Source organism: Chelmon rostratus, chromosome 10 (genome assembly GCF_017976325.1).
Source record: "Chelmon rostratus isolate fCheRos1 chromosome 10, fCheRos1.pri, whole genome shotgun sequence".
NCBI lineage: Eukaryota > Metazoa > Chordata > Actinopteri > Chaetodontiformes > Chaetodontidae > Chelmon > Chelmon rostratus.
Window position 1 is genome coordinate 25,008,888 of NC_055667.1, and position 117,132 is coordinate 25,126,019.

The 117,132-nt window shown below is 42.7% G+C and overlaps 14 protein-coding genes across 14 annotated transcripts; 6 read left to right on the forward strand and 8 right to left on the reverse strand.

Moving 5' to 3' along the window:
- Positions 1-4,104: 4,104 nt before the first annotated feature.
- camk1gb (calcium/calmodulin-dependent protein kinase IGb) lies at positions 4,105-14,321 on the forward strand. Its single transcript, XM_041945679.1, has 13 exons — positions 4,105-4,152; positions 5,686-5,797; positions 9,005-9,130; positions 9,287-9,361; positions 9,464-9,602; positions 10,611-10,734; positions 10,852-10,927; positions 11,228-11,340; positions 11,465-11,543; positions 12,039-12,126; positions 12,461-12,810; positions 12,899-12,998; positions 13,409-14,321. The coding sequence occupies exons 2-12, from the start codon at positions 5,712-5,714 to the stop codon at positions 12,954-12,956; spliced, it is 1,314 nt and encodes a 437-aa protein (XP_041801613.1). The 5' UTR covers positions 4,105-4,152; positions 5,686-5,711; the 3' UTR covers positions 12,957-12,998; positions 13,409-14,321.
- A 2,717-nt stretch (positions 14,322-17,038) lies between these two features.
- g0s2 (G0/G1 switch 2) lies at positions 17,039-17,922 on the forward strand. Its single transcript, XM_041946465.1, has 2 exons — positions 17,039-17,095; positions 17,217-17,922. The coding sequence occupies exon 2, from the start codon at positions 17,236-17,238 to the stop codon at positions 17,587-17,589; it is 354 nt and encodes a 117-aa protein (XP_041802399.1). The 5' UTR covers positions 17,039-17,095; positions 17,217-17,235; the 3' UTR covers positions 17,590-17,922.
- Positions 17,923-18,320: 398 nt separating this feature from the next.
- taf8 (TAF8 RNA polymerase II, TATA box binding protein (TBP)-associated factor) lies at positions 18,321-25,248 on the forward strand. Its single transcript, XM_041945715.1, has 8 exons — positions 18,321-18,471; positions 19,043-19,202; positions 20,762-20,860; positions 20,946-21,008; positions 21,156-21,280; positions 21,517-21,664; positions 21,821-21,963; positions 24,790-25,248. Exons 1-8 carry the CDS (start codon positions 18,424-18,426, stop codon positions 24,928-24,930), a joined length of 927 nt encoding a protein of 308 aa, XP_041801649.1. The 5' UTR covers positions 18,321-18,423; the 3' UTR covers positions 24,931-25,248.
- Positions 24,187-29,624, reverse strand: LOC121612677 (protein pitchfork-like). Its single transcript, XM_041945716.1, has 5 exons — positions 29,475-29,624; positions 29,221-29,319; positions 27,083-27,216; positions 26,881-26,998; positions 24,187-25,469 (listed from the first exon to the last, which is right to left on the reverse strand). The coding sequence occupies exons 1-5, from the start codon at positions 29,622-29,624 to the stop codon at positions 25,404-25,406; spliced, it is 567 nt and encodes a 188-aa protein (XP_041801650.1). The 3' UTR covers positions 24,187-25,403.
- A 201-nt stretch (positions 29,625-29,825) lies between these two features.
- atp6ap1b (ATPase H+ transporting accessory protein 1b) lies at positions 29,826-35,449 on the reverse strand. The gene is made up of 10 exons (XM_041945714.1): positions 35,203-35,449; positions 34,352-34,472; positions 33,788-33,862; positions 33,504-33,697; positions 33,380-33,417; positions 33,180-33,265; positions 32,808-33,034; positions 32,659-32,694; positions 30,948-31,185; positions 29,826-30,805 (listed from the first exon to the last, which is right to left on the reverse strand). The coding sequence occupies exons 1-10, from the start codon at positions 35,322-35,324 to the stop codon at positions 30,593-30,595; spliced, it is 1,350 nt and encodes a 449-aa protein (XP_041801648.1). The 5' UTR covers positions 35,325-35,449; the 3' UTR covers positions 29,826-30,592.
- Positions 35,450-36,247: 798 nt separating this feature from the next.
- On the forward strand, positions 36,248-42,416 carry gdi1 (GDP dissociation inhibitor 1). Its single transcript, XM_041945635.1, has 11 exons — positions 36,248-36,550; positions 37,445-37,552; positions 37,753-37,852; positions 38,098-38,232; positions 38,345-38,543; positions 39,471-39,602; positions 39,707-39,806; positions 39,927-40,098; positions 40,314-40,458; positions 40,572-40,626; positions 41,468-42,416. Exons 1-11 carry the CDS (start codon positions 36,506-36,508, stop codon positions 41,618-41,620), a joined length of 1,344 nt encoding a protein of 447 aa, XP_041801569.1. The 5' UTR covers positions 36,248-36,505; the 3' UTR covers positions 41,621-42,416.
- Positions 42,417-43,970: 1,554 nt separating this feature from the next.
- itih6 (inter-alpha-trypsin inhibitor heavy chain family member 6) lies at positions 43,971-55,179 on the reverse strand. The gene is made up of 16 exons (XM_041944951.1): positions 55,174-55,179; positions 52,752-52,906; positions 51,098-51,208; positions 50,722-50,969; positions 49,464-49,633; positions 49,263-49,379; positions 48,953-49,124; positions 47,250-48,851; positions 47,106-47,132; positions 46,973-46,990; positions 46,831-46,878; positions 46,704-46,733; positions 46,502-46,546; positions 46,300-46,413; positions 45,788-46,171; positions 43,971-45,144 (listed from the first exon to the last, which is right to left on the reverse strand). Exons 1-16 carry the CDS (start codon positions 55,177-55,179, stop codon positions 44,891-44,893), a joined length of 3,501 nt encoding a protein of 1,166 aa, XP_041800885.1. The 3' UTR covers positions 43,971-44,890.
- pfkfb1 (6-phosphofructo-2-kinase/fructose-2,6-biphosphatase 1) lies at positions 55,152-66,641 on the reverse strand. Its single transcript, XM_041945109.1, has 14 exons — positions 66,522-66,641; positions 62,450-62,575; positions 62,209-62,305; positions 62,006-62,072; positions 61,127-61,201; positions 60,502-60,558; positions 60,289-60,410; positions 59,954-60,161; positions 59,683-59,829; positions 58,845-58,949; positions 57,334-57,463; positions 57,169-57,231; positions 57,023-57,087; positions 55,152-55,620 (listed from the first exon to the last, which is right to left on the reverse strand). Exons 1-14 carry the CDS (start codon positions 66,571-66,573, stop codon positions 55,561-55,563), a joined length of 1,374 nt encoding a protein of 457 aa, XP_041801043.1. The 5' UTR covers positions 66,574-66,641; the 3' UTR covers positions 55,152-55,560.
- A 4,561-nt stretch (positions 66,642-71,202) lies between these two features.
- LOC121612547 (UDP-glucuronosyltransferase 2A2-like) lies at positions 71,203-72,813 on the forward strand. Its single transcript, XM_041945501.1, has one exon. The coding sequence runs from the start codon at positions 71,203-71,205 to the stop codon at positions 72,811-72,813; it is 1,611 nt and encodes a 536-aa protein (XP_041801435.1).
- Positions 72,814-75,315: 2,502 nt separating this feature from the next.
- LOC121613182 (P2Y purinoceptor 1-like) lies at positions 75,316-96,263 on the reverse strand. The gene is made up of 2 exons (XM_041946479.1): positions 95,984-96,263; positions 75,316-76,374 (listed from the first exon to the last, which is right to left on the reverse strand). The coding sequence occupies exons 1-2, from the start codon at positions 96,066-96,068 to the stop codon at positions 75,479-75,481; spliced, it is 981 nt and encodes a 326-aa protein (XP_041802413.1). The 5' UTR covers positions 96,069-96,263; the 3' UTR covers positions 75,316-75,478.
- LOC121613180 (UDP-glucuronosyltransferase 2B20-like) lies at positions 81,026-85,505 on the forward strand. Its single transcript, XM_041946476.1, has 2 exons — positions 81,026-81,097; positions 82,730-85,505. The coding sequence occupies exon 2, from the start codon at positions 82,732-82,734 to the stop codon at positions 84,340-84,342; it is 1,611 nt and encodes a 536-aa protein (XP_041802410.1). The 5' UTR covers positions 81,026-81,097; positions 82,730-82,731; the 3' UTR covers positions 84,343-85,505.
- LOC121613183 (P2Y purinoceptor 1-like) lies at positions 82,264-85,902 on the reverse strand. Its single transcript, XM_041946480.1, has one exon. The coding sequence runs from the start codon at positions 85,850-85,852 to the stop codon at positions 84,872-84,874; it is 981 nt and encodes a 326-aa protein (XP_041802414.1). The 5' UTR covers positions 85,853-85,902; the 3' UTR covers positions 82,264-84,871.
- On the reverse strand, positions 89,256-91,149 carry LOC121613184 (P2Y purinoceptor 1-like). Its single transcript, XM_041946481.1, has one exon. It carries the CDS (start codon positions 91,089-91,091, stop codon positions 90,126-90,128), a length of 966 nt encoding a protein of 321 aa, XP_041802415.1. The 5' UTR covers positions 91,092-91,149; the 3' UTR covers positions 89,256-90,125.
- A 1,032-nt stretch (positions 96,264-97,295) lies between the features above and the next one.
- ccn5 (cellular communication network factor 5) lies at positions 97,296-104,140 on the reverse strand. The gene is made up of 5 exons (XM_041946478.1): positions 104,003-104,140; positions 102,666-102,882; positions 101,950-102,198; positions 100,401-100,642; positions 97,296-99,486 (listed from the first exon to the last, which is right to left on the reverse strand). Exons 1-5 carry the CDS (start codon positions 104,063-104,065, stop codon positions 99,199-99,201), a joined length of 1,059 nt encoding a protein of 352 aa, XP_041802412.1. The 5' UTR covers positions 104,066-104,140; the 3' UTR covers positions 97,296-99,198.
- Between the last annotated feature and the right edge of the window lie 12,992 nt (positions 104,141-117,132).

Sequence of the window (117,132 nt, forward strand, 5' to 3'; positions counted from 1 at the left end):
TATTAGGACAGTAAATACTGCAATTATTAGATAGAACTTTCAAAAAGATAAAAGGTACAAGATGCTACTGGACTGTGTTTAGAAGAGACTCATATTTCTGTCCTTTATGAACAATTAAGTCCTTGTCTATGTTTCTAATAGCACATAATTAGATATTATTATATCTCAAATCACTTTATAGGCCATGTCCTTAAAATGTGGAATATATATTTAACCTGAGAAATAGTCTCATTTTCACCCTGTTGAATAAATGTGAATATTTATCCGACCTCATGACCTTCCGGAGGAACCTGTGCGGAGGACGAGCGCCGTCTCTGGACGTTCTGAAGTGAAGCCTAAAGGTGAATAATTATAGTCGATGATTAAAGCGGTGGGATCATAAATCATGTTTATCGTCAAACACACTTTTTTTTTGGAGCAGTGAAGTAAAGTAATTAAGCTTTATGTAACCTTGATTGTGTTCTGTTAGCACACACGGCTCACCAGTTTCATGCGAGCACGAACTTCACTTTAATCTCCGGTTACGTGAGCGATGAACACTTTAAGCTCTAGTTTGATTATCTTATGTAACTTTATACCCACATTAAAAAGCTAATTTCTGTTGTTGAATTAAAACCTGATTAACTTTTGATATTTTTTTAAAGGTCTGTGCTGCGTATAAACGTCTTCTGTGACCCTTCTTCATGTGGGAGCTGCTTCACTTTGACTCTGGAGACTGTGGTCACAGCTCAGGTTATATAAGGTGAGATCCCTGTTAGTGTAATCCCACTGAGGAGAATGGAGAGCTTTGTTTCGCATCACTTTAATGACATAATTGAAGCTGGAGTGTTGGATAATCCCGCTGACAGGCCTTAAAAAGTTCAAACAGATCCTGCTGTTTGTCTTGGAGGCCCGTTGGTGATGTAAGGTTGCATGAGTCTGGTGTCAGTGCTTCATCAGCCTCTACAGACACGACACTGAAGTAAAAGTATCACTACTACAGTGTGAATATACTCAACAAGTACTCATTATGCAGAAATGCCCCTTTTATTACATTATGGGATTATTATTACTGATGCATTAATGTGGAAGCTGCATTCTACTGTTGCTCAAAGTAAAGTAAATGTACTACTTTATGTTCTGTTTAGCTGTTTGATCAATATTTGAAACAAATTGATTTGCATTAAAGCAGGTTGGACTGTGCTGTATGTAACTGTATGTAAAATCTTAGCATCTTAAAAGCTAGTAGCTGACATAAATGGAGTAGAAGGTACAATATTACTGAAATGTGTAGCAGAGAATAGGAATACTCAAGTAAAGTACAAGTACCTCAACACTGTACTGGAGTGAATGTACTTCCCCTCTCTCAGTGAGGAGACTGAATGTAAAACCGTATGATGCTTAGAAGCCAGAGGATGTGATGTACTGTAACTGTGTCTCAATCATTTTGTATTTTATCATTTTATTTTTTAAACTAAATCTGACACCAGATCATATTTTCATACTGTTCGTATGAAATATGTCCCGGTAATATCTCTGGGTATATATTGTTATTATGGAATGCTGTAAATCAACGAGCTCGTCACCTTTATATTTTTTATATTGAATTTTTATCTAATTGTTGCATCAATGGGATGATGCACTTTGATTTATCAGGTGTCTAATTTGCTGTTTATTTGTGCTATTTATTGCGATCAAGATATAAAATCACACAAACACTCTCAGTTAAAATGTATAATTCTTATCCACTCTAATCTCTTACATTGGCCAGGGATTTAAAGTTTAAACCATGTGAGAGATCAGATCTGAAATGAAATCCACCAATAATCAAATATGTATTTAAAGAACAAGGTGTTCCAGTTTGTAGAGAATACAGCAGAGACTTTAGAGGACAACAGTCCATAATATCACAGAATTATGCATTTGTATAATTTATTCTATTTAGTCCTGTAGCCGTGTAGGATTTGATATGTTCTGACTTGCATGATTGTGCAGATGATTAAAACAAAGTGTGTGAGTGTCCTTCGGCGCTGCTCAAACTCTGTAATAACTGTGAGCCGGCGGCTGTGCTGCTGTGCTGCTGTGCTGCTGTTTAACATCCATCATCCAGGGCAACACGCTCATTGTAGCTGCTGTTTCGCAGGCCCGGTGACTTCTGTCCTGATTGGAAAAGGCTCATTCTGGTGAAATCGAAGATGACTGAGACAGCCTCTTGGACCGGTATCCATGACAACGTGACGAGCCGGTCCAGCTATTGATATCCTGTCTCTCTCTCTCTCTTTACAGCACATGCCTGAAGCTCAGGCAGGCTGCATTGTGAAGCTATGAGGCTCATCCTGCAGCCTTTGGTGGCAGATGAACTCTTGCATGGCTGTAGCTGCTCTTTTTGATAAGAAATATTTGTGTGTGGTTTATTTTGCGTGGCAGGAGCAGACTTGCTTTGTGTCCTTGTTCTTTGTGCACAGTGAGCATGTGAACTGTCATCAGCGTGACCTGTTATAATGCATGGCTGCTTGTGTGGCAGGTGAAATGAGCACCTGATGCAGATTAATGCATAAGCCTGTTAAAGGTTGTCTCTGAAGACCATGGCGAGTTCTGCGACTGAATTAGAGCCTATTGCTCTGATGGCCACAGGCTTCGAACCATGTGTAAAATTTCTACACGAGGGTCAAATGTGAAAGCAAGCCGTCTGTCCCACTTTCTAATGAGGCGTGTCCCTTTAAAGGGGTTTAATGGGTTCAAAAGCTGCGACAAATGGCTCTCTGAGTAAATCAATAACCAAAGCTATATAGATTGTTCATTAGCCATTAATAGGAACATCTTCTGGGTTGCCATGTTGTGAAAAATCTGCCTAAATGGTGTTAATCCTCCTTTTAGCTCCTTATCATCAACAGTAATGATACCAAAAGAGCTGCCTGATCCATTTACTACGACTGGATTTAATGAATTCCTGTGAAAACAATATTTTGAGACTGAGGACTGAGAGGACTGAGCAAGAGGCGCAATTAGAAATCAATCTGCTACTTCAGCACCGCGTACAGCACCATGGACTGATCAATACACAGCACACTCCTACTGTCAGATAAAGGATCAATGAGTCTGACAGACTAGACTTTCAGCTGCTCCTGTACTCTGCCTGCTTTGGGATTGGAGAAGGGGGATGGCAGGTTAACAAGGGGGATGCATTTTTGGTCATTTTGCTAACGAGGGATGCAAACACCCTCAAATCCCCTGCTGATTAGTGCCTATAAAAGGTGAATTGAATTGGAAGTTTTCATGTTGCACTGTTTTAGAACATTGATTGTTTAAATGCGGCTTTTTTGACACTAATCAATAGAAAAAGACGTTTAATATCGAATATGTTTTCAGAAGCAATCTCGCCCTTTAATAGGACACACCTGAAGCATCAGAACTGAAAATCACATATTCAATAAACATCAAGGTTTTAATTGTTGCCAAAGGTGCATAAATTCTGACCTGGAAGGAGTGAATGCTTATCAAACAGGTATTTTGGATTTTATATTAATAATTAATGTAGGTGCTTCATAGAGGTCTGTTTTCACTTTGACACAATTTTTTTTTCTGTTGTCCAGAGTCAGAAAAGCAACATTAAATCTGCTTTGATTCAGTGTTGTGAGACAACAAAATGCATTTTTTTATTGGAAGTATTGATGAAGCCATTAGTTTCAGCCTGTATTGAAGCTTGATATCCACTGATGTCATTCTGAGCCCCCACAACTAATCACGCATTTCAAAATGGTCACTTCTATCAGTGCACGGAAGTGCGCGCGCGCGTGCCTGCGCATGCACGCGGGGCAAAATGGTATGAATGAATTGTGCAGCTAGTTTTGGAACAGCTGCGCATTTATACGCAAGACGCGCTGATTTTTTTATTTTATTTTATTTTATTTTATTTTATTTTGTATAAACCTGCAGCTGCGGGGAACGGGGAAAGTTGCATGATGCAGCAGCAGCTGCCTGATCTGGAGTCTGTACGTTAAGTCTCAGTGAGCACCTGTGAGACCGGCAGCCCCTCCCCTCGCCTCTTTCCATGGATGTAATCTCTGGCTTGACAACAGGTAGGCTACTTCTAACGTCCCAGACAAAGTAATCTGCGCAGACCTCGGCGAGCTGTAGGCAGGGGAGTCAGAGCTCCAGCGGCTGAGTCTCTTGGTAAGTCTCAGTCAGTCTGCAGATGACTGAACCGCTTCATGAAGTGGATTGTTCGGATCTCTATGACTGAAAACCGCTGTTGGTTCATTTGTGAAGCTGCAGTTTGCAGTTTTTTCCCCCTTGTTTGTTTTTCAGCCAAGAATCGAGTGATGCCGAATTTGTATTCTGTGCGTAATTTGGGTAGTTTTGAGTGTTTCTGCGTTGACGTTCATCACGGTGAGTCTTTTAAAATGCTCAGGCGTCACAGCTGTGAGGTTCAACCTTGATCTGACTGTGTGATTGCTCGCCTCTTTGCCGCAGAGGGTCTTTCCGCGATGTGCCGCAGCCACCTCGGTGTGAGGCGGCCGGAGAGCGGAGACGAGGCACGGCAGCCCGCTGCTTTGCTCTCAGTCAAGCGTTTGGTGCCGTTATTATATCTTTGTATTGTCTGGGGTGTTTTTGCGTCACGGTAACGAAACGCGCTGCTCGGCCGTAAACCTGCAGCAGGACTCATCCGCAGAAAAGTGCATTGAAATGTGGGTCACTGCTGCAGGTTCGGACTGTGCGCATCAGTTTTTGCATCGTTGTTTGTGGTTTTGAGCTCATTCTCCAGCATTCAGCGGGTTTTGGATGAGAATGAGTGTCGCTGGTCTGCTGCTGTTGGACACCAGCGATCTGAGTCTCACACATTCTGACCTGAACACAATGAAGCGATGACAGAAATAATGACTGCAGACAAAGCTATGAGAATAGAAGGTGCAGGACCCTCAGAGCGCCTCGGTGTGTGAACAGAGACTCTCTGAATCATTGAGGGGACACTGAAGATAATTTCAAAGAAGCTTTACTCTGTAAATGTCATGTCTTCAATGTGTGATGAGTTAATGTGGGTTTGCATGGACTGTTCAAAGTTAAGACATTGATTCTGCATTTAAAGCTTTTTGTTGGAGGCTCTACTCTGTTGTGATGAGGTCAGGTCTCCAGATCAAGAGTTACTAATCCCTTATATAAGAGCAGAGAGGGCAGGAAGCTAAACTGGGTGACCCGCTCTTTCAAAGTGTTCCTAATCCTCCTCAGTACCTTCAGTTTTAGTGGATAAGTCATTCTTCACAACTTTCTAATCCTTATAGTCTTTCTTTTGAACTGCACATTTTCTGATAAGTGCAGAAAAGAAGTCGAGGCGACAGATTTCTTTCACTTCTCTCCTGGTTTGTCAGATTGTTCGTCAGCCTTGTATCAGTGTCGTCTGGCCCGGATGCAGCATGAGCCAGCCCCAGCGCTGCTTCATACCTTCCCCTGTGCTCGTTACAGCTCGGATTAGCGCGCTAACCTTTTGTCTGCCAGACAAAGACTCATGTCTGTCTCATCTGCTCGTCTGAGCAGCAGACACATCAACCTTCACACCTGCTTCCTCATGACTATTCAATAATCCAAAAGGACTTTGTGATGATGATGATGAGGGAGTCTGGACATTAGGACGGGATTACCGCAGGGCATTGTGGACCTTTGGTGTTGACATCTCTTCTTAAGTCTTGTCTTTCTCCTTACCTCTGACAGAAATCCCTGTTGAAGAGCCTGCAGACATGGGTCGTCAAGAGGCCGACTGCGTGTGGAAGAAAAACACAGAAAACATCCAGGAGGTGTTTGACGTCATGGACGAGCTGGGATCGTGAGTACATCTTACTCTCTATAAGACAACACCATTCATTAACATGCATTAACACTGAGTGAAGCCAGTTCTACTTATATATTATCACAAGTCACAAATTTGCATCAAGGGGTTTTAAATCTGTACAGCACACAACAGCGTCTGTCTTTAGACCCTCAATCAGATCAGAAAACTCCTCAAGAAGCATTTAAAGGGAGAAAAATGTGAGAAGCCTCAGGATGATCACCAGAGGCGGGATCTGCCTCCCCAGGACGGACAAACATACAACTGATTCAGTCAAGAAATCTTCATATTTACTGAGTTGTATATGCTGTGTGTATTGTATATGCTGCTGTAATTGCTTCCTGTCTTTGCTGCATGCTGTGTGAGTCGCGGGACAGATTACTGGTTTGATTGGATTGACATGGGGAGGCCTACTTTCCCGAGGTGTTAGACAACAAGAGACAACAAGCTCTGTCTGCTCGAGGTTTAGTCCGACTGTCCCGATGCCGTCTGGCTGCGCGGCCAGCTCAGCGGCTCATTCACAAAAAAGCACGTCGCTGCCAAGCCACTCACAAAAAAAGAGAAGAAAATATTTTTAAAAAAGCGAGTGCAGCAGCAACAAATTGACGTTAAGATGATAAACAGCTATTTTGATCACTGGTTAATGATTTATGTCATTTTTTTAAGCAAAGATACCAAAAGATTTGCAGCTTCTCTTTGCCTCATGTCATAAAAACTGAATGTCATTCAGTCTTTGTTTGATCATCTTTGGTTTCAGGAAATTGTGATTTTTTACTGTTTTCTGACAGTTTATAGTCATACTGATAATGTTAATAAACCTTATTCATATAGAACCTTTTAAACAGGGTTTGTAACTCAAACTGCTTTACAGTACAGTGAAGAAACAAGAGAATAAATAAAAACAAGTGGGAAATGAATAACAAGCATTCATTTGATTGAACTGGTGTGCTAAGAACAACTACATGAAGGATAGAAACAGACAAAATTACACAATTATTGATTGAATCAAGAAAATAACACTTAATCAGTGTGTTAGTTGGTTGCAGCCTTAAAAGCGTGTAAAGTGCTGAAATACCAGTATTATTAACTTAATCTGAAAGTACGCCTGCAGTCATTTTCAACAACAATCATGAGGATGATGTTATTCGGTCAACAGCCTCTTGTGCTGGCCGAGTTTCTGTGAGGTCAGCATTAATAACGAGCGGGTCTTTCCAGCGCTCTGGAGCGTTCAGCGAGTGGCTGGAGAGCGGCAGATCACAGGCCAGCAGTAAATAACGGCCGCCAGAGAGACGTCGGCGTGTCGCTGGAAAACAGAGCGGATCTGTGCTGAGGGGGCCGCCGAGAGGCTTCAGCGCTTGATTGGACTGTGAAGGAGGCGAGGCCCCCGCCGAGCACAGGAGATGATCCAGGCTCAATTAGTTTGCGTCAATTACTTTTATTTCTCCAGACACTTTGAATACACAGTCCGGGGCTGTAGGAGAGACGCTGCTGCTTTCACTTCTGTTGAAGGCGTCAACACGGTGAACCCCCCGAGCTGTTTTGCCCGCACTCAGGTAGACGGTGCAGGTTTTCAGTCTTCCTGTTTCCATCACAATAAAAAGGAAGAGAATCCAGAGGGGACGGGAGCTTGCGTAGAAAACCAAATAAGCCTTTCCCATCGGGCCTCATCACACGCAGTGCAAACAACATCCTAATGGTTTCCTGGCAATCAGGACGCGTCTCTCCAGGCCCTGAAATGACTCCCACAATGACTCAAAAAGCAAACTCATTCTCATCAACATTTCTGAATGTCGAGCTCGCAGTTAGTGCGTCAGTGATTTCTGATTGCCTTTTGTCTGTCAGTGAAAAGGGACGCTGTGTGGCATTTATGTTCAGGGGTTGATTGATGATTTCTCTCGAGAGCCGCAATAAGCTTCAAGGAGATCAGAGGAAGAAAATGAGCTCTGGTAACCAGGGAGAAATCAGCTGAGTGAGTGCTGCGATGATGCTGTTCGTCCTCCCCCCCGAGCAGGCATGTGTGACAGGCTTTCTCTTCCAAATGTGACACTCAAAATGCGAAATAAAACACGGTTTGAAGGCGCTCCGATCCTCCAGCAGGCGTGTGTCTGTCTGGATTAGAGCACATTCCTTCAGGGTCAGTGTCATCGCCTTGAAGACAGAGGGCAGGGTCACAGCATTCCATGTCTGCCCGAAGCCCTTGACACCTGTCTGTGACCTGGCCTGTCCTGAGCCTGTTGTCAGGATCCCTGCTGCACATGCTCAGTTTCTGACCTTTGCGTCTCGAGCCTGCAGCCCGCCACTGTTTCCATTGCGTCAGGGATAAAGGGCCTAATCCACCGGGTAGAACAACTATTCCCAGACAGCGCTGAAGATAGCCTGACCGCAGAGCAGCACAGAGAGGGACAATAAGCCTCTGGCAAGTGAATAGTTAAGCCACAGAGATCTTTAGTACACCTTAATTGAACCCCTTGACATTACTTTTTTTACCCAGTGTTTATTTTAATTCTGGTGCTCTCCAAGAAATCGATGCCGTTTCCATCAAAGGCAAAAGAAATAACATGACGCAACTAAAACCAGAAAAACAGTAATTTAACTTTAAGAGTAGATTAAATCTAAATCTAAAATCTCAAAATGTCTCATAATCTGTACAAAAAGTCTTAAAACTTGTCGTTTTATGGGGTTAAAATCGGCCCACAGTGTCATTTTTCCACTTTTGGTTTTTATACAGATCTAGGCTAGCTGTTTCCCCCTGTTTCCAGTCTTTATGCTAAGCTAAGCTAGCCTTCTACTTGCACCAGCTTCATATTGTTCCAAACAGGTGTTTTTGGAGCGTTCCACATCTTTCCCAGTCTTTAGTTGCTCCTGTCCCAACTTGTTTGAAGCGTGTTGCTGCATCAGATTTAGAATAAGCAGAAATGAACAAAAATCAATGAAGCTGATGAGGTCAAACATTAAATATATTGACTATATTGACTAATCCAAAAAGGATTAGTTTTATTTATTTTTCACACTGCATCCCAGGTTTTCATCCCAAGAACAAGATATTTTATCACCAGTTCATTTATTCTAATAAGAGGGACGACTCATTTCCTCTGGCGGGGGGGGGGGGGGGCTTCTCATCTTTCTGTGGTGTTTCAAAGCGATCGCTGACTCCATCATTAAAAAGTCCTCGTGTGGGTCTCGTGTCTGTGTGTTAATGAACAGCGGGGCGTTCTCAGAGGTGTACATGGTGAAGGAGAAGAAGACCGGAAAGATGTTCGCCATGAAGTGCGTGAAGAAGAAACAGAAGCGAGACCTCAACCTGGAGAATGAGATCGCCGTGTTGAGAAGGTGAATTCTTATCAGCTGTTCATCTCATGTTCTCTCAGCAGTCTGTGTGGGGAGGAGTCGCATTGATTATCTTTCTCCTCTCTCTGAAAACATGTGAACTCTCTTGTGGGACTTTGACGGTAGCGTCATGGTAAAAGCGCCTTGTTATTTTCACAGAATCAAACACGAGAACGTTGTGGGGATGGAGGACTTCTATGAAAGTCGGACTCATTACTATCTTGTCATGCAGCTGTGAGTTTTTCAGTCTTCCTTTCATTGTTTAAATCAGCACGTTAGCGTAATTAAAATGAGATTTAAGGTCAAATTTTGATGGCAGTGGGATCTTGTCACCAGTGTTTCAGGCGGGGAGCTCTTTGACCGCATCCTGGACCGGGGGGTGTACTCAGAGAAGGACGCCAGCAGCGTCATCCAGCAGGTGCTGCAGGCCGTGAGCTATCTGCACCAAAACGGCATAGTGCATCGTGACCTCAAGGTGTGGATCAGATAATATAACACAAGCATACATTTACACAGACCGAAGTGTTTTCAGGTGCAAAGGTGGATTGTTAAACAGTGTTTTTACCTATGAGCCACATTAAATGATAAAACATCTACTTCTCTCGGTTATGGTGCATTTAATCTCTTTTTATGTATCTGATATTGTAAATTGTTTGGTACAATTGTACACTTAATATATAAAAAGTCTATGAGTCTAAATTACCTGCCAATTTAATGAGTGGCTCGATCATCTGTAAACAGCCAATTACAAGTCATCCATCAGTCACCTGATTATCCTGCCCAGCAACACAGGGGTCATTAAAACACTGGAAATGATATTATAATACTCTAAACATGACAATCAGAATATTTTATGAAATTCTTATTATTAATACTTATTTGCTTTCATGTCAGGAGTTAGATGAGCATCATGTCTGTACATTGAATATGCTGCAGCTAGCAGACAGTTAGCTTATTTTAGCACACAGACTGGAAACAGGCAGCCTGCCTCTTTATAAATGCAACAAAATTTGCCAACCAACACCTCTAATGAGCAATATATGACGTGTTAATTAGCTAACACGTCATATCTTGTTCAATCTGCACAAAAAAAAGAGAAAAAAAAAAGAATGTAAAGTTATGGTTATGTGCTGGATTATTTCTTATTTCTTTGATACCTCTGGACAGAGTCAGGCTAACTATTTCCCTGTTTCTTGTCTTATGCTAAGCTAACCGTCTGCTGTGCATCTCATCTAACTGCCAGCGAGAAAGTGAATAAACATGCTTTCCAAAATGTGAAAGTTCACATCATCGTCTTGGACTTGTCGTCAGACTTGGCTTTGGCCTGTAGTGACGTCTACATTCAGTGGTGCAGCTCCATTCCCAGCTGTGGCTCTTTCACAGGAAGTGTAATAAATTAAGGGTCTGCTCCACCACAGGTGAAGTAGCACTTCACTGAGGACGTCATTGTGTGAACGGCTCTCCTGTCTTTGTCCCCGTGCAGCCAGAGAACATCTTGTACTACAGCCAAGAGGAGAACTCCAAGATCATGATCAGCGACTTTGGCCTCTCCAAGATGGTAGACAACGATATCATGTCGACAGCTTGTGGCACCCCGGGATACGTAGGTAAGGACGCGTCCGTCTAGTGAAAGTTGCGTGGACTCGAATGGATCAGAGGCATAGACGGTGGTGTAACATTAAAACAACACTGGTGCAGCTTTGACGTTTTCTCTTGGCTTTCAGCTCCTGAAGTCTTGGCCCAGAAGCCCTACAGCAAGGCAGTGGACTGCTGGTCTATTGGAGTCATCACTTACATCCTGTGAGTATGAAGCTGCGGCGAATGTGTGCACGCATCAGCAGACTGAGATAAAGAGAGGAAAGAGGCCTTTTAACCAAAGACTAGCTCCAGGTTTGCCCTCACTAAGCATCAGGAAGTTCAGATTAGAAGCCACTGCAGCTCGTGTATGTTTAGCATGACACCCTTACCTAAATGCAGAATAATGATGCAGCGGTTGAGCCATAGCACCACCTAGTGGCCATCTACGATACAGACTGCTTACCTGCACACATCAGCACCTTCTTCTGGAGCATTTCCTGACATTTCTTCTTCCTGTTGCAGACTCTGTGGCTATCCCCCTTTTTATGAAGAAAGTGAGACCAGACTCTTCTCCAAGATCATGAAGGCGCAGTATGAGTTTGACTCGCCCTTCTGGGATGACATTTCTGAGTCTGGTAATCGCGCCGAGCATTCACACAGGCATATTGTGTAGCTTGCTGCAGCTGCTTTGTTCTCACATGCAGAGCTCAGGCCCAGCCCTCATGTTTCTGTGTGTGTGTGTCATCTTCCCATCTGCAGCTAAGGATTTCATCCGTAACATGATGCAGAAGAATCCCAGCATGCGCTACACCACTGACCTAGCACTCAGACATCCCTGGTGAGTGTCAGGCATCAGACTCAAACAAATGTTGGTTATTGTGCATTAAATCAAACTCTTAAAATGTGAAATTGTCTCATCTTTTCACCCTTTAACTGATTTTATGATACGAGTAAGTAAGTCCCTGCAGGATGGTTGCATTTCTTCAACAGAGTAAAGCTGTTATTGATTCATTTTCACTGTATCTTTAGGATTCTCTACTATAGTTAAAACAATGTGCAACAATTCAAAATTTTGATTTTCATGTGTTGAAAGTTTTATGAATATAAAAGATTTAAAAATGAGCGAGTTTTGCTTTTTACTGTGCAGCTCTAATCCCAAATAGAGCAAAGAACCTGGCAGAACAAGAGTAGTTTATGATGATGCTTAGATTTCTAACATTTCACAGGTGTGTAAGTACAGGAGGAAGGACGCGTTAGGTCACACAGACGGGTTCAGGATTAAACTCTACCTTGAAACAAACGTAAGCGTCCCGTTCTGTCGTCTGTTCTCCAGGATTATCGGAAAGACGGCCCGCAGCCAGGACATCTACTATTCTGTCAGCGTTCAGATTCAAAAGAACTTCGCCAAGACCAAGTGGAAGGTCAGTCCTCGCTGATTTCTTGGCTTTGATGTGGTAAGCTCATTAAGGACCTGCAGTTTATAGGAGATTAATCGGGTTTCCACCTAAATCCTTCCTGATTAAGGTCAGTTTAATGGGATATTGTTCGGTAATCAAGGCCACTGATGGCTGATGTAGAGCTTTTACTGTCAGAGGAAACAGAGTGCAGCAGTAAAAATGACTGTAATACACAAATCTGTTGTTGGACAATCAACTGCACGCTCAGACTTGGTGGTCCTCCAGACCTCATTGTGGACTAGCAGATAGATTGTGTAGCCTGTGTGGTTCTCACCTCGTGTCTTTGCTCACTTCACAGCAAGCCTTTAACGCTGCTGTAGCCATCAACCACATGAAGAAGCTGCAGCTGGCCCACTCAGAGCTGGTCCTGAGGAAGGCCAGCATCCCGGACATCAAGGTGATCGACGTGTCCTCCCCGACGAAAGCCAGCAAACACCTCGATCCGGACAAACTGGACCCCAAGGCGGCGGAGATCAACGGGAGAGCGCACGGGACAAATCACATGTTCCCGCCCACGGGCCATGCGGAACTGAAGAGCCATTACTACCCGCTGAAGGCCACCCAGAGTCAGTGCGGCGGTCACCACCCGCCCACCATAGCCGAGCAGGGAAAGCACGTCTACCACTCGGAGCCGGCCAACCTCAACGGGTTTGTGCAAACTTCACCAGATGTTGTGAATTTTCCATTTTTGGCATCGCAGCAGGACTCACGCATGATTTCTCTCTTTCGCTTTCAGGTACGGTAAAAACCATAACGGCAAGACCGTGCAGACCGGAGTCTGCTCAGTCATGTGAAGGCTGCGTGACGTTTACACGGAAAAAAAAGCATTTTAATTGGTAGGTTGAAGTAAAGTATTTGCATTTCAGAATCAGATACGCTGGAGTGCAAGTAATAATTGTATCTGAATTAAACCTTTTTAAACAAGACAGTTCCCCACAAATAAGAACGATCTATCATGATCATATTTGAAGATTTGAAAGCATAAAGAGCAACACTTTAACTCGCCCTGTTTAGCTTTTAATAAGACACTGGAAGCAGATGCACGGCCTCAGTTTGACAGCATCCTGCAGGTCAGCGTCTGTTTGCTGCACAGCGCTCACAGCCTGGCTCTGACTGAGATAGAAACAAACGATCTAGATGTTGCCGTGAATGTTTTGTGTAATTCTCAACTCATTACAGGCAAATGTGTGTGTATATGTGTGTGTGTGTGTGTGTCTCACCCTGAGTGTGTTTCTGCTCTCTGCAGGTCAGTGTTGCTGTGCTGACTCGGCATGCAGCTGTTTTGTGTCAGCGGGTCCCCCGGAACTGAGAATGAGAGGAGGTTGATCCTCTGACGGACCCGAGCGGTCCACACAGTCAGCGGGACGTTTTATTTTGGAAAGAGTGCCTACGAAGCTTCCCGACAACACACACACACACACTCAGATGCACAGGGTAGACTTCAGTTAAGCAGGACACTTCGGACAGTATTCAAGCGATCGTCTCTCTTAGCGTGGGTGTGGCGGGCTCACCTGCTGCTGGGCTCCACTTCAACGTCCGGCTCGCTGCTGCTGGTGACGCAGTCCTGACCTCTGACGTCATGAAGGCTTTTTGCTGGTCCCGGTTCTTAATCAGGGAGAGATTAATTCAGCAGAGCACTTAGTGTCCAGGTTCATGAGGATCTTTGTTACATGTTGCTTATGAAAATACACACAATGCAATAAGAGAAATTATGTACTTCATCATTTTAGTGCAACAGAATATATGGAACTGCATGCTTCAAATAAGCCATACTTATATAATATATAATCTATTCTGGTAAAATTATTTTTATTACCTTCTGTGTGTTGATTTATTGTTCTGTTTTACTTTTCTAAAGTATGTGCATCCTGTTTTTTTTTAAAAAAAGAAAAAATTATGATAAATCTATACAGACAATAAACAGCAAACAGGATCATAAAAGATGTTCAAACTGACGAATCATCAACAGAATTTGCCAACTCGTGGCTCTCACATGCCGCCAGCCGGCTAGAATATAAAATGTCATTTATATTCGCTGTGATAGATGTTTGTCCACTTACAGTAAGAGATTCACTCTGCACAGTCTGCCTGTGGCTTTGTATTGATCCATTCAATAGATGTCGATCTACTCTGTGTATTATGACGCGATCCCTCGTGAATAAAGCCTGTACAGAATCTGTATTAGAGTCGCTGCCATTTTTAATTTGTCTTTATTCTCTTGTTTGTCTTGGAAAAATAGTTTCCCACCAACCACTGAAGAACATATAAATGATACAAAGAATGGAGTAATTATTAGTCAGTCAGTAGCTAATTTACTTCAAGTGATTTCCTCTATTGCGTAAGACCAGAACTACAGCTATTTACGTTTTTTAGTCATGTTTCAGGTAAATTAACATTTGAACTGAAGTTTTGTGAGATTTTCCATCCCCTTCCAGTCCCAAGGCTGCAGAATCGGGGAGTCATTGCACACTGGCTCAGTGAGGAAAAACCTTCCACAGGATAAACTACAAATCTGCAGTATGAAGTTAAATTACAGACAAAAACTAAAAGAAATTGCCCCACTTATTAGAAATAACGTCTTTTTAGGCCTGTGAGACTAAATGAACGTGAAGCATGAATGTTCATGCGAATAAAATGTGATATTAATCCATCCACTTATCATTTCCTCACATTTTTTGTATTTTTTTGTCTTTCTTTATTTTTACTTTAGTTTTCTCATGCAAATACACATGTGAATGATTTTCAAACTAATCTAATTTAAAATATAACAAAATACATAATAAATGGGAAAAATGTCTCCTTGTGCAACTGAAAGTTGTAACTTTTATCAAAACATGAGTCTGGATCAAGAGCTGGACATCCTCACGGTGTCTTGAAATGTGTGTTGCCTCAATAGTCATGTTTTTAGTGTCATATTCAGTTTTTCCTGGTCTGCATTTTGCTGTAAGCTCTGGCCTTGAATCACAAGCCTTTGCTAAGCTGTAACAGAGACCTAATGTTATACAGATTCATCAAAATCATTGTGTGTGTCACGTCTTTTCCTTGATTCATTACACTGAAGCCCAGTGTGTATTTACCCTTTTCTCCCCTGAGCTCCTGCTGAACCATAAACCCTCCTCAACCCCCCCCACAACCACAATGTGCTAGACTTGGTTAGGTCCAGTGTGGAGACAGACTGTCCATTGAAGCAGAAGTAGCCAGAAATATGGGGCAAAGGTCTCCAAACAGTCTCAACCTTTTCCCAGCAGTGGCAAACATAAATGCCCAGAATCCACACTGAGCTGCTGAGAGAGGAACATTATTGACAGAGTCATTATGGTGATATTACCGGCAACGTCTGTGGAAACTCTGCGCTCCAGAAAGTGCCTAACGGGGGAAGGGTCGTTCTCGGATTTAACCACGTTTCATCACTACTGAGTGAAAGTTCACGTGTTGATCAATAAAGCACCAAAACAGTAATTGCACCATAAATTGGGGGAGAGTTTTCTTTTCTGTGTTTTCAAAGTGTGTACTTCCTGCAGCTCTTTTCTGTTTTTGCATATTTTGCAAAGTCTGAGTCTATGTGTGCAGTGTTCGAAGTTATTTTTTTTTTTTTCTAGCATTGCTCATATGCTTTTGAACCTTTGTGGGCCTTCCTTCGATTTAGGGCATTGTTGGCATCTTTGGTAAAACACTGTGAGGCTGCATTTAAGCTACATGGTAACATGAACATGCTAATACGCTCACAATGACAATGCTAACATATTGATATTAGCAGGTATAATGTTTACCATGTTCACTTTGTTAGTTTAGCATGTTAGCATGCTATCATTTGCTAATTAGCACTAAACACAGACTGAGACTGATGGGGATGTCAGTGGGGAGTTTATTTGGTCATAAACTAAAGTGTTGGATGGTGATGGATGAAAAGTCACCGATGCAGCATCTGCGTACCACGAGCGTCTGTGCAAAATGTTTTGGTCTGAGCTAAAGTGTTAAACTGACCAACAGACCGAGTGAGAGGCCGGCTGATGCGGCCGCGACACGAGCGTGGCTGAAAATCACTCTGGATTATACGGTGCAGTCTATCATCTGGCGTGCAGATGTTGAACCAACACGCAGATGTCTCGTGATGTTGGCCGGTTGTCATTTTCGCTGACGGCTGATGACACATGTCTCTCTGTGACAAAGATCAGACACATTTCAAAACTCCTTTGCCTGACTTCACCCTCTGCTCTCCCGCAGCGAGGGGACGAGGTCAAAGGGCACAGAGTTTCAGATGAGGACACACACACACACACAGACACACACACATGTGAACCCCTGCAATCTCTCACTGCTTCACTGTCAGCTCCACGGTCAGACCGTGCATGGATTGGATGATTGGGGGGAACCTACTCTTCTCATGAACCTTATCTCTCGGTGTTGGATAAGGAGTATTTGTTCGGGCTAAATGTAATCATACAGCTGTCAAACAATGCCTTCCAGCCAATAAGTGGGACTGGCTTTCCACATTTCCACCTGCTGTGATTGGACACTGTTCAAGCTCTCCTGATGAGGATCAACGTTTGTGGTAACAAGCCACGCAACACGAACCAACCACTCATGTTGTTCAATGTTCAGCAACATGTGTAGTATTTGCATGTTGACATGATTTAGCCTCATTGTGGACTCGGGATCGCAGGCCTCATGTGATGTCACAGCCACAGTTTCACCTCCAGGGAATATTTCCCTCACTGCTTGTCTTGAAAGCTCGTGTCCTTTTGCACAAACAAGCCCCAATCTCCAAAAAGCAACTGCAGCAGCCTCATGAATATGCATGTTGTCGCCGCTGTGGGAGTTGACGTGGCTCCACTTGTGTTTAAATTTCGGGATCTGCCCTCGTCTCTTTGCCTGTGAATGCCTGACTGGGCCGAACACTGAGAAAAAGTCAGAGTTTGAAGTGTGCTTCAAAGTGAGTATTTGTCCATCAGCATTTCATGTGTATAGTAGAAAGATTGATTTCAGTTTATCCAGAGTGTTTTATTGTCAACACTAAATCAACTGTTTGTGATTTCTCCTTTTCTTTTCAACAGACAAATCAAACAGCACAATATGGAAACCATTGGCGAGATCATCCCATTTGCTAAGGAGATGCTAAACCAGAGGCCCAACCGGGGCATGCTGAAGATCTACATGCTCGGCTCCACTCTGGCGATGCTCGGAGTGGTCGGTGGACTGGTGGAAACAGTTCTTCTGCCGTTTGTGGAGCAGGAGACTGTTGAAGACACACTGGCAGAGCTGATGGAGGAGAGGAAGAAGGAGAAGAAGCAGGTGTTGACGGCACACACCACCTTGATTCAGCCTGACGTTGTGGACGTGCTGGAGACGGTAGCGATCGAGGTCAAGGCCAAACATCTGGTGACAGCTGGACAGAGAAGCTCAGCCAACCGCTTACATGCGTCTTAAAGAAACTCTCCCCTGCTGATGGAAATGGACAAGACAGTTGCCATGTTGATGGTAGAGGTGGTAAATTAAATCACCATGTTGAACTGGTCACTTTGTGCTCATTCTTTTATTTCAGATTTGGTTAAAATGTGCAATTTGCCCCTGTTGACTGGGAAAAAATGAGATGTGCAGATACACTAAAAGCTGCAGGGTACAGTAATGTCTGGCTGCTGGGCAGCAGTTACTTGTGGATGTGACTTGAAGAATGTGATGGGAAAATGGAATGTGTGTGATTGGATTCATTTTGCACTTCAATAAAGACATATTTCGGCTGGCAACTGAAATATAAGAATATTTCACGGTCGTGACTCTAAATTTTGTACATGTTGCAAGAAGACATTCCTTAGCTAGATATGTTCCTAAACACACAACGTGCATTTGTAAATTAAGAGAAGTAAACTACATTTAACCGCAGTACATTTGATCAATCTCATCTTCTGTGTGACAAATTCATGCTTAACTCTTTTCCCCTATACGCTGCTAATGAGAGCAAAGGCTTCCTCTCTATGGAGGGTTTTGAAACACTCCATCTTCCACAAGTCTGTATTCAGTGAGGAAGACCATCTAAACCTGAATAGAAACCTTGAAAACGTATCAGGTGCAGTTCCACACACACACGCTAGATGGCGGCAGTAAATATAGAGTGGGTTAACTTCTACTTCCGGCGATTGACGGAAGCGACGACATAAATTCACACCGTGTTTACTAACGGCGGCTAGATGGTCGTCGGCCAAATAAAGTTGTTGTCACTGTACAATTAAAGACGTTTAACCCGGCGGGTACAGATAATTACAAATGGCAGATCCTGCGGTGGCATCAGGAGGCTCGCTGAATGCAGGAGGGGTAGGAGAAGCTTATTAAACTCACCGTTATGAGCGCGATGTAGCCGAGTTTACGGTGTTAAGCTAACCTAGCAGTCTGTAGGAAGAGACTCGTTTATACTGAGTTTGTCCAAACAAGACTAACAACTTAAAATAACTACTCTTAAATCCAGAATAAATCTGCTGCACTTCGTTACAGACTATAAGGTTAGCTCACCGTTTGCTAATGAATGAATCTTCACCTGCCTCGCGAAATGTTCGTATAATGTTATGTGTTAGCTGCATTTTCACGTCGCTAGGCATACTTCTGCGCAGCCTCTCTACCATTAACCGCTAAAAATGCGAACACCATACAGTGTATAGTATATGTGTAAGTCTGCGCTAATTTATCTCTATTTGTTATCCTTAACGCTACACCTGCTAATGTGAACATGTGCTCCTGTAAGTCAAACCTGTCGAGTATATGGTGATACTGCGTTAATGTTTTCATATTCTCAATTTATTTGGCCCGCTTCGTACTCAATGTGATGTGTGATTCCAGGACGTCTCTGGTGACTTCTCTGATGTGGTTTTACTGTGTCTGTTGCTTCCAGCGCGGAAGCGGTTTGAAAGCAGCTTCCAGCCCGGCAGAGAACTACCACCTGGCCCGGCGGCGCACCCTGCAGGTCGTTGTCAGTGCCCTCCTCACAGAGAGCGGCTTCGAGAGTGCAGAGAAGGCAGCGGTGGAGACTCTCACTGAGATGATGCAGAGCTGTATGTATAAACTCTAAAGTAGAGCCTCCATTCAGTCTGGGCGTGACCAGGTTCATTTTCCTTGGAGCAATTTGAACGTTTTTGTGAATCAAAATCAAAACACGTTGCACAGCTCCACCTTTCTATGTGTGAGTTGTCAAAGTCAGAAAGTATTTTTCTACATACCAAAATTGAGAGACAAATTTTGGACCAAAGACTATAATTTTCATCTTCTTACACTCTTCACTCTGCTGATGGGTTGCAGATGTTTTGCAGTTATGTGAGCACGGGGATGAAGATTTTCTGTGGTTCTCTGATCGCTTGCTAATCATTTCTGACATATACACTACTGAAAACATTACAAAAACAATTTATCTAATGTTTGACCTCATCATCTTCTTAGATTGTTGTAAATATCTCCTTATTCTGAATTTGATGCAGCAACACGTTTCAAACAAGTTGGGACAGGAGCAACAAAAAAGTTGTGGAAACGCTCCAAAAACACCTGTTTGGAACATTCCACAGGTAAACAGGTTGATTGGTAACAGGTGATAGTGTCATGATTGGGTATGAAAGGATCACCCTGGAAAGGCTCAGTCGCTCACAAGCGAGGATGGAGCGAGGTTCACCACTTTGTGAACACATGATTGGATAAAGGATGTTACTACATGGGTTCAGGAACACTTTGTCAAACTGTTGTCAGTGAACACAGTTAGTTTGCAAACGACTGGATGCTGTTTTATTTATGTTTTAAACAGTGTCCCAACTGTTGTAGTAAAACATTTGTGTGAGAAATGCATATGCAGGCTTCTTTGTTTGCAGATACAGTTGGATCCTTGTGGAGGTCATTCATCATTATTGTTGCTGCTGAGCTGATTTGTTGGATCTTTATGGGTCGTTATAAAGACCTTTGTTATGCATAACTGATAGTAACAGATGTGACTACGTTAGATTCAGCTTTTTGTTGTGCTCAATTCAAGTGCTTCAGTCAATTAGTACATTTTAAGCAGTGGTAGGCTTTTACTTTGAAACTGCAAATGTTGACAGTGCCTGTTGTGGTTAGCTGCTTTACCTAAAACTGATTCAGTATATTTTTTCTAAGGATACAGTCAGGAGGTCATTTTAATAGACTGCAGTGTCAAAATAGTTTTATACAGGTTTAACAAAGCTTGATGAAGGAGAGTGGTTCAGAAAATCAGGCCTGGCATTGCATGTTATTGAGACAAAAGACAGAGTCACACACGGTTGGAGAATGGGAGCACTGATGCTGGGTTAGAAGTCTAGTACCAGGATGCGTACTTGGAAAGAAAAAGTAGGACTGGTGCGTACCTGTTGTGTGCTATAGAACTTGTAGCAGCTGATTAGCTGCTGTATCTGTTTCCTTATATCCGCATTGTGTACTTCCACGTCTTCTTTTAATGAAGTATGTGGACACTAAAAAATAGGGCCAGTTGTATTTGTTGATGATTCCTGCAGAAATTAAATCTCATCCTTTATGACTCATCCATTTGTTATGTCTGCACATTATTTGTTCATAAGCACAGACTTTTCTAAACCACAGTGTTTTGTCTCTTTTTCAGATATAACTGAAATAGGTCGGTGTGCTAAAGCTTATTGTGAGCACACAGCCAGAAGCGTCCCAACGCTGTCGGATACAGTGGTCGCTCTCATTGAAATGGGTATGTACTGGAGGGCAGCAACATATGAATTATACATCAACAACACAAGGTAATACAGAGGACGTGATTTAATCTGTTGCTGCAGGTTTCAATGTCGACACCCTGCCTGTGTATGCCAAGAGATCACAGAGGATGGTCATAACGGCCCGTAAGTAGCCGCTCTGTCTCTGCTGTTGGTATGGATTATAAACAAGACTAATAACGGTAGATTCAGTTTCTCCGTTGATTTGTAAGATACTAACTGAAAATTTGCCCGCATGATATAACTGTGATCTTTGGATTTTATGAATTTCAGCTCCAGTGACGAACCCCCCCCTGACTCCCAAAGCACTGTCAGCCGGACAGAAACGCACACATCCGGCTCACATCCCCAGCCACTTCCCAGAGTTCCCTGACCCCCACACCTACATCAAAACACCTGTGAGTCAGAACTTTTCATGGTCTTTAAGCAGAGCCTTAATCAAAGCCTGAAGCAATTAGATTTTCCTTGAGTGAAACTGTCTGTGAAGATAAAATATAAACCATTTTGTATGTTGATTCTCCCTGAATGACAAGAAAACACCCCTCAGTTTCACCACCAGTAAAGTCTGTCATTATGTGCAGCATATAAAATCCAGAAAGTGAAGTGTGTGACGTGTTTTTCTTCGTGCACTCAGACGTTCAGAGAGCCTGTGTCAGACTACCAAGTGGTGAGAGAGAAGGCAGCCAGTCAGAGGAGAGACGTGGAGCGAGCGCTCACACGGTTCATGGCCAAGACCGGAGAGACTCAGAGCCTCTTCAAAGACGACATTACGGCCTTCCCATGTGAGTGATGTCGTCAGTCAGTCTCTGTCAAAATCTGTCGCCGACACGTTCAAGTCTGTCTTGTTTTTTTTCTGTGTATGTATGCCGGCATGTCTGTTATGCTACCAAGGGCCGTGTCGTTTTTCCATGAGTTGTAATTCCTGCGACTGTTGTCAGTGATCGCAGCGCGACCGAGCACCATCCCGTATCTCAGCGCCCTCCTGCCTTCAGAGCTGGAACTGCAGACCCTGGAGGAGACAGACTCCTCGGAGCAGGACGACCAGACAGACAGCGAGAACACGACAGGAAACATCATCACTGTAAGTTGCTTTGATTCTGTGGTGTCCTTTCTTTATTATTACTGCCTTGGAATATGCCACTGCTCCTCTGGGATTCCTGAGATTTCTTGCCATAAATTTTATCCAGAGAACCCAGGATATTTCGACATGAAATTACAGATATTCTTTAAAACACACTATTTTAGAAAAACAATGTTCCCTACAAAATGCACAGAGCCAACCACACAGAATCATTTGTCCTTCGTTTTCTTTAACATATCTTCTTAATGTCACCATTTTTTTTAAATGTCTGAGCGGTAATAATAATAACATAAGAATAAACTTTATTGGTATTGCACCTTTCATACAAGAATTGCAGCTCAAAGAGCTTTACATCAAAGACGTCACATGCAGCAGCACATCAGCACAAGGCAAAGCATAAAAGTTTCAGACCTGTATCAGGAAGTCATTGCAAGTTATGGCTAAAGTGAGAGAAGTTTTTAGTTTTAATTTAAAAATAATTTGCGTGCTGCCTCCCTGATATTGACAGGTAGTGTGTTCCAGAGCATTAAGGGCTTTGAATTACAAGGAGGAAGCCCTGAATGTTAGAGGAAGCCAGAACAGAGCAGCTAAAACCAGACTAACGTGCTCTCTCCTCTTGGTTCTGGTTAAAGCCGAGCGGAAGAGTTTTGAATGAGCTGAAGTCTGTGTGGTTTTTTTTTTTTTTTTTTTTTTTTTTTGAGAGGCCAGTAATTAATACATGACAGTAATCGAGTCGGCGTGAAATAAAGGCATTAATCAGTTTTTTAAGCATATTTTTGATTTAGAAAGTACTTCAGCTGTTTTTAAAGTGGAAAATGAAGTTTTTATCAGCATGTCGATGTGGGGGTTGAAGGTTAGATCTGCGTCTAGGGGAACATCAAGATTTGTAGCCTCAGATGTAATCCAGGGAGTTTCCCCAGATTATTGAACATCATTTCTCTTTTTGTTTTAGGGCTGAGTAGCAGGATTTCAGTTTTGTCCTCATTTAACTTTAACTTAAATTATTGCTCATCCATTTATTTGTTGCCAAAAGACAGTTAGTAATGGAAATAATAGAGGAGTGTATGACCGTTTTAGTTCTGGCCCAGAGGTTATTACTGGTTAGATTGGCAGAAAGAAAATCCCTCCCAGGTTAACAGAAACCACTGCATCTGAAAGGCTAATCCAGTTTAATTACCGTAATAACAGCATTTCAAGGTTGGAATTCTTAATGTAGGCATGGCAGTTGCATGATGGCGTCAATGAGGTTCGGAGAAGGCGTCTTTGTTCCAGTACATGTGATCACACACACACACACACATCCAAATGCTCAAAATCTCGTGTTCTTGCGGGTAGTTTTCCTGAGAACCAGGAACAGGATTTGGTGTGAATTCCTGAGAAAGCCCACTGAAGATGTCCATAATAGAGCTTTGTATATTCTACATGAAATCGTCCAAATCCACAGTGAGCAGAGGTTTGATGTTTGGTCCTGTAAGTTCCAATCTGATATCCAATTTGCCTTTTCAAATAAATCTGCTTATATTATTATATTTTTTCTATTTACAGAGTGACATGTCATTAAAGGATAACTTTCGTTTTTTACAACCTGGACCTTATTTCTAGCATTAAATACGACCATTTACTCACCCAGACAACTTTGGTGGCATTTGGAGTCGTTTTGAAGAAATTAGCCCCAGAGGAGCGGCGCGTATATCCGTATAATGCGAGTACTCGGGGCATCCATGCGCAGCCTCTATAAACGCATAATCTGCGGCGAAACTCGTTCATATTCCAATATTTTGTTCTGATATGCTGGTGCTATTCCCCTCTGAGCCGGCGGTCAGCTAGTTTAGCTGTAGTTTGGCACAGCTATGGTTCATTATTGCGTATTCGTAGCCGACCGCCGCAGAGTTAGCCGTGTTGTGGCTGGCTGCTCGCAGCGCCCGGCGTTCGGTAATGACATCATCCATGAGAGGTAGTTGTCTAGAGACGCCGGATGTCGATAGCACGCTCAGAGGGGATTAGCACCAGCATATCATTACAAAATATTGGAATATGAACGAGTTTCTGCAGATTATGCGTTTATAGAGGCTGCGCATGGATGCCCCGAGTACTCGCATTATACGGATATACGCGCCGCTCCTCTGGGCCTAATTTCTTCAAAACGACTCCAAATGCCACCAAAGTTGTCTGGGTGAGTAAATGGTCGTATTTAATGCTACAAATAAAGTCCAGGTTGTAAAAAAACGAAAGTTATCCTTTAATGAGAGTATGTTGAATTTGAATTGACAGCAATAGTTTGATATTTTGGGAAATATGTTGTTGATGATGAGAAGATTGATACCACTCAGTTATTTGTTAAGTATGGTGTTAAAGATAGGAGACAGATAGCTCATCTTAGCATGGAGACTGGAAACAGTTAGCCTGGCTTTGTTCAAAGTAATTTACTGTGTGATCCTTTTCCTAAACCGAACCAAGCAGTTTTGGTGCCTGGATGTAACCAAACTGAAAATAATCAGTCATTAAAGTCTAAACTAAAAAAGGTTTTTGGGTTCCACACAGGACTCAAACTGGTCTCCTGGGTGAAGTTTCTGTGTTTGAACCACTCATCCCCTGTGGCCTCCTCACTGTAGATAAATAGACACTCTGCCTCGTTTGTTTAATCTGCACAGAAACAGAAATGTAAAAAACAACACGTCGTTTCGCGAGTTACAAGCTGTCACTGTTTCTTGGTCAGGAGCGCTGGCTTACATTACAGATAATTGAGTGATGTCATCTTCTCATCTAAGTTGCAATCAAGTGCACTGCAATGATTGTTCACCTCCACCTTTTTTCTCCCTCATTCAGGATGATCCAGGAAATGACAAGGAGAACTCCATGCTTCCTCCCAGCGGCGTCGTTCCCTCCGCCAAGGCCAACGAGGACAACATGATCGACAACCCGTACCTCCGGCCGGTCAAGAAACCCAAAGTGAGGAGGAAGAAATGAGCCACCGAGCCCAACAGACTCACGTTTGCCACAGCGGTTGGTGCTTTCAGCAGTGCTTCCCTCCACACAGAGGAGCGGCCCGGTGTTGAAGCCTGCGGTGTGGGCCGGGACCAGCGGCTACAGCGGCCCTAACGTGGGACCAGTGCTGCTGCTGGCTTTTTGTACCCTGACTGACTTCAATTGAAGAGAACTTTGTTTTGTTCTGTCATTTTTTTCAGCAAGCACTCACTTTCTTTAAAAAGTGTTTCACTTTGTAAACAACATCATAGAATAACATACAGGAATCCAGTCATTTTGTGAATAAAGAAATATACGTTTCTTTTTGTAATTCTGAGATATCTAACTTTTGACAACAGTTTCAGACAGTAATTTTTATAGTTTTGGCCGGTTTTGTTGACAGAAAAAGGTCAGGAAAACAACCTGACAAAGGCACCATCATATCTCAGATGGATTTTCATCCATCAGCTCTAGAGTTAATAGTACAGACTTATGTAGGCCACTCGGCTCCTGTGCTTCAGAAACTCCTTTTCACTGTCAAGCTAAAGGGGAAAAAATAAACAAAAACACATTAGATGTTGCACTATGTGAGAAAACACACTGAATTTATCAAACAGAAGTCCTATAAAGAAAATCATGCATTTTTAGCGGCAGCTGTGTGTAATTGTGTTTGTGCAGCATTCAGGGTGGGTCAGCAGCACAACTTACAACTCTCAAAACATGTTTTTATCTGCACATCAAGCTTAAACTCTTATTTGCTTCCTTGGTAAGAGTTAGATGAGAAGCTTAATAACACTCTCATGTCTGTGGGTGAAGTCAAGAGCTCTGCAGACACCATGCTTAGTATCTGTGTCATCGACACTGAAAACAGCCCAGAGTGAAGTTCACTGACGATCTTAAACCACGACAACCGTGAGTTTAACACTTACACAGTATCTAACAGTGTGGTTGCATGTGCAAAATATTCCTTAGAGAAAGTCGCGGTAAATTGGCCCAACGTTAAGCTACCTTCTGATCATGTCATGGAACCAGACTACGCTTTTTCAGCTTCTACAAACACACCTCATGAAAGTCTGGAAAATATCCCCCATATCCTGCATCCCTGCTTTTAGGTGGATATGGACTCATTTGTGAACCAGCTATTTTACATTTTGGAGTCGAAACCTTAAAGGCAGAATGAGTAAGATTTCCTTTAAAAAAAAAAAAAAATGTTGACATTTATCATTCAAAAATAATCCCTCAGTCATCACGTCTGTCCCACTGGTGGCGTCTGTATCTACGGAGGCTCTTTTCTTATTGGCTGTGTAAGGGGTGTTTCTGCGCGTCCACCCTTGAATCCCTCAGCCAATAACAAAGTAGTGTAGGGTGTGAGGGCGGGACTCCATAAAAGCAGGTTTAATTTAGAAACAGCGTGCACTGGATTGGTACAGATTCTCCTCTAAACTCTATGAAACTGGCTTTGAGGTACATTTTCTGTCAGGTGTCAGGTGTCGCCCAATCAGCAGCGACGTGTGTGAATCCTGCTGTATTAAAAAGACAACGGGGTTCAACGCACCACAATGTCTGCTAAAGGGCTTAAAGGATTACCCTCTATATTTTTTTTAAAATACAGATTTTAAAACATACTTGACTACTAAAAACTTTAATCTGAAAAGCTGACAATTGTCAAAGACTACATTTCCTTACATATTTGTTGCACAATTTTTGTTCTTTTTGCACCATAAAGTATGATTACTTGCTACTTTGACGATGAAGAACATGTTTTCTCAGTAAAGTTATTCACAAGAAAAAAAGTTTTGGATGAAATAAACAATTTGTAGGGGGTGAAAGTGCACCGGGTGCCAGATCTGAGCATGCATGAACAGCAAAGGAGGGGGAAAACTTTGACTTTCCTGCCCGTTCTGCCTTTAATTTGTTTGGCCAGATTCACAGAATGGCGTTCGCTTCACTCACCTTCCCCCTGAGTGCCTTCTTCTCCACCTGAGGCAGCCTGGACCAGTCCGGTCTCCCAAAGCACATGGGCCAGCTTACTTTCCTGTTTGTCGCGGCATCATGAGCGTAGGTCCCAGGGCTGTGTCACAAAATGATCACCTGTCAGCCCGGTTCACCACTGCTGCAGTGGAGGTGTGTGTGTGTGTGTGTGTGTGAGTCTCACCCCGGGCTGTCCTCAGATGTACATGGTGGCCTCCTGAACCTCAGTGTGGTTGAGTTGAAAGGTGCTTTAGCAGGAGGGGGGACTCTGGACAAGCTTTGATCCTGATGGTACTGCTGTGGGGAAGGGGTCTCCATCTGGTAATAGAAATTGTACAAATCCAGTTAACTTGACATGTTAAAAGGTCCAGTGGTTTAGTTCTGCACTACAGTACAGTTAGGGGACGAGACGAGACCGGGATGAACAGAAAGGTTCAATCAAAGCAGAAGCGGCTGAGATGTCCTGATTTATAGTCTCTAATATGGGTCAAGCTCCAAAAAGGCTGAATCCAATAAATTCCCATGATGCAACATAACATCGTTCATCAGACTCAAGACTCAAGTTCTGTACTTTAGTATAAATACGAGGTACTTGTATTCCTCACCTCAGAAGCAGATATTGTACTTTCACTTCACTACATTTGTTTGACAGCTGTAGTTACTTGCTATTTTTACTAGATTACAAATTTTCAAACTCTTCCTGACCACATATCTCTAAATTTGGTGATTTTGAATGTTTGTGATAAACTGGAGGATAGAGTCTACAAACACATGATGATCTTATAGAATATGATGCATCAACAGCAATGGGAATTGGAACTAAATACAACATTAGATGATGAATCTTGGGAAAACATATGCTCGAGATGTCACAAGGGGATTGGAAGTCAACTTTGGAAAGAATTTGACTGGAAGGTCAAAACAAGATTCTTCAGGACACCCTTAAAAACGTTTGTCTCCAAAACCAATACCAGCAATAAATGCTGGAGGAACTGTGGTATGGTTGGTGACCACACTCATATATTTTGGGACTGCCCAAAAACACAGACATTTGGGAAAAACATCAAAGAAGAACTGAAGAAGATTCTGGAAATGGACTTCCCCCTGGACCCACTTATATTTTTATTGGATGTATTTCCTAACCACCTTTTCACTATCAAACAATGTTACATAATGCATATTTTGTTGATGATTGCAAGAAAAATAATTACTATCAATTGGATGAAAGCAAGCCCTCCCATGACTTCACAATGGCTACAAAAAGTAAGGCATGTCTACATGATGGAGTCTAAGACTGCTCAGTTACAGTTAAAAATGCCTACTTTTTTTTTTTTACGAAGATGGGCACCAGTCATTGACTATCTTGGTTAGGACACCCATACCAATATTTTGTTTTTTGTCATTTATTTTATTTAATTTTTTTGTACCATTTTTGTAATACTGTAGATATGTATTGAAATAACTAAATGTGTGCTCTTCTTGTATTGTTATTTTTATATGACAAATGAAGCCCAATCTCAAGATGAATTTTGTTTTCATGATGTTAATTGCCTGTTTTTTTGCATTAAGGCAATAATGTTAAAAAAAAAAGAGAATATGATGCATCTGTAGATTAAACCAGCCAACAGTATGTAAAGTAGTTCAAATGAGCTCAAGCTGAAACATGTACAGCAGTAAAATGTGCAGCAGTAATATTAATCCACAAACATCAGATATGATAGAAAAGCACTGACAGGAACATTTTACTGCAACATGAACACTTTTACTTCAAGCACTTTAAGTACATTTTGCTGATCATACGTGAATACTTTTACTTAAGGTTTGAATGCAGGACTTTTCCACATAGTGGAGTATTTTCGCAGTGTGCCTGTCCATTTATAACACATTTATGTACAGATTTTAACTGTGTATTCATCATTTACTATCACTATCAACACAAATACCTGCACATTGTATATTTCATTGCATTTTTTGCCACATCAATCATTGCATGTATATTCCTTGTTTGATATTTTGGCATAAGCGTTTTTCTTTTTCCTTTGCAAGTACATTGAGTCCAGTGTTTAAGAGTCAAATTCCCTGCATGTGGACACATATTTGGCCAGTAAACGCGATTTTGCTTCTGATTGTAAACATGTTCCAAACATCACACCTGCAGTCGCTAACGCAGGCTTCCTGTCTTAAACTTTTAAAGTCATGCAGCTGTGGAAGATATTAAACAGATGTTTCTCAGGTTGAGTCACACTCCCTGTGACAAACTGAACTTGAATGTGCTCTCAGCTTCAGGCTGACGGGTAGTTGTGGTGGGGGTGTGTCATGCACCTTGCTGCAGGCTGGAAATCGTGCTGCAGTCCTGGCAGACAGGCCGTATCCTCTCTTACTCCGCGGGGTCGTTTCTAAGCCATAAACTATGGTCCCAAGCTGTGAAGGAGACGGAAAGATTTAGGCTGCTTCTCACATACTGACAACACCAAACAACCAGCATACTCTGTTCTTAAACACACTGATTTTTTTTTGTGTCAAAGATGATGGATTATTCTGCAAAACACGGTGAAGCAGCCACTCCGGAGACGAACCTTGTGGTTGTCATAGCAGCCGGGGCCGAGGTGCGGCGCTTCCTCTCGGCGCAGTTGGTTTCCCAGCCGGTCCGGTGGATAATGGAGGGGGAAGAGTTTCCTCTCCTGACTGCTGCCGAAGAAAAGCCTCTGAACAGGGGCTGCTGACATCCTGGAAACCACTGGTACGAAAGAAAATGACGGAGAAGAAGGAAAGCTACGCTAGCTCACGCTCGGCTCCGTCTCCACTCGTGTTTTGACTCGCTGTAACGATGGCAACCGATTTGACGCATAGATTATGCAGACAGGAGGCGTCCCCTTGTAGGTGGTTTAAATGTTAAGCAACACAATTAAAAAATAACATTTTACAATCTTTATTTTGCACATATCAAGGCAACTGCACATCAATGCGTTTGGCAAAAGCAGAATTGAGGCACATTTATGAACCTGAAGCCAGTAAACTTTAAACGTAGCTAAAGTTAGAGAAAGTCATTATTTTTTACATAAATAAATTAATTATTGAATAAACATTTTTCACGGATTGAAAAGCACTTGTGTGGGATTTGTCTGTGGCGCGAGAACAGAACTAAATGCAGGAAACAGCAACACTTCAGGACACAATCACAAACAGCATTCTAGTCTTTATATACAGGCACTTCTTCCATAACCAGTAGTCTTTAAATTAAAGTCGAGTTGGAAAAATAAAGTAAGAACTGAGGTCTGAAACGGTCCTACAGCATCCAGCAAACACATTCATGTTGGCGCAGAAGGCATTCTCTGGTATGAGGAATTATTGCAAATTGTTTTTGGGAAGATATCCTCTGCGTCTGGCCAACAGTGGCACAAAAACATCTTTTAGCACATGCACTCAAAATCAGCTCATATGAAAGGCGCATCCATTTTGGCACTTGTCGGGAGATGAAATGGAACGTGCCTTTCGAGGCAACGGCACCCCAAAGGCAGCAGCCGAAGGATTCATTAAAGAAAGGTACAGGAGAGAATCATCAGAGAGAAGTTCAATCTGACAGAAAAATATCTTCAGGCCCAAATGTAGAATGCCTCAAGACAAGGAGGGACTCTGCCGGGTCCACAATCTAGGAGGCCCTGAAGACTGAGGAGTGTGCGTGTTTTGGAGGGCTTCACTCCGACTGAGGCACTGAAATCGATGGACCTTTGGGGTCATCGAATCGATCCATTGTGTTCAGCTGCATGATCATGTGCAGACCGTACACAAAAATGAACAGCATGAGCAATGAGGTCAGCAGCCCCATCCAAATCCCTGCGGTGAAGAAGCCCGCACAGTCGCTGGCGTAGGAGAAATCTGTTCCGTTGGCCAAACCGAAGCCCTGAATCTGCACCGTGAAATGAAATGTATTAAACACTCAATCAAAAGACTAAGCAGACACCTGTATGAAAAAAACACACCCCCATTTTTGGATTCACTGCTGTAGGAATATTGAGTGGCAGGACGTAAATGCAGCAGTATAGTCATACCTGGAAGTCGATAAAATTGAGCCTCCACTGCGAGGTGTTCTGGTTGGTGTTGTTTGGCACGAGCAGAGTATCCTGGAAGCTGCTGACGGACTGGCAGTGGAAGGAATACTCTGCAGGGGCGTAGATGCTCCGGCTCCCGATGAAAGATGCAGTTAGACCGTTAGACTGTAGCTGCACAAAGTCCAGAGTGAACCAGTTCCGTGCAGAGACAGGATAGAACCGCTGACTCATGAAAAAACTGGAGTTCAACAGAAGAGAGAGTATTTTAATGACAGCATATTGATGTAGAAGACTAGTACTTATAGCTAGAACTGTGACAACTGGTTATTTATTGTTACTAATTAATCTGTTCAATAAATTACACTCCTGATACAGGATTTCAAAATTGCTGCCTCTTCCAATGGTAGAAAGACGAAAGATTGAGACAGTCTGCAACACATGGCACCACCCTAACACACTTACACTGAACTAATTCAATATATAATAGAAGAGAAAGCCATTGGCAGGTGAATTACGCTGAAGAATAGGAGGCGAGACAGCGATTTAGCTGTTTCAAAGATTGAAGGTGCCGAAAACACGATGAAACAGAGCAGCTGAGTTCTTGAGTGTTTAACTCTTAAATAATACCTAAAGATGATGGTTATTAGGTCACAAATAATTCACATAGCAGAGAAATACTTCATATTTGAAGCCAAGTTTTCTGTTTTTTAAACAGATGATTAAAGCAGAAACAGTTGGGCATTTTCAGAAATATGCTTATTTGTCACCTTACAAAGAATTAGATGAGAAAATCCTGCACCACACTCATATCTGGGACTTGAATATGAAGATACATTCAGCAGCTGGTTAATTTAGCTTAGCATAATAACTGGAAACAGGGAGCCTGACTCTGGCCAACATAATGAAATCTGCCTGCCAGCTCCTTTAAAACTCGCTCATTGACATTTTATATAGTTTGTTTAATCTAAATCAAATTTTACAGTTAAATTTTAATTCTAGCATTTTATTAATCTTGTTTGGGGATATTCAACACACACACACACACAGTTAGCATGGGCACCTCAGCAGGTCACAAACTCTCCAAATACCAGTTCACACCCTGTAACAACAGCCCTGCTGTTGGTCAGCACAGACTGAGCACTCTCGCTCCAGCAACACAAAAAGTGTAAAAATGACAGTTTGTGGTTTTACGAGGGGTTATGGGCAGGACTATTTCTTGGCCACGTGCAGTGACTTCCTGGAGAATCTGTTAGTTGCCTGCAGAAACTTTTACACCTTTGTTGTTGCACTGATTAAATGAAGATACAAAGATATAATGTATTACTGAGTATCTTTGTTACGTTCAGACAGATGCTGGATCATGGTTCTCCTTTGTTTCCAGTCTTTGTGCTAAGCTAAGCTAACCAGCTGCTGACAGACAAAATTTTTAAAAGACAGATATAAGACCAATGTGTTAATTTACCTGCCTTATCTACTTACTTACCTGCCTGTTTTATTTTTATTTCTCGATAATTTTTTATTTTTTTATTTTTTAAAAAATACTATTTGACCTCCATTTTGTCTGTTGTGTTTGTTGTTCGTTTGTCTGTTCTAATAATGAAAATACAATAAAAAATTGAATTATAAAAAAAAAGACAGATATAAGAAAGAGAAAAGGTGAGTTTTCCAAAATGTCCAACTATTCATTTAAATGAGCAATGTGCTGCCTTACCTTAGTGTAAAGCCTGACGCATAACTGAGGACAAGCCTAAAGTGAGAAAAGAAGAATACATTTAAAATGATTTCTTTCCTTTAAAGAAAACAAAACTGAAGTTCTCTTGTCAACAGGCATAACAAACGCGAACATGCTCGTCATCTCACCGTGAGTTACTGCTGTTACACAGGGATCCTGTCAGGGAAGGTGTTTGTGCAGCAAGGTCGATCCACTCTGAAGTAGATGAGAGGCTGACATTGAGATTCTGAGCCCAAAGCATTATGCAAGGACCTCCGGATGCATTGAACATGACGGGCGGTTTGACATCGGGCACAACTGCTTGGAGCAATGATCGCCCGACGGGCTGGTTAGACGTGGATGTCTCTGCGATCACCTGTCAAAGAAGTGGTCAAAATTAAAATTCTAATGCATTTTGTCTTCATATGACATGTGCTGGGTAAGAATAGATATTATTACAAAAACTATAGTTCTGGTACATGATGTGGCAACTTTTGTGTGTGCCAGTTCCAAAATCTTACTCGTGATGGCTGGAGTCCCGTGTATATCGCAGTGTATGGGACATTTTTGGCTTTCATGGTACTCAGAACTTTCCCAATAATCTCATCTGTTGAAAGCAAAACACACTTTATTCATCCACTGTGCATGATTATAACTACACAGTGACCAAAATGATGATGATGATTTCACACTATGAAATTCCAAAACAGTAACAACTCACCATTGTCACTCAGGACTTCTTTGCAAGGCTTGTGAAAGCTACAAAACAGTAAAAATGTTCAATTTCACCCAGATAGAAATGGAATACTTGTAATCACTGATGTGCTGCAGAACTCGAGTCTTACCTGGTACAATATGGAAGATTGATGAGCAGCAGATTGCTGACAGACGCGTTGATGCTGAGATGTGACAGAGTGTCTGCGTCTACAAGCAGAGGCGAGACACCAAGCTTCTCTTGCAGCATAGCCAGGATGGCAGAGGAGCCTGACCACTCTAATGCAGGAAGCGTCACTGATGAGGAAGACGACTGCACTGCAGCCTGAAGAGGAGTGGGCGGAGCGAATTGTCAATATTATTAGTCAGACAAAATCATTAATCTGGGACTAATGTTTGAGTTATAAAAACTCACCTCAAGGTTTTGAAAGGCACTATCATCCTTGTTTCCAAATACTCCTCCAAAGACGGTGAAGTCATCTTTGCTTAACTGAACACAAAAAAAGACAGTAAGACATCACAATTGACCTACATGAGAAGTGGAAGAAATACTTGTATGTTTACACAACGAAAACTGAAATGCAACTACAGCATCCATCAAGCTCATTAATCAGCCACAACAATGAACATCCACAGCGGAGACCAAACCAGAACCATGCGTTAATGAGGAACTGTGATAGGGGAAGTAATGCCAAAGCTCACTGTCATACCACCATGAGAAGACTGTGTCACATGGGTCTGCAGTGCAACGACACATGACTCATTACTACCCCGTTTTACAAAACTCCCATATCCAAGTATTAGCTTTCTAATCGATGTTATGAAATCCACAAAAGTCTCAGAGAATCTTTGACTGTACAGTAGAAGCCGAGTCTTTGTCCTCAACACTTTTCACCCTTAGCGCTGACGTATTTAGTGACATACAGTGACCACGTTTGCTGCAGAGCAGAAATGTAGTTTTCATGTCTCAGGGACTGACCTTGTCCTGCAGAAACAACAGCACAGTGTGGGGGCCAGAGCCAAAGGCAGAGTCGAGGTAGGCAGCGAACTGGTCATTGGATGTGATGTGACCAGCTGCAGGTGAGGCCTGTGGTGGTAAGCTACACATGCAGGAAAGATAAAGACAGACAGACTCATACAGCTGTTCTCAACTGCTTTGAAAGTGTGTTGCAGTTATCAGAACATTACCACAAACATCACATCAGGACCATCATGATGTTACATTTCTGTGTTTCCATGAGAGTCAAACACCAAGGGGATTGTGTCAGTATAAAAACCGTGTTTTTATATTTAATTTCTCATTCAGGCTTATTTCAAGTATTTAGTCACGAATGCAGACACACATGTAGAGTAGCAGTTGTGCAAATGCAAACTAAATAAATAAAGCTGTCATGTCTCCATAAAATAAAGTAGTAGAGTGGTTTGAGTAGTAAAACCGTAGTGTTAATGCCTTTGAGCAACCACTGTACTTAAGTTTAAAGGTGCAAATAAATTCTGTTTATGACACTTGCAACGTGTGTAACAAAGACGCTAACTCGCGGCTTCACTGGGTCATTTCAGTATGTGTAGAAGCTACATTAATCGTTAGATATTAGCTGTTCAGGCTGTTCTATCGACTGAAAAAAGTCAAAACAAACGTCGACGTATTTTGTTTGTACACTTTAGCCTATGAGTTTTAGCTAGGTCGGCCGACTAGTCTTGTCTGTATAGAAGTAGGAACTCAGTTAGCTGAGTTGCTAAGTGTTAGCATTAACATGATAGACAGCTGGCCAGTGCTGGCCGTTAAAGTGAGTCTTACGTTACAAATAAATAATGAAAATGAAATATTACCCGTGATTGGACCACATCAGAACTGGAACTTGAGCAGTGGAGCTCCCCGTAGCGAAAAGGGCGACGAAAAAGGCAATAAAAGCCATCACTCGCAGTGGACTCGGGCGCCTCAAACCTGCCATTTTCGTTCAGCTTTTCCGCAAAGTTCTGGTCACGTGACGCAAACCAGCTGACAGTCATGTGCAGCAGCGCTAAAGAAAGGACTTCCTGCTTCTTCCAGCCTTCCTACCCTGCCCACAGCTGCCTCTCACCGCCACGACAGGCTGCAGCTGTGGCTGCTTTGCTCTGGTCACATCAAAAACGGAACAACTGTTTTATTCCTCCCAGTCTGGACGCGGCTATCATTAGCTGTTCCGACCTTCCCGTCCGAGCCGCTGCTACAATGCTAATGCTAGTTGGTTTGTACTTCAGTTTAGTGCTTAGCGCAATGACAGGTGTTATAACAATAAACTGCAGTGGCTGTCATAATACTGACTGTGCCATAAACAGACATGTGACGTGTATAAAGCTGAACGCTGAGCTTTGTCCACGAACGACAAGTAACGTTACACTTGCAACTGTCCATGGTGCTGACACACGCTTACATTTGGGCATTTCACGACTCTTGCCATCATAACTCATCATCCAAACACGACGCTTTTTATCAACACGAAAACATAAAAACACACAAGTAAAGTTTTGAGTAGTTTTTGGACGGAGAGGCCTGCGTGCGGTCAGTTAGTGAAAGCAACTCCTATCCACACAGCTGTGGCGGCGGAGGGATACCACTGCCTGCATCCACGCAACGCTGCGCCTACAACTGGAAACGAAGGATAGAAAAGAAAATAGAGACCGCACAGACTTGGACGAAATGTACTTAAAATGGCAAAAAAAATGTTAAACTTCAAGCCAAACTCTAACACGAAGTGCAACATGTGTATAACCGCTCGATGAAGCCAGCGCAGAGCGGGGTTTCCTGGTACAGTCAGCTTTTCAGTTTGAGTCCATTGTGTGACGAGATGGGAAGAGAGAAGGAGGATGCGCACTATTTGCAGACGCGCACTAATATTGTTCTAGAGTGCTCCATGATCAGGGCCATCTTTGGTCGTCCTCGCCGGTGACAGTGTGGACAGTTTATTCCATTAGTCATTAAAGCCTAATGATTAATAAATAAAATTTAACTTTGAACGAGCCGTTTAAAGCACTTTGGGAAGAGAAAGGGAGCCGAATCCCCGGTTTTGTGGACTCACCGGCGTTCTTTCCTTCAATACCCTTCATTTCTTAAGGCAAAAAGAGGGCGAGACGGGAGAGGCGGTGATACAACATGGATGAGGAATATGATGTGATCGTTTTGGGCACCGGACTCACAGTAAGTAATCAAGATTCATTCGCTTTGCGCAGAGACAAAGAAGATTGATTGTGCGAGCTTTCACGGGATTATTTGAGCCAGACTAGGCCCGCTATCCTCCATCTGTCCGAGCCCAGAAGTGAAAGCCTCCTGCATCCCTGTGCGCCTGTGACATTAGAAAATCGTGATATTAGATGCGCTTCAGAAACGTCGCTGGATGTACCAGCCGACCTGCTTGTGCACGACAGGTCGCTGCAGACTGCGGGGTATTTTTTACCCCCTCACAGGCGGCTCAGTGTTGTGTTACACCCAGGAGCATCTTTTAGGCGTAACCCCACAGTGTGTCATGGTCCTCTTCGCACAGACAGGCCTCCATCCTGAGGTTGGCGCAGGCCTGAGCACGGGTTTATTAAATGACTGAGCCTTTCACTGCCGCTTCTGTCGCCGCAGTTCCCCCCACTTATCACACCCAGTGCGTCAGAAATACGGCGGACACATGTCCGGAGAGATTAATCTGGATTTTCGCGTGCGTAAAAGTCGACATATTGGTAGTTTTATTAAAGGTATCAAATATCCTTTGTCAACGCAGAGCCATAATAATTTGATTTTAATCTTATGTTGTGATAACATCATTCGGTTATCGTATTAAGATTGCGCATTCTAATAATATTAATAAGAATCATAATAATGATAATGATGATTATTATTATTATTGTGGATACATGAAACGAGCTTGCCGCGCATGCGTACACCGCTCCTTCTGTCCTCCCTGCAGCTTTATGTCAAAACCTCTCAACTTCCCATTATGACTTCTATTAAATCTCTCTTTCGTTTTGAGAGACCTCCTCCCTGAGTCACTTTTATTTCATGTTTATTCATTTTCAAATTGATGTCATTAAATCTTGTTTTGTGCAGGAGTGCATTCTGTCCGGGATCATGTCTGTGAACGGAAAAAAGGTTCTGCACATGGACAGGAACCCCTACTATGGCGGCGAGAGCTCTTCCATCACCCCTCTGGAGGAGGTAAAGGCCTCCTGGGACCTGTAAAACCAATCAATATATTTTATGTCCCTCATTTTACTTCCAGTGCATCAGCTGCTGTTTTTATTGTCTTCATTTGCTCGCTGCCATATCCTTCTTAATGCCTCAGATTCTGTCAGCTTCATAGGTTTCAGCCTCACAGGATGGAGTTTATGTTTCTGTTTTTTTGTCTTTTTCCACAGCTGTACAAGCGCTTCAGTCTTCCAGACACTCCGCCCGAGTCCATGGGCAGAGGACGGGACTGGAACGTTGACCTCATCCCCAAGTTTCTCATGGCCAACGGTCAGTCCCACGTCACTCATTGAGAACATAAAGGGACGAATATGTCGCCATAAAACCCTCTGGCATCACTTATCATAGACTTGGGAGATGATTAGGATGATTATGTGATAATTAGTATTCATAATGAGGATCATAGGTGACGTGGCATTCTGTGTCCTGATGCTGTCAAAGCAGGATGTCTGATTGCTTGAATGCTGCACAATAAGATGTAACCTGTGTATGTGTGTGTGTGTGTTTGACTGCAGGTCAGCTTGTGAAGATGCTGCTATACACAGAAGTGACACGATACCTGGACTTTAAAGTAGTGGAGGGAAGCTTCGTCTACAAAGGAGGAAAGATCTACAAGGTGCCGTCGACCGAGACTGAGGCACTAGCTTCAAGTAAGCCGCTCGAATGTGTCTTCATCACAGTCAATGAGCAAAATATTAGAGTATTTAAATCGCGTTTAATCACGCGGATCGTTCAGCTTAAAGCCTCTGTGTGAATGTCCAGATCTGATGGGGATGTTCGAGAAGCGAAGGTTTCGGAAGTTCTTAGTCTTTGTCGCCAACTTCGATGAGAATGACCCCAAGACCTTCGAGGGCGTGGACCCCAAAACCACAACGATGAAGGATGTTTACAAGAAGTTTGACCTCGGCCAGGATGTCATTGACTTCACCGGCCACGCCCTGGCCCTCTACAGGACAGACGAGTAAGAGCAACGGCACAGTGTCGGACGTGATTTTAGCTACAGAATAAATGCTCTAATGAAGGTTTAATAAAACTTCAGTGTAGGAACTGACTGCCTGATGTCACATACAGTTACATTTTTAAAGGTACACTCTGCAGGATGTTCCTAAAAAAACAATTCATACAAAAATAATCCCTCTCAATCATCACTTATGACCCCCTTTAGGTGTGTGGTGCTGTATGTATCTACACAGATCCAATCCTCTGCCTTATTGCCTTATTATTGTGTTTGGGACATTTCTGGGTGTCAACCTTTGGGCAGTGAGTGTGAAGCTCCCAGCCAATCACAGCGGGCAGGGTTTGCGGGCAGGACTCTATAAAAACGTAGAGACCAGGTTATGTTGCTGTCTCTGTCTCCTCTGCTTTCATGTCTGCATCGCGGGCGTATGAAGAGCTGCAGGTGTGTGTTTCTGTTAGACCGAGGGCGGGCCGGGGCTGCACACACACACACACACACACACACACACATGCACACACACACACTCGCACGCACAGCAGCGAGGCAGAGTGGGATGCATTCACACAGAATCCAGCAATGCGCCTCCTTCCCGCAGGAGGTGTGTTTATTTGTGCATTTGAACGTCACCGTCATGATACAATGACAAATAAAGTTGTATTTCTGCTTCAGTGCTGTGTTCTCTCATTCACTCTGCAGCTCGCTCGGCCACCTCTCTCTCTCTCTCGCTAGGAGGAGGGGCCAACTTTGGATGGTGTGTTTACAAACAGCAGCCGACAAATCCTGCATAGCGTACCTTTAACCTGAAAACTCCGCAATGTTTTTTTTTTAACAGAACTGTATGTAGACTAAGATGAACTTTTTATCTGTGAATTAGCGGCGTCACATTATTTCTGCATATTTATTTTCTTCCTCTGTTGTTTTCTTCTTCAGCTATCTTGATGTTCCCTGTTTGGAGACGATCAATCGTATCAAGCTGTACAGTGAATCTCTGGCCCGGTATGGGAAGAGCCCCTACCTCTACCCCCTGTATGGTCTGGGAGAGCTGCCACAGGGATTTGCCAGGTTATTTTTAGCGTGTTTTATATCCATGTTACTATATTAATAATAAATGCAGAAATACTAATCCACTCCATGATTTAACAGGTCTTATTCACTTGTCATTTTAGATTGAGTGCAATCTATGGAGGGACATACATGCTGAATAAACCAGTGGATGAGATAGTGATGGAGGGTGGCCATGTGGTTGGAGTGAAGTCTGAGGGCGAGGTACGGCCATGCTGATTTATCATCCATGATTATGCAGATTTAACAACATAATTTCGTTAATTCACTCGGAAAAGTCCTTCAAAATGCCGCTTGTTCATTTCCGTGTCCTTCCTGCTGCAGGTGGCTCGTTGTAAGCAGCTCATCTGCGACCCCAGCTACATCCCAGACCGCGTCCGTAAGGCGGGCCAGGTGATCCGCGTGATCTGCGTCCTCAGCCACCCCATCAAAAACACCAATGACGCCAACTCCTGCCAGATCATCATTCCTCAGAATCAGGTTAACCGCAACTCAGGTACGGATCATTGTCACTAACAAATCAGCTTCTGTTAAATATAACTGATTTGATTTTAGGTAAAAAAGCAACTGTTTGCTAACACCTTAGCCATAAGAAGATGTTATGAGAACAGTTTGTTTCTACTGCCCCCAAGTGGCCAAAAAAGAAAAATCAGTGAATGCAGTTTTAGGTAACTGATTTGACTTTCTTGTCCTCTTTTGTCAATTCTCCAGACATCTATGTGTGCATGATCTCATATGCTCACAACGTGGCAGCCCAGGGAAAGTACATCGCCATCGTCAGCACCACAGTGGAAACCAGTGAGCCCGAGGCTGAGATAGAGCCCGCCCTGGAGCTGCTGGAGCCCATCGACCAAAAGTCAGCATTTCAAGCACTTATGGTTTCACAAACAAGCATGATGTAAAACTTAGCAAAACATTTTAATTAATAACCAGGTTTACTTAATGGAAGTTTTTTTTTTGTTTTGACAGGTTTGTGGCTATTAGTGACCTTTATGAGCCCACAGATGATGGTACTGAGAGCCAGGTAAGAGATTTTTTTCCAGAACAACGTTGCAACTATAAAAAAGCTAAGTTCTGAGAAAAACTAACCAGTATGCTAACTGGGACCAGTATGTATTGGAATTATTTTACAGACATTCATGGTCCTCAGAGGATGAAGCCTACAGTGACTTTTCCTGTAGCACCACCATGAGGTTGACAAGTTTTGATAAAACTAGCTTAAAATCTACTTGATGAATTCTTAAGACAAAATTAACATTTGCTGTAAATGTTTGGTTTATGCTCAAATATCTCCAATTAATGAAACAAAGCCTCTGCTTTGTGTTTAGTGTTGGTGAAGTCAGCATGCAATGAGCTAATGTAAAAAAACATTAAACATCAGTAGGTTAGCATTGTCTCTGTGAGCATGTTAGCATTTAGCGCGGTGAAGTTAGCTTGCAATGAGCCAAAGTAGCAAAATATTAAACATCAGTAGGCTATCATTGTCTCTGTGAGCATGTTAGCATTTAGCTTGGTGAAGTGAGCACACAACGAGCTAAAACATCAGTAGGTTAGCACTGTCACTGTGTGCATTTTAGCATTTAGCTCGGTGAAGTTAGCATGCAACAAGCTAAAGTAACAAAACATAAAACAATTAAACATCAGTAGGTCAGCACAGTTACTGTGAGCATGTTAGCATTTAGCTTGGTGAAGTTAGCATGCAACGAGCTAAAGTAACAAAACATAAAACAATTAAACATCAGTAGGTCAGCACTGTCACTGTGGGCTTGTTAGCATTGAGCTCAAGTACCGCTGTGCTGAAACGCAGCCTCACAGAGCTGCTAGCTCAGCTGCAGATTCTCAGTCTGTTATTTTATCTTTGCCAGGTCTTCGCCTCAAGGTCCTATGATGCCACCACTCACTTCGAGACCACTTGCAACGACATCAAGGACATCTACAAACGTATGACCGGGAGCGACTTTGACTTTGAGAACATGAAGCGCAAACAGAACGACGTGTTCGGGGAGGATGAGCAGTGAGCGGTAGAGGGGCTTCCGAGAGAGGGCGGGGCCGGGAGAGGAGGCGGGGCGAAAAGGGGCAAAAGAGGCGGCAGAGCCTGTTGTAGAGGGCGGGGGCTGCCCGAGCAGCCCTCTGAAAGCAGATGGGTGGGGAGCGTGAGCGCGGCAGAGGAGGTGCACTCCTGGGCTCTGCCTGCTCTCAGCCGTTTGCCTCCTTCTCCTTACGTCCCTCTCTCTCTTGATGTTCAGACACATAAATGCTCACAAACACACACACACACACACACACTGTTCAAATACTCGCACTCCTCCTCTCTGTCACCGAAAAGCAGGGTTGATATGGTCTTTCATTCCATTGTAGAATTTACCGTATAATCATGTCTTAACTATTATCATTAGAGGTGAATTTATTACTTGTTGTTGGCGATTTTCAAAAGCATTTCATTCTTTCTGTAACGTCTTTCTCCTCATATCAGAGGTTGGGTGGAGGGAAGATTGATGGCGTTGAGAGGTCTGAACTGCGAGCTCTGACATGAGAGATCTTAATGGCTTAGCGTAGAATCCTCTGGAAGGGTCACCTCCAGTTGACATGCATGCATCTTTTACACACAGTAGTATTGTACATAGACTCAAATGACACTGCTGTATGAAGGCTGGACCATTTCCACGTATCGCTCCTGTCAACCCTGCTTTCACTTTTCTCTTTCTTGGTCTTTTACCTGTGTTACTCCAAACGTCGCCGCTCCTTTTGGCAAAATCTGTTGGTCAGGCAAAAAAAAAAATGTGATGAAAAATTACACATAAATGGGCTGTTCTGTGAACTGATAGTGCTCACTTTGCAATGCTGTTGTGTTCCCTGTGCTAGCAGGCAAGCTAACCAGTGGCTAATTACTGTCACCCCCCTGCCCCTGCCCCCCCAACAAAAAAACTGTTCCTTTGTTTATCTCTGTTGTGTGATGTCAATTTTTAATTTGAATAGTTTACTTTCTAACATTTTAAATTATTGAAGAGTTTTATTTCTATATATTTGGTTCACGTTTCACTGGCTGAAGTTATGACGTTTACAGATCTGAGGTTGAAACTGTGGTCTTCAAAAAGGGAACGTAAGGAACAAAAAAAGGCATGGGGAGGATTTTTCTCGTGTCGGGCGAGGATGGAAGATCTGGAGTGAGTGATGAGAGGAAGTGTGCCGCGGGGTATGAGAATGTATGCGGGGAAATGTTTCGGATTTGGCGTTTAGAAAGTTTCACTTCTGAGTGAAGAGGGTGAAGACTGAAATTTCGGCTCCTAGTGAAAGCACCAGATTGTGTCTTGGTTGTTTCAACCCTTGTGTATGTCATTTAGATAAGTCACTCCCCTAGGGACTAAATCCTATGAAAACTGTAGTTGTTAATAGAGGGAAACGCTGGATACTCCAATAACTTTAAATGACTTTGTAGCATAGCAAAGGTGTGAAGCCACAGTGACAGGTGCCGCCCCATAAGAATGAACCAAGATGCTTTCATTTGGTTTTAGCCTTAATTTGGGGTCTTATTCAAATGTTTGTGCCCTTTCACAAATTAACTGCTTTGTTTTAACTAACCGTTAGTGGCAGGTCAGTCTCGTGCCAAAAATGGTGATTGGCAAAACCTGCTGACAGATGTTTGGTAGCGCATGTCGCTCTGCAGATCTGACTGAATACTAAAGAAGGGATATTGTTTTCTACCACGTCGGGGCTGTTCTGGCACACCTGAGCCGAGGCCGCTCCTCGCGTCTCTGCGGTGCAACAGGTGAGACGATTTCTTTAAAACAGCGAAGCGAAGCGGTTCCATTTCACCTTATCCACCACGACAAATCCCTGAACAACTCTTAAGCAAAGTCACCGTGCGTTTGGGGTGTTGACGTGTCTTATTGTTATGCTCTATTTATTTGATTTTCACTGACGTATTGTGGAAAGGTTTATGTCAAATGCTGAGTATGCTATGCTATTAGTTTATGTTCCGATGATAAAAATGGATTTTTAAAAGTGATGCACACAGAAATTCTTTTGTTTTCGTTTGTTATTTGCTGTGTCATGTGTTCTGATCATTCCAGTGCTGCATCACGGTTTAATATGACTATTAGCATTCCTAAGAAACAGGTTTTGATGGAAGGATAACAGCATCGGTCGAGTCCTGGAGCTGAAATCAAACTCTGTACAGCTGTGTATTCACGACAGTTTTCACACTGTGCATCATTCAACATTGTGTGTGGTCTTCATCCTGGAAACATGTAATCTGATTACAACTGGAATACTGTTTACTCTTTGAACATAGACATATTTGAAGCCCCCCTCCCCAGCCCTTCCTCAGCATCAGCCTCTTTTTTATTTATTGAAAACAAAAGCCCCATGTGTGGTCGTACTGTTTTAATTTTCATCCAGTTTGGCCTTTGGAAACCACTGTCGACAATATCCCTTGAAATTGATGAAAAGAAATAGTTCAGGCTGAGTAGTAGAAAACTTACTGTCCTTGTTTGATCACTAGTATGTGAACAATGCCTAATGTCTTGTGTAACAAATAAAACGAATTTAACTATGAATGAAATGATAGAAAAATAAAAAGCACATGGCAAACCTGGAAACACCTGGACTTTGCTTTGTTTATCTTTCTGAAGATGCAGTAACTACATCCAGGTGAGTAATCTGTTACAGGAACATTATCTATACTCACTCACAATAATATTTTATATACACTTGTGCTAAAAATACAACTTACAGAATGATACAGCTTTAACAGTTACAGGTGATTCTGAAGTAGAAGAATCTGTCTCTGCCTAATTATCATTATATTATAATTTGATAAATATCTTTGAAGTTGTGAACAGAGTTAGTGTGCGAGACATTTTGCAGCGAGCGCAAACTGCTGCAGCACAAATGGACATTTTGTGGTTGCCATGCGAACAGGAGAGCATTGCGTCTCCGTCACAGATACAGAACACAGAGCTTGAATCCGAGCTGGAGAGGACAGCAGCATCGTTCAGTCCGTCACTGTATTTGTCGAACTGAATTTGTCCTCGTTACTCCTTCACATGCAGCTTCCTCTCTCACCGTCGTCTCTAACCTGTCATCCTCTCTCTTCCTCTTTTGTAACCGCACCTGTGTTTGGCTTACAGAATATTAGACGGCCTCGTTCACTCGACTGGCGGCGTGTTATTTTAGCCTCACGGAGTCCACTTCTTGCTCACCCTTTGTCCGACAACCACACCATGATAACTGCTGTGACCTGAGCTGTGCAGCAGAGAGGCAACAAGGTGGAGCCGACTCGGCTAGAATTACACCCGATCCACCACGTAGCTCTCGTATGGATGACCCAGCAGCCTCTCTATCTCTGCCTTGGGCACCACCCAGCACCTGCCTGCGTGGCGTTTTCGCACCGTGTCTTTCAGCGTCTTGTCTTGCAAGGTGACCGGCATGTGCTCGCCGCCCCACCTCAGGATCCCCCTGGCTGAAACTGCCTCCTTGTGAACTCCTCCATCCAGATAATCCTTCACCGCAGTTACACTCATGTCAGCGTGCTGAAACTGGCCTGTGGACGGATAAAGAACAGCAGTGTAGCATAAATGCATTTTCTTAACTGCTTCAGTTTTACACTATACTTCTGCTCCACTTGATGGAAAAGTCATCCTTTTACTTTCACTGAAGGCTATAACTACTAGTTACTTTAAAGCAACTTTCTAAGGATTTACATCCAAAATCTATGATAGTCTTATAAAATACAACACAGTGGCTCCCAACCTTTTTGTCTTGTGACCCCTTATAAAAATCTCAGTTGCTTCATTTAAACAACTTTGTTAAACAAGTGTAGAGAAGTCCAACAGATTAGTATAAAGATTTAAAAAATCTACTTTTTTTGAACCCTCACATTTGTTTTGGAAGGGCACAATCACCGGGAACCACTGTACAACTTAATACTACTACTTAGCTGTGTATTAAGTACTTCTGTATCAGCTCGTCCTCAACCAGGCACCAGCGAAATGCTGAAACTGATGCATTAATATAATCATGTAATCGATCAGTCACAGGGCCAATTTTTGTGCAGAATGAGTAGTTTGGCTGATAGCAGTTCTGCAGATTTACTTAAGTAGGACTTTGATTGAAGGGCTTTTACTTTTGCTGAAGTAAAGGATGTGAGTACTTCTTCCATCAGTGAAGAGCTGACGTGTACGTACCCAGAAGGCCTTGGGTTGAAGCAGACAGTCCCTGTCCATCTGTGACGTAAAACCCCAGGTGAGCCATCTGTAGGTAGCTGGGGTGTTTATAGTGGTGGAACAGGACCAGGAACCGCACACCCTTGGCCAGCTCGACCCAGCAGCTCCGATGGTTGTCCACAGCAACCGTCACACCCTGCCTCCTCACCGACCCCTGCTGATTGATGGGAAGGGTATCCTGCCCTTCCCCTTCCACCACCACTGCGTCCAATGAGAGGGTGATTGTGATGTCACCGGAGCCGCCTGTGGCCGAGGAAATGGTGAGCTGGTCGAAGTAGGTTCGGGGGCGGTCTTCTACACCGTGCTTGGAGGGAGCCCCCATCAGGTGGCCATCGACAATGATCCCTTGAGGAGGAAAGAAACACATGCAGTAAAACACTTCAAAAGTCACCACTAACAATGTAGTAACATGTAATTGTTGGTTTTCAAACATTAACATTTAATTGAATGAGAAATGCTGCTTCTGAGTGTACCTCTCTCTGGGTCCTCTAACAGTCTGAGAACGTCATTAGCCCTGCCGTCTACCGTGAAACACAGGTTCTGGTGCAGCTTTGGCAGCTGGACCACGAAATGAGGATCTCCATCAACTATAACAGACAACAACGAGCATGAATACAACATGAGAACATGAAATAGTTAAATGACTTTGATGGTGTCATTGGAAACATTCCTCACCTGATGAGGAGAAGACCCGGACGGTGGTCAGTCTGGATGGCGGTTCTAAAAGCACAAGACATTCAACTAAAGGACAGCCCCCCTCACTGCCAAGCACTGAAACCAACGACAGGGCTACACAGGTATTGCCAGCAGTGTCTCTACAATAAATGAAATATTATTTTTGACATGCAGCTGTGAATATAACCTACTAAATACGTACCAAATGATTCCGTGTCTGCAGTATCGTCCCCTAAAAGTAAGTCAGAGAATGTGTTTGACATGAAACTTTTCAGGGCTGAAAAGCAGCTACAGTGCAGAGCTTCCTCTGATGAGCGTTTGAAACTTACAGGCATCGTAGGTGAGATCGTAGTCGTAGTCATACGTTGCATCGTAGTCTGGGAAACAGAAGCAGGCATCGAGTTCAGGACACATTCTGCTGCTCAGTTTGATTTTACAGGGGACGACCAAAGCATGAATTGTAATACTCACCTTTCACAAGATCAATATCTGTAAGAGACAGAACATATGATTGATTTATACTCAGTCCCAATGCTGGACTGTAAAGTCAAAGCTCAGAAAAAGTGACCTGTCACTGTGATATTAAGAGAAAATTCAGTTTCACCTTTCCTCTGGATGAAAGTAGAGACATCTAGTGGAGAGATAAAGAACATTCAGTTAGGAATAAATACAAGAGTGTGCACCCTTCATATTAAACCCAGAGTACAGAAAGGCTGTGATTTTAGACAAAACACAGCGTTCAACCCACCCAGAAGCCCTGCTGCCTCCCACAGCCGTGGCCCGTCAGTGACACCGGGCATGGGAGCAAAGGTAGCCGACACGAAGGTGGCGATGCTCAGGTCTGTCTCTGAATTTGTGTCGTTGTCTTCCACCGCCGGAGCCGGTGCCGGCGTGAGAGAGGCGAGCGGAGACGGCAGCTCAGGCAGAGCGGTGGTGACTTCAGGCTGAGGAACATCTGGAACAGATGTGGTGCCGTTCGCTGCTTCTGGGGAGGGTGCAGTCACTTTGACAGGAAGGAGGGCTATCCTCACCGTACTGGGCTGTGGGGTAAGGGGTCTCCCAGGCAGGTCGTGTGCGGCGCTGGTGCTGAATGTTAACATTGTGGTGGTTGTTGAGGGAGTGGTTGTTTTCGTGGCGCTGGGCTGGGGTGTGGAGACTTTTCCAGGTGCAGGGGGTGACGCTGTTTTAAGTGCATTGAGCACAGAGGTGGGAATCTTACCAGCAGGAGGAGGAGACGCAGGCTTGGATTCAGTTTGGGAAGGAGTGAGCTTTTTACCAGAGAGTGGTGCTGGTGCAGTTCTGGCAGAGCTGGGACTGGAGGTTGTTGTGGTTTTCTTGGATGGTGAAACTACTGTTCTTGCTGTGGAAGTCGGCGGTGAGATTTTTTTAGTTTGCGGTGTATTTGGAGGCGGCTGAGGGGGGTCCGGCTTTGTTTTGTTTGGCCTGGGGTTAGAAGGTGAGCTGGGCTTCTTTGCAGCACCAGCAGCTGATATTCTGGTTGTAGCAATAGTCGTTGCAGTTGTGGTTATGGTGGCTGCAGTGGTGGGTTTTGCGGTGGCTGGAGTCTGAGCTTCATCTGGGTCTGGCTTAACTACAACCAAAGACGTGACTGGTGTTACAAAGTTATATTTGAGGGATAGATTGGTGGCTTTGTCTGCCAATAACCTTTGAGTTGCTGGGTCAGTAGTGTTCAGTTTGGCCAGTAGCAACTCTTTGATGGTGAAATACGCCCAGAGACGGTGCACAAAGCTAGAGATTCCTTCTAAGCCTGCTGAACAGCCTCGTGAATCTGCACTTCCATTCCCCTTCCCGTGGGCAATCAACACATCGTTCTCCAACTTGACGTGTTGTTTTGAATCAGTGGCAGACATCGACACCTTTAAATCATTGACCCCTGGTTTGACCTTCCCTGCCACGACCAACTCCGAGCCTTGGAAGTAGTTTGGGAACAGGGAGCGGGTGACATCAAACGCCTGATCATCCAGGTACGACAGCTGGACGTCCGACAGCAGAGGGCTGGCTACCTCATCGTAGAAGCCCTTCAGCTGCAAGGCTGCATCTACGTCCTCATACACCATCCTGGCCACGCCTCGGTTATCCAGAGCCAGGCGTTTCAGGAGCAGGAAGTCGGCATCATCTCCAAAGGCAAGGCCAAACAGGGAAGCGGAGCCCAGAGCCTTCTTGGCATTGCTAAGGATGGTGTCGCCAGCTGTTACTCCGATGGTCGCCTCCCCATCAGTGAGGAAAATTACCAGAGGAACACGGCGGGGTGAGAGCAGTTTGGAAGAGGCGGAGGATGGAGGGTTGACGAGCTGGGCAGCCGAAAGCAGAGCTGCATTGATGTTGGTCCCTGATACAGAAGAGGAAGGAGGAGAACGCACAAAAAATGAGGAAGTTGAAAGAGGATCAACTTTGAGGCCATAACTCAAACAATATCACATTCCAACTCACATCCTTCTGCAATGATCCTCTTCACAAAGTCTTTGGCGTCGCGTACATTCTGCCGAGTTGCCCGCACAGTTCGTCCTTTCTTCCAGGTGTGAACTTTGTCTGAGAAGGTGATGATATTGAAGTGGTCTCCCTCTCTAAGGTCGCCGAGAATGGTGCCCATGGCCTGCTTGGTCTACTGACAGAAATTATTAGGATTATTGACAGAAATTCCACATCATTTTTGCAGAATGTTGTTATATTTTACCAAATTTTTTTCATGCCAGAACTGCAGCTCGAGTCATTGGGAACGTATAAAGTTTGTCCACGTTACCTGTTTTATCTTAGTGCCTATCATTGAGCCACTGACATCAATGACAAATATAACATCCTTCGGTACCACAGGAAGTCCTCTGGGTGCAAAGTAATGCACAAAATAGCCATCATACACCTGAGAGAGGGCAAAAATACAAAAACACACTTTGGTATTGTGACAAACATGCAAACAAGCCAGAAATGAAAAGGTGCTCCTCACCTGGATTTCACCCATGAGGTCTCTGAGGTCCACATCATACTGAATGATGAAGTCTGCGTTCAGACCTTTGGAGGAGATGCTGTTCTGCTGCTGCAGGGTGGGACTGTAGCGGACTCGAGCGCAGCCACCGCTGTGCTCCACATGAGTGGAGGCAGGGGCATCTGCATCACCTGTAGGAATACAGTGTTCAAAATCCATGTTGAGGTTTTCAGAAACGGTTCAATTAAGGAATAGTTTGACATTTTGGGAAATATGTTTATTTGCTTTCTTGCCAGATGGGACAATTGATACCACTCTCATGTCTGTATGGTAGCTTCAGGGGAAAAAAGCAAGATAAGAGCACCTCTAACGTTATATATCTGAGTATATAAGCGTAAAAATGACAAGTGTTGGTTTTACAGGAGATTATGTGCTGGACTATTGCTTGGCTGGGAGCAGTGACTTCCTGGAGTTCTCTGGAAACCTCAAGGAGAGGACAGAGCTTTGTTTCCTGGACAGAGCCGGTGTTCTGGCTACGAAGTGAACCCAAGTGCAGGACACCAGAGGCGAGAAGAGCGGAGTTTGACTAAAGAAAGTAATTCATTGCACTGTAAAAGCAGATGGGGTTTGAGTCTGAGCTGGAGGGGGGTGCAGTGACTGGGCTGGCGGTTGGTGATGTCGAGCAGGGGGAAAGCCGAGGCTGGGCCGAGTAGAGATCCTGGAGTGGGAAGCAGAGCTGAGCAGGCCTGGAGTGGAATCCTGGGAGCTACGATGAGTTGAGATGAGCAGGAACTATGATCTGAGCTGAGTCTTTGGAGGAGTCTTGATTACAGAATGGGATGCAGGTGGGGCTCTGATCTGGCTCCAGCACACCTGCCTTCCCTCAGGTAATCACAGTCACACCCAGGGAGGGAAAGAGACTGCAGGCTAGGCAGCCAGTTTCCAGTCTTTAAGCTAAGCTAAGCTATCCAGCTGCTGGTTGTAGCCTTATATTTACTTTACAGACATGACATTGGTATCAACCCTCTCATCTAACAGCCAAAAAAGTGAATGACTGTTTTATTGTGATTAAATCTACAGTCGTTCATTCAACCAGAGAGGCTGTTGAGATTCCTGGAAGCTCCTACACTTCCCGCTTTAAACACTTCCTGCTTTAAACACTTCCTGCTTTACACACCTGATTGGGAGTCAGAGGCAGCGTACCTGACCTTCACAACAGCATAAGAGCTAATTAACCACCTCAAACATATCTTGACAGTTCATAACTGCCAGATCTTACCCTGGGCAGTGTTGGAGAGCAGTCGGCTCGTCTTGAGAGGAAGAACCTTGATGAAACTGATGCCGGTCCGCTCTGTTATGCTGACATCTAACGTGAGGTTCTGCACAGGCTGCCCGGGCCTCAGTCCCAGACTGAGCTCGTAGTGGCCGAGTCGACGAGGTAACAGCTCCTCGTAGGACAGGGAGAAGAACATCCGAGCTCCTGACGGCACACTCACTGCCACGCGAAACTTCTCGATCTCCCTCTCTCTGGAAAAGCCATATTGGATTGGAAGTTAGTCTCCTGTCTGGGCTGGAAAACATGCAGCGTGACATTGCAAATAATTAATGATGATTTTGTGGAAACTAAAAGAGAACAAATTTTGCCTGGGACTGACTTGGTAGCAACAAGTCCGGCTGTTTTTCCTTGCTTCTTAGCAGCATCATAAATTTTCCTGGCAGCAGCTCTTTCCTTCACCTGGGCCACGTACACCTTGCCGTTGGAGGTGCTGATGGGATAGAGAAAAGAGGGAGAAACAGCTCTCTGTGTGACTCACAGTAGCCGGATTATATTTCAGAAACACTCCTGGCCTGCATTGAGTTGTCGAGCGTGATTTACTTGATTTTGCTCCTTGTATTTCCAGAGTGATCACAAAGCCGCTTCACAAACACGCATCACGCTTGTTTACGAATGGAGCTCATAGCGTGCGAAGGCGAGGTGGGGTCATAAACAGGTTGAGTGGAAAAGAGTAATTTCCCTCTAAAAACAGCTTTAATGAAGAGCGATCTTGCCGGCCGATGACGCTCTGAGGGAGTTCCGCTGTGTGCTGCGCCCAACAAAATCCCAACCCAAACCGCCGCTCAAGAGCGGGATCTGATTCACACAGTGCACTTCGCAGACTTTGGTGACCGCTGATGTCATGTGACAAGGTGCTAAATTAAGGTCAAGTCCTTTGAACAAATATATCCAAAGAGAAAAAACATCAAGGGCTAACTAAAATAAACCCGCAGGCTTGAAACGGGTCTTGTTTGAGAAACAGAGCAGAATGGCATGAGAGAGCGGAGTGGAAAATGGAGGCGCTTGTGTTTCTATGTGTGGCTGGCTGAGGGGGCTCGGGAACGGCCGCACATCGGTGACCTGCACACAGAACACAGAGCTCTCAGTTTCAGACACAGAAATGCCTAAGAAGTAACGCAACACATTCGCCGCAGCCCGTTTTTCCTCTGGGTTTTTGGTCTGAGTGTGCGTGTGAAAATATGCGTTAGCGTGCATGCCTGTGAAAAACAGCGGTGAAAAAAAAAAGCAATGTAAAGGATTATGGTTGTAAAAAGCTGAACAAGTTCCAGACTCACACATACTTAAAAAAATCTGCATCCACCTCCATGTGTGCACGCATACATACTGTAGATGTAGGTGTGTGTGTGTGTAGCGTATCTAAACTGGCAGGCTGCCTCGGTAAACTGTGCGGGGGAGAAAAGGGGGACTGGGCAAACTCCTGTCATTTTCTCTATTAACTTTCTGACTTGCATTTACAAAGCCTGGTATTCATCTGCCCTCAGGTTCCACCTCCTCCTGACCTGCTTCCGCTCCCAAATCCAGCTCCGGGGCTGGTGTTTGGCCTGCAGTGTTGACTTATTTGTTTTGTTTATATTTAGCATTTTTGAAGGAGAGCCGTCAGCGGCTCTTTACGATCAAATTCTGCATCTCCTCTTGACCGGAATCCGAGCCCCTTACATAATTCCTCTGAAGTTTTATTTCTGGGTTCCGCCATTAACCAGAACATTACTCTTATTTATGTCTCACCACACAGCAGGGGAATATTATTTCAGCAGGAAATAATATTTTCCTGCCAACTTCAACACTTTTGACTCAATTGGTGTATTTTCAAAAACACCCCACTCATTGTGAGGAATTATAATCTGAAACATATGAAGTGAGGCAATGATTGGTTTCCTGACTTTCATAGTGATGTTAGAGATTAGAATGACTCGCATGAACAAACGCAGGAAGTAGTGATGTAGAGATGGAAAGACACTGATGGACTGACTTACATGGTGAAGTTGGAGATGAAAGCAGAGGAGGGCAGGTCCACCTCAAAGGCGGCCTCCTTGGTGACTGGGAGCTGGTTCCAGACTGAACTCTGGACTGTGGTAACAGCATAGCGGGACACCACTGAACACCTCACATGGTAGTCTGTCACCTTCAGCTGGTGGCGGCACAAACACAGGCAGAAATCACTGAAGAGGTTCGGAGAGAAGGCACTGAAGCCGAGGATTAAACGTATTCAGACCCAGAAAGGACTGAAGTCAGCTCCCCAGATCATAACACCAATCAGGTCTGACTATAACAGACAACCGTGGACGTTTGCTTAAACCCGCCGTCCTACCCTGATGCACGAGGAAAACAAATCCTAACCCTTACGCACAGCACTTTCTTCTTTCACCCACATCACAGTTTGGCCTGCATCGCTCCGGCGAGCCGACGGGACAGCACAAAGCAGGTCCCTGCATGGTGTCTCTGTCCTGCTCTTTTTTACTTGGGTCACGTCAGCGCCTGCTGAGACCAATCTGGTCAGGGCAGGCCACATTACTGCAGGAAGAGGTGACAGGCAGGAGGAAGAGAGCCACATCAGCCCTCCGGCTCGCGGCTGTTTCGGAGAGCTGTGGTTTGTGCCATGCAAAGTGATCTACTGCATGTTTTCAGGGCTTTGCTTCACAGTTAACACTGAAGCAGGGAAAGCACAGTGGAGCTACTGATAATACCCTGAGAGGTGCTGATTGGTTGTTTCCCTGTGTTTGTCTGAAAGAGGGCGAAAGCTCGCAGCTGTTATTCAGTTCTGCAGGTATTCTTTTTGCATGAATAGCTGATTAAATATTGATGCCATCACATGCAAATGGAATTCATATATACAACAAATGTTCAGCAAGGGTTGAGACGTTGAAAACCTCATATTTTCTGACTAACGCACAAACTTACCGCTGCTTTTGTTGGTTTGCTCTGACGTTTTACTCTCTGGAAGAGAAACAAGGCAGCAAGTCAATCAAATGCAACGTTAGCTTGTCTGATAATTTGCTTTTGAGATAGAGGCCAATGCCACATTGTTATGATTTGGTGGTTCATTAGCGCCCTAGTTTGTTCGAAATGCCTCCATCTCCACAATCTGCCCATGTGAGGGCTGGGTCAAGATTTTGTGTCAAAATAGTCTGAATCAAAGCCATTCATGAATGGAGGGGAAGCGGACCTGGAAATAAATGCTTTCACTGTACACAGGCCCAGTGAGGGCTGCACGGCTTGCTCTCAAATGTTAATTTTGCACACAAGTCATTGCTGTGTCAATACATTACCACATATCCTGGGAATTTAACATAAACAAATAACTTTAAGAGTGGAAACCCTCGCAGAGAGACTTAAAAATCATATAATTTATAAGAGAAAATAGGACTTTATGGTATCTTCTGACGAATAAACTACTGTTAGAGCTCATTTTAGGAGACCTGGGCTTTTAAATTGTTCTACCAAATGTTTGTGACTGAGCTTAAGCTACTCTTCTTTATTATTTGAATATAAAATAAAGTTCTAGTGATATCTTTCAATGACTTTCGACACAGAGCTGAAAAAAAAGTAAAAGGAAAATGTACCTGTAAAAGAAAATTTGCTCCGAGGTTTGCTTCATACTCCCTTGAAAATCCCTCCTGCACATAGAAAGTGAAGAAAACTACTAGAATGCACTGGACTCTGAAGCTCATCATGTCCACAGCCGTTCAGGTTTCGGGCTGCAGGATGAAGTGGTCTCACGTTGTCAGCGGGACTGGGGCAGCTCGTGCAGCGGGACTCTGCGCGCACACCTCACATTTTACACCCGTTACTTCCTCTCCTCTGCCTCACCTCGGCTCACCGCAGAGGGAGTGACGGCTCTGCGTGCGCCCTGATACCCGTCAGGTGAAAAGAAAGATGGCGGAAAAAGCGCGAGGTCGAGTCAGAAAGTTGCGTGAGTCCCGCCGGGTTCGAAGAAAGCAGCTCGCGGTTTGAGCTCGCGCATTGCTGGAAATTACGCGCACTGCTGCCGCCGAGGCGCACGAGAAATGAGGGATTATTAACCCCTGCCCGGCTCTTTAGGGATACACCCCCCTACCAGAACACCTCCTCCTCCTCCATCTCTGCAGGAGCGCTGCTAAAAGTCTCCAGTCTGACTTTTATTCCTTATTTTAACCCCAGATGTGAGTTTTCATTCCCCTCGCGCACTCTTTCACAGAGGCCCATTGTGGGCTGAAGGGAGCAGCTCATTGGTGCGTTGGGGAATCATTTTGATGAATTTAGCTTGAACATTAACAGCAGTGTGTCTGCGACTCTGTACGGTGAAGTTATTTTCTGCACACTGAGGTGTCGGAGGCTTCACTTTATTTACAGGATTTCACTCAAACCAACACAGTTTGTTTTGTTTGTTTGGGCGCTGTCCATGGTGCTGATTCTCACCTCCATAATTAGATCATCAACAACACATTGTGTTTTCTGTACAACAGCTACATGTGCATGTCAGCCCAGGTCACAGCGTCAACTTCCTCTCAGCCTCCGGACACAGTTTTCTCTACATCATTTGTAAACAACATGACAGTTTCAACATGTGGAGAAAAGCAAACTCTAGTCAGATAAGACAGGAACATTTCACAGACATCTCCTGCTCCACCCTCTCCGTCACATGTGCCTCTGTACGCAGGCTGTTAGCCGCACACCTCGTCTTCTGTCTTCTGCTTCCACACAGTCGACCTTCAACTGGAGCGCGTCTCTATTATTAAGTGGAGCTAATAAGCAGCAACACATCCAGTTTCATATGATTGTGGTCCCTCTCTCACAAAACAGCAGTTATATGTGGTCAGGAACCGTCTGCAGGGCCTCCTCCGGGTTTCTGTTGATGTCGACGTTCTGCAAGAAACACGAATACTGAGAGTCAAAACTGAAGCCAGACCATCAGCATGTCCCAAATCCAGTTCACACTGGAGAAGTGACAAAACCAAATGCAACCAGACCCCATGTTTGCTAAATACAGCCAGTTTATGAGAGGGATTATAGCCCACAGAAGTTGCTCATAGGCTGTTAAATCCATGTATTTTGCAGTATGCTGGTCCAGGCTAAGCTGGTTTCTGGTTCTGGAAAGTGGAAGTAAACAATAACAGGACTAATGGCAAAACACCATGAATGTGGCGCATCCACATGCTTTAAAAAACAAATTATGAATGTGGATTTTAACCTGAGAGATGGGTGACGCCTAACTGACAATTGGAAAGAACCATGATTCAGTGAGTTTTGTCACATTACTTGTTGGACGAATTGGAGCTCATGGTGCATCCTGGAGATTTTTGCCAAATCAGTACGACATCCAGGTGTTTTTGGCCTGCTGCTGCTGATTTTGTTTTTGACCGCATACTACATGCTACGTTTTAGCCGAATCAGTAGGCAGTGATGGTACAGCTGGCGGTTCTGAATACAGCTAGAGAGCGCAGTCACACAGTGGCCTTTTTCCTCTGACAGCACGCTCAAGATGCTGCTATCAAAAGGATGTTGTGTTCGAACGAATCTGACAAATCGTTATCATTTCAATGCTTCACGCTTTGAACAGAAACTAAAGACAGTGAAAATCTGGAAAGACATCAGGCCATAGACAAGTGCTAACGTTAGCATTAAGCCACTTCCTAGCTATCATTATCGTTTGATAGCGTTACACGATACATTAGGAAAAGGGTAAATTAATTTCCTATACCAATACAACTTGAATCCACTTGAAAGTGCATTTTCCCCACCTTGTCTATGGCTGAAAAAATAAAAAATAAAAAAAAATAAATTGTAAGTGGTGGTCAAACAGCTCCAGAAATTCTTCATATTTGAAAACAAAAATAAGAACTCAGTCTTCAGACAAACATTTTCTATTTATGTTTGACTTTTTAATATTCCGAAGTTGCATGTTTTGCATCATTTCCTGTTGGTTGGAAGTGGTTATGTGTGTTGACTCTGACTCGTACTAACTGCTAGAGTGTATGTAACGTCTGCTGAATAGCGGCCACTGTGGCCACAAGTGGCAATTACAGGATTAATATTTAAGGATATTTAACTGCATCCAACTCCAGAATGTCCTGTTGTTCTTTTTAAATAGCCTCTTTTGTCACATCGTCTGTATTTTAAGAGACTAACCTTTAGCTCATTCCTCATTTCATCACCACAAATGATCAAATGTGACTGCCTGCCATCAGACAGATGTAATGAACCACAGACCGTATGTTTGGCAAAGGTAAGTATCCATTATGACAAATATGGGCTTGTGGAAACTTACCACAGGCCTCTCTCTGTGTGTGTTGACTGCTTCAATATTGAGGAAAAATGGCTCGACTTTACACCCTATAATTGAAGAGAGAGCCAGACTGTCAGGGGAAGATTCAGATTCAGACTGAATATGTCACACAAGCACTCGGCACCTACCATAGGCTATCGGTGTGAGCTTGAGCACTGTGTGAAGGGGGCATCTTAGATAAGGCAGCTCATCTTCAGAGGAGGGGAAAATAAGATTATTAAGAAACATCATCACACACTGTAGTAGATGAGTAGAGAAGAATCCAGTCTATGCATCTGCTGAGGCTGGATTACCTGCAGGTTTATCGAGAAAGTAGGCCAGCAAGCAGCGCATCACAGCTTGGTGGCAGACAACCAGAACATTTTCCTGCCTTTCCAGCTCCATGATCACCGGCTCCAGACGGTGGACAAGGTCCTCATAGGACTGGACGAGAGACAAAACAATTCATCAGTTATTCAACTAATGTCATTCTGTTTCATCTTCTCAGCCCGCTTGGCCTGTACTGTATACTGACCCTGCCTAACCTCACCCTAATAATGAACATCTCTGCAGGATAAATGAGCCCCTTCAGCAAGGTCCTTAAAGGAATAGTTCAACATTTTGGAAACACATTTATTCGCTTTCATGATGAGAGTTAAATGAGAAGATTGATGCTACTCCCATAATTGTCTGATAAATATGAACCTACAGCCAGAGGATGGTTAGCTTAGCTTAGCACAAAGACTGGAAACAGAGGGAAACAGCTAGCCTGTCAAAAAGTTCACCTGCCAGCAGCTCTAAAGCTCACATTATTTGCAGAGCATATTAACTCAAGTACTGCACAATATTGAAGTAGTTGTACTTTACTTCAGTATTTCAATTTTATGCTACTTTTATACTCCTGCTGTGCTCTACTTTGGTGGAAAATATCATACTTTTTACAGCACTAAATTAGACAGTATAATTAAAGGTGGCCTGAGTCATTCTGGAGAAAGACTCGACATCGGCACCAATTCCTTCTTCACAGTGCGATTCCACGCCACCTGTTGCCGATTGGCTGGAACAGAGTTGTGTGAACGCAGAACTGTGTACAAACAGCGAGCAGAGTGTGACGAGATATTATTCTGACTCATCACATGTTTAATAGTTACCTCACAGATTCAGATCATTAATACAAAATATGATTTATAAAGTATCATTCTAGATGAAGCAACTCAAAGTCAGTTAAAGTTAGGTTAAATTAGTCCCACCTTTACCAGCTGCAACATTAAACTAATGCTTATATAGAGCATTAATAATTAGAATCCAAGAATTTATGTCATTTTAAAATGGACCACTGACTTGACTTTCCCTCCTGGCAGTATTTCTACACAGTCATGATGCAACTTTTCCTTAAGTAAGAGAGCCAAGTACCTTAAACACTGCTTGTTAGTTTGATGTGTTCAGAAATGCACTGATTTTCTGGAGTGATGATCATCTCTGTAACTCTGCCAGTCGAGCAGTAATCCTGCACTTCACCCCCAATAAATCCACAATTTTTTTATCACTGGAGTTTGGACAGAGCCAGTCTCATTGTTGTTTCCAGTCTTTACATGAAGATAAGATAAATTAATATTACCAGCTGTCACCTGGCTGAAGCTTAATATTTAGCAGAGCTGGCACCAGTCCCCTTCACTGGCCAGCCGATCAGACTGTGGCTGAACTGGGCAGCCTGAACTGGGCAGCCTGCAGGTCGTGTGGCTGTGCACAGCGTACTCTAGTGTGACACTTCAGTGGGTAAATAAAAGGGTAGAAAAGGTCTCCGTGTATTCGGGGGAGCTCTTACCTCACCCTTGGGGTAGCGATAGCGATACTTGTCCTGATCTCTCAGTGCAAACTCTTCTGGGAAGTTCTCCTGAATCTCCTCGTAGGTTAGCTCCTCACAGACCCCCTGAGAGAGAGAAAGAAACATTAACCCAGCTGAAAAAATATTCTACTTAAATTATAATGTTTAAAGAATATAAAAAGTACACTTTGTGCCTTTTCTGTCGCCTTCAAGTATACTTAAGTGTTTTCAAGTAGTTCTTGAGTACCACCCCAGTAATATTTGAAGTGTAAATAGTTCCTAAACAACTTTTTTACAAACTAAGGATTCATGAGCATCAAAACACACTTGCAGTACAATTGTATTATATCACCAATGTGTTGGAAATATACTTAAATATACTTCAAATGAAGAGAAATTAAAGTACACTTTAATTAAGCTAATAGTGTTTCACAAAGGACCTGAAAACAAGTACACATTATTAATATCAAAAGTATTTGTAATTTAGTACAGCTTTTAAAAGTAAACTTAAGTACTATTTATAATAAACTTACAATAAAGTACACCTTTTAAAAGTCCTTTGAAATACCACTTTAAGCATTGCAGAATGAGTATATTAATTTTTGAAACATTTAAGTAGAGCTTAATGACATCTATAAGTAAACTTTTTGAAAGTAGATGTGAAACATACTTTAAATTAAGCACAAAAAGTAAAAGTGTACTCATAATGAGTTTTTTATACTTTAATTATTTTTCTAGTACACTAACGTAAACTACTGTTTGACCTGAGAAGACATCTTTTGGTTTTACAGCTAACGCTAAATCAAGCTAAATAGTTTGCATAACTTTAGAAACTCACAGCGTCTATCTCATTGAGGGCCTTCCACTGTTCATACTGGACCCCCAGGGCCTCTGCAGTCTGGATGGTCCTCTTCATGTGGCTCGTCCACACCTTCAGATCGCTGATGTTCTGACCTTTGATGAAGGCCGCCAAGGCGTTTGCATACTGTGAACAATGAGTTCAATTTGTACATTTTAAACACTGCTTTCATCTTTTGCTGCTTGAAAATGTGTGAATTCTGTTTGTAATTAAAGGTTTCAGCTCCGCCTGTGCAGAGAAATCAACTCACCCTCTGTCCTCTGGGTGAGAGGCCTGAATCTCCACCAATGCGACCTAATAGGTTGAGCTCGCTCTCCCCGTGGCGGCTCAGGTAGATGGATCTCGGTGTGACGTGGATGTTCATGAGGTAGTAGACTATCCTGCTTTGAATGTGGTCCTGGACCCGGTTCACCAGGTATCTACTCCCCACATCGAAGATCTTGATGTAGGAGAGCTTCCTGTTCAAAGTCAGAATTGGGGAAAAGAAACAGCAAAATTAATTTGTCAGAATTTAAATGGGAAGAGACACAGCGCCGTCCACCGTCCACTTCATCTCATAAGAAGCAAAGCATCATGGGTCAGTACCGGTCCTTCTCGTCATCTATAGGCATGTAGCTGGCCCTGTAGCACTCAATGCGCTGGATGAAGTCTTCCATGGCCTCATCTATGTCACGATCCACGTAGTCTGGACTCCCAAATTTTACTTGCTGGAAAGAGAAGACGGATGTGGAATTTGATTGAGAACAGCCTGCAAATGTTTGAGATAAAAACATATCCTGCTGTGAACATGTGTCTCACCTTGATATTCTCTGCAATGATTTCTGGGTCATCACACACTGATTCCACAAAGAACACCTGCACACAAATTGTTAAATGGCTGTGAAATATGTCCTTCATTTTCCTCCTGTAGCCATTTCTTTGTGCTCTTAAAGAAGCAGTGTCACAGTTTGGGAAAAATGCTTTTTTGCTTTTTTCTTTCTCTCGATGCAGAACATGATTATCTTAGCTTAGCATAAAGGAAGCAGAGAGAAACAGCTAACCTGGTTCTATACAAAGGCAACACAATCTGGAATCTGGAGTCTTGTTGTCACTGTGAGTCTGCAGGGCGACCAGCAGAGACTCCAGGAAGTTACCGCACCCGACCAAGAAATAGTCCCACACATGTCACCGCCTCTAATGTTTGAACAATTCCACTTCTATTTTTAAATAGATTAAACAAATGAGATGTTTTAATTACTTCTTAATCAGCAGATCTTAAGAGCTGCTGGTGGGCAGATTTTGTTACCTTTGGACAGAACCAGGCTAGCTGTTTCCCCCTGCTTCCAGTCACTATGCTAAGCTATGCTAACTGTCTTCCAGCTCTAATTTCAAATTAGATGGACAGACAAGAGAGTGATATCCCAGCTTCCACAGATGTACTCACTTTGTAGCCCTTCTCCTTTGCAAAGCTAATGATGATTGCCCTTCGCTCTCTGGTGGTGTTGGTGGCATCAAATACCTGGATGGGACAGCGCACAGGTGTCATCAATGCATCCTTATAACACCTGCAAAGACTAACAATGATTGTAAAACAAGCATCTGAATTATAAGAGAACATATTGTGTTGTTACACACTTAAAACAACATAATGCTATATGTGATATCATAAGTTTAAAATGCATGGAGAACTAATATTTTATATACTGTTTTTACAACAAATAGGAAAGAAAAAAGACAACAGAGCTCTTCAAAACCATAGTTTTATAATTTGTTGTCTCACTTGCTAATTATCTTCTCTGCACATTTATGCAATAAAGTGTTTTTAATCATGCATGACCCCCAATGACTGCTGGGTCGTGGCTGCACAATGGACCCAGGTGTCATTTTCTAATTAAGGTTTTTCAAATGTTTTTCATGTTTTCTTTCATGTCTCTTTTAACAACACGATGCTGCAGTTACGTAGCAATAAACAGCACATGCCTCAGTGACTGGGCCAGATGACCTTCAGCTCAAACTTAAAGGGATTTAGTATATGTAAAAAAAAATAATTGTCAAAGTATTTCCCACAGATATCCTGGTTTTCAGTCCCCAGAACGGGTTAAGCTCCAAAAACACTTGATCCTACAGTTCCCATAATGCAACTTGATCATGCCTTTCACTAGACTTTGCCTGCCTCGTAAATGTCCACATCTTTCAGACTCCAGATTGTAAGACAGACTTTCTGTTGTAAATCCATAGTCTCACACACACATACATGAAACAAAGTGAATAATTAATCGTTTATCGAGATTAGAGGGACAGTTTCAGTCGTCCTCTTACTCACGGCTACTTGTCCATGCTCCTTTGTGAAGTAGGCAGCGACGTCTTTGAGGGCGGCAGCGGCACAGGCCCTGAGAGAGAGGTTACACGCGTGTAGGCAAAGAAGCAACAACTGCAAAAATATGAGTGAATGTAGACGTCTCTGAGCTTTAGGTGACTCATTCATATTATTCTGTGTAATATTTTGGCATGTATCACCCCTCTTACTTGCGGATCCTCATGGCCTCCTCATTATCAGGTTTAAAGAACTCAAAGCTCTTGTAGATCTTGACGGCCTCCCTGCGGTACTGACCCACGTTGAACACTGGTTGGATTTGGGAAACAGAGAGGTTGAAAAGATGCTCAATGTACGATTACTCATAGTGTAGTTAACAATGAAATGTTCTGTTCTTTGACTTCTTTATACGTTTCTAAGATCAGGATTCAAGGAATCACTCTGAGAACTGACTTTTCGTAGGCACTCCGATCCAGTTCAGGTAGCGAGTGAGCTTCTTGGAGATGTATGTCTTCCCTCTGGCTGGCAATCCCACCATCACAATCAGTGTGGGAGAGTTACAGAATTGAGGCACTGAGGCTGAGATGAAGACAAACACACAATCACATAAAGCGATAGTCACTGAACGCTGCTGATGTTTTAGGGTGACGCATCATTCAGCAAAATTCAGCGCTAGTTCAAAAAGTACAATCCTGGGTCACTCTCTGAGGCTCTGTGCTGCAGGACATGTGTTGTGTGAGCGTCCCTGCCAAGGTAATCTTCATTAAGAGAGAGAACAAGAGCTCCAAGGTGCAGCTCAGATGTCTGCAAACTAGTGCAGACAGTCACAGGCTTATCTGCCCGTCTTTGGCTGCACGTCCCGTCCAAACCACCACAAACAAAATCGAATAAACAAGCGCATCTAAACAAAGTAATAACAATTTGCAAATAGCAAAATACACCCTTAATAAAACAACTGAATAACTAGATGCTTCTCCTCCTCAGGTAGTCAGCACAGTGTACTGCACCATATGGCTGATGATCACAAGAATAACGCTCCTAATCTCCACGTGTGTTCAAATGTCTCCTCCATGCAGATGGTTACAAATCAGCTCAGCTATTCACAACAGTGTCCCCAAGATGACACCTTTATTCTGACTGGACAAATCTAGTTCAGAAAGGAGAAAATGCAGAGAAGTGAGACACTGTTGTATCATTAAATATTCATTTAAATAATATATCTTTGCTGAGAAAAATCAGCATTCCCAGCTTGTAAGTTTCCACACAAACCCGACATTTTAAAGCGCTTCTCGTGTTTCTTACCCAGCCATGAGCCAGTTGTTGCATGCTTGTCTGTCTCTGAAGTCAAAAAATACCAGTAATTTATAAGGCAGACTGCAGGGTTGCCTTCCAGTCAGCTGTACCCCCTAAAGTACCCGGATGGCCTGTGTGTGTCTATACAAGGACAGGGAGCGTGTCAGCCTCCAGGCTGTTCGATTATGAATGGAGTATGATGTGTCAGCAAAATGCTCAAAGGACCACGTCAGACTCTGAACAGAGAGCCAACTCGGACCTGGCTTAGTCCAGCCTGGCTGTCATCCATGGTTGACTCCTCTGTCTCTCAGACTGCTGCCTGTCTACCTGCATCCCCCGACCGGACTGAGCTCAGTCCTGAAGCACCAGGAGGCGAGAGGATCCAGCACAGGCAGCACATACACTCATATATGACTGCTGGAAGTGAACAGTAGCTTCATCTGCTGCAACAAGTCAAAGCAGAGGCGGAACAAACAGCAGCGAGACAGAATAGGTAATGTATCCCAATCATCTTCCACTCCAGCTGAGCCGGGTTTCCGCTGCACTTACATCCTCTCCTGCGGTTCAAGTTGCAGCCCATCCATGGCACCCAGATCTTGAGCAGAGGAGTCTGCGTGAGCTGTTTCTGTTCTGTGGACGTGTTAATGGTGAGAGCCATGAGGCCCGAGTGGCAGGTGGAGGAGTGAGCGTGAACGACTGAGACGCACAGCTCTGTGATCAGTGTGCATGTGTGTGCTTCACTGAACACTACCTACTGCTGGTCAGCTGACTGTTGCTAAGGAGAGGTACTTGGTAGGCAGGAGGGGGAGGACCTGAGGCCACACTGCTTGTCTGCCTCTCCGTCTGTTTCGTGATTTAAAAGGCCTGAGGGGTGCTGTGCAAATCTCTGTGGTGAGGTCAGACAGCACAGCAGCATCCAAATCCACCTTTCTGTGCACGTGTTGTGGTGACACAGCTGGTTTAGCAGCCAGAGTAAGAGCAACAGAGTCATGTGAGACAACAAAGGTGGGACCCTCTCATGAATTCAGATGAGCACGGCTGGCACTGAACAAGCTGTTTATCAAGCTGAGAAGCACAGAGTAGAAATTTTCCTTTTTCCCCACTAGAGGGCAGATTAAGCCTTAACCTTAAATCTGAGATCCTCCAGGAAGTGACAGAGTTAAGGGTTATTAAATTGTCACGAGTCAGACTTGTCCCTGGACTCTATAAAAACCACATTTAAAAGTCGTGTGCATGTGGAAACTGGACGTCTCGGCTGATCTGCTCACTCACCTCAGTACAGGTGCCATTCATAAAAGCAGGTCATTAGCAGAAAGACATATCACCCAGACTGTCTGCTGCTTTGTGAGTGGAAAAAATTGCACTGAGAGAATTCAAGTCCTTAAAATTAAGGTGGGTACATTTGAAATGTGTTCTGATTCAATAAAATGATGCCGTATTCAGATCCTTTGTGTTAGTAAAGGTGAAAATCCCACCATATGAATATACCTAAAGCTTAGCAGCATCCTGCAGTGAGGTTGCAGATTGCAACCAACTGAATACACCTTGCTCTACCTCTTCCTTTCCGAGCGTGAAGGCAAAGCTACAGCGACCTTCAGGTAATGGAAAACATGAAAGGCCCTCTCCGGAGCCAGAGCTTGGTTTGTCTGTTCCAGGCTGCAGTAGAAACTCAGTGCAAGAAGACCTGCTCCGTCTATAAAGGGCTCATTCTAAGGGAAGTGATTCTTATTTTCAGATGATTATACATCAACGAAAAAACTATGAATATAATATTATACTATATTATATAATCTCAATTTTAAGAAGTAAAGGTACAGATCTATAAGTACTAAAGTACTCATTCTGTACATTAGTTCCTGTTAGTGTGAATATATTATACTATTCTATTGTTATTACTGATACAAACAGCATTTTAAAGTAACTAGCTGATACTGTTGGGAGTTCTATCTCATCTTTTACAAAGTGATCATTTAAAGATACCAATACGTAAACATTTACGAAATGGAACATTATCAAGAAAAGTGCCACAAAACTGTACTTGTACTAATACATTTGTAATTTGACATTAAAGCTTGTTCGCTTTATCATGTTAAATGAGTTAAATGAGAGGATTGACACCACTCTCATATGCGTCAGTTGAGTGTGAAGCTACAGACAGCAGCAGGTTAGCTTAGCTTAGCATAAAGACTGGATGCAGGGGGAAACAGCTAGCCAAAATCTGCCTCCAGCACCTCCAGAGCTCAAAAATTATTATTAAATGGTTACATCTCATTTGTTTAATCTGTCTTTATGCTGAAATAAGATAATCAGCTACTGGCTGCAGCTTTGTATTTAATGAACAGATGTGAGAGTCTTCTCATCTTCCTCTTCGCCAGAAAGCAACTTCCTTAAAATTCTAACTTTTACAACCTTGAACAAAGGCGTGGTTGGTTACTTTGAATATAGTTTGATGCTTTTAAAGACCAGATGTTTCCAGAGACCTCATTTCTCTGAGTAGACAGTTACTCTTGGGCAAAGATTATCCAGCCAGTGTTTCCTGTTTTGGCATAAGCTCGACCAATAACAGAAGGCACACTGCACACTATTCTAGTGGGCGTTTTTCCTGGCAGGAGTTCAGCATGTCTTCCCAAACAACAGCCCTGGGGGGTTGAAGTTGGGGCTCCTCCTCTCACTACTCTCACATGCATGCTGCACACATGATAGCATCATGAGACATTTTCAAGGAAAACAAAATAACACGAGAGCAAATTCAACCAAATACTACAGAGCAAGCGGGCCCTCGTCGTCATCTGGTGATCAGCTCGCAGAATCAAGCCTTCTGTGTGTTTTTGTTCAGGGTCTGGGTCTCTTTCACAAGTCCCCCCACATTGAGATCACTCGTGCAGCACAAAACAAACACAGCAAATGAGAAACAGAAAAGCAAGTGCGTCTAATAGCAGACAAACCAGGCAGCTCTCTGAACTTCCTGTTTACTTCTTACTATTGATAAAGACCTGCTACTTGCAGTTGTTTCACTCATACAAGGAAGTTGCTTCATTGCTGCATAAAGAATAGCATTACATGAAAACACAAGGAGTCTATTTTTAGTCCATCATATCTGTGTTGCACTCAGTCAGTATGAACATATCTATGGCCTGTATAAGTCACATATTAGTAGAAAGCCTGCTGCAGGGTTTCTTCTATGTGTTGTTTTGGCGTGCTCTCTGCAGACGCAGCTCATCCATGATCTCACCTGCGCTGTCACACCTGCGTAGCCTCACATGTTCCAGCTGGGGAAGCTCCATTCTGCGCTACGCTCCAGTGAAGCAGCCAGCAGAGGGGCTAAAGACCATCGGCACAATCGACACGCTGGATTATGTGGCCAGCGGCAGCACAACCGCTGCTCTTTTTAAAGAAACTACACCACTCCGCCAAAGTATTCTCAACCCACCCCAACCCCCGCACCCCCCGAGCCCTCTCTTTTCATGACACATGGACATATGATAGCAGCAGACGGGGCTTGTCCTTTAATGTTTGCCAGGGCCAGAGTTCACAACATACACACACATGGCAGGGAGAGGCAGCACTCAGAGGGCGCGTTGTAACGAGTGCAAAGGTCGCCGAGGAGGTGATTGTTGTTGCACAGGGAGACACGACAATATTTATGTCTACAGACCATCATCTGGCATGTCCAGTTTAATGAACAACAGTGATGTCAGCTGTGATGTGTCACTGAAGCACATAATACACTTTTCAACAGACGGATCTTCTTAGTGCAGTACAGAACAGTCATGGTGGCTTAAAATACACAGAGACTGTGGAAGACTTGCAGCACGTCCCAATCCACACTGCAATCTAACTCTTTGCAGGTCATGTTTATACTGTTTGCCAAAAAAAACAACATACTTTACCATTTTATACTGAGAAGAAATGATGCAACAGTGCCAAAATAAAGTGTACTCCACCCAGAGAGCATGCACACTAAATATGGTCTATTTTTAAATAGCCATCAGGTTTGACATTAGGGATTTAGTGCTCAGCAGGTCGCAGGTGATCAGAGAGCCTGCTTGGTTTATAGTTAGTGCAGATTTGGAGTCGACAAGCTTAGTTAACGTGTCCTGCCAGTGAAATCTTCATAGTGCAGACTGTCAGCCTGGTTTACGACACTGAGACTGTTTCTGTCTTCCCCTTCCCATGTGATTTACAATTATCTAAATACCATCTCCACCTCTGGCGGTGGTGCAATGTCCCAGAAAACACTGTCACACAGCAAAAACTCCTATGAATAATAAAACGTATCTTCTTCCAGTTAAGACCTGATTGTAATGAAGCCCGAACAAGACCCTCAAATTTGGTGTCATGAATGTCAGATCACTGTCTACCCAAGTCTGACTGACGAACCATTTGATCTTTGAGAATAATCTGGGCGTGACATGAAAATGGTTGAAGCCAAATGCGTTAAATCTAGCTTCCCCACCTGACTACACCTACTCCCATGTTGTTCAGGCCACTAAGCACAGTGGGGATGCTACCTTAATCTTAGTCTATGCTTTTTAGTCTATAATGCTCTGGCATTAAAACCATCTCCATCAGCTGTAAATTGCTTTGTCCACAGAAATAATTCCACCTTGTGGGACTCTGTAGACCACATGGCCCTCACACCCTTTTAGTTATTGATGATTTCAATATTCACTTAAATAATAGGGTGCAGGGTAGCGGACAGAGTTAAGACTACAGACTACAGAGTCGGCAGATATATACATGATAAGCCAGCGCTGGTAAATGAGAGACTGGCAGCGGGAAACCATTTGCCTGCAGTCTTGCTCCTTCCCTCACACTGACCGAGCTTAAACTGGCTTAAACCTTCTCCCCCTCTGGATTCAGCTGCATGTCTTGCAACCAAAACTAGGAGTCTATCAAACGAGGAAGTCCATGGCCTGGTTTACACATGAAACACGTGCTTTGACGCAGGCCTGCAGGAGATAGAAACGTAAATGGTGTAAATCAAGGCTGGAAGTTTTCTACCTTACATGGCGTGAGAGTGTAAGGAATGACAGCATGCTCTGACCGCTGCTAAAATAATAAATAGATAATAATAGATATTAAAAACATGCTGAATTCCTGCTAGTCTCAGTTCTTACACATCTTGACAGATTGTCTAAACTGGTTTTAGCTCAACCTCCTTTATCTAAACTTTTTTGTCCACCTCTGGAACCTTCGAGGCTCAAGATTGCTAATTCATCACTTACAACTGACATTGTCCCCACTAGCTTTAGGACTGCTGTGGTTAAACCTCAACCTAAGAAACTGCACCTTGATCCAGGATCTCTGAATAAACCAGTCTCTAATCTTCCATTCTTTCCAAAAGAACTAGAAGGAGCTGTGACTCAGTAACTTTCAGCCCACATATCCACCTCCGAGCTTCTATTACTGGCTCTCATTGTGGCTTTTGATACTGAAGTTTATCAGCCAGGTCCTGCCAAGCAGTGGTATGATGTAGGAAGAACTCTGCTGATACAAGCTTGAGTTGAAGAGACCTTTATTAACAAGCAGTATCAGATCAGATGCCGGCCATCCGAGAGAGCTTCAGGGTCAGATCAGAAGACTCTGCCCTTAACATACAGACAACACAATATATAGCATGACTGTTTATCTAACTCCACCCATACCTTTCCCTAGCTTAAAGACCAGATCATGCTCTGGGCATTGTCCCACTGAGAAATGTTCTCCTTTGTGACAATCTATGTCTACATCTAAAGTTAATAGTCCTAATAGCCCCCTAAACATTACTACCTCTGGTTTATCTATTCTTTATCTGACCCTACGTGACCTCTCATACCACAACTAAAAGTGGTCTCCATTCCAGACATCAGTTTACCCCTGATCATGCTTGATCTGACGATATACCTCAATACCTTTGATGACTCCTTGGCGGATGGAGTATACTCCTACACCGACTTGAAAACCATTTGGTGTCTCTGGCCTAGCTCTTGCTTGGTTAAAATCTTTCCTATCCACAGTGGATTATTCCTACTACTATTTTGTCTCGTGTTATCACCTTACAACATATTTCTAAGGTTAAGCCTCTGTCATGTTGTTTTGTTAAAGTTTGATAAAGTAGAACATTGCATGTTCGGTGAGGTCAGAGTTTTGCTAATTGCCATGTGGAAACAATGTAACAAGATGGCAGCCTGACTGTTGGTATTTTTATTCACTGTCAATTTAGCACCTTTATATGAGCATCTTACTATAATTGTTTAACTGGGGTTTGAGTGAAATGAGGCAAAGTGTGGACAAACAAGTTAAACTCATAGTTAGTGTAAAGTTATTAATGTAATGTTAAGTGGCCTGCTCTACATCTTTTCCCCTTTTCCCATTGCTTTCTAGCCTGTAACCTGCTGTAATCTGCCTGTTGTTAAACCTTGTCTGATGTTTTCTGGACTGCGTTATGGTCCGAGACGGCTTTAGACCGTCTGTAAATAAATTACTCAACTGATCCTGTCTGCCTGTGTTTTGTGTTCGGGTCCTATCCCTGTCGCCTGCACTCACCGGCCATGACAAAATGTTAATTGATAGCGAATGAAGAGGCCTGGTCGAGCAGGCTGACCTGCCAACTTTACTCCAGCCAGTGGTTAAAATTCTGTCCAGTGGACTCCAATGGTCCAAAGTTCATCCACAGACATAATGGGACATTACAGAATTGTCATTTTTTTCTTCTTTTTTCCTCATAATGTGCATGCGTGTGGAGAGAAGTGGGAAGGGGGATATCATTTAACCAAATACATACTGTATGAATAAACAGCTGTTGCAATGCTGTGCAGTGAGAGAAAACAGAGATGACAGCTGTAGCTTGTTTGAATATATTAGACTTGTTTGCAGCCTGCTTCAGCACCAGTTTAATATTTCTGTGAATTGTTCCACTCTGGAAGTTTGCAAAAGGGCATCGAATGTCGTAACGGGAAAAAAATCCGGGCGGGGGGACGTGATAGCATTTGGCATCAGAATGGACCAGCTCAGTTATACATTCACTTGCATCTCAACTGTTGATATTAAACTCAAACTCTGGGTTCTTCTTGGTCAGACAAAGAAGTCACGGAGTCTGAGGTGAGGAGTGATTTTACTAAGAAACTGTGTGTTGCTGCTTGTGTGCTCAGTTAAGATCAAAGCTTTTGCTATATCCTGCTTGCTGCATTTTGCAGTGGTGTGGTCGTGGCCTAAATTACGGTTTAGGACCTTTTTAAGAGCAGGCGAATCACAGATTTGATTCAGACCACTGCAATGTTTGTCATGTTGCATTCTTTGTATAATTTTACTTTAATATTTCTAGAATTTGAACACTGTAAAGAGAAGTGCAAATTGAGACACTGTACAGGGAGCGAAATGTAGCTGATGGTCAGGTTTAGAAAAGACAAGACCGGCTGTGCAGCAGGAGACTGATCAGGCATTTGAACAAGAACACGCACATTGACTTTTTTTAGAGGTTTAAAAGAGACGAGAAGTGTCGACAGAGATCTAGTTCAACATGTCAAATGCTTATTCTGAGGCAAAGAGCATGATCTCATACATATTAACATTAAAAGGAAAAAATGCATACAGTATAAAAATTAAAGACAACACTGAACTGTTTGCAAACAACCAATTATGTGCATGCATGCTTTGACTGGCGTCTCTGAGCGTTAGCAGTATGCTGTCAGTGTTTTCCCTTTTCTTAGAGATATGTGAGAAATAAATGATGTGGGAACACAGTCTGTCACACCTTAAATGGGATCATGTGACCTCCATGTCTTTTGGGCAACTGTTTGCTAACACGTTGAGACAATGAGACAATGTGACAGCTTTTAAAGATGATAATATGGGAGATTCTTCTTCTGCACCTGGAGGAATGTGTGAACTGCAAACGCTTGTTCAGTAAGTTCTGTGTCTCCTCTACAGTGATGGGGTCATATCCAGCGCTGGCGTTCATCCTGCTGTTTTCAGCAACTCTGTCCCTCAGTGGTGATGCTGGAAAAGTGCTGGTTTTCCCTATAGATGGGAGTCACTGGCTGAACATGAAAATCCTGGTGGAGATGCTTCATTCTCAGGGCCATCAAATGACAGTAATACGTACCTCCACCAGCTGGTATGTTTCTGAATTTTCACCTCATTACACCTCCATCACCATCACCCAGGAGCACTCACAAAACATTGAGAGCCAGGACTTCATGACCTCATTTTTGAAGCGGTCAATAGAGATCCGCCGGAATAAAGGCTCACCATGGGCGTTTGTGGATAATTATAGGAACCTCTTCAATCTGATAAGGGAGAACCAGGTAGCTGTGGCAAAACTGGTCACCACCATCTTTGAGAATAAGACACTAATTCATGAGCTGAAGGAAACTGGATATGATCTTTGTTTGACTGACCCTGCATTTCCAGGTGGAGTGCTGTTGGCACACTATCTCCAGCTTCCCATGGTTTTCAATGTACGCTGGCTTTTCAACGGAGAGGCACACTTCGCCATCGCCCCTTCTCCTTTGTCCTACGTGCCTCAGTTGTTCTCTGAGAACTCTGACAAGATGGACTTTTTCCAAAGACTTGATAATATAATCCGTCACAGCATTTTGGTTTACATGTACTACTATGTCTCAAATCCGCCTTATCAGGCTGTGTGTGATCATTATTTTGGATCTGATGTCACCACCATGTCTCTCATCCAGGGAGCTGATCTCTGGCTAATGCGGGTTGACTTTACATTCGAGTTCCCTCGTCCAACCATGCCCAACGTCGTCTACATTGGAGGCTTCCAGGGTAAGCCGTCCAAACCTCTTCCGTCAGATTTAGAGGACTTTGTACACAGTTCTGGTGAACATGGTGTAGTCGTCATGACTCTGGGGACCCTGCTAGGCGACCTCGGCCCCGAGATATCAGAGATCATCGCATCAGCATTTGCCAACCTCCCTCAGAAGGTTGTGTGGAGACACATTGGGAAGAGGCCCATCACTCTGGGAAACAACACCAAGCTGGTTGATTGGCTGCCTCAAAATGATATTCTAGGTCACCCAAAAACCAAGGTTTTTGTCACCCATGGGGGTACTAATGGGATTTACGAGGCCATCTACCACGGTGTCCCAGTTCTGGGCATTCCTCTCATCTTTGACCAGTACGACAACATGGTCCGTATGAAGAGCCGGGGGGCGGCTGAGTTTGTTGACGTGACAACAATAGATGTTGAGGCCCTGACAAATGCTCTGAAGAATATTCTAGACCCAGAAAAGCCACACAAACAGAATATGCTCAAACTGTCACAGCTTCATCATGACAAACCTATGAAACCCCTGGACACTGCCATTTTCTGGATAGAGTACGTCATGAGGCACAAGGGCGCAGCACATCTGCGCACTGAGTCCTACCAGTTGCCGTGGTATGCTTACCACAGTCTAGATGTGATGGCAGTCCTTGTAGCATTTGGTCTTCTGATCATTGCTTTAGTTTGGGTTTCCTGTAGATGTCTCATTGGAAGTTTGATAGGGATAAAGAAGTCCACATACAAGCCCAAGAATGAATAGATAAATATAATGATTAAAACAAGATTGATGCTGTTGATAAGAGTAAGATAAAACATACCACTAATTTACAGTGTTGTCCGATTCCTCAGTCTCAGCAGAGAAACATCTCTTCTACTTTTTCTCATGCTCACTCAGCCTCATCTGCTACTCCACGATCGTCCACTGCAGGCAACATCTGTTACTTATAATAAAGGTGTTCTTTTGAGATAAAATAATGATTGATAACATCCTGATTGCCATCATGCCGTCTCTGACTATTCCAGCCAAGCTATCTATGAACTCCACCAGTTGTCAGAAAATGATCATCTGTCAACCAGGCCTCCATGTTGCAGCTGCTTCCACATTAAACCAGCGGTTCACATCCATTCCAACTCAGCTGCTCAACACTTGCTGGGCCTGGCTGTTCAGTCTATCAGCAGGTCTGGTAGACCACCTTTCTCATGGATTTCAGATCAGTTACATATTTCACTAGCTCCTAAGTGCCTTGTCCAAGCTGAATAATTATTGTCATTTAACCAGGATTCCCCTGTCCAATGAGGAGAAAATCATAATAAATTATTTAATAGCCACCAGGCCTTGATTTACCTGAACTACCAGGCCTTTACCTCAAATGGGCAATATTAGAGACAGGCCTTTATTTCTAATTCCCTGTGTTTGATAAAGGTATTTTCTATTTTTTTTTTCGTATGAAGCTTATTTCCTACCTACCTGTATCCAAGAGCTGGCCCGATGAGTAAGTGAACTGAGCACCTGCTTAGGGCCCCCCTTGGCCACCAGGGCCCCCCAAAAGTATTTAAACTGTCCCTGGAGAGAGCTTGAAATGTAATATGACTGTTGAGGTAAAGTCAGAGAGGAGTGCATATTATGAAGAAAAGTGAAAAGCTGGCCCATTAAATGAAGCGTCTACAGAGAAGAAAGAGATGCTCACGGCTGAACCAAAAGATGCCAGTATGAAATGAATGATTAATATTGATCAGAGTTGTTGGTTTTGGTATTGATGTTGGAAATAGATGTTATGATAGTAATCTAAGTTCATGTAATATTAAATGATGATTGGCAGTGTTTAGCAGCACATGTATCAGTCTGACTTGCTTGATTAATGGTGTACTTTGAAGCTCTGTTATGAGTTGACTTTCCCTTGGTAATGGTGTGTATATTACTGTCTAAGCATAATGCTGCAGACAGACAGATTATAGAATTATCTTTCATTCAAGTATAATTAAATGGAGATAGTATAATTTTATATTTCTAGGTAATAGATAAATAAGCTGTCCAATTGAAAAAGCAGATGTCTTTGTTTTGAAAATAAAGCCATTCTGAAGCCAGACATTTTCCTTTTGTTTTCCTTAAAGGTATAACTTACCCTTCTCTACTGCAGATGTCAATAAGTATACAAAGTGCTGTTATGAGTCCCACCAAAGACAATATATCTAGTGTAACCTACGAGCCTCTGCTAGCATTGGCATTAGCTAGCTGAGAAGAAGAAATTCAATAAAACTGAAACACAAAAGCTATCATCTCACATCCAATTCACTGTTAAACTCTTTACATCAGGCTGCAGCTGACAGCACACATGGCCTTTCATTTGTTCCTGGTAATCTTGATATTGATTTGGGGACAATGACATGGCTAGTCTTTTTAGCCAATCTGTCCAATTATATTTACTGTTTGTCAATAGGCTGTCATATTATTGACTTTGAATCTTGATAGCATAATGTTAATGTTGTGGCACATAGCTGGGTCAAAGGGACTAGAAAAATTTCCCCTGGTCAGACCAAAGTAGTAAAGAACCTTAGGGGATGGTACTGATTTTTCCAGGTATTAGTGAAACCCTCATGTGTGAGCGGGGAAACTAAATTATGAATTGTGAAAAACTGGATGTTGGACAATAAATTGGATTCTAATTCTGATTCTGATGTGAACATGAGGCTGGAATCTGCCTGTAAAGTCAAAGCTTACAGAAGAATAAGAGGTGTTTTTGTTGTCTTCTGGACAGCTGTTAGTACAATTCATTTTCTCAGTGTGATGGTGTTTTCTAAAAATGCAGCGTGAATTCTGAGGTGAGAGAACGTTTTGTGACTTTTTTTTTCTGACTTCCTGTTCAGACTACTCTTCCCTTTGTGGTCTCAGAGATGAGCACAGGTAATCCTGTGCAACGCCTTCACAGTTTAACACAACGGATGATCTGAATGGTCTTGAATGGTTAAAGGTGATACCTCTTTAATGAAAGCTCTGAAACACAAGCAGTTAGATGATGATTGAGTTTTCAGAGAACCACTCGGTCTGCCAAATTAACTTACTTAGCACTCACTTTTTATTTTACCTCCAAATGAAATGCTTGAAAGTGGCTAAACTGTTCGTTTTTGCATTCTGTCTGATCGCCCAGTACTTGTGTTTCTTGCCCTGGTGGCTTTGTTGTAGTGATGAATTCACAGATATCAGCAATTGCAAATCTACAACCATGATCTAAAAGAAGCAAGCCAAGACTTGTAGTTTGTCTGAATCTCCTGTTTATTTACAACATTTCTCAGAATGTGGTGAAAGCATCATGATAAAGATAAGAATATAATGAATGAATATAAAGAATGTAACCCTGTACAGCAGATGTATTATGCAACAAATGCAAAGCTTATGAGAATGAGAATAAGATGTTTGTCCTCAAGCATTAAACGTCACCTTCAGTTTGTGCCACAGGCACACGGCCAGAGTTTGATGAATTGTTGAACATCTGACAAGCTCGCTGGACGAGTTGTCTGAGCTCAGCCAGAATATCTTCATTTCCATGGAGGTAAACCAGAGGGTTGAGAGCACTGTTCAGACACACAAGTCCACGACTTATCTGACGAGCAACGTAGACTTGACTGAACCATCCATGGCAAATCCGCTGTTTGGACAGAACTCTTGACCAGAGGTTGAGGTTTTTGAGTACATGATAGGGGATGTAACACACAGAGAAGAGAAGAATCAAGATGAACAACAACTTCAGACTTCTCTGTTTCAGTACCTTGTCAATGGTATTTGTGTGGCAGAGAACGACAATCCCATGTCCATAGCAGCCCAGTGTGATGAGGAACGGGATACAAAACCCAGTGAGGGTCCATCCAAGGCTGTATTTCAGGTAATCCTCAACATGGAACTTACTGGTGGTACCGAAACATGATCCAGCGTTGTTTGTAGATGTTTTGGGGTAAAACATGTCTGGAAGACTTTGAACACTCACCAACAGCCAAACCATGACTGAGATAGTCACAGAGTGGGTGACAGTTATTCTTCCCATCACTCTCATTGGATGGACAATGGCCAGGTACCTGTACACACTTACACAGGTAAGGAACCCAATGCTGCCATATAAATTCAGGTTGAAGCAGAATCTTGTTACCTTGCAGAATGTATCTCCAAAGATCCATCGACTCTTCATGAAGTAGTACACCACCAAAAACGGGAGTGTGAGGAGGTACAAAATATCAGCGAGTCCAAGGTTGAGAACAAAAATGTTGATGTTACCCAGTTTCTTCCAGTTGTGCAGCAAAGACTTCAGCCCCCATCCATTAGCTGCCAGACCAATGATGAATACTAACATGTAAACAGGAGGCAGGAATCTGTGTTCAAAGTTTAAACTGACGAGAGGACAGGAGCTGTTATTCATTCTGCCAGCTAAAAAGTAGTTAGTACAAACTGCTTCCTCTGTGGGTGATCTGGCTTGTGAGAGCTGAAAGACCACATGACCTGCTATTTGTACAAATCAGGCTTCCTGTGTAAAACCCTGCTGTTTCAGGCTGTGTAAATTTTAGATCACAGATTAAAATACACTTGTGTAACACCTGCAGCATATATTTGCTTTCTTGTGGACAACCACTGCTCATTATTCTATCATCTGAAAAGTGCTATATAAAAATCTTTATGACGAATCACAGTGTATGGATTCTCTTGGTCAGTTAAGTGTGATGATATCTAAATGCAGACTTCATGGTGAAGACAGTGCTTTCAGATCTTCATATGCGAGTGAACTGACAGTGGCCATCCACATGATCTACTGTGGAGATATAAAGTCCTTTGTGTTCCAAGATGAAACAACAGTCTAGAGTTGAATTTTTCAGTCACTCCCCCGCTACTGATGTGACAACAGTTTCAGCACACAACAGGTGCATGATGTGTTAATTTATGTGTACTTTAACAAACTGCTGGAGAGTTGGAGCCTAAAACTTAATTTTGTGCAGATGTTTGGGACAAATCTAAATTGGGCATCAGATCTAAATCAGCAAACTGCAGTTACACTAGCAGCCCTGTGAGGCTGTAATGCTCATTATAAAGTAAAAACAGTTGTTTTTTGATGCTGAGCAGTCATGACAATGTAAAAATTGGCCAGAGGGTGGTGACAAAGTCAGGGTATTAGCTAACCTGTATAAGCTGTATGAGCTTCATCGCAGCATGAGCACAAAAGTGGAGAGGTGTGTGTGGCAGTGCAATGTCAGATTTATTTGTGTTTGTCAAGGTGGTGCTGTCAGATTTTAAGCACAAGGACAATAAACTTCATATAATTCAGTATAAAAAACACAAAGAGCATGTTTCTCATCAGACGGGGATGGAGAATGGCTGTACCACAGTAACCACCTCTGTGTGAAGACTGCATGGCTGATGAGCTGATTGATGGCAGGAGTGCAGGAGGAGCAGAGTCTGGAGCCAGGAAGGAAGACGCCCCTTCAGGGGAAATAACGAGGGCACGGCATGGCCATGACAGGTGCAAGCAGAAAGATCATCACACGTAGATTTGTTAGCAAAACTGAACTGATGATGCAGGTGGGAGAAATGAGCACATAATTTAGGGGATTTGGAAAAGGGAAAGCATTGAGGTGCACGGTGTCTAATTAGGATATAACTGTGTTTGTTTACTGTCTAATAAAGAACACATTATTTCTGGTATTTGTCCAATTTGATACAAAGTACAGCCTGTTACATTTCATTAGTGCACTGTAAAATAACCACATTGCTCATACTAAACAAAAGGGAGAAGAAAACATAAAGGACTTATTTTATCCAGATGTTTCAGAAGCCATATACTCGGCCTGTAGTTTCACGCTGTAGTTCACCTGCATGTGCTGCTGAAAATGTTCTGCTTGTTCCAAAGGCTAAAGTGGAGAGACGTGGTGAGACACAACAGCCCTGATAACAGTATCAGGTGTCAAGTCTGATAATGTGTACATAATCTGTACTCATAAAACTACTCTGATGCTATAGCACCTGATACCACGTTCACCTCTCGACAGCTCAGCAGGTAGGCAGAGGAGGAGCAATTTCAGCAGCTTGGAGATATTTTAGGATGAGCAATGATGATAAAAGCAGTGACTGCAAGCTGTGCTCTGCTAAACTGCCAACAAGAAAGGTGAAACGTAGCTCCTTTAACACGAAACTGTGTAAAACAGAAAAGATAACAGAAGCTCTTATGGACCCTGGCATCAATAATACAATAATGTTCACGCAGTCACATTGTGGGACTCACCTTCCTTACAGGGACGAAAAGTCCCCATGACATAAATCATTAAGTTTTATGTTTTATGGTGAAGACTTCACGGTTAGGTTTAGGCTAGAGTTTGATTAGGGTAGCTCTCCAGGAAATGAAGGTAAAGTAATGTAATTTCCTCTAAAGTGGACATGTTAGAACACGTTAGAATTGTGATGGTATTATTAATACCCCCATATTGGTTCTCAGTATCAGCGAGTTCCCGAAAAAGTACTTGTACTCTTGTACCAATTCTCTGAAAAGCGGAATTGGTACATCTGTATAAATAATCACATCTGAGAAATTGTAATGTGTGTCGCACTTTAACCATATAAACAAAATTAGCATGAAGCCAATGTATGACTACCCTGCTGAAGATGCCGCCCTTCAAGGCAGTCAAAAGCTCTTTCTTGCACCCACTGTTACATGCATCAACAAGTTAAAGGAGCCGAGGTGAAATGAAGAGAGGCAGCTCTTTTTTATGTACCAGAGAAATAATAGTTGAATTAGATTTTTGCCTAAATGCACCGTTAAAATGGTAGCAATTGCCTAGCAACAGAGACCTCAACTCTGAAATATGGCAACACACTGGGAGCGGATGCTAAACCTTCATACTTTTAACTGCTTGTTCAAGTTCTGAATTTTGGGAGCTAAGAACAGCGACCTCACTGGTGCTCAGTTTTTCAGAAAGGTATGTTGTTACACAACCAGAGGACACATCTGAGGCAAAAAATGAGCATAAAATTAATAAAAGGCCTTATTCATGGCTGGATCGGAGTGTGCTGTCCTGTCTAATGAGGTCATTGCAGAAGCTTGGATGATAAACGATGGGAGAAATTCAGATGATGTTTATATTGAATATTATTTCAACAGCCACTAAAGAGCCAGTTCATATGAGTGATTTTGTTAATAAGAGGATTTATATCTGGGGGGAAAAATAGCAATCATTTGCAAGCAAGCTCATTTTACCATGTATGTAGTCCATGTATGAATCTCCTTTATCATCATGTGTTCACAGTGTGTAGTGGTAAAGTGGTGAACCTCGCTCCATCCTCTCTGTAAACCACTGAGCCTTTCAATCATGATACTATCACCTGTTACCAATCAACCTGTTCACCTGTGGAATGATCCAAACAGGTGTTTTTGGAGCGTTCCACATCTTCCCCGGTCTTTTGTTGCTCCTGTCCCAACAGATTCAGAATAAGCAGATATTTACAAAATCAATGAAGCTGATGAGGTAAAACATTAAATATTATTATTATTATGTTATTGTCTTTGTGCTGTTTTTAATTGATTTTATGTCAAAACAATTGGCAAATTATCATTTTTTTTTGTTTTATACAACATCCCAACTTTTTTAGTCCAGTTGTCCTCGATTCAACCATCCTTGTGAAACACATTCTGTATCATTTCCTTTTGATGTAAAGGGTAAATGTAAGTAACATTGTACCATGACCATCAGTGCTTAGTATTCACTGTCTTGACTCAGTATGCAGTATGGATTAGAGAAATGCTAATAAAAGTTAGATATATGTCAATTAATGTAGAAATAAAAGAAAAAAAGAATTATGATGAAAAGTAAAACTACTCTTGAGGTCATCCTGACAGGCATGACATTTCTGCCGCCCTCAGCAGCGATCTACAGGCCCAGCAAACACCTTCAGAAGACATTCCTGATGTGAGGCCCGCTCAGAAACATCTGTTTGTATCCATAAAAGTGTCAGTTTATAGAGAGCACTCAAGACTTGAACTCAAGTCAGGCATAGAAGAGCACTCCAAATGTTTATTAGCTTTGCACCCCTGTAACATTCACCCAGCAGACCACAGGGCAGTGTGCACACTGGCCCCACACACATGAAAAGGGTGATAAGCAACTATCAGTTAACCACACTGGTGGTGAATGAGTGACTTTCAGAAAACACTGCTTATTGTTAACACAAGCTTAACCATAACCATCCAGACATTTGTGCAACAGCAGCATAGTTCAGAACAGAGAGTCTGCTTTGAAACAGCACAGATCCCATCTAAAATCTTCTGTCTGAGTTTGCCTTTGTATCTTGGGGCTGGAAATTTGAAACTATTGAGATTGAAGATTGCCTTTGTATCCTGCAGGAAAAACCGCTCAGTGGGGACAGATGTTACAGTGCCAAATGTTCAACACTGGCTGGAGTGAAGATGAATGGTTAACATATTGTCCAACATACTCCAACTTAAAGTTCATCCACAAACATACAGTACAGTACTTAGCTAAAGTATCACACCAACAATTAATAATGAAACATAGTTTTGATGCAGGATAGCAAATTAACTAAATATTTTCAGGTTTATTTCCTCTTTTTTCCTCATTCCTCTGGATGGACATGGAGCAAAGAAGTGAGAAGAGGGACAAAATCTAACAAAATGCATATTCTGTATGAATAATCACGCTGTTGCAATGGTGTGCAGTGGCAGAGAGCGGTGGCTACAATAGTAGCTGGGTTTGAAAGCATCAGAATTGTCAAGACTAAGCACCACTTTAATTTCCGTGAAATGTTGCATTCTTTAAGGTTGTAAAATGCGAGCCAGATGGTATTCAGGCAGAAAAGCAAAACAGCCGAAACAGGAAAAAATCTGGGAGGAGGGTTTAGAGGGGGCCTGCGCTTAATTACATCTGGCTGCAGAAAGCTCTGCTCAGGAAGGGATATGTAGAGTTACACATTGACTTCCCCCCTTCCCATTTCATCTGTTGCAAGATACCCTCAGACAGTAGATTCTTCATGGCTGCAGGGAGACGTCACAGAGTCTGAGGTGAGGATTTTACTCACAAACTGTGTGTCGCTGCTTGTGTGTCCAGTCTTTAACTCTTTATGGAAAATGTGTTTTCGATACTAAGATGGTTCACTGGCTTTTCATCACACTGTTAGTTCATGTTAGTGTCATTACATGAAGAGACCTGCAGAGCAACCTGTTGTTTCTGCATACAAGACTTTCATCTTTACCGTAGCTGCTGCTCAGAAAAATGTTGCTTGTGCTGGAAGATTATTTCTTTGCTTTTTTCCCTTTTCACTTGACTTGTGATCTCAAACTGAGTCTTCACTGCAGCTCAGTTGGGTAGTGCATGCACTCTGTGGTTTTGCTGTATCCTGTGTGCTGTATTTTGCAGTGGTGTGTGGTTGTGCCCTAAGCCCTCGAGTTTAAGATGTGTCTATTTGCCACACAGACCAAACTTTCAGAGCGGAAGAATCATAGATTTAATTCTGAGCACTGCGATGTGTGCCATGTTACATCTGTTAACTTTGATTTTAGTCTAATTATAATATTTTACATTTTACATCATTCTGTCCACACTGGGAAGATTTTACAGCAAGACTTGATGCTCAGATTGTCCAGAACTGATGCACGACTCTGTCTTGTGTCAGTGCACAAGGACTTTGACTAACTGGTGCTGAACTTTACTTAACAGTTCCAGTCACTGTACAAAGAGCAAAATGAATGGTCAGATTTAGAAAAGACAAGGCCGATTGTGTAGCAGAGGAGTGAACACAAACAGACCACAAATAGATTGAATTTAAAAATGTTGCAGATGAAGAGGAGCTGGAAACATGTAGGAAAGCGGTGGTGTTCAATAATCTGTTTGAAAATGCCAAAAGGCAATGGGGGGCCTCCTGAGCCTCCTGGGCCTCATGGGTCTCATCAGGCCTTTGAACAAACGTAGAAACACACACACACACACACACACACACACAAAGTCGTGTTTCTGTCACTTTTGGGGACTGTACCCAGACATACATTAATTTCCTGGAGACTTACCCTAACCCAAACCTTACACAGTGGGCATGTTCCCACAACTTGAGTAACACATGGCCACACACACACTCTAATTTTTTTAAGTCACTCCTGTCAAGTTTAAAGAGAGGCATGTAGTACACTTTTGTCAAATGTTTATTGTGAAACAACAAAGCATACGTGCAGTCATATGTACAGTATAAACCAGGAGTGGCCAAACTTTTTTCACTTTTTAAATTAATTTTTCTTTTACAGAGTTAGTGAATCGTTATAGCTTACCATCTAAAAAACTAAATACTCATTGCTACAATGTTTCCCCCGTGTTCCTGACCCCATGACACCTTGAGTTAATTACAGGCATTGCTTCTTCTTATTGCTTTAACTGGCGTCTCTGAGCGTTAGCAGTAGGCTGTGGGTGTCTTCCCTTTTCTTAGAGATATGTGAGAAATAAATGATGTGGGAACACAGTCTGTCACACCTTAAATGGGATCATGTGACCTCCATGTCTTTTGGGCAACTGTTTGCTAACACATTGAGACAATGAGACAATGTGACAGCTTTTAAAGATGATAATATGGGAGATTCTTCTTCTGCACCTGGAGGAATGTGTGAACTGCAAACGCTTGTTCAGTAAGTTCTGTGTCTCCTCTACAGTGATGGGGTCATATCCAGCGCTGGCGTTCATCCTGCTGTTTTCAGCAACTCTGTCCTTCAGTGGTGATGCTGGAAAAGTGCTGGTTTTCCCTATAGATGGGAGTCACTGGCTGAACATGAAAATCCTGGTGGAGATGCTTCATTCTCAGGGCCATCAAACGACAGTAATACGTACCTCCACCAGCTGGTATGTTTCTGAATTTTCACCTCATTACACCTCCATCACCATCACCCAGGAGCACTCACAAAACATTGAGAGCCAGGACTTCATGACCTCATTTTTGAAGCGGTCAATAGAGATCCGTCGGAATAAAGGCTCACCATGGGCGTTTGTGGATTTTTATAGGAACCTTTTCAACCTCATGAGGGAGAACCAGGTAGCTGTGGCAAAACTGGTCACCACCATCTTTGAGAATAAGACACTAATTCATGAGCTGAAGGAAACTGGATATGATCTTTATTTGACTGACCCTGCATTTCCAGGTGGAGTGCTGTTGGCACACTATCTCCAGCTTCCCATGGTTTTCAATGTACGCTGGCTTTTCAACGGAGAGGCACACTTTGCCATCGCCCCTTCTCCTTTGTCCTACGTGCCTCAGTTGTTCTCTGAGAACTCTGACAAGATGGACTTTTTCCAAAGACTTGATAATATAATCCGTCACAGCATTTTGGTTTACATGTACTACTATGTCTCAAATCCGCCTTATCAGGCTGTGTGTGATCATTATTTTGGATCTGATGTCAGCACCATGTCTCTCATCCAGGGAGCTGATCTCTGGCTAATGCGGGTTGACTTTACATTCGAGTTCCCTCGTCCAACCATGCCCAACGTCGTCTACATTGGAGGCTTCCAGGGTAAGCCGTCCAAACCTCTTCCGTCAGATTTAGAGGACTTTGTACACAGTTCTGGTGAACATGGTGTAGTCGTCATGACTCTGGGGACCCTGCTAGGCGACCTCGGCCCCGAGATATCAGAGATCATCGCATCAGCATTTGCCAACCTCCCTCAAAAGGTTGTGTGGAGACACATTGGGAAGAGGCCCATCACTCTGGGAAACAACACCAAGCTGGTTGATTGGCTGCCTCAAAATGATATTCTAGGTCACCCAAAAACCAAGGTTTTTGTCACCCATGGGGGTACTAATGGGATTTACGAGGCCATCTACCACGGTGTCCCAGTTCTGGGCATTCCTCTCATCTTTGACCAGTACGACAACATGGTCCGTATGAAGAGCCGGGGGGCGGCTGAGTTTGTTGACGTGACAACAATAGATGTTGAGGCCCTGACAAATGCTCTGAAGAATATTCTAGACCCAGAAAAGCCACACAAACAGAATATGCTCAAACTGTCACAGCTTCATCATGACAAACCTATGAAACCCCTGGACACTGCCATTTTCTGGATAGAGTACGTCATGAGGCACAAGGGCGCAGCACATCTGCGCACTGAGTCCTACCAGTTGCCGTGGTATGCTTACCACAGTCTAGATGTGATGGCAGTCCTTGTAGCATTTGGTCTTCTGATCATTGCTTTAGTTTGGGTTTCCTGTAGATGTCTCATTGGAAGTTTGATAGGGATAAAGAAGTCCACATACAAGCCCAAGAATGAATAGATTAATATAATGATTAAAACATGATTGATGCTGTTGATAAGAGTAAGATAAAACATACCAGTAATTTACAGTGTTAGAGAAACTATGGAATAACAACAGGGACAACATACAGGACTTACATGAACAGCAGTGGGAAAGCGAATGAAATTCTAACCCTGTAATAACGTTAAAATGTTAAAATTATGAGTACCATTCTGTGCTGTCTTGCACAGTGATTCATGAATTAGTTTTAAAAAGTTCTGTTTTTTAGTCTCCTCCCTGCTAATTAGTTATCATTAGTTGTATACTAAAATGCCTGTGACTGTAAAAGTCACAAATGTAAAAACCACATGATTGGAGACAATTAATTTTTTTGTTCTTATATAATCATGATTAAAAATAAACATGAGGACAAATGATGCAATTATTATCAAGACAACATAATATATGATGTATCTTACATGATTTCATAATTCTTCCAAGGAAAGATTGTGGGGCATTGACAGAATTCTGAATTTCACAAAATTACCTTGAAACATGTTCACTTGTGTTAAATTTCACCGGCAGCTTGTGCCACCGGCACACGGCCAGCGTTTGATAAACTGTTGAACATCTGACGAGCTCGCTGGAAAAGTTGTCTGAGCTGAGCAGGAATATTTTCATTTCCGTGGAGGTAAACCAGAGGGTTGAGAGCACTGTTCAGACACACAAGCCCACGACTTATCTGATGAGCAATGTAGACTCGATTCGACCATCCTCGACACATCCGCTGTTTGGACAGAACTCTTGACCAGAGGTTGAGGTTTTTGAGTACATGATAGGGGATGTAACAAACAGAGAAGAGAAGAATCAAGATGAACAACAACTTCAGACTTCTCTGTTTCTGTACCTTGTCAGTTCTCTTCATTGTCCATAAAACTACAGACATGTGTCCATAGCAGCCCAGGGTGATGAGGAACGGGATACAAAACCCAGTGAGTGTCCATCCAAGGCTGTATTTCAGGTAATCCTCAACATGAACCTTACGGGTGGTATGGTAACATTTTCCAGTGCTGTTTCCAAATGTTTTGGGGTAAAACATGTCTGGAAGACTTTGAACACTCACCAACAGCCAAACCATGACTGAGATAGTCACAGAGTGGGTGACAGTTATTCTTCCCATCACTCTCACTGGATGGACAATGGCCAGGTACCTGTACACACTTATACAGGTAAGGAACCCAATGCTGCCATATAAATTCAGGTTGAAGCAGAATCTTGTTACCTTGCAGAATGTATCTCCAAAGATCCAGTGACTCTTCATGAAGTAGTACACCACCAAAAACGGGAGTGTGAGGAGGTACAAAATATCAGCGAGTCCAAGGTTGAGAACAAACACATTGATGATCTTTAGTTTCTTCCAGTTGTGCAGCAAAGACTTCAGCCCCCATCCATTAGCTGCCAGACCAATGATGAATACTAACATGTAAACAGGAGGCAGGAATCTGTGCTCAAAGTCAAAGTTGACCCGAGGACAAGATGTGTTGTTCATTGTCACCTGGACAGCAGTTAGTACAGTTCCGTCTCTCGGTGAGTGTGATGGTGTTTTCTCTGAAGGCAGTGTGAATTATGAAGTGAGGGAAATGTCTGTGACTTTTTTCTAAGAGGACTTCCTGTTCAGACTTCTCTTAAATTTTTGGTCACAGATGTGACGCTGTGTGCAAACCAAAGCTAATCTCACACCAGATGTGTTTCTCACTGTCAGCCTTCACCGTATAGCACAAAACATGATCTGAATTGCCTTGATTGATTTAAGACATTTGGGTCCAATGAAATGGGCCTAAATGTCTTGAAAGAGATAAAATGTTTTGTTACAACAATAACAGAATTGGATGAAGGACACAAAGTTCATGTCATATTGAGTCTTTCTGGTTGATCAAATTTTCTTTGGTAATGTTAAGCTTATGACCAAATTAAAGAACAATTACAGTTTTCTACAACTTGTGTGTTATTTTTAATAATTCTGACAATTATTCTTATTTGTAACAGCCACGTTTATTCCTGAAGTCTGGCAATGTGGTCACAGTAACAAAAAGTCCAACAGAGCAAGAAACAGAAGTGGTCAGATGATCATTCAGGTTTAATTTAGTTATCACAAAGTTCTAGATCCAGGTCATAGCAGAATTATGTTGAAATATACCATGACATGATTATCACTGTCTCGGTCCAGAAGAACTGTTGTGCTATCTTGTGTTTGTTCTGTACTGGTATCAGTCAAAATGCAGATGAAACGATAGTTCCTGTCCGTTGGGAAAAGCATGAAGGAGAGTTGAGAATCAGGTACCGTACCATAAGCATTCATAAAACATCCTGTTTCTTGTTTATTTGTACGACACTATCTACCTGATCTGAAACACTCGAGACCATGCATGGCACTGGGCTTCCCTACCCCCAACCGCATAACATATCTGCCTGCACATCTCAAAGAGGCACGGCAAGAGATGCGGTTTATCTGAATTTCCTGTTTGGAACATTTCAAAGTAAGTGATAAAAGTATCAAGACAAAGATGAAAAAAATAACCCTATACAGCACAACAACTGTTAATCAGGCAAAGAATGCAATACTTAAGATAATCAAGCAAAGTTCATTATATTCCAGTATCACAAAGCATGGATCAAAAGGGTGTACATATAATAAAACCAGCAATGAGCTGCATTAGCAAAACACAGAACAATGTGAAGTGAGATTAACTATGAACAAAGCAGTACAAATATTTGACACATACAACAAAAACAGTAATGAGCAGCCTTAACGAAACACATACTGTAGATAGACAAAAAAGTGCAGCATACAGTACGTCTACATGACCATGCGCACATACACTGAGTATAAGTTTGATAGCCCTAGTTTAGCATTAAAGTCAGACTAAGTGGAGTTGAAGGCTGATGTGAAAAGATGTGCTTAGTTTACTTTTGAATGAGTTAGAATCTTAAATATGGGTTACAGAGAGGACGGATTTAATAACAGAAGGCCCTACCACCCACTGATGTTTTATTTGGAAAAGTCAGGAAAATGGCATTTTGAGATCATACAGCCCTAGCAGATATATGAGGAGTGACTAGAGGTCATAAGTAGGATGGTGCAAGTGTGTGCAATTAAGTCAAAGTTAAAAGTGGAATCGTGCGGTCAGATCTAGAAGATACAGGAAGCCAATGTCAGGAAATAAGAACGGGCCACAGGCATCCATTAGCTACCAAACCAATGATGAATCCTAACATGTAACCAGGAGGCAGGAATCTACCTGTAAAATCCAAGCCGACCTGAGGGCAGTTGGTTTCATTCAATCTGTGTCATGAAAAACAACAAATGCTGCAAAGCATGTGTGGCACCTACAATAGTTCAAGTAACTGAGGCAACACGTCTTTTAAAATGGTTTCCTGTCAAACCCTCGTTATTCTTAGAACCTTATTATTGCAGGATCTAACAGAAAATGAAGATGAAATTTCCAAAGGTGTACGATTCCAATGACGAAATGATACCACTGGATGCTTGTAATCATATTTCTCTCTAAAAGTGCAAAATGTCATGTCATTCCACCTCATGCCTCATGTTAAAAGATGGAGAAAAAGTGAGTGGAAGCCAGTGGTACAAGTCTATGTTGACTTTTAGGTCCTGACAAACTTCGAGCGTGCCAGTCTATCAAGTTTCTGCTGATCGTGTCCGTTAGGCCACAATGACACAGAGTCTTTTGTGGCTTTCAACACTTTCGTGATCTTTTATTAGTGTCACTTCTTCAAGTTCTGTGGGCGATGTTAGTGAACACTTCAACTGACAATTCTGGCCACGTCTTACACTTTGTACCTTTAGGTATAGTTAACATCGCTGGCTGTATTTTGAGATAAAAGCTAACAAACCTAACTAAGATGGTTAACTTGGCATAAACATTATAGTGTACGTGATCATCATCAGCATGTTAGCAGCTGTCATTGTGAGTATGTTAGCATGCTGATGTTAGCATTTAACTCACAGCCACTACAGTGCCGCTAGCATGGCTGGAGACTCTTAAGCTTGTTACAGCATGTTTACAGTGTCTTATCTTTTTCTGATTCACAATCACAAACGTTGAATTTGAATTTGTTTCATAACTGCTTCCGGTTAAAAGCTGAAAGGTCAACTGCTGTCTTCAACCTTCATCAGAAGTGTGGTTAGCTTGCTGCATCTGCCCACTGTCTACATGCACACTGAGGGCAAAGGAACACAACTTTCACTTGCAGGAGCATAAATTTGCTTTGTGATTTTGTTGCTTGACTACAAATGTCAATATTTGAGGAACCAATTAGCCCAGTCATCCAGTGGGTGTTAAAAAGGCTTAATTAGCCAGCAGGATGTTAGATTTCCTCAACCCATCAGCATCACTGAAGTTTGAGCTGGAGAGATGACATGGTTGTTTACATCTCCAATATGTCTGGATTTCTTTTGAAGGAGCATTTTGTATGATAGGAGTATACACACAGCACCAGTACTGACATATGCTGGAGATCTGCCGTCATTCTTTGACGATGTTCCTGTGCATCTCTTTGATGTGCAGCTGGTGAAGGTGTGTTGCAGTCAGTGATTGTCATACGGTTTACATCCTATCTATTTTTACTCTGTCAACTTCCTGTTTAACTGAACCTCCCCACAACAATATGCTGCTACTCTCTCAGAAAGTCAACAATGAGATTTTCAGAATTGTTTAATTGAGGGTTTTTTTTGTTAATCTGAGGTTTTTGTGCAGGTTTACAGCAAAATGATAACCACATCAATCAAAGCCTTGACCTAGTACTGTACAGGTGTTATAATGGCAGAATATGCAATACAATTGTTGAATTTAATTCTAATATCAGACAATTTACGTCACAGAAGCTTGTGTAACAGTTAGGAAGAATGGCACGCCCACACAGCATTTGCTCTCGCTCTTGCACTGCCTTTATTTCTGGAGCTGGCAAAGAAAAATTAACAGCACACAGTGGTCATCGACAGCACAGCTGTAGCCTTTGAAAGCTCCAGCCTGCATATATTTCCTTTTTTTTAAAAGACTGGTATAAACACCCATATACACCACAGTGTCATTACAGTCTTTCTCTATACATTCTGCAAACCATATGATCGTATAGTGGTATTATTATATAATATGACCTTATACAGAGCATCCAAGAGCTATTTTCTCTTATATTCTAAATAAACATTTTGTGTACCTTATAATACAACAAAAGTCTTAATTTTACACAAAACCCAATAAGTCACAAACTGGAACGAAATAAAAATATGTGAAACCCAAATAAACAAAGCCTACCTGGCAAAGAAAAATTAACAGCACACAGTGGTCATCGACAGCACAGCTGTAGCCTTTGAAAGCTGTGTAACAGAAATGACAAAAATCATGAAATAATATGACATAACGGCCAGGAAAAAGCCGGCTGGTGCATGGCTAGCTAACTAGCATTAACTACATTTAGCCACGACGATACTCGTGAATAAAGTTAAAATATGTGCACAGAAGTGCCTCTAAATTTCACACTACATTATGGTATTGTTTATAGTCATGGTGTAGGTCACGGACAGTTGCAAAAAGAATTTTAAAACATAAAACAAAGAACTAACGATCACAACATCGCTCACATGCACCCACCTCCAGCCTGCATATATTTCCTTTTTGCCGAGTCAACGACAGTGCGCATGAGGAAACCCTATCTGTGCTGTTGCACGAGTAATCCACCAGGTGGCTCCAAAACTATGTACAAGGAAAGCAAATAAATTTTGAAGAAACTCATGATAGTTATTTTTAACTCTGATACACTTGAGATGGGGTGATGGACAGCTGCATGACAGCTTGACGAGCTCGCTGGACGAGTTGTCTGAGCTGAGCAGGAATATCTTCATTTCCGTGGAGGTAAACCAGAGGGTTGAGAGCACTGTTCAGACACACAAGGGCTCGACTTATCTGACGAGCAACGAAGACTCCGTTGGACCATCCACGGCAAATCCGCTGTTTGGACAGAACTCTTGACCAGAGGTTGAGGTTTTTGAGTACATGATAGGGGATGTAACAAACAGAGAAGAGAAGAATCAAGATGAACAACAACTTCAGACTTCTCTGTTTCAGTACCTTGTCAATGGTATTTGTTTGGCAGAGAAGAACAATCACATGTCCATAACAGCCCGCTGTGATGAGGAACGGGATGCAAAACCCAGTGAGGGTCCATCCAAGGCTGTACTTCAGGTAATCCTCAACATGGATCGTACTGGTGGTATCGTAGCATTTTCCAGTGGTGTTTCCAAATGTTTTGGGGTAAAACATGTCTGGAAGACTTTGAACACTCACCAACAGCCAAACCATGACTGAGATAGTCACAGAGTGGGTGACAGTTATTCTTCCCATCACTCTCATTGGATGGACAATGGCCAGGTACCTGTACACACTTATACAGGTAAGGAACCCAATGCTGCCATATAAATTCAGGTTGAAGCAGAATCTTGTTACCTTGCAGAATGTATCTCCAAAGATCCATCGACTCTTCATGAAGTAGTACACCACCAAAAACGGGAGTGTGAGGAGGTACAAAATATCAGCGAGTCCAAGGTTAAGAACAAACACATTGATGATCTTTAGTTTCTTCCAGTTGTGCAGCAAAGTCTTCAGCCCCCATCCATTAGCTGCCAGACCAATGATGAATACTAACATGTAAACAGGAGGCAGGAATCTGTGTTCAAAGTCAAAGTTGACCCGAGGACAAGAAGTGTTTTTCATTGTCTCCTGGACAGCAGTTAGTACAGTTCCTGCTCTCAGTGAGTGTGATGGTGTTTTCTCTGAAGGCAGTGTGAATTATGAAGTGAGGGAAACGTTTGTGACTTTTTTCTGAGAGGACTTCCTGTTCTCACTGTCAGCCTTCACCGTATAGCACAAAACATGATCTGAATTGCCTTGATTGATTTAAGACATTTAGTTCCAATGAAATGGGCCTAAATGTCTTGAAAGAGATAAAAATGTGTTTTGTTCCAACAATAACAGAATTGGATGAAGGAAACAAAGTTCATGTCATGCTGAGTCTTTCTGGTTGGTCAAATTTTCTTTGGTAATGTTAAGCTTATGACCAAATTAAAGAATAACTACAGTTTACTACAACTTGTGTGTTATTTTTAATAATTCTGACAATTATTCTTATTTGTAACAGCCACGTTTCTTGTTTATTTGTACGACACTATCTATTACCTGATCTGAAACACTCGAGACCATGCATGGCACTGGGCTTCTCTACACCCAACCGCATAACATGAACCTTATCTGCCTGCACATCTCAAAGAGGCACGGCAAGAGATGCGGTTTATCTGAATTTCCTGTTTGGAACTTTTCAAAGTAAGTGATAAAAGTATCAAGACAAAGATGAAAAAAATAACCCTATACAGCACAACAAATTTTAATCAGGCAAAGAATGCAATACTTAAGATAATCAAGTGAAGATGCCTGTGAATATTCTCATTCATCCAGGTCATTGTAAGCTTTAGGGCATTCAATCGTTCGCAACTGGACCTCGTCCGTTTGTCTTAGAAGACGTTTCACCTCTCATCTGAGCAGGCTTCATCAGTTCATGTGCAACCAGACTAGATAGGACAGCTCTAGTCCAATGCAATGGTGTTAGGTTCAAGTATTTATCCCCTGAGTGAGGCCAACCCCCAAAAACCAAGAATGGTATCACTCTATTGTGAGGCAAACGATCCCCCCATTAAGGCGGGGTAGGGTGCAACCCTTTGATGTCAACGACAGTCGTTTGCCTCGTTAGTGTCCCATTGTTGTCATTGGGAGGCTCCTGGAGCCATGTGTGAATGGCTTTGTTGTTTATCCTTAGAGGCTAAATCTTTGAATCTTTTTGGGAGAGATGAAAGGACAGCATTGTATGTGGGAGATAGGTGGTATCTCAGACCTCCCCCTCTTTTCAGAGATGTTTTTTCAACCTTGACATAGATGGCTTCTCGTACTCCTCTTTCAAACCATCTGTCTTCTCTGTCCAGAATATGCACATTTTTATCCTCAAAAGAGTGTGCTTTCTCCTTGAGATGCAGGTAAACAGCTGAGTCCAGCCCTAAAGAGTTAGCCCTTCTGTGTTGTGTCATGCGTCTGCTCAGTGGCTGTTTGGTTTCCCCAATATACAAGTCTGTGCATTCCTCACTGCACTGGACTGCATACACCAGATTGTTCTTCTAAGTGTGAGGTGTCCGGTCTTTGGGTGGTGCACCCCAAAAAACTGCGAAGAATTTCCCATGAGAAATGAATGGGAAATTTCAGCCTTTTTCAATTGTCCACTGCTTCGCCATACTTTCTCCTAGAGATTTCATGTAGATAAATAATATAGAAACGTAGATCATTTTGTCGGCTCAAAATGAACCTCGGCACATTTTTGATATCTCTTACGGTTTTCGAGCTATGACTGTCTGAAGACCATAAAGTTTCTCAAAAAAATGCTCAGAATTTCTCCCCCTAGAGTGGATGACATCATCACTTAGAGTGAAACAGCCATTGAGAAATCGCCTTAAATTTTTTCCTAAAATAGCCGTAAAATCCAAATGGTGAATAGGAGACACATAATTTTTGGATCTTTTTGTAGACAAACCTTTCTTCTCTCGTCAAAGTTCAATTTTAAAGGGTTAGCCCCCACCAAATTTAAATAAAGAGGGATCTTGCACCAGCTGCCCTGCTCTGCTGCTCCATTTAAACCCATACAATCTCCTGTTTCCTGAGTCGCAGCCTGCCGGAGAGTGTCTTTTTAAATTGACCATTTAGTCATTTTTCTAAGAATATCTGGACATAAAACACACGTACATCTGGCCCAGACTTGTCCGCATCTCACAGTGTAATCGGTTTCTTGATAGCAACTACTGTTTTGTCACAATCACAAGTTGTTCGGAAGAAACCGACAGCGAAAAAGTAGCTGTTCAGGAACAGGTAAAAAGTGGGAGAGATAGAGAGGTAATTATCAGTCACACACAAATACAGATAAATACACACAGACAGCCTCATATACATAGACAGGCACAACGCCGTTAGCTCTATTAGCGCCGTTAGCATTAGCACCGTTAGCTCTGCTGGCTCTATTAGAAATGTTAGCACCGTTAGCTCTGTTAGCATTAGCGCTGTTAGCTCTATTAGCACACTAGCTGTTAGCTCCATTAGTGTTAGCTCTGTTACCTCTGTTAGCATTAGCTCTGTTAGCTCTGTTAGCACCATTAGCGTTAGTATCGTTAGCTCTGTTAGTAAAAGGAAACTTTGGATGATAATAGAAATGGTTCATTTCCATTAAATTCATTCATGTTTATTGATTCAGTTAATAAGACCAGCAGCCCCCTTGTGCCACTGTCAAAATTTCGGTGGCGCTGGAATTGTCTAGTTATTCTTAGAACCTTATCATTGCAGGATCTAACAGAAAATGAAGATGAAATTTCCAAAGGTGTACGATTCCAATGACGAAATGATACCACTGGATGCTTGTAATCATATTTCTCTCTAAAAGTGCAAAATGTCATGTCATTCCACCTCATGCCTCATGTTAAAAGATGGAGAAAAAGTGAGTGGAGTCTAAGTCTATGTTGACATTTAGTACCTGATCAACTTCTAGCATGCCAGTCTATCAAGTTTCTGCTGATCGTGTCCGTTAGGCCACAATGACACAGAGTCTTTTGTGGCTTTCAACACTTTCGTGATCTTTTATTAGTGTCACTTCTTCAAGTTCTGTGGGCGATGTTAGTGAACACTTCAACTGACAATTCTGGCCACGTCTTACACTTTGTACCTTTAGGTATAGTTAACATCACTGGCTGTATTTTGAGATAAATGCTAACAAACCTAACTAAGATGGTTAACTTGGTATAAACATTATAGTGTACGTGATCATCATCAGCATGTTAGCAGCTGTCATTGTGAGTATGTTAGCATGCTGATGTTAGCATTTAACTCACAGCCACTACAGTGCCGCTAGCATGGCTGGAGACTCTTAAGCTTGTTACAGCATGTTTACGGTGTCTTATCTTTTTCTGATTCGCAATCACAAACGTTGAATTTGAATTTGTTTCATAACTGCGTCCTGTTAAAAGCTGAAAGGTCAACTGCTGTCTTCAACCTTCATCAGAAGTGTGGTTAGCTTGCTGCATCTGCCCACCGTCTACATGCACACTGAGGGCAAAGGAACACAACTTTCACTTGCAGGAGCATAAATCATCCAGTGGGTGTTAAAAAGGCTTAATTAGCCAGCAGGTTGTTAGATTTCCTAAACCCATCAGCATCACTGAAGTTTGAGCTGGAGAGATGACATGGTTGTTTACATCTCCAATATGTCTGGATTTCTTTTGAAGGAGCATTTTGTATGATAGGAGTATACACACAGCACCAGTACTGACATATGCTGGAGATCTGCCGTCATTCTTTGACGATGTTCCTGTGCATCTCTTTGATGTGCAGCTGGTGAAGGTGTGTTGCAGTCAGTGAATGTCATACAGTTAACATCCTGTCTATTTTTACTCTGTCAACTTCCTGTTTAACTGAACCTCCCCACAACAATATGCTGCTATTCTCTCAGAAAGTGAACAATTAGATTTTCAGAATTGTTTAATTGAGTTTGTTTTTTTTGTTTTTTTTTTTGTTAATCTGAGGTTTTTGTGCAGGTTTACAGCAATATGATCATCAATCAAAGCCTTGACCCAGTACTGTACAGGTGTTATAATGGCAGAATATGCAAAACAATTGTTGAATTTAATTCTAATATCAGACAATTTACGTCACAGAAGCTTGACTTGGGGTGATGGACAGCTGCATGACAGCTTGACGAGCTCGCTGGACGAGTCGTCTGAGCTGAGCAGGAATATCTTCATTTCCGTGGAGGTAAACCAGAGGGTTGAGAGCACTGTTCAGACACACAAGGGCTCGACTTATCTGACGAGCAACGTAGACTCCATTCGACCATCCACGACACATCCGCTGTTTGGACAGAACTCTTGACCAGAGGTTGAGGTTTTTGAGTACATGATAGGGAATATAACAAACAGAGAAGAGAAGAATCAAGATGAACAACAACTTCAGACTTCTCTGTTTCAGTACCTTGTCAATGGTATTTGTCTGGCAGAGAAGAGCAATCACATGTCCATAGCAGCCCGCTGTGATGAGGAACGGGATACAAAACCCAGTGAGGGTCCATCCAAGGCTGTACTTCAGGTAATCCTCAACATGGATCGTACTGGTGGTATCGTAGCATTTTCCAGTGGTGTTTCCAAATGTTTTGGGGTAAAACATGTCTGGAAGACTTTGAACACTCACCAACAACCAAACCATGACTGAGATAGTCACAGAGTGGGTGACAGTTATTCTTCCCATCACTCTCATTGGATGGACAATGGCCAGGTACCTGTACACACTTATACAGGTAAGGAACCCAATGCTGCCATATAAATTCAGGTTGAAGCAGAATCTTGTTACCTTGCAGAATGTATCTCCAAAGATCCATTGACTCTTCATTAGGTAGTACACCACCAAAAATGGGAGTGTGAGGAGGTACAAAATATCAGCGAGTCCAAGGTTGAGAACAAACACACTGATGATACCCAGTTTCTTCCAGTTGTGCAGCAAAGACTTCAGCCCCCATCCATTAGCTGCCAGACCAATGATGAATACTAACATGTAAACAGGAGGCAGGAATCTGCCTGTGAAGTCAAAGTTGATCTGAGGGCAAGATGTGTTGTTCATTGTCTCCTGGACAGCAATCAGTACAGTTCCTTCTCTCTGCGACCGAGCCGTTTCTTCTCTACCAATTTACTGAATTACAGTACAGCACAGCACATGTGGCTCAGAGAAGACTTCCTGTTTCAAGCCCTTGACGTTGAAGTTTCTGAACCTGTTTTGACTGGAAAACATGAAATCAAAGTCATCTGAAGTGTTCCATGCTGAGGCCAATGAACAGCTGAGACTACAAATACAGGTTTATACATGAATAAGGTAAAGCAATAAGCCCAAAGAGGATGTGGTTTACATTGATTTTTGAAGAGTTACGGCTGTTGTTAGGTATGAGGTGGAGCAAAAAACAAAACAAAACATTAATATCACTTCTGAATACATTTTAGAGTTTGCAGTTTGTTTATTAGAGGGAAATATTCTGCTGGCGGTTAGAGGTTTCTTAATTTTAAACCAGTACCAGTCATCTAATTGTTTGAAGCTTACCACTTCCTGTAGTAACATACTGTTCTGTCGTAGCTGTTCAACAGTGAGCTGATGGTATTCTTCAGTCATATTAGCCACGATGAGCTAGAAGTTTGTGGTTTTAAGTGAAATGTCTCAACAACTATGGGATGGATTGCCTTGAACTTTTGTGCAAACCTTCATGTTCTCCTCATGATGAATTGTGATCGTGAAGGGATTTTTCCTTCTTCGGGACTAAAAGGCAATATGACAAACTGTGACTGAACTATGACTGAACACTGCAGCTGTGACTCAACACACCGACTGACTGACTGTCTCCCCTTCGAATAGATTACATGTGACCTGAATGTAGCATACAGCGTGACTTCGGTAGGCATAGATTCTTGTTTAGGATCCACCCAGTAGAATCCTCATGTATACACAGATGAGTGATGAGTAACCTTGCTTGGACGTGTAGTAAGTCTTGTGGGTCTAGCAAGGCTTAAATACTCCACAGCAGGAAGTATCCTTCAGAGTTGTGTGGCATTACAGAGACCCTCTGTATTTTCCTCCATCAAGCTGCAATAAACCTTTAGGAACACATCCAGGTCTTCTGAACCTTCGATCACAAGATAAGCAGCTCTCAAGATGTCTTTCATATTTCATTTACTTTTCCTCTAGTGCCATCATGTGGTCAAAACTTCAACGCGTCCAATACTTTGGTTTAGAGTTATAAATAATGTCTTAATTGTGTTGTGGTATGATTTTAACTAGCTCTGAGTTATTAGGATGGTCATATATGAACAAGCAGAGGAGGCTCGCACCTGGTCTTCACTCCAAAATGTGTTCTCTGCTCTGATGATGCTGTTGGTAAAGCTATTAGCCCACCTTCAGCCCCTGCAGTAGACGCATGTGTCCACTAGATGGCAGGATGTCTATCTAACAAGGTCACCTGGTCTGACTGAAAAAGCACTCAAAGTGCATGCCTGTGCAGAATGGTAAAGAAGACGTCAACAACAAGCCTTTACATGTAATACCAGTCATTTACTTGGCTACATTTTTAAACGAAACACAAATGACTTCTTTGGTGCTGTGTACTGTACACTGGGGAGTCGGACTGTGGGGAGACGGAGGGGCTGAGTATACAGGGCCACCATGTGACGAGGGCCCACAAACATAGACGGTCCAGAATTTTAGGCTACTGCTGTGACTTCACAGTGGTTATTGAATGATGACGTGAAACATCAGAAAAAGGGGTACGTAAAAAGCCACAGTATGCACAAAATGACGATTTAAATCTGTGAATACTATAATGTGAAAAAATATAAATCAAAACCACAAAAATCTTCTAGAGTAAAAAGACAGGACATATGCAAAATACGGGAACATTTTTCACTATACATAAGAGACATCTGTCCAGGATTATTTACAACAAAACAGAAAACGAAGAAATAAGTGCAATGTCATCTGGCTACAAACACACAAAGAGAACTGAACAAGTTAAGTTTGCATTGCTGTCAACACAAAGGTTGGAGTCATTCTGTGGCTCCCAATTCTATCAAACAGACATTTATATGTCAGTGAAACTTGCCAGTTAGGAGTGTAAAAATGCCTTTAAGACTATCTTTGTGACCAAATTAATATCATGGCCAACTGTCCTTAATTCAGACTTTAGGTCAGAAAAAAACTGTTTATGAATTACAAGACTTTCCTTTTCTTGGCCCGGATTACTCTTTTTTAATTTACTTGGCTCATTTGCCCAGAATTATTTAACCCAGTGTAAAATCTCGGGATTATTTCTGATCCCAACCTAAATTTGAGCTGCATCGCGCCTCCACTACTGTATAGCCGGCAGCAATGCTTTTAGCAAAAATGACACAACACCACTTTGACGATTTGTCTTTAAATTTCACTTTGACATACCAGGAGTGACGTGATGACACACCTCTGCACTTAAAGGAGTTGTTGTGCCCTCCAGCCTCTATAAGGAAAATGGGGCAAACCAGTCAACTTCACTTTTGGTTTCCCATGGGGCACCAAGCTTGTTCTCAGCAAGCTTTGTTTTGAAAGTCTAACCGGGTTTTGCTAACCGGACGTCGCATATTTATTATGGCTAACCTGACTGTGGAGCCCTGCGTGCTGAAAAATTATGCTGAAGAGGCCTTCAAAAGTGACGCCAAGGGGTCCTGACCAGTGTCGAGGTGAGACTTCAGTGCACATCTTTCTTAAAACCCACTTCTTTTCTTAATTCTATAACTTTTACTTAGCAGGTTTTACACTTATTTCCTTTATGTTGTATATTGTCTTCTCTGTGTCTTCTATATCCCGCTTTCCCTTTTCTTCTTCCTGTGTTCTTCCTGTGTTGTTAAAAAGTGCTGTATACTGTAAATTCATGTTCCTTGCTTGCTTTCTCTAGATTTGCCAAATATTTTCAATCCTTGGATGAGAACAAAGCCACCAGTACGATGACTTCCCAAGGCGCAGGAGTATAAAGAAGCTGCGGACTGCAGATTGAGATTGTGCATGTGTGAAGATCAACATTCATCCCAACTCAACCACAGGGTTTATCTACAATTACCATTTTTTCTTTCAAGGTCCATTGATTAGAGGGTGCCTATGTGGATCCTCATCAGTCATTGAAGTCATTTCATCCCCCTGTGGCACTCACTTCCTGTTCTGGATGAATCAGTGCTTGTATCGGTCAGGGCCTGAATCCCCACAGAGCAGGGTTTCTGAAAGGTGTGTAGGGGCAGTTATTATGACAGACACACGAGTGGATCATCATCACGGCTCGCTGTAGCAGTCTGCCGGTGGGGCACTGGAAGGTCACCTCGGCTGTGGTGGTTTGATAAGGCGTGCAGCAGCCGGAGTCGGCGCACTGTCCGCAGTACCGCAGCTTGTAGGCCCGAGTGCTGTAGCAGCCCTGGTGAACGAGCCGAATGGGGCCGGGTGACGTGTAGCTGGCCTTGCACCGCCTCTGCTGCCCACGCTGTGAACACAGCATGCACATACAAACACATATATATACACACACACACACACGCACACACACACACACACACACAGACACACAGACACACACCCACACACAGACAAGTCAGAAGAGAAACCACCGGACAGAAATGCAACGATTTGGTGATTTGCAGGTCAAAAGATTCCTAAATGTCATGATAAAAGCTTGGCTGGTTCAAGGTTGCATCAACCGTCATTTCAAAATTTCAGTGACAATATTTCGTTGTGCTGGTAAGTATGTGTGAAAGTATCATTAACGTGTTATTTATAGTGTACATTATACACCAATTATATACCAATATACCGAATTTAAACATTGATGTCATGATGTCTTTTGATCTCACAAATCAGTCTTCACTGAGAGTACAGTTTTAGTTATGTAACTACACCTCACCTGCAGAGATATGATTTATGGAATATAAAGATGCTTAGTAATACCAGAAAGAACGTGTTTTTTATGACTGAAGGTCACAAGCCTTTCTAAAAATTGTTCAGCTACAACTTAGCACCACAGAACTACATTTTTAAGTCAGTGCCTGATCACCAGACGTTGCTCCACAGCGCTACTAGTGGTCAAAAACTGCACAGAGTAACTTTAATCTTGAATTTGGTCGTGCACAGCAGCACTGTGCAAAATCTTTGTGATTCGGTTTTGTTAAGTTCACCTGAATCAAACAAACAAACTTATGTTTCCATTTACCCCTTGTTACAGCGAGCCATGCAGACTAATGCTTTCCTCTTTATTGCATCATATTGACCGCAAAGGTTTCAGAGTTAATCATTTCCAAACTCAGCACATAAAACAAAAACCATCATTGTGACTCTGGGTGAGCTGAACATTTGAAGATGGGATATATGAAGAGAGGTAAACAGGATGGGATTAGAGCTTACCATGGGTTTCCTCGACGCAGGCTGGCCCGTATGGCAAGGCCGCACTTTGCAAAGCCGAGTTTCCATTTGCAGTTTGCAGGCTGGATTCTGGTTAGAAACCCGTGTGGAGACCCCAGCCCCACAGCTTTGGGAACAGGCACTCCACTGGGTGCTCTGCTCGATACAGGTGGGGACAAGTGGGGCTAGTTTGTTTAGAGGATGGTCACTCGAGAGAGCTGGCCACAACCTGGTGGGTCTCATGGCTAAAGGAAACCAAATAAAACAATGACTGGGATAAGAATCAAATCCACAGTTCGTGATGCACAATAGCAGGTTTTAGCCTCACAGTTTGAGAACATCTGCACTTAACTGAACTAAACTGGATTCAGAGTGAACTCATTCACCTCAGTGGTTTATTCCCAGTAACTTTAATGTCTCATCTTACTGTTTTTGGTTCCCAAAAATGTCCAGTTCAAATCTAATCCAATGCTTTGGACTTTTGTGAATATAAAAATCCAAAGCAAAATGTCCTTCCTCCCAAAACTAACATGCATTTGTCATAATAATCAGCTGGTCTTCAGGAATGACGTCGCAGGTTTTGTATTCAAGAGCAAAATGTTCCATCGCTGCTCTCATCGCGTTGTTTGACACTGACAGTGTTTGGAATTCCAGATGCTTTGAGAGTGGCTTCATTTCCCTAACACCCACTCTCACTCACGCACATACACACTTCCCTTGTAATGGAGTAATATCCTCTGCATGGCTTCATATGTTTAATTGTTTCACAGCTGTTGTTATGACACTAGGAAACATGGTGACTGGGAAAAAAAAATATGTTTTGACTTTTAGTTATATTTGGACTTTGTGAGTTTTCCTTTGGCCGGACACACCCCAGCTTCATGCAAAAACACTCCAGTAAAACCCTCCAGACATGACAACAGACAGGGACAACCCTCATATATAAATGAAGGAAGGATTATGCTGCCATATGGGCTGATCATCAGTGAGCAACATTTGCAGTGATACCGTATGTGGACATGCATCTGGCAGCGACACCCTGACACCGGAAAATATGTGGAAACATCCAGCTGTGAAGCCAGGACACAAGTCACAGGAAGAGACGGGGAAAAAAGCTTATTCACCTTCTTGCAGAGAGTTTAATGAGAAGATTGACACCACTCTTGTGCCTGTTCATTAAATATGAAGCTACAGCCGGGAGATGGTTAGCCTAGCATTAAAACTGTAAACAAAGGGAAACACCTAAAAAACGCAAATCGTTGTTTTTACGCTTCAGTTTTTGTACAGATGACAAAAACAGATCATAAGAAGTTAAGAAGAAGAGAAGAAGATTTTGCTACCTTTGGACAGAGCCAGGCTAGCTCTTTGCACCTGTTTCCAGTCTTTATGCTAAGCTAAGATAATCTGCTGTTGGGTATATATCTTTAATGCATGCCTGAGAGTTGTCTCAATCATCTCATCTAACTCTTTGCAAGACAACGTATGTCAAGTTAACGCCTGCATGAGACGATGTTTGAGGTGCTCCTCCTTTAAGGCTTGATTTGGAGCTTACCTGTGATGGCATCCTGGATGACTGTGTTCTCCAGGTTTTCACACACCCATTCCTTGCAGCATTTCCCCGGTAGCCGGACGTGCTGGGGGTTGGGACAGTCTGGAGTGGGAAGACGGGCACTCAGAGGGCAGGCTGGCACACAGCTCACCCCTCCACCTCTGCAGTGGCAGTAAACGTCACAGGAGGGCTGAAACGACTGGCCCTCCTGGTAAGTGATGCCATTGACTTCACAGCCCAGATGCTCCTGACCTGTAAGGGACACACAGCACAGACGTCGTCTCAACTTCCTCCACCACGCCCGCACCTTGGACTGATGTGGGAAACTTAATCAGGAAGTGAAAGGATTAGGTCAGCTAAAGAGAGACAGAGGACACAGGCGCTGCTGTCCCTGCCAATGGTTATATAGCTTTATGGGAAACCAGGCCTCTCTACTGAGGAACTCAGCCTGTTTTTCAGTCCACGAGTGTTGTCTCTGCAATCTATCATGTTCAAAGGGCAGTCATTAGAGGAAAAGTGTCAACAGCAGTCCTGGAAATAGAAGATGAAACGTTTTGGTTTTCTGGCAGAGCACCGCCGGCCGGCAGGTCCACTCCCAGTCCTCTGACCAGACTTTAAACATTAACTGTCTGTTTGTCCCTGTCATGCAGACTGACTGAGGATGTGGGCCCTCCACTCTGTCTCACCCACACAGACATGGGCTCAGAAGAGGAACTCACTGACACACTCCCCAGGGTCTCCGGGGAAGCTGGCGCTGTAGTCGCACTTCAGTCCTCTCTGACTGTCGCAGGGAAACATCTCAGTGCAGGGCTCGCCTTGTTGCCGGGCGCACACCTGGCAGCACCGGCAGCCATCCAGCACCAGTGGGACTCCCGAGGGGCACTGGGGGGCAGCACCGGGGCAAAGGCAGGGTCTGGCACACAGCTGGCACAACGCCTGCAGGGACAACACACATGGGAGCTGATTAGAAGATGACAGAGCAAACATGCCATCTTTACCATCACCACAATTATCAGAATCATCATCTAAATAATTATCCTCAAGACTATATTTTCACATGAGGATAGAAAGAGAACATTATCAGTATTCTCAGACACTGCAGGTTGTCTATGATCACAGGGCTCCGCAGCCACTGGTGATGCACAAGCCAGTACATTCCCAACTGCCGATCCCAAGCCCAGAAGAATATGGACAACTGAGTCTGGAAGCTCATCCAGCACAGAAAAGCCTTTGCCAAATCAAACCTGCCAGGTCGAGAGGGGCCCGTTGTGCCAGCGATCGGCTGTGAAACTGGTATCCAGGACTGTCGTGCCAAACCAGTGCTTCCAATTACACGTATGTGGTGGAGCCAAAACACAGGTGAGATCTGGACAAGCCCAGTCTCACTTAACCAGAGCAGAAGAACCGCTTCACTGCTTTATAGCATTGTATAAGTCCAGTCCACCACTGCCCAAGATAATGCTCCCGTTATGTAACAATCACTGTAAGAATACTCCACATTATTTATTTACTGTTAATCAACTTTAAACCAAAGAGCAAGATGATAACACATGAGAGAAAAATATGCAGATAATGCAGTTTCATAAGAGTTATGTCAACGTGATTTTGAATGAGTTCATTTGCTTATCTCAAAGGCTGAAATGATTAGTCAGTTAATTATAGAAAATTATTCAGTAACAATTTTGATTGTTTCTCTTCGTCTTTCAAGCAAAAATGCCAAAAATGCTTCAGTTTCAGCTTCTCAAATGTGAAGATTCGTTGCTAGTCTGTCTTTTGTGACCATAAATTGAATATCTTTAGGTTTTAGGCTGCTAGTTGGACAAAACAAGCATATCATATCACCTTAAAAGTAATTAAAACAAAAAAAAAGACAAGAAGACCTTCCTCCACACATAAAATCAGTAAAACATCTATAATCCATGGATAAGTGATCACACTGAGACTCTAAACACCAAAGTGATGCAAGAAGAATCACAGGAAATCCGCTCCACACCTGCACAAACACACGCCGCATAATCACCTCATTCACAGCAAACTACTGTAGGTAAGGCCTCACCTGTGTCGCCACACACAGCAGCACAGCCAAAGCTCTCACACAGGCACGCAGCGGTCGCTCCATGAGGGCTGGTGTTGCTGATGGAGCTCAGTCCGTCTCACTGACCTGCGTGATGGTGGTGCGACCGGTGCAGCTGTTTGCTAACTGCTCGTTCTCGCCCCTGCTGACATTTATAAAGTCTGGACTCTGATGTCAGAGGCTGACTACCGTGTAAACAGCCGCTGGACCAGCATCAGAAATGTTTCACATTCCTCCTCCCTGCTGCCCATTTCCACTTCCAGACACACACACACACCTCCACCCCCAAGTCTTTCCCTCTTTTTCCTCTCCTCCCTCTCTTTCCAGTCTTGTGGCGTTCTAAGTTTACACAGCTTAGCATGAGCTGAGGGGAGAAAAATAAATTAGCCCAGTTGTCTACAAGTCAAACAAGCTCCGGGGCTTTTGTGGTGACAATTCCGATTTAAGTCGACAAGATTTTATCTTGCTGATGTTTTTACAGGCTGCTGCTTCGCTGCATGGTCAGTTACATATAGCTGCTGATCTTCTCAAAGGACGGATATAATCCCCCACCAAAACCTAAAATACTTGTGAGACCATAGTGTGTAGCTTGGACTAAAGGCAGCACGTCTGGCATGAACTTGAAGCATCATGATCTTTTGTGAGAGAAACAATTTGCCCAAGAGGAGAATTCAAACAGGAGCCAGGAAGCAGGATGATGTCAGTCTTACCATTGACATCATCTTAGTTTGATGTGTTAGCATGCTAGCATTAGCTAATTAGCACTAAACACAAGGTAGGATGATGAGAATGTCATTAGCTGAATAAATCATAAACCAAAGTAAAAGAATTTTGGCCTGATGGAAATAAACTTTATTTGTATAGCACATTTCGTACAAGAGATGCAGCTCAAAGTGCTTTACAGAGAAATCACATGCAACAAGTGCTTCACATAAAAGACATAAGATGAACATAAAAACAGGGGTAGAAAATGGAAAACAAAATCCCTGAATAAAGTTTAATATAGAGTCCATAGAAAACATAAAATCAAATACAACATTGTAGACATGCAAATGTCAGTCCTGTATCAGGAGGTAGTTCATTCAGCTAGTTAAATGCTAAAGTGAAGAGAAGTTTTTAGCTTAATAACTGGCTTCCCTCATATCTGGGTAGTTTGTTCCTGAGTTGACAAAGAAACACAACGAACGTGGCATGGCTCAAAGACAACACTAGATAAACACTAACAAGGAACGTGGCTTGACTAAGACGACACTAAACAATTACACGAAGCATGGCATGGTGAACAAACACTGACAACACTAGAGGACGAAGGACAAACACATGATACACGGCATGGTAAATGAACAGATTTAAAGACACTGGATTAACACATACAAGATTCATGGCATGGTAAGGGGAACACAGACAGCACTAGTAGACCATGGACAAACACTTACATGAAACATGGCACGGACATGAACAAAGACAACATGGGGCAATGGCAAGGATTCTCAGACAACGACTGAAAGGAAGACACAACCTTAAATACACAAGGGAGGACAACTAATGACACACAGGTGAAACAAATAAGACGATTACAAGGGCGGGAAAACACAGGAAGTACAGCAAAAGAAGAAACATAACATGAACCTTCAAAATAAAACAGGATGTGACAAAAACAGACTATGACAACACAAAAGGAGAATCAACAAAAAACAGGTGTGCAAAGCACGGATCATGACAAAACCAATGTTACAGGAAGCCAGTGCAGAGCAGCTAAAACTGGACTAATGTGCTCTCTCTTCTTGGTTCTGCTTAATTGGTTTTAACTAAAAGCCAAAAAGGTCTACCTCATGGTGGAGCTGGAGAATATCTTCATCCATCATGTAGACGCTGAGATGTTTCACTGGATATTCGAAATGTTTTGACCTGCTAGTGGCGCTGAACAAAAAGTCAGGATCACCCCAGGCTTTAGGCACACACATTTCATTGCAATCCACCCGGTAGTTGCATCCCTAGAGCAGCTAGCGTAGCTCAAAATGTATACAATTAGAGTGAAACATTTACTTCCAGTTCCATACAAACACATGTTACAGGGATGTCGTCATAGCTACAACAGCCCAGATACTAAACACTTTATCAAACAGACTGAAGTCACTGAACAGAAAGTAAGCCATTCATGGTTAAGGGCTTCAGTGAAAAGTTGCACTACATTCCTGAATTTCAGCATCAGACATTTGAGCCCACAGCTGGGTGGGCAGCGCAGACATCCAGTGATGAGTTATAAATAGAAGGAGACAGACAGAATGGTAGGGAAGAGGAAAGAATGTATGTCCGGGCAGGTGGGCTCCAGGTGGCCAGCCAGTGTCGATGTACTGCAGGCCTCAAATTCAGCTTCATCTGAAAACGATGCTTTCCTGGCCACCGCCCCACATGTTTTCCATGCTCTCCAAGAATGACAGAGGCTGGAAGGATTGCACGGTAATGGGCAGTAGTGGACTGCATACACCAGTTTGGAAGACTCAAGCTAATATATTAATGAATGCAGTTCAGTCATGTGTTTCTGTGCCTAATGCCAGATCTGGAGTGATCCAGTGCATACTTGGCACCATACTGTATGCTTTATTATGCTTGATCTATGAACAACTACTGTGTGAAAAGGATTCAGCCGAGTCATAACATCAACAACTGCAGCCAGAATCAGTCATAGTGAAATCATACAATATCTGCCAATTCAAACCAGGAGAGGCAGAGAGGCTCAACACATTTTTCCAGAGCACACAGATGTTGGCGTATCACCCTCACTGACAGTGGAGCTGCTGGAGAAACCCCCAAATCCTGCACAATGACCCTCATTGAGTTTGGGTGAATATTGTTTTGGTATGCGATGGTATGTAGGAAAAGCCCACTGGATTCCCTGTTGATTCACGAATGCAAAACCTGCACAGCAAAGCAACGAAAATATTATTTGTCCTGCAAACGTTTGAAAAGAATGCAGTGATCTAAGTGCTGAAAGAAAGGAAAATCACTCCACCAAATCTGTCACTGTGGAGCAAAAATGTCTAACACATGTTCGACAAAGTTGTCCAGCAACCCAAAAATACTTGAGAGTGGAGGCAGCACAAAGTGTAGACTGCTGTAATGATCCTCAGAGGCTACACTGCTTCAGTTCTGCAGGGCGTAAATCACATTTACAGATGGGAAGCGTTGCAGGTCAAAGATTTCACAGTAAAATCAGACAGCAACAGGTGCTGAATGAATATCGAGACTCGGCCACATTAGGGACCAACAATTCCTGGTTGTCTGTCCGTCCACTCAACAACTACTGGATCCATTGACGTGAAATATTTGACAGGAATTCATGGTTCTCAGAGGGTTACTCCAACCGACTTTAGTGATCCTCTGATTTTTCCTCTAACACCACAATGTGGTTCACATTTGTGGTCTTGTCTCACAGCTATTGGATCGATTGCCATGAAATGTGGTGCAGACATTCAAGTTCCCATCAGGATGAATAGTCATAACTTAGTTGATCTCTTGACTCTTCCTCAAATGTCACCGTCAGGTCAAAATATTTAAATACTTTGGTGTAAATACCTCCTATTAAAACTATTGACATTCCAGTGCCTCAGCTTAACTTTGAGTTTAGTTTAAATTGGCAAATGTTAGCGTGCTAACATGCTAAACTGAGCGCTATTTGCACACTATCAGTATTTTACTTTTTTACATTAATATAAATGTAGGAACTGGAGGGAAATGACAAGCCCGGAGGCATGAGGTTTCAGGACTCAAGAATGCAGACCAGAGACACCACAGCGAGGTTTCAAAATAAAGGGAAAATTTATTAACAAAAATCGCTCAGGATAATAGATTACAATATAGGCTTGCTAATGCAACAAAGTACAATGAAAAGCGCTAAGGATGATTAGATGATCATGACTGGCAAAGAACAAAAACTAACAATGGCTCAAAAATGGCTCGACAATAAAGTAACAAACAAAAGATACAATACTAGACTAATCACAAGACTTACAAGGGTAACAGGAGACAAGGATCATGGAACGCTAGATAGCAAGGCAAGTACAAGACATGGCACGAGACAATCTGGCACAGGACAAAGGGAGACGCGGACTATATATACACGAGGTAACAATGAACAGGTGGAGACAATTAGGGCGGGGTAGACAATCAGACAGGCAGGAAACACACCGGGAAGTCAAGGGCCTGAAACGAGAGGAGAGTTAGGTTTCACAATAAAACAGGAAGTCAAAACACATTAACAGATACGACGAGACTTAACAGGAAATCAGAGTTCTGAGTTCTGTGAGCTGAACACAAACACGCCGTTCTCCCACAGACACAGCTGGCGCATACGATGCTAGCTGGCTAACAGTTAGCAAAGTAAATACAAACCGTCCAATAGTTAATGTGACTGACAAGAGGTGAACATTCACTTTGCTTTTCCTCATGTGTTGAAATGACTGAACAACTAAAATCATAGATCTCAGGGCTGGAATTGGAGCCACGTATTTGAAAAGTGGCTCAGACTTTAATCGACAAAACAAAAGGATTAAATGCTTCATATGTTTTTTAACTTGATTCGGCTGTTGTAGTCAAACAAGGCATCCTGCTAACACATTTTTTGGGTTTGTGCTTTTTCTGAGAGTTCATTTTCGTACCCCCAACATTTGCGACCTGGACGAACCCAGACAATATTCAAGTTTGCCAGTTCTTGGGTTTGGGTGTTGCCAACTCGCTGCGACTGATTTGACTGTGAGTCAGAATAAACAGGCTGCGGTCCGCAACAGCCACAAATAATACTCAAATCTTTTCCCAGGACAATATTTGACACATGCGGCTCCGAGTGCACTCGGTAATTGGTGTCTGAGGTTTTGGCACCATGCGTAGCTGAAAGTTTTCCAGTCATTGGAGGGTTCTTTCAGATCTGCAGGTATTCTTTCAGTGAAGAGGGCAGATTAGCCGTGACTGCTGGAACAGTCAGAAATAGCAAGTAGCATACGAGTCCAGCTTTGCAGCCTTGAGTCAGGAAACACGTGTGAGTTGTACTCTGTTCATGATGTTGATGTACTGAGTTATTCTGACTCACTATTCCAGTAAGGATTTTGGAGAGGTAATGTCGGGCATCACTGGATCACCACCGCACCCTGAGGAGGTCACAGACAGAGCTGTCCTGATCCGTCCAAAAAACAATAAATGCTCAAACTGCACTGTGTGTGTTTCTCTTTCTTTATGTGTCTACTTCAACACACCTTGGCTCTTTTTCTGCAGAAGTCATCACTGTAGACGATGTTGTCTTTTGGCTTTGGCAGAGCGGAGAGACTTCTGGATAGACTTGTGGTTTTTGTGCTGTGTATGAGAAGTGGAATAAGTGAAGCTTTAAACAACTCTGTCATAAAACTTTTACTAGCGAGGAAAAAGACAAGAGGAAGGGGTGAACGTTTAAACGGATGGAAAACTTGCCTAACATTTACATAACACAATGAACAGCAGTGAAAGTGCTTTAAGCGGCGAGATGGCCAGGCGTTTCCTCTGAAATCACTCTTGTGAAAGTGCAGAGGAAATACTGCAGGTGCACGGCTGTTATATGATGTAATATACAACTTTAATTGTAATGAGTGGTCTAATTATATCCAAAACAACAAACGCAGACATGTTTTAAGTCTGCCTAACCATTCAGCCTGAGACTAAATACAGTAATTACCTAAATTCCTCACACCAAAGTCTGAAATCGTCTAGACTTCCACTAAACTAGAACAGCACCGAAAACCACAAAAAAAAGGGCATTTCCTCCAGAAGTGATTGTGTCCTTTGTCCACGTGCATTGTACTGCCATTTATGTGAATGTCGAGATGTGGTCCAGATGCAAGCAGCTATAGGAAACACACACACACTCATAGGCCTCATCCAGCATGCATAGCTCAAGCCGCAGCCCAAATGTTTTCCCTAATATTACACCTAAAATTCCAGGCATTCCAGCTCGATGTGTGAAAATCCCACAGTGTTGCCACAGGAACACCACCTCCGACGATCGGGACGACGTCCTGACCAGAGGTCACCTCCTGACGTAGACGGGGTTGAGGTCACTGCCGTGTCTACAGCGACAAAAGAATAGCACAGATCGTCCAGACGCTCATTCACACCTCCTCATCGTGACAGCTGCACTGACAGATGTTATCAGCAAAGGTAGAAACAACTGTCTGCGGGACATCACAAGCCGAAGAATGTTGCTCTAATGACTAACGGCCTGTGCAGCTTCACCATCAAGTGATGGTGCTGAAAAGGGGGTTTTGACAGGTACAATATGTGCAGTAATAATAGGAGGGGGATCTCCTTGATTTGGTCTGTTGGTCTGTCCATTGCGTCGGTCCAGACTGAAATAACTCAACAGCTGTCGGATGAATGGTCATGACATGTGCAGACATTCATTCCCCAGAGGATGAATCCTCCTTTATTTTCCTCCATGAGGTTGACATTGTTGTCTGTTAGTGAGATGTCTCAGCAAACTTCAAATTGTTTAACAGACATTTATGGTGCCCAGAGGATGAATCCATATAGACTTTAGTGAGCCTCCAACTTTTCATCTAGCGCCACCAACAGGTTAATATTTTTGCTAACTCAGTGAAATATATCAGCATCTGATACGTGGATTTTGTACTGATTCATTGTTCCCAGATGATAAATTCTAAGTCTTCGGTGATCCTCTGACTTTTCCTGGCAAGCCACCATGAGGTTGACGCATGGTTATAGGTGAAATGTGTGGACAGCTTTTGGATGGATTGCCTTTAACATTCATGTCCCCCTCAGGATGAACTTGAATAACTTTCATTGTCCATTAACTTTTTTAATATAATCTTAATTTGTCCTTTTTAATAACGTTCCCACCAGCTTCAGCTGTACTTTGTGTATAGCTATTGTTAGCATGCTAATGCACCACACATGGTGAACGTGTTATCTGCTTAACATCAGCACGCTAGTATTGTCATTGTGAGCATGTTAGCATGCAGATGTTAGCATTTAGCTGAAAGACCCTCTGTGCACCACATCACGCAGCCACTGGTGGCTGCAGATTCTTACTCCTGTCTTTCCTTTATTGCCTGACAGTCCCCTGACACATTGGTTGCCATATTGAGCAAACAAAACCCTTAACTTGCATGTTGCTATCTCATCATCCTCACACTTATGTAAACTTTTTTTTGTCCACGGCCGAGTTCAGGAGGTGTTTGTGGAGAGCAGAAATAGCCTCCTGCATTCATTGACACACCCAAACCAACAACACATCCATTTCTAGCTTCAGTTACTAAAAATACATGAGAACAAATAAATAAGCAACAAGGATTCAATTCATGAAGGCAACTACTTCCTAGCATGGCACACAGTGTCAATATTTTTAGCTGAGATCGTACGCTAACTTCAGGTAAAGGACAGATTTATTCTGCTGGAGACATATTAAACATAGGAACCCCACTCAGGATTGTTTTTATCATGCAAAGTCCTGCTGGTCAACTTAATGAAGTTATTACAGACACATTTAGGCTGTACTGGAAACCGTATTTCTCAGCTGTGGAGACATGTGATGGGATTCTTCTGAGAGTAAAAGCATGTGACACACGGCTGAGGGAATGTTAGAGGAATGTTTTAACTCATTTAGAAATAATTCAGTTTATGTTGTGCATGATTTATTAGTTTAATCCGCCTTCTGGGAGTTAGGGGAAGAATAACAGTCCTAATTCTTCACATGTTACTACGGGTGTCAAAGGCTGACCACAGCTGTGAGATAAGTCCTGAACACACCACGGAGCTCCATGGCTGAATTAAATGTGACATGGTTTAGTGATGGCATGTAGTTGCAGTTGCCAGTGTGTGGGAGTAGTCTGGATGTGCCGTTGTTTTCTCAGTGGCAGTTTGGAGACAGTCTACAAGCAATTATTGTCATTTCTCTTTAGATCAGTTTCTGGGAGTGATTTTACAGGCATCCTGTGTTGTGTGTTTGGTGGTGTAATGGGAGCTCTAATGGTGATGTTTATAAAGTCGTAAAGTCAGATTCATTTGGCTTGCAGATCTGGTTTACTTCCATCAGTATGTTAATATGCAAAATTCAGCAAGATGAGCATCAGTTGACCCAAACATTTCTTCATCTTCATCCCTCTGACACTTCCTCTCCCCTCCCCTCAATCCAGATTATATACCAGCGGTGGAAGAATAATCATATTTTATATTTGAGTAAAAGTAGCAACACGACTCTGCAAAGATACTACATTAGTTAAAAGTCCTAAACTTGTGTAAAAGTACATAAGAATTCAGTTATTCTGACTGGCCTGGTTCAGCGTGTTATAACATTATACACATTACATTACTGTATAATTATGATTGACGTGTAAATGTGTTAATGTTGTAGCTGGTCAAGGTGGAGCTGCTTTTAAGCATTTAATGTACAGGTAAGTATTTTAATTTATGATATATTTAATCAACACATGCTTTATTTATGCAAAATCTTAATGTTTAAAGTAACCAGTAACTGCAGCAATACAAGAACACTTTATTGTCTATTTAGCTAAGAGATCACACACATATAGCATTTCTAGATACAGTTACATTATAGTGTGTTCTAAACCAATTATTTCATGTCTATTTACAGTGAGTAAATGCTAAACACCTGGAGGGTTAGGGTTAGGTAAGTATAAGTAATTATTGTACTGTTATTTTCCATTAGTGGTCAGATGAAATGGATGAGACCTGTTTCCCTGTTTTATATCTAGTATGTTATTCTGAATGATGTGCAGGTGTGTGAGATTGATATAGTTCATAAATGCATATAAACTACTTACAAATCACCTGTAAGACTGACAGGTGTGGTACATTATGGAGCCTCCATTATGCCGCCAACATCAGACAGTCAAACTGTTCCAAAGTGTCAGTTTGTCTGGAATAATTCACAGAGATAAGGGAAAACCTCAGTGATAGCAAGTATCTGTGTGATCTGACCTTCATGGTGGACTTTACCAAGAACCTCTCAGAGCTGAACCTGGAGCTCCAGCAGCTTCTCAGCTGGTGTCAAATGTGATCATCACGACCATCTGACATCAGATGCCTCGCCAGAGAGAAGCAGTCCCAGCCATGGCAGAGGTTAGTGTGATGTGACCCACTGGGATACTGACAGGGCCCCATCCTCTGTATCTGTCATTATTTATATCTTAACATGGGGCCTTATTCTACAGTTATAATTTATGAGAATAATAATCTATTTTTGATATATTCAAAGGTGCTCTAGTCAAGATTTTTAAATCATGTGAGTGTATGTCATGTGATCTGCAGTTCACCCTCAGCTCTGCAGACCATTACGTCATCGTTTTTGTTGCTTTGATTCACTCTCATCAGCATTTTTTTCCCCATCAGAAGCTGGTGGAGAACATTAATAAGCAAGATAAAAGAGCAAGAGTTTGCTAACCCATTACCATCTCATCTTTAAATGGTGATCCTCCATCGGTGCTGTGTTTACGCTGTGTTGTGTTGCCCTCAAGTGGACAAGTCCATCAGTGCATGTTTACGGAATTTGTTCCTACTGCCAGCTTGATAGGGATGCCTATCAAATCCTACAATGCACAAATTCTAAGTCAAATCCATTCTTCTAATTATGTCGTAGACCATACAACAAAAAGTCACACACACCCCTTTGCTTATGATGTTGGTTTCTTCCAAAAGTTTCAGGACGACATCAGGTATATGCACCTGCACACACACACACAGCTGTCAGGAGGAGCTGAAGGCTGCATCTTAACAAGGTGTGAAAATGTGTGAAAATGTGCATGTTGTAAGAAGACACTGTAATTAGTGGGGTGTTCACATTTGTAGCCTTGTGTGAAGACAGCTGTGATTTGTGAGGGTGGGAACATCTGTAGGACATTTTGTGAAATCCAGATGCAAATGGAAAAGTCCACCAGCGTCCACCACCTCCATCACACAGACCCACTTTATGGCGCTCTGATGTGACAGAGGTGGAAAAGCTGAGTGCAGCGTTTGAAAGGCACAGAGAAAGCAATGCTGGGCTGCAGATGAAAGGACAAACGCTACTTTGATATGATGGAGGATGAAAAGAAACCAGGTTTTATTGGTTGAGAGTGAACCTGAACCTCAGACAGGACAGGACACGACCAGACCAGATAAGACCAGACAAACAGACAGACAGATAATTAATGCAGTTTTCTTCCTTGTAGAGTATTTTATTCACAGGTACACCTGTTAGTTTGTTTCAGGCTACGTTTCACTGCCCCCTGCTGGACATTTTCTAATAGGAGGGCCTGAAAAAGTTTAATCCTGGACCAGAATCTCTACCTTATGGACTCTTTCATCATGTCCAAGCATGACAGCTTTGCCGGGTTCGAGAAGTCAGAGTTCTGATGGAGAACTGCTGAGGATCCACTCACTGATGTCAACACTTGTGAGGAGTCTGAAGGCCAAGCAGGTCATTTGAGTGAAGCGCTTCCAGGATTGATGACTAAAGATTCGGCTGCACAGCCACAATTCTCTGCTTAGTAACTTTGACTGTGGAAAAGCCAGTTTGAGGCCTTTTTAACACCAATTAAAGGAGATCTTAAAGAAGTAATTTGACATTCAGGGAAATACAGATTTCAGAAGACTGGAAACAGCTAGTCTGGCTCTGTATATCAAGATTTCAGGAAGTCACTTAACGTAGCCAGGATACAGTACAGTCTACCAGAATTCATCATTTTCACACTTCAGTTTTTTTAAGGGTTACACAACAGGAGCTGGTAGGTGGATTTTGTTACTTTTGGACAGAGTCAGGAGCTGTTTCTCACTGTTTCCAGTCTTTATGCCAAGCTAAGCTAATCAGCAGCTGCATGTAGCCTCAAATGTGGCTTTAAAGCATTAGAGTAGCATCATTGTTGTCATCTAAGCAGCAAAAAGAAAGCAAGTGAGAGTGTACAGTATTTCCCAAAAATGTCAAACTATTCCTTTAATGCTGCAGCTTATGGTGATACCATGTATGACAACGGCGTGCTTTCCAACAATTTGAGGGAAGCCCTTTCCTGTTTTCAACGTAACAAGACAAAGTCCACAGAGGAGTGGTTTTCTGAGTTGTGTAAGAGCCCTGACCTCAAGCCCACGGAGCACCTCTGGGATGAACTGAAACGCCGACCGCGAGCCACGGCTCAGTGTGGCCGATGTGGCTGCAGGGGAGATTGAAGATGTTTGAGCAGCATGTTAATCGCCATGACAACCAACAATCAAACATGAGTGTAAATGATGCACAGTCCAGATGAGTCCACGTATTCTCACCAAGAGCTAGATGAAATGATCTCTCACATCTGTACACTCAATATGAACCTACAGCCTGGAGACATTAGCTTAGCATAAAGACTGGAAAAAGTAGAAAAAGTTAGCCTGGCTCTCTCCAAAGGTAAAAAAAACCCAAAAGAATTCTATTGCTTCCCACTGTCTGTGTCTTGGTGTATTTTTGGTGTTCCAGAACAAAGACTGTAGACGGTTCGAAATGTCTTACTTTTTACCAGCAAAATAGAAAGTAAACTGCAAGTCTTAACCTAATGTGATGTTTTTTTTTCCTCTGACATCTCTTTGGATTGTTCTCACCACTCAGAAACCACTCTCTCAGGTGCTTCTCTAATAAAGAGCCTTTCCCGAGTCTCCTGAAAGGTGTGACAGATGTGTGTGGTCACTGTAAATGTGCAGAGTAAAAATCAGGAGCTGTAAACGCCCGAAGACATTTGTATCTTATTCACTCAACATCTGATTTCACCACATCTGAATAAAATTGCACATGTTTGGAAATAGTTTCACAACTTGTGATGCAATATCTCAGTTTTATCCGCATATAAAAAAAAAACTGCAAGCACATGTGAAACCAAGGCTGTCAGATAAGAAAACAGATTTCTGTCAGGAGTTCCTGCACAGTCTCCCTTATCTTTATCACTGCGATTAGAAACAATGATAGCTGGACTGTTTAAACACTAATGAGCAGGTAATGGATGTTTGTTTGTGCAAAGGATAATAGAATAGAAGCAGTAAGAGAGGAAAAGTGATTTTCTTTGCAACACAACAGAGTCATTTTAACAGAATACAGAAGTTGTCAGTGTATTGACATGCAGCAAGAAGACCTCAGCAGACACTGTACGACTAAATGTTAAATGACAGAATATGACTGCATTTTCAGACTGATCCGTTTAGGGCACAAGAGGACTGTTGGCAAAAGATATAAGAATATATAAAGGGACACTAGGAGGCGCTCAAAACATCTAAGATCTCCAAGAGATGCCACAAACACAATACTGAGAGGAACCACTGCAGCTGTTTCTCCGTGTTAGGAATAAAATTGTGCCAAAGGTTCCTTCTGTCAGCAAACGACAGACATCTGGACAGTGGAAGTGGAAGAGCAAGATACACACACACACACACACACACAAGGTAATGATGCTGATGGGCTCAGTTTCAGGAGAAGACGAATCTGCAGCCAAAGCACACCAAACAAATAACACACAAGTTTGATATTTTAACTGTTTGGATTTCGTTGTCAGCTTTTTGGAGTCGTCGGCCATGTTTTGATGAGATTGGCTTCACTTCCTCATAGCTGAAACCCCACTGCTGCATCTGTAAGAATAATAACAAGAGTAACTCCTTTGGCGATATTATTATAATATCAAAACCAAATATGTAGAAAGTTATTGAAGTGGCAGCCCCGTCCTTTTGTGCATTTGATGGTGGTGACAAAAGAAAAAGAAGCTACCATAAAACATTGTTTTTCTAGCAAATAGTGAAATGTTTTATGTTTAAATGTCATGTTGGCTGTGTGTGAACAGATACATATTTCTGCTGTTTGTGGAAAAGTCACTGACAAAGAAATGAGCATGTGTGTTAGAGCGATATTACCTGCAGGGCTGCAACTAAATGCCTGTTTTGATTTCCCAGAGTCAAAGGTGGCGCCTTCAAATGTCTTGTTTTGTTCGACCAGCCGTCCAAAACCCAAAGATACTCAGTTTACTGTCACACATGACAAAGACGAGCATCAAATCCTCAGCAAATATTTGGCATTCTTACATAAAAAGTCATTTATATGAATACTGACTTATAAAAAAGGTTGA

Coding starts and splice junctions, on each gene's coding strand:
- g0s2 (XM_041946465.1), top strand. CDS start 17,236: ATGGAAACCATTGGCGAGATCATCCCATTTGCTAAGGAGATGCTAAAC.
- LOC121612547 (XM_041945501.1), top strand. CDS start 71,203: ATGGGGTCATATCCAGCGCTGGCGTTCATCCTGCTGTTTTCAGCAACT.
- LOC121613184 (XM_041946481.1), bottom strand. CDS start 91,091: ATGAAAAACACTTCTTGTCCTCGGGTCAACTTTGACTTTGAACACAGA.
- itih6 (XM_041944951.1), bottom strand. Junction 48,852..48,952: donor GAGGATCATTGCAGAAGGAT/GTGAGTTGGAAT, acceptor CTTCTGTATCAG/GGACCAACATCAATGCAGCT. Junction 45,145..45,787: donor TTCAACCCAAGGCCTTCTGG/GTACGTACACGT, acceptor ATCCGTCCACAG/GCCAGTTTCAGCACGCTGAC.
- ccn5 (XM_041946478.1), bottom strand. CDS start 104,065: ATGGAGCGACCGCTGCGTGCCTGTGTGAGAGCTTTGGCTGTGCTGCTG. Junction 102,199..102,665: donor AGACCCTGGGGAGTGTGTCA/GTGAGTTCCTCT, acceptor TGTCCCTTACAG/GTCAGGAGCATCTGGGCTGT. Junction 100,643..101,949: donor CATCCAGGATGCCATCACAG/GTAAGCTCCAAA, acceptor GGTTTCCTTTAG/CCATGAGACCCACCAGGTTG.
- LOC121613182 (XM_041946479.1), bottom strand. CDS start 96,068: ATGAACAACACATCTTGCCCTCAGATCAACTTTGACTTCACAGGCAGA. Junction 76,375..95,983: donor CATGTTAGTATTCATCATTG/GTCTGGCAGCTA, acceptor TATTCATCATTG/GTCTGGCAGCTAATGGATGG.
- LOC121613180 (XM_041946476.1), top strand. CDS start 82,732: ATGGGGTCATATCCAGCGCTGGCGTTCATCCTGCTGTTTTCAGCAACT.
- taf8 (XM_041945715.1), top strand. CDS start 18,424: ATGGCAGATCCTGCGGTGGCATCAGGAGGCTCGCTGAATGCAGGAGGG. Junction 20,861..20,945: donor GGTCGCTCTCATTGAAATGG/GTATGTACTGGA, acceptor CTGTTGCTGCAG/GTTTCAATGTCGACACCCTG. Junction 21,281..21,516: donor ACACCTACATCAAAACACCT/GTGAGTCAGAAC, acceptor TCGTGCACTCAG/ACGTTCAGAGAGCCTGTGTC.
- pfkfb1 (XM_041945109.1), bottom strand. CDS start 66,573: ATGGAGCTTCCCCAGCTGGAACATGTGAGGCTACGCAGGTGTGACAGC. Junction 62,576..66,521: donor ACGCAGGTGTGACAGCGCAG/GTGAGATCATGG, acceptor TCTTCATCTCAG/CCTCAGTGCCTCAATTCTGT. Junction 62,306..62,449: donor GATCGGAGTGCCTACGAAAA/GTCAGTTCTCAG, acceptor AAATCCAACCAG/TGTTCAACGTGGGTCAGTAC.
- atp6ap1b (XM_041945714.1), bottom strand. CDS start 35,324: ATGGCAGGTTTGAGGCGCCCGAGTCCACTGCGAGTGATGGCTTTTATT. Junction 34,473..35,202: donor CTGATGTGGTCCAATCACGG/GTAATATTTCAT, acceptor CTGCATGTGTAG/CTTACCACCACAGGCCTCAC. Junction 33,698..33,787: donor GTGCCTTTCAAAACCTTGAG/GTGAGTTTTTAT, acceptor ACTCCTCTTCAG/GCTGCAGTGCAGTCGTCTTC.
- camk1gb (XM_041945679.1), top strand. CDS start 5,712: ATGGGTCGTCAAGAGGCCGACTGCGTGTGGAAGAAAAACACAGAAAAC. Junction 9,131..9,286: donor GAGATCGCCGTGTTGAGAAG/GTGAATTCTTAT, acceptor TTATTTTCACAG/AATCAAACACGAGAACGTTG. Junction 10,928..11,227: donor GGAGTCATCACTTACATCCT/GTGAGTATGAAG, acceptor TTCCTGTTGCAG/ACTCTGTGGCTATCCCCCTT.
- LOC121613183 (XM_041946480.1), bottom strand. CDS start 85,852: ATGAACAACACATCTTGTCCTCGGGTCAACTTTGACTTTGAGCACAGA.
- LOC121612677 (XM_041945716.1), bottom strand. CDS start 29,624: ATGTCAGCAGCCCCTGTTCAGAGGCTTTTCTTCGGCAGCAGTCAGGAG. Junction 29,320..29,474: donor GCTGCTATGACAACCACAAG/GTTCGTCTCCGG, acceptor TCTCCTTCACAG/CTTGGGACCATAGTTTATGG. Junction 27,217..29,220: donor GATTTCCAGCCTGCAGCAAG/GTGCATGACACA, acceptor TTCTATTACCAG/ATGGAGACCCCTTCCCCACA.
- gdi1 (XM_041945635.1), top strand. CDS start 36,506: ATGGATGAGGAATATGATGTGATCGTTTTGGGCACCGGACTCACA. Junction 37,553..37,752: donor CCATCACCCCTCTGGAGGAG/GTAAAGGCCTCC, acceptor CTTTTTCCACAG/CTGTACAAGCGCTTCAGTCT. Junction 38,544..39,470: donor GCCCTCTACAGGACAGACGA/GTAAGAGCAACG, acceptor TTTCTTCTTCAG/CTATCTTGATGTTCCCTGTT.